We start from the raw sequence: 127,669 nt of genomic DNA, 5'->3' as shown, positions 1-127,669 counted from the left end.
CTCATTGCTGTGGTTCGCTTGTGTCCCCTGAAACCTTTTTCTTTAAGTTCAACAGCTTAAAAAAAATTCTGAGTTTTTAGTATACTGGAAGTGTATCTTACTACACTGCAAGCAGTGCAAAGACAGTCAAGAACATAAATTGTATAAAAGATGGACACAGCTTCTGGGTTTCAAAAGTGAAGCCATGGCAGAACGTGCCTGAAACCTGGCCAGCAGAGGGTGACTCCTCTAGATGCAAAAAGACTTAAGATTGTATAGATTATTAAAACAGCTTTCAGCTCCCTTTGCTCTGTGAGCTCAGTAAACACTTTCCTGGACCTCATCATCATTGAAGCAGTTGAGATCATCTTGACAGAAGACAGAACAAAAGGCAGAAACCTCCAAAGAAGAGCTTTGAATGTCCTTCAAGAAGCCTGGAGAACTGTTCCTGAAGACAAGAAAGCTGCCGCAAAGAGCTGAGTCTGTGTTTAAGAATAAAGGTGGTCACACAAATATTGACTTCCAAGCATGTTAGAATGGTAAAAACTCTGTTTTTACCTTATATACTGCATTTCCACATATGTTTACACATTTCAATAAATTACTGCACCTATTTCCCATTTTTCTATCAAAATATAAAGAAATCAAGGGTGACTCAAAATGTTCACACAGTACTGTAACTAGAGCAGAAGTCAGAGATTTCTGCTCTAGTTACAGTACTGTAACTAGAGCAGAAGTCAGAGATTTCTTTTGATGACAGATCAATTTTTTTTTTTCCATTTTTCTTTTATTTACTTGAACAAATAAGCAACACTAAGTTTTACTTGTTCCCAACTGTGGAGTTTATCAATTCGGATTAATGTAAAATCCCCAAGAGCACACAGACAGACAGACATAAACACATAACACAAAGATGCAGAACACATCTTTGCAGCCTCAATCTGTCAAGGGGCATCAGCCAATGCCCAGGGGAAACGTGGCATGCGTCCCAGCTCTCTGCCCCCTCTAAGACTCCAGGACCAGGATCAAGCTGTGAGACGGAGAGTAGACTCATCTCTTGGATGAAGGCTTTGTAACACACATTCAAGCTGCAATGCCACTGAATGAGCTTGCTGTCTTTATCATTGCATTGTCTGAGTCATAATTTGGTTTTCCAGATTGAACTTAAGCATGCATTTGTCTTGAGGGGAAACTTTTGGGGAAAAAAAAAAATCCATGAGATGGTATTTAAGCTGAACCAGTACTTGTGAAGAGAGTGGCAAACAAATTTCCCCCCCGTATGACTTTGTCTGCAACACCATTTAAAATCAGTGTGCTTTCACTTGAAATCATGTGTGAATTCATGCAGCTCCATCTGGCTTAGTGAGCCTGTCTGCATCTGTCACGTTTGCCAAGCTGATGGAGAAGGGTTAGAGGAAGGTGACAGCAGACGCGTCTGTTTCACTCTTAAGCCAGAAGCTAAGGAATCATCTTTATTTGGAAACACCTTCATCTTAACAACTCTGTGGTAACTGTGTGTTACCTGGTGGTAACCTAGCAACAAGGCCCCAGTGCTGTTTAGAGGAGTAATTGGACAAATCCGTGGGAAGAGGCATAAAGAAGGAAATCAGAGCATTAACAGGCTAAATCTGGAATTAGAAAGCTTTGAAAGTATCTTTAAGGCTCACTGTGTTGACACTGCTCTGGATTGTGTTCCTCTGTCTCCGCGCGCATTCCTTAGCATCAAAAAAACACCTGTAGGCAATCTAGCGTGCTGCCTTCCTCCACCTTAATAATTATGGATGTCTACCTGCTGTATCTCAGTCACTGACAGGAGCCCGAGGATATGAGGGAGAGTGAGGGGGGAATACCATGGAGTTATATCCCAATCTAACCAGAGCTTTCATACACCTCCTCATTCAAGAATTCCCACAGCAGAAACATCTGGAGGGCCTGAACTTAAACAAGTAGAAATAAAAGCCACACATGAGGCACCAGGGCCACAGGGTGAGAGGAAATGGAGAGTGTAAAGATGGAAAAGAGGAGTGACTGGTCCATTTTTACCTTTGCTCTCTTTTTGCATACAGTAGAGCGTGCTGACTCTCCACCCATCCCCTCTTGCTTGTTGAGTGCTGCCGTTTCTTTGCTGTCTTGTGGTGACAGGCCAAGCGTGGCTGAACTCCCTTCATATATTGTACCTCTAGTGTTCCCAGGAGGATGAACTGGCTGATGAATGGTGGAAAGTAGGCCAGGCAAGCCGCTGCTGCATCCCCTCCTCCAGAAATCTGATTCACTGGCAGGGAACGATCCATTTGTCTGTCACACTGAATTTCTCTCCTTCTTTGTTTGACATGGGCTGTTTGTTCTATCTCAGATTGAACATGCACTTTCAACTCTCTGTTCCTGTGCGTTTGCCACACAGTCTGTGCATGTTTTGACATACTTAATTCAAACAGGTTTACAGTGAAGCCACTTCTTCAGTTAGAGCACTGTGTATGTATGGAGCTCTGTGGTTTAGCCAGGCACAAATTCTGGTCTGGGAGTCTTGGAAAATGGAACCGTGGGACATAAAAGGTTTTTAAAAATTAATTATGATTTGTGGACTGAGGCATTTGCTGCCTGTAAAAAGTAGAACATGTCAGTCCTAACCTTTACAATCTTATGTACCCCCACAGGCAGGGGCTGCATAAGATGGTCAGACACAAATATCCTCACATCAATACCATCTCTCATATTCAAATGAGTTCATTTGGACCAATTTTAAAGCAGAGACATTACAAGTGAGAGACTCAAAGATATGCAGCCCCTGCCCTCAAAGAGCCAATCAGCCCAAACAAATGAACCAGCCATGCTGTTGCAACCATGCATGTGCACAGTAGAGGTTCACAACAGTTCAGCTAGCATGTGGTGGCAGTCTTATCTACTTGTTATCAGAGTAAAGATGTAGGTGAATGTTACGTAGTTACGTTTTTTTTTTCTTCTTGGCCTACTTACATAATTTGGATTTTTCCTGTGCTCTGCTGACATTAGCAGAGAATTTGATTGTTTCAACACTCTGGATTGAACTGTTAATAAAGCCACGATGCTGTGAAATTTTGTGCATGTGTAGTAGAAGTATATAATGGTTCAGGGAAAAACAAAAACAAAACTTTGGCTTCCAGCAATAATTGATAAAGATAATCAAAATGAAAAACTATCGTGCTGCATTCTGATTTGTTATAATGCTCTTTCAGCTTCCATTTTCCTTTACTTTTACCCTTCCAAAGTTCATGGAAAGTGTAAAGGGCTCAAAATACCTGCCAGAGAACCCTCCTGCAGTGGGCAATGTGAAAGCCTTCAGCCCTTATGGACTTAACAGAAAGACACCTCAAAATCTATAAATTTGAGCTTGAATCTCTTTAAGATAGGCAGCATGTTTTTGAGAAAACTCATGACCCTATTACCGCTGCAACATTTCACATCAGTTCTGCTTCTACTGCTCCACCCAATTCCTTAATTATATTGTAATTTAACGCCTGGGATACTTGGAAAATCGCTGCTGTAGAAGATCAGTGGATCTGCTTTGATACATTTACAATGATGAGCTCCTTTAAATTGCTCTATGATGTTTTACAGTGTACTTTGGTGGCATGTCAGCAGTAGTCTGCATGTCTGGTGTTGACTGGAGAGCAGCAATCAGGTATGGAAACAAAATCATGGTGGTCACTATATATATATATATCTCCAGCCAGTTTGGGACCCTGTTGACCAAATTTGATGTGAAAACCTGTTTATAACATCTGAAACCAGGATCATAAGTCTTCCAACTGTCATATCCAACCACTACAGTTGTTGTTTTAATGTCCTGTGAGCCAATAATGACGTTCACAGAGTTTCTTTTGGATCAGATACACTTTACATTGCAGCCTTTCTACAGATGTCCAGGTAATTTCCCTCCTTTCGCTTCAGAGAACGAGTATACATAAATGAAATATGGATGTAGCTTGAAATCATCTCCAGCGGCATCCAATCTCTTGAATCAACTTTGGGGATGTTTCCCTGCCAACTTCTGCTTGGATACCAGCACTTCCTTAGCAACTGCATGGCCAGCGGCTATATATGTGCATTTAATGCTGACAGGAGCTGCAGGGCTCAGCTGTTGATGGAACATAGTTATCCTTTTTCTCATTACTGTCTGCTCTATGTGAGATTCACCAGGCCTGAGGGAAACCATCAGGGACTTACGCGTTTGTGTGCACAGTGTGGCCAATAAGGAGAACAGGCCTGCTCCTTGGAAAAAAACACCTGTTCAGTACTCTAAACAGAAATCTGAGCACACAAATGAAGGATTTCTTCCTCATCACACTCCAGATGTCATCAGATATGATGTCAATAGAGGAGAAATTGCTCAGACATGTTCAAAATGGCAGAACTCGCATGCATGATTTTCTCTGTGATCACAAACCACAAATCAGGGGCTCCTCCTGTGACTCTAAATTCGTTGTACAAAACAAAGTGTACCATGCTGGATGGACCTCTAGTTTGGTGCTAATTCTAATGTTAAATAAAAACCTCAGGATGGAGAAAGATAATGCAATTTTTTTTTAATGAGACATCTTGACATTTCATGTTTTATAGCTGGCATCTGCAGACAAGTTGCAAGGCTTATTAAGCCAACTAGCTACAAAAGTAGAAATGTCACAGAAACCTATAATGTCACCGGGGAGGGAAAGCAATATAAACATTGTATTCCTCTTTATTGATCCCCACCCCTCCACACAGAACTTATTGTGCGTGGGCAGCTCCTAATGGTCACACAAGGTCAACAACACCGGCTTTCTGCTGCCACAATATTGCATTTATAATTAGAGTTCAATATTATGGTGCCGTATAGTCTTAGAGGAAAAACTGTAAATTTCCAGAAGATATACAGTTCATTCAAAGACTGTGTCGATTGTACAGTTTATGCAAAAATATGCTTATTATTCAAATTTGTCTAGGCTGACTGCTCCCGGTTAGCTTAAGCTTTGATTTTAAGCTCCATCCATTCATTTTCTTTGCTGAAGAAATTTGTTTTTTACCCATTAAATTGGTAAGCACCTCCTAAACTCCTAAAGCTTTTTACTTTGCATGCTCTCATGAGATCAGTGAGGTCTGCTGAGCAGATGCTCCTGGCTGTCACGAGGTCCAGATAAAAACAGTGACAAGTAGCTGCCCCTAAGTTGTTGAACTGTGTGCTGCTTCTACACCGGGAAGCGGCCAAAAAACTCAGTTAATGCGGGGTTTTTACAAAAAATGTAGTAATGTAATCTAGTCTTTGTAAACCTTGTCAGAGATTCACACGGTACCTTGTTCGATATCAGCATAAATATAGGCAGCAGGTGACATTTTTTAAACAATCATGAAGGTCTGTCACAAAAATGAAAAAAAAAAAAAAAAAAAGCCATCCTGAATGGTTTAGGACTAAACCTTATGCCTGGTAGTCCTATAGTCAATAAGTAACACATCATCTAACAGGTGGCGCAGTGGTTAGCGCTGTAGGAAGCAGGTCCTGGGTTGGTGGAGTCAAGAGTGTGCGCTCTACCTGTGCCTGTGTGGTTTCTGGGTTGGGGTGGAAGCCAGGGTTCCTCCCACAGTCCAAAGACATGCTTGTTGGGTTGATTGGTGAATGTTTGTCTCTGTGTTAGACAGGCCCTGATTAGCCCTGTGAGAGACTGGTGACCTGTCCAGGGTGTACCCCACATTATGCACTATGACAGCTGGGAAAGGCTGGGTTAAGAAAATTTTCCATCTTCCCAGCTGTTGAATCTCCAAATGGTCAATAGATTTTAAATTACAGACAACTAAAAACATGTTCACACTGGAATTGATTAACTAGCTGAAATGAAGACAGCAATTACAGCTTGGTCACGTGTTCTTACTGAACAGTATGACACCATCGAGTCTGTCAAAGAAAGTGAAAAGACAGACAAGAAATAGACATTTATTTGTTCACCAGGGCAAAGATGATACCCATTTTGTCACAATGATGTGACACATTCATTTACTGATGAATCCCCATCTCATTATTTGAAGATGTCATAGGTGTTGCAGAGATAATCCAGGTGATTGATTGGAGCAGTCTATCATGACTCTATGGTGCAATGGTGCAGAGAAGGGCAAGGTTAAGGGGGTGGTGGGGCTGATGGAACATTTAACCTTGAAGCAACATTAGCGGTGCTGATTCAAAGCTCAGCCAATGCTCTCAGAGTACGAAGCGGAAATATTTCTCTATCAAAGTCCGGCTTCAAGATCCATCTGTTGCAGCTGCTCAGAGAATAAATGGAACAAACATGTCACATCTCATATGAGACCGAAGGGTTAACGAAAAAAGAAAACAAAGAGGGAGGGAAAAAAAAATGAAGGGAAAAGCAACACCAACACAGCACAGCTTAGTTCTCGCTTTCTTCATCCTGTCAAAACTCAGCTGGTGGTTTCAGGGGAAACACCTGACTGCTGAGTTTCATATAAAATCTCATTTTTTTAAAATCAGAAATCCACCAGCTCGGGTCTATCAGGGGAGAAGCGATGCCTTTGTCAGCTGGCAGTGTACATATTCTTAATAAAAAGGATCTGATTCTTTGATGCGATATTTATATTCCCCCGGGATGAATGTTCAATTTGCTCCGACTCTGCGATACCACTCAGAAACTGACAGATACATGAAACTTTAACGTGAGATGAGGATTCGGGGAAACCAGTCTATATATATAAAAAGGAAGGCTCACTGCATCAGTTTATCTTGTTGGAGCTTTACAGGAAGACTTGTTATAAATGTGTTACTGGCACTCAACGTGTGTCAAGTGCTTTGAACTCAGCTGCTTTCTGGTTCTTTATTAAATTGTTGTCCTGAAGGAAAGTGCCGTGTTAATTACAGCTAACAATACTGACGTTTGGTGCCGCAGGGCCTTGTTTAATAATGAATGCATGTCTACTGGAGGGGATATGACAAACTGCACAATACTGGTAAACTGAAGCAAACAACTCATTACTTTTAGGAAACCACTGCGTAAAATATGCCATCCATGTGTTAAACTCAAGACTGAAGAAATATTTGCTTTTCTTTTAATTCTGACATTTATTTATTGATTATTAAATTGTGCGGACGTGATTGTAGGTGCCTGTATTGTTCAATTTGCTGTGTTGTGTGTTGATCTTTTAGAGTGTTGTTGTCACCTCTTGGCATTAAGTGCGTCATTGACTTCATTAATATGCAGGCTCCACTGTATCTTTCTTTGTGCCTTTTCTCTGTTTACAGAGGCTTAAACTGCAGAATAAGGCACATAAAGAAAAAACTGGGAGCTGTATTGTCTTTGAGCAGAACAATGTTGGTACAGTCATGTGAAAAAAGAAATTACACTCTATTTCAAATCTAAGGCTTTATGTATCAGGACATAAAAAATAAGCCAGTCTTGGTTAGCAGGTCCTAAAATTTAGTAAGAACAACCTCACATGAACAAGAACACGATATATTACACCTCGTCATTATTTATTTAATAAAAACAAAGCCAAAATGGTGAAGCAGTGTATAAAGAATTAAGTACATGATTCAGTAGCTTGTAGAACAACATTTAGCAGCAGTAACATGAAGTATTTTCAGGCTCTCACATCATTGTGGAGGAATCTTGGGCCACTCTTTCTATATATGAGCTGTCAGACCTCATATGGTCTTATATTTGACTCTGGAATACAGAGGAGGTTGTGGTGAACTCAATAACCGTAAGGTGCCCAGGTCCTATGGCTGCAAAACAAGTCCAAATCACGTCATGACAAAACAGCTGGAAAGAGGTGATTGTGCTCTTGTTCACCAAATGCAGTGCTGTGCATTATGACCAAACATCTCCACTTTGTGTCAGAAGCCATGTGACTTGTTCAGATGCAACTTTGCAAACCTAAGCTGTGCTGCCATATTCGTTTTAACATTTAACTTGCTACGTGAGGCCTGCAGAGTCTGAGATGTAACTCTTGGGTTTTTCGCAGATTCTCTGAGCACTGCACAATCTGACCTTGGGGTGAATTTGCTGGGACGTCCACTTCTGGGAACACTGACAGATGTCTTGTGAATAATCTTTCTCACTTTAGAATGATGGACTCAAATTGTTTGGAAACGACCTTATAACCCTTCCCAGATTGACTGGCAGCGACAATTGCTTCTCTAAAATCATTGCTGATGTCTTTTTTCCTTGACATTGTGTTAACACACCTGAATGCTACAGACCAGCAAACGGCCAAAACATCTGCTTTTATAGAGGTGCTCACAATTGCTGCTGATGATCAGTTAACCAAGTGCATTCGATTAGCAGCACCTGGCTGCTACTTACCCCCTTAATTCCTATGGAATCAGTAAGGGTGTACTTAGCTTTTCTCACACTGCTTCTGTATTTTGGCTTAGCTCTTGTTGAATAAATAATGACATGGTGTAAGAGGTCATGTATTGTTTATCAACTGAGATTATATTTACCTAATTGTAAGAGTGAGTCAATCCACAATCCCGATACAGCTGTTTGGTTTGTTCTGTGTAGTTCATTTTTCCCTTCATCACAACTGTACAGATAGTACTTCATTCTGATCAATTCTAGCATTTTATTAGCCTGATACTTAGCATTAATTACAGATGAATATGCTAAGTAACAGACCTGAGCCGTTTATGGATGCAGCTTGCTAAGGAAGCGTCCTACAGTAGCTGATTCCAAAATAATCTCACATCTGGCTGAAAAACAACAGCTCAGCATCAACTGAAATGCTCATTTTGAGGCTTCAGAGTGCAGAGTACAGAAAACATTGGGTATCACCACCTTAGCCATGTCCATCTTCTGTCAGTCTGTGGTTAAAAGTCAAGAAGCCTGAGAAATGCTGAACAGACATTTGTTAAAGAAATAGTTTGACATTTTGGGAACGTGTTTATTCTCTGTGTTTCAACCTATGTTTACTTTTAGCCCAAGACATTCAAACGTCAGACACTAGAAAGAATTTCAAGTTCCATCAGACAGAAATGCTGCACATTATATATAAGAGGCCTGGATCAGGTGACCCTGAACCCTCCCTTAGTTACGCTACAATAGGCCTAGGCTGCTGGGGGCTTCCTACGATGCACTGAGCATGTCTTCTTCACTCTCTTTTCTCTGTGTGTTTCAGCATGTGTGTCTGCATTTAATCATTAATTATTATTAATCTCTAGCTCTCTTCTACAGTGTGTCTTTTGTCCTGTCTCCCTCCCCTCACCCCCTAATGAATCGCAGTAGATGGCTGCCCCTCCCTGAGCCTGGTTCTGCTGGAGGTTTCTTCATGTTAAATGGGAGTTTTTCCTTCCCACTGTCACCAGGTGCTTGCTCATGGGAGGGTGGGGGTTGGGGTATTTTGATTGTTGGGGTTTTCTCTCTCTTATTATTGTAGGGTCTATACCTTACAATATATAGTTACTTGATGCACAAAGGCACTGTTATGCTTTGGCGCTACATAAATAAAACTGAACTGAACTGAACAGGCTCCTAGTACATAGAGCCTTTCCTGTAACACATTTCCAAGAAAATACTGGCACTTTCCAAGAATTTCTCCTTAAAATTAAAACTGGATCCATAACAGGAGTGATTTTAAGAGGCATAAGCAGATGAGAAAGCATTGGAAAGACAAAGCTGCAGGAGGAACAGTCTCCAAATGCTTATTGGTAACTGAGGTAATGAACTGTGTAAAGTCTCATATTTATAAAAGATACAACAGCTCAAACTGAATACAACCAAAAAAGCTATTAGTAGGTGTTCATGTAAAGACTTGGACTGAAACCTGAACATAAGGGACTGAGACAATATGTAATGAGTGCTCCAGATCAGGTTTATTTTGTTTGAATGACAGGACACCAATCCTGTACGTTCAGAGGTTTTTACAACAAATATGGAAAATCACTAAAATAATCAGTTCCATTCAAGCTTTTTAATTGGCGCAGTATCTAAAGATGTTTGAGAGATATAATTTACACACATTGCTAAAAAATATATAACAGTTATTATTCTAAAGTGCTCTTAAAGGGCAAGCCTATAGCTATAGGTGCTCTAAGGAATAATAGCTTAACTTTTGTGACTAAAGACCAAATTTAAAGTCCAGCTCTGAATGATAAAAGAAATTCAAATGCTTTAAATAAGTGAAAAAGACTTTTCTGCAGAGTGAGAGGTGAGACGGAGAGGAGCATTGGACCATCCTCTATTCACATCACTCCCTGCGAACCCTCCTCTTATGGCTGTTTAATTCATTGTACTAACAGATTATCAGAGCCTTTTAAATTAGTCATTATGGAGAGGATAGATTGTGAGACAGCCATGGGAGGTCGGTCACGTTAACCAAAAGGCCTGGAGGAAAGATGGGGAAAGCATGCAAATGAAATATAAAGAGAATGATTCTTCTTCCTTCCCTTTAGATTCCAAGGGCTCTACTTATGATTTAATCTGCTATAAATCTGAGCCCACTGTGGGAGCCTCTATGCTGCACTTTCATCAGAAATAATGTTTCGAATTCAAGAGAACTTCAAGAGAAGGAGCGAAGACAAAAGAGGATGTGTGCATTAGAGAGCAAAGCAGGGAAAAGAGAAATGGAAATCCAGGCGGCACCGAAGCCAATAAAAGATAGATCTTATACATCACATTGAAGTGACAGGGTGACCTTGTAGCCAGGGAATGCTATTTATCAACACAAAACAGCAAATACAGTAACACTGGACTCTATTCATTTAATGTAAACCTGCTTTACTCTTCCTCTTCTTCAGCCCTTCATTTCCACATGGCAGGAGAGCAAAATCTGCACGTTAAATTTAGGAGCAGTGTGAGCAAAATCTGTCAGTTTTCAGAAACAAACAAACAAACAATAAAACAACAGTTGTTGGGAATTGTTGCCTTTTTATTGATTTATCTATTTTCGCTGAGAGTCAATCAATAAGAAGACTGATAGCACTGTCCACATTTGGTCTGCACATTAAAGAAGTTGCTGGAGGCAGCAACCAGTTTGCTTAGCTTGGCACAATTTATCCAAGCAGTGAGGAAAAAGCTCGCCTGGTTCTGTCGAAAAAGGTAGCAAAATCTGCCAATGAACACCTCTAAAAGTCACAAATTCACCTGCTTTATTTTGTTTATTTGAGGTTTTAGAACATGTTTTCACACCACACGATTTTACAGGGGATATGACGGATTATGTGCCAGGAGACTCTAATGCCAAGCTAGGCTAACCATCTTGAAGCTCTAGTTTCATGTTCACTGAATATTAGCGTGACAACAAGCGATTCTTTACATGTTGTATTGTTGTTCAAAAAAACTCAAGCATAGCATCAGTTTTATGGAAAGCTCAGTCACAATCCTAGCAGATTAGCCGATCTCAAGGCCAGCCCACATTGACTAAATGCCCATCTGAAACCCTTACATGCATCCAACTGCCAGATGGATTGGCAAATGCGAGCAACAATTGCAGCACATTTGCAAGCCATCTCAACCTCAGCTCCAACCAGTGTCCTGCCTGTTGTCATTCATGCCCGCTGTTTTGTACAGGAGGTGTTTCTGCGGCTCTCTGTGCCTCCAACTTTCCAGCTATGCATGTAGAAGGATGGAGAGGTTCAATAACAGAACCATACAGCCAAATATAAAATACTGGAGATAACAATTTTCTTTTGACTATGGAGGTCCTGGTTATAATGTGTTTATTGACAAGAGTAAGAAAATATTTGGGGGTTTTCTTCAACAAATTATATCCAATAGCTGACTACACCTATTACAGTGTGTTACATAAATGATAATGTAATCATTATCATTAGATAATGATTACATTACCTGTTAATTGATCAGGTAGATTTGAATTAATCAGCTACAGCTTATATACCAAGATATAGGTTTTCAAATGCTTGTCTGACTTTAAACCCTAAAACCTGATTAAAGATACTCAGTATGTGCTAAGATTAGCACTCTTTTGTACATCTTTTTCTCTATTTATATGGACTAGTTCTTATATAGCCCTTTTCTACTCAGTTTTGAACACTCAAAGTGCTTACACAACATGTTGACATTTACCCCATTCACACAAGCACTTCCATGATTAACGCTTGCGTCGGAGAGCAACTTAAGTATCTTGCCCAACACTGGCATACAGCCTGGAGTAACCAGGAATCAAACCACCACCCTTCCGATCAGTAGGTGAGCTGCTCTACCTCCTGAGCTACAGCCACCCCAACAGGAACACTAGGTTTATTGTAAGTATACACAGTGGGCAGGACTATGTTAAGTCCCACCCAGTGTGTATTTCTTTGGTTAACTAGCTGCCGATCATTGTCAGTTATAGCCGACCTTCAGCTGTATCTTTTTCAGTTGCTCCTGAGAGCGTCAAGAATGTGAGTGAGTTGTGATTGTAAGTGACCAAAACTTAGTACCGCTTAGTAGAGGCAGTCTGTGGGAATCTACTTAGAAGTGGAGAAATGAGCCTCACTTGTCAAATTTGGGATGCATAATTCATGCTTTGGGAAATTATCTGTTTTACATATGCATTTGCTCAGTATAGAAGCTGTTGCACGGGTAGACTATACGCTTATGATCAGTCAGCATCATTTGTTTATTGTATGAATAAATTTTGCATTATGAAGTGAAACAGCTGTTGTTTCTTCATATCTTGAGGGAGCCTCTGAGGAGGCACTGCTCAAATGTCCTCTTCTTCATAGCATGTAAACATACAGGTGTAACTTGAATTAAGATGGTGCCTTCCAGTAAAGCCATGTGTTTGTGAGTACATACGTTCTATGTGGTATCTGACAGAATACCACATAGAACGTTTCACAACAGCATATTCTTCATATATTAATAATGCTGGATGTGTGTACAACCGTGAATATATTCTGCAGACTAAGACTGCAGAATGTTACATAAAATGCACATAAAATGAATATTCATTCACATCCTGTATTTCTGTTATTGCAGATTAACAGAAACGGATAAACTAGCTCCCGTCTGAGAGTATTAGTGGAGCAGAGTGTGTGAAGTTTACAACAGAGCTCCTGCAAAACGAATTCACCTCGACAGCATCTTTACTCGTGTCCCACCCTGATCACACTACCTGATCAGCACATCGCTTAACCTGATATGAAACAGGAACAAAAACAACTGAGACTGGATTCTGCAACTTATTGGTATTTTGATTGCATAAATTGCCCAATCAATTAACTAATTTTTTTTTTATTTGCTCACTTATTACTGCAGTCAAGGAATATTGTGAACACATCATTACCCGGGGTCTGCAGCAGAGATGAACTGTTTAAATATGGAGCATGACTGAAGATATTTAAATGTATGTCAAGCACAACGAACGCTTAATTTGCATTTTATAAAACCCGGCATTATTATTCTTATACAGTACGGTGCTGAGTGATGCACTTGTGCCTCCACACATGAGCAAACAGACACAAATATCTGACACGGACCACCTCATCAGCTCATGTCTTTGCTCGCCACAGGCCAATGGCTCTCCTCCACCGAGAAAATATCCTCCAAACCATATAAATATTTATATCCATTAATAGTAAAGAGGCAGTACGAGTAGATGCATAATGCTGTGTGGGGGTCTTATTTTCTAAAGAGATGCACTCCAACTGCCACGACGTCTCTGTCGCCATGACAACAGAGTTCAGCGCGCGAGCCAAGCAGGACGCGGCCCCGTCGGTCTGCTCGTGCAGAAGTAGCACGATCCTCACAGAGAGGTGAAACAATGTGCGCATTAAGTGTCCTCCAGTGACAATATGCATGTTTATGTTCACTTGAAGCTATTTAAACAGAAGACATTCGTTTTAGAAGCAGAGAGTTTGCGCAACACGATTCAGTGCTATCTCTAAATAGGCTGCACCCCTCTGTCGACATGTGGATACGGACATGATTAGATGATCTCAGGCCATTTCTAGATGTTGTTAGTGAATAGCAGGAGCCACACAGAATAGTTTGACCATATAAAGATGTGGATACTCATGAGAAAAGCAGATGTGAGAAATTACAAGCTATCACATTTACATTCCACAGACCAGAGTGCGCCTGAGTCAGAGTCCAAAACATTATCTTAGCAAGGAGACAAAGATTTATTGTCCTCCTGCTGTCAGATGTGAGTCGACTAGGGGAAATTTGAAATAATCACATCAGACTGCACATATGAACACACTCAGTCTTATAAACAAACAAATGATTCCACCCTTACTTCACTTCTTCTCACTCTCTCTCTCTCTCTCACACACACACACACACACACACTCACACACACACACACACGTTGTTGCTGGTAGTCTGGGCTTTTATCCCGCCAGTCTTGAAGTTTTGCGAACATGGACACCGTTTCTCTTTGCACCGATATCTCCTCTGGGAACAACAGTGTTCCTGGGATGTAAGATGGATGGAGAAAGAAAGGGGATTCTTTCCAGCTCTATCTGGCGGATGAGACACAAATGAAAGACAGGAAACACCAATAAAGCAGAGGCGTGTGTGAGAGAAACAGAAGCAGAGGGTTATTAGAGTGTGTGTTGAACACAGCAGCTCCATGACAGATTAGAAGGCCAAGCAGCAGGAGCGCTTTGCCCCAGAGAGAACAGCATACAGACTTTCAAGGTAACACGGCTTTCACTTCCAGACTCGGCAAACATGCACACATCAGCTCAAAGTGCCTCTTGCAAGATTAACAAGAAAGTTCGCCCGTTGTGTGAAGGAACGACGTATCTTTCATCAGAGGAAAAGTTGCGTTTCTTAACTGTCTGGCTCCAGCTGTACTCAAAGATTTGACCCTGAGAAAGAAGCAGAATCAAAGCAAGTTTAATTTGTTTAGCACCATTATGAATAATGTTGCATAACAGGGTCAAGTAAAGAGATATATTAGAAATGTCCATGGATCAGTGAAGTGATTTATAAATCAACAGCAACACTGAAAATCTGCTAAGAAAAAGGCAGATTGTAAAGATTTAGAGCAGGGCTGGTCAAACTTTTGGGGGCCAGTAATAAGTCACACATTTGTGTTCTGACTGCAAGCTTTGTGTTGTGCACTTCACTTGTTATTTTTACTTTGTACTAGTTTTTTGCTTTAATCTTCATTTGCTGCTTGTTTAGATTTAGATACCAAAAACTAGTGGGTTAAGTTTAGTAAAAGATTATTTGGATTAAAATATGTCCTTCATATATTATTATTGTAATAAAAAGAATTTCCCAAATATGGGATTTCTGACTGTACTTTTCTGTGTTCATAATTCCATCAATTTTGATAAGATCTCCAACACCACTGGCTGAAATGCAGCCTCAAAACATGACAGAGCCTCCACCGTGTTTTACAGATGACTGTAGACACTCACTGTCCCAACCTACTCCATACATATTGAACCAAAAATGTCAAATTTGGATTCACCCCCCACCCCCAATCAGACCTGTTGCCACTGATTTTCACTCTGGTTCTTGTGTAATTTGACATACCTCAGCCTTTTCTACCTGTTTCCCTTCCTTGAGAACAGCTTCTTGACAACCATCCTTCCACTGAGGCCAGTTCTGATGAGACTTCAGTGAACAGCAGATGGATCAACTGAAGGATCAGATGTATCTCCCAGGTCCTGTGTCAGGTGGACTTTTTTCCCTATTCCTTGAGGACATGACTTTCAGATACTGTTCATGCTGCTGCAGATAGTTTTTTAGGCCTCACACATCTTCTTTCATCCTTCACTTGTCCAGGACATGTTTCACACTATCCTGAGATATGACAAGTTCACATTATTTGGGAATCACTTTGTTGGTGCAAAAATACTGTTTTGTTTCTGTCAAACTGCATTATCTTTGGTATTTTTTGTAGAGTCAACTAAAGAAATGAGAACAAATGATGTGTTTTTGCAGCAGGTTGCTAGTAACAATGTGCCTATAGATACCATTTAAAATATAAAGAAATGAGGGGTGGCTTTTGCACAGCACTATATCTCACTATTGCAACAACTCAGTGCGTCGGGCACAGACACCAAAAGACACCTTTTGCATATAATAAGACTGAGCCGACTTTGTCTTGGCCAGTAAAATAACACAGAAGGGGGCAGTGGACACAATGGTCTCCATCTGCTAATATATGATTTTAAATATCCCAGCACAATTTTATAATCCTCTGGGAGTCCACCAGATTCAAAGGGTAATTACAGTTTTGGCCACCATTCTTATGTTGATCATGACAAGACTGCACTCACCAGATTAGTTACCAAAATTCTGGGATGTGGTGACTTCAGTCAAAAAGCTCAAACTTGGCAACAACTGTGAGCATTCAGAAATTTTAGCTTCAGCCACAATTATTTGGAAAGATGACAAAATGTGAACCGTGACATCATCTCACACCCTGTGAACATTTATCACAGCTCACAGACTGACATCCTGCATCAGCTGTGGGCTGGCTCCCATGTTTATTGTTGACAAGGATTTCATTACCTTGCACATTACTTTTTAAAAGGTAAACCATTCCATTGCTTATTTACTTCCTGTAGAAAGTATTCACTACACTGTTACATTACTATTGCACAGCTCCACAGCACGCACCGCCGCATAATTACAAGTTAAGAATATAAATCTTATGTTATGTGCCCACACAGTGGCACAAATAACACTAAGTATTAACGCAAAGCCTAAAGAGCACTTTACATAAAGCTTTTACAGCCAGAGAGAATGTCTTGTACAAACAGGTATGGGTGGAAATATAAAAAAAAAAAAGCATGTTAATGTTCAGACATTAATGCTACAACAAGCTACTTTACTTACCTGTTGAAAATCAAGCTTTGGCTGCTCGACTTGAATCCACATACGCTCACCTTTAACATCATTCTGGGTCTGGGGGCCTTCTATGTTAGCTTTGTGTTAGCATACTGCATTTGTAGACAGCTGATGTGGTATTAGCAGTAGGGGATAGCTGATTCTGGCCTGGACACAGTTTGTCCTTGTGTAAAGCAAATAAAAAGATAGTTTTCTTCTCCCTGCACAGGAACTGAGGTCAGCTGATTATAGGAAAAAGCCACTGTGATGCTTTTTTTTCTTTTCTCGGGCGCTGCTTATTATGCAAGTAACAAATTGGTTGCACAGTAGCAACTGTATGTTGTTGAATTCCAACCACTAGACAGTAGAATGCTTTTTATAAAAGGTAGAATTAGGTGAGTGAATCTGATCAGCATCATCACCTTAATAATAAATTATGTGTTTTGCTGCCACTGACATAACCATGAACACCACAGCCTGCTCTGTTCCACTCCAAAAATATGACATTATTGTAAACTTTATCACAATACTACAAACTAACCAGTTTAGCCTGCACCAAACTGTACCAAACTGCATGTTTGTGTGAAATGTGAATACACTCCAACTTTCAACAAATTCAGAACATAATTCAACAACACATCGTGCATCGCCACTCGCAGAGCAGTTACCTTTAAATAAAAAAATAAATCACGTTCCTGTCCTGGCTTATATTTTTGTGCATTACTGAGTGTCACACATAAAAAAAAATTATGTTGTTTTTTTTTTTCTTCCTCGGAAATACAGCAACTGTACATTTAGCTAGCCAACACGATAACAAATTGCATTGAAAGACTTCATGTTCGCTTGTGTTTTGCTGATCTAACTGAAAAGTGGATTCTGAAATCATCTGCCACTTAAAAAAAAAAAAATCCCTCCATTTATTCTCACTCCACTTTAGCAGTGCTAGCTAGATGCTGAAGTAAGGCTGTGTTGAGGGTGTAAGCGGATCGTGGGACGCCATTATTTTACTGAGCAAGTATCTCCATGCAGTCCCTGGAAACCATGCCGGGCTGATTTACAACAAAAAATGAACTCTCTTGACAGGATTATACATTAATATGCTTATCAGATTTAAAATGCTCATTTACTGAAGGCTCCAGATCGTTCCAGCCCACTTTAACCCCTGGTTACACATTACCGTGGAACATGTTAACACCCAACACGGACCTCCAAATAAAAAGGTTTAGATTGAGGGTTCTCAAATTGGTGACAGCAAACACAGCAAGGAAAGAATATGAAATGATTTGAGAAAGAAGAAAGGCTCATTTCTCTTTAGCTTCACCTGTAGCCAGTACAAAGTACACTTTGTGTCAATGTGGTTAAAAAAAACAAACAAAAAAAAAACATAAGGGAGCCCTAAAAATGTAATTATTGCACAAACCAGACGCATTACCAGCACTAAAACTGTTTGATGTGTGTGTTTCTCCAGCGCCAGCCTCAATTATATGCTGACTCTGGCATTCAGTCATTAAAAGTTTGAGAACTCTTGTTTTAGATAATTGGGCTAAAGTGTTGGCTTGTTTACAAACTGTCTGATATCTGATCCCTATTTATTTATTTGCTTTCCTCAGTTTATTCAAGGATGTTTTTTTTTATTTTTTTTTAATTGTGGGAAGCTTCTAGTCATAATCTTTACATATGCAGCAGTAAGCCCTTGCTCAAGAGCACCCGCATCTGGGTCACATAGGAGGGAGCAATCAAGATTTATTTACAGTGTGTGCATCATAGCAGTGACCTTGTTTTTATATTTCTCTCACCTTTAGGACAGACTGTGGTGAATGTGAAGCTAACAAAGCCACAAGAAATAATGACTGCGCCTACACAATAAGAGCCAGTATTTACATTTCCCTGGTTCTTGTTAGAACACAGCCTTGCACTATCTACTCATTAGAGGGGATATTTGTTCAGACCCCCCCAATAAAAAAGAAAACCCATCCCCAACGCCAGCTTGAGAGGGAAAGAGACCCCATGTAGAGACAAAATAAGCAAGAGTGTGAATGAAGACTGAGCAGTCTGGAGTGGCAGCAGGGCCCCCCCCCCCCTCGACAAAAAAAAAAAAAAGACACAGACACACACACACACACACACACCAACCCTCTGTGTCTCCCTGGTAGCCCAAAAATTAGTAGGAACCCCAGGGAACAAGAAAGAATGGAGGATCAGAGGTTGGTCTTCTGGGATGGGCTGGATCCTAGACCATGCCTGAGGACAGTGAGACAGCAAAATCCAGGACAGTAACGCACACATAAATACACACACGCATGCACATGCCGCTCACTGTTATTAATACAGGTCGTCAATTAGGCATGACCCAGAAAGCCTGTCTGCACGCAGGCTGCACAACAAGCTGAGACAGACTGATGGGCTCGAAACACTCAAAATCCCTCCACTCAGCTCGCTGTCTAGGAGACTGGATTAACTCACAAAAAAAAATAAATAAATAAGTACAAGCATTTACGAGACAAAATCCACATAGACAGAAAATGCCAGTTAAAAAAAATCTCTTCAACCACAAACCAGATTTGCAGATGCACCTTCAGTAAGACACAAAACAGATATGGGTGGAGCTGATTTAGCCAAGTCAATTAAGGCATTGAAGCTGTGCTGTTGTCAGCAGAAGAAATAATTAGTTCTAGCATGTCTATAACTTGTTTCTGAGACTCTGCAGATACAGAACAACAACACAAAGCTGTTGAACCATGAAACCGACTCTAACCTGCAGTGAGTGATACGATACCCTCCCCTTTTTTGTTCCTGTGTTTTTCTTTTCTTCTTCTGGAGTGCAGGGAATGACTGTCAGTCTAGGGAATGTATGAGCAGAGGAGGCAGGGGGGCAGATGTGGAGGCAGAAGGATGTTCTGAAGGTGAAGAGGGTGAAAGTTGTCCTCCTGTAATGGGCGTGTGCTCTTAGTTAGCTGGCAAGGACATGCCAGGGGCAACCAATCGTGTTTGGCTCTGTTCCCTGCCTCTCAGATTTCATTCATGGCCTCGTCTTAAAAGCTTTTTTCCTCCTTCATTGTTTCACAAGGCCTATCTAAAGGGTTTGTGCCTCTGACTTCTGCTAAGCACACTGGGTGACACTGCTCATCACAAATCCTAAAACCCAAATGCTCTCTCTCTCTCTCTCTCTCACTCTCTTTCCTCACTGCTCTCTGTATTATTGTTTTCACTCCCTCCCACCACCCAGATCTATCCCTTAGTCCCCTCCCTCCTCCCTCCTCGCTCTCTGCTCTCGGCATCTCGTAATGCCTCTATCTCCTCTTCACTCTCACTGACAGTGGAGTGCAGGCGTGCTCTAATCTAAGCCAGATGAGCTAGAAAAACACAAGCTTCCACCGCCAGTTGCTTTCGCCATTAACCAAGAGGCCCATCATTTCTCCCTCCAATCACAGAGCAGACTTCTGGGGTTTACCAGCGTGACTACATATGCACTAAACCAGACGAGCCAGTAAAACTCATCTATAAGTGATTTATAATGACACTTGATGGCTTTGCTGCTGCCATCGTCTGTCTCGCCATCACAGACGATTGGGCTGTGGCTTTGAGCCAGACTCATAGCACCTGTTGAGGTGAATGCGCTGTCAAAGCCTTTTTACATGATACCCTCCTTTTTATGGATGGATTTCCAACATATTCAAGACCCAAAGGTATTTTTTTTTTCAGATCATATGGGTGCAATGTTGCATGTAAACATGGTCTCTGACCACAGTCAGAGTCCAGTCACCTTCAGGGTTGAGCTGAGGCTCTGTCCTCTCTGTCATGATGAGTTTGGGCTGAGGATTTTATTTAGGACCGGCTGAGTCTCGCTCACTGCTGAGGCAGAAGGACATCAGGGCCCTCTGGGGACTTTGCTGTCCCACCCTGTCACTTCCACTCTTGTATCCACAGACCACAAAGCACATGGCATACAAGCAGAGGACGGAAGAAGAAACCAACTGGACTCTTGGCACAGTGACAGAGAATTGAGTGAATGACTTGCATGAATTTCCATATAGCACTTATCTGACTTAAAAAAATCGTTTTGGAAAATGCTTCAGGGAATGCATTTCCGCTTTCCTGTGAGCGTTAGAGAGACTGATACTACTCTTTATGTGGTAAATATGAAGCTACCACCAGCAGCTGATTAGAATGATTCAGCATACAGACCTGAACCACTAATAACCCGGTGCATATAAGTAGCACACTATATTTTGTTATTTAAATGCTATGAAAGCATACATTTTAATTGAAACTTTTCAACTAAACCTAACCAATGTGCAACTGACAAGTGATTACATAAAACAAGTTTTGAAACAGTGCCACATTTACTTTTAGTTTCATATAAAACCCTGTTTTGTGTTTGAGCCTTTCATCCATCACAACCTTAAAGATAAGTGGAGCCTTTTAATGGAATTATCTGACAAATAATATATATGGTAGATCCCATCCAAGAAGTTTATGCTTCATTTTTGGTGAGTGAATTCTAGTGTTTTTAGTAGTCTCTTCACTGCTCTGTGCCTCTGCCCTGCACCCATATATTTTATGAATGCTGCTTTGTAACAGTGCTTGAAAGCATGAGCTGATGATGCTTCACCCTCTGGTCTAAATATGGCAACAGCCAAAATGCTAACACTGAAATTACAAATTGAAGATCAGAAGCAATGAGTGATGGCACAGTGGCTACATCCATCTTTTATATGATTTCTATGGCCGTGCGTCAGTCTTTATTCTTAGTTGCAACTACCGCATCCCAACCACTATGATTGGTCAATTGCAGCAATTGCGCTTGATCAAAATTATTTTGCAGGAACAATACCAGCACTGCAATGTCAGGCATTTAATTCCTGAAAAGTAAGCAAATAAGCTCATTTTACCCCCAGCTTATTTCAATGTCAAAGGACAACATGCTGAAGCAGCATGCATCTGCACATGAAACACACTCAGAGGACCGACAAGGGATGCCAGTGGTTCTGTATTATGAGAAAATACTACTGCTGATCCATCAGAATCCCGATTCTTCACTGAATGTTTTGTGAATATTTTCCCAGGTGGGTGAGAGAAATCCCGTGGCTGCAGAAAAGGGAAAAGGCAAAAAAGAGGCCATTCCATCATGCACTGCTAACTGTTGTGTCTCCTGTACCTTCTCCTCCGCACTCTTTCTTCTTCCTCTTGTGTTTCCCTTGTCATCCACCTACCTTCAGCTCACAGCGGAGGGTACAATCTGTACAGACAGCAAGACTTCAATCAGAAGCGAGATTTAGGGAGTAGAAAAAAGAAAATTTTCTCTATCAATTTATCATTTTCCAAGTCTCTCCATGACTACTCATCTCTTACAGGACACATCTAAGATGCTAAGTTAATAATACCAGATGAGAGCGTGGTGAGGCAGGAGAATAGGCGCAGGATTGCACAGTAACACACTCAGCAGTGAGCCCCACATGAATCAAAATGACAAAGCCAATCTAGCGACAAATTCTCTCTTGCTGGCTGTAAACTGCACAGCTCTCTGGAAGAGTGGATACAGGAGTACAAGCTAGGGAAATTTCAAAAGTAAAATTCAGTTAGATGCACCCCTCCACCCCCCTTTATTCCCTGTGGTGAAGTTAATCACATCCTGGTTTACTAGACTAGTCTTCTTCCCAGTTCTTTCACTTTATGTGAGGGCACACGTGTATCGTAAAGATCCAGGTGAGTGCGCTCTTTTATTGCTGCAGATGTCTGAAGAGTTAAATCTAAGAAGAACCTCAAGACTATACGGCATGCTCTAAAAATTCCGCTAATTCTGGGTTGCATCTAGAAAAAAAACATGTACGTGTAGTGCATAGGTAATATGAAAAGATGAAAGATACAAGTGTGACTCAGTCTGGATACTTCTGTTATTACACCACATAGTTACATGTGTTGCGTCATATTGAAATGAGCAAAGTGTTCACTTACTGAAATGATGTGACTGTTGGGCATGCTGCTGCATTTAATGAACATTTGCAATTCAGTGAACCTCTGACAATAAAACTAATGCTTTATTCTTCTAGTCAACAAAACACACACACACACAAACACACACACTTCAATAATAATCTGACTATGTTAGCATGTTGGCTAGTATTTGCATCATTCTCAGAACTAACCATGATTCCTCCTACTAGCTGAAAATTGTTTGGTGTTCTCTCCCCTTCTTTCATGCAGCAAAGATGGTGATGATTGGCGGTGAGAAGTACAAAGTGAGCCAAATGCTCACACAATTTTTGAGAATCAGAATCAGAAATCCTTTATTGTCATCAGACACAGGTGCATCAGGTACACAGGTTGATGAAATTGTGACAGCTGCTGCTGGTCAGTGCGTTACAAACATGTAGAAAGGTAAATATAAGAATAAAATATAATAAATAAAAATAAATAAATAGAAGGATATGTAATACAAGAATATGTGTGTGTGTGTGGAAGTGTGTGTATGTGAGTGAACGAGTGAATGTGTGTAAGTACAAGAATGTAAATAAAAGTGTATTTACATGGGAAGGGTACCTGTTAATAATAATATTAATGTGACATGTATTGCACACAAATTTAAAGTATTGCAGATAAGGTGATATTGCACTCACAATAAAATCTCGCACTAGTGTATTTAGCAGTACTTGTCAGTGTGAATGCACGCTTGAAATAGCAAATGTAACTGTAGAACAAATGTGATTTTATACAGAGGAAATGTATGCTCCCTCTCAGACCACACTGAGACAACTTTGATGCTTTGGGGGAGATACAGTACTGTGCAAATGTCATGAGCCACACCTCATTTCTTTATATTTTGCTAGGAAAATGGGAAAAAGGTGGAGTGATTTATTGAAACCTGTGCAAGAACAAATGGAAATACAGTATATAAAGCAAAAACAGAGTTTGTACAATGCTACCAAGCCTAAAAGTCAATATTTGATATTACACCTGTATTTTTCAACATAGCCTGAACTCTCTCAGGTAGTCTCTTATTAAACCACTGAATAGAACTCTTTTAGGTCAAGATTATCCCACACTCCTGCAGTAATACTGAGGTCCAGGCTCTGGGGAGGCCAGTCAGTGACTGATAGTGTTCCATTGTTTTGAGCTTCTGGTACCCCAGGTGCTGACAGTCAGCAGCTCTCTGCAGAGAGATATCGAGATGAGATCCTGCAGCCAGTGGTGATCCCACATCTCCACAGTCTGGGACTGAACTCTATCTTCCAAGATAATAATGCTTGCCCCACAAAGCGGGGTTTATCAGAGACTACCTCCAGGATTTGGGATGAGAGGGGATGGATTGGCCTACCTGCTGTTCTGACCTCAACCCCATTGAACACTTGTGGGCGTACTGTTCATGCAAGTGTGACCAACACAACCCCACTGACTGACTTGCAACAATTGAAGAATGGGATGCAATCCCACAGCAGTGTGTGACCAATCTGGTGACCAGCATGAGGAGGAGATATTGTGGTTGTGTTTGGTTCTTTCACATGCTACTGAGGCCCCTGTTTGTTAAATGAATAAACTGTTAAATTGCCAATATATCTTATTCCTTCAGAATTCAATCGTCCAATCCAATAATTTTTTGAATTTGCTTTTTTAAATTCACATAAACACAGCAATGGCAGTTTCTATTTGTAATTTACTTGTGAATGTATTGCTATCTCTGCATTACAACAGTTCTGAGGAATATATCTGCAGTTATTACGGGAAGAGTCTTATCTGGGATTTCTCAGCAGATTCTTTGCACAAAGGTATTTAGATATAATTACATTTTGAAAGCACGTGCTCTGCTAAATGTAAAGTAGAGACATAAATGCTTCTTATGTCTCTATGTTCAGGTTTGACTGAGTTATGACTGAGATGGAAAACAGATTTGACATCATGGCAAACTGGGAAATCCATTTATAAGGACTGAGATGGAAATGTGAAGCATCAGGACAACAAGATCAAGGAGAAACGGGGTTAAGCTTCTTTCTCTAGCTGAGCCCAGGTGCAGCATGCTTCACCCACAGGCTGTGAGTGGGTCCATGCTGAGACCTTTAATAGCCTTGAAATGGAAACACACTGTCCCCCAGTAGCCCTTAAAGGACAGCGTTCCTCCATCCCATTCCTCCTGTCTGTCTGGTATGGCCTCGTAAAAGACTTAACTGGTCTCACATGACCCCTCTGTCCACTGGTGCAGTGATTGGCTGAATCCTTAAAAACAAGGGATGTGGTTGGTTGCTTTTTGAGTGTAAAGGACAAAGTAGTTCACAGCCTGATATATGAGCTCATCCTATCCTGCTCTCTGGTCATCAGAGAGAAAGTTTGAAATAATATTTGGAAATATTCTTCACTGTCTCAAAAATCATAGCATCATAAAGGTGCAAAAGAGCCAGACATCCTCACTCTTATGTTTGGGGTCTATTTTCCTTGATGTTTGGGTTTTCTGTTTTCTTTCTCTTGCGTGCCCTTGATCAACTGTGACCATGTTACAGTTCTTCCTTGACCAAAGTTACTTAGCATTAATTAGTAAATATCTGTGTTTGTGTGTTGCATCTGTACAAATTAGGCATGCCACTTGCTAACTAAGCATGCAGGTCTTAACTGATAACTTAGCACTCCACCCTGTTGAGTAAATATAGTCACTTTTAGTTCCCCAAAAGAAAAAAAACAAACACCATAACAGCAGCCAATAAAAGCAAATGCTAAAGCTGAAGTGTCAAAATTCAGAGGGGATAGTCATCGTGACTATGGCCATCTTTTATATACAGGTGCTGAGGTTGACCACAGACTCTGCTGTGGTGCAGTCTGGACAGAAGCTGTGTGTAGTGTCATGTGGGGGACTTTTCTTTGAATGTTTGCTTGTGGTTTACAGAATTTGTTTTTCCTCAGCTGGGGGAAGTTCAGTGATATGCCCAGAGTGCACACGCGCCCTGTGAGGCATCCCTTCATTTGACCTCTTCTAAATTCTCCCCCTTTTTGTCACAACACTGAGGCTGCAGCCGCTGAGCCAACGGAAAAGGGGAATCATGTGGTCTGGGGAAGGCCATTAACTCGGTTTGCCTTTTTTGTACTTTTGCACACAGACACGCTTCTGCTTAATAAGGACCACTTTTGTCTGGCACAATCATAGTCTCAACTATTTCCTTATGACCCCATTTCACCCTCTTTATCTCACTCTCTCTCTCACACAGCCACAGGCATTCCAACACATTTGTTTCTGTTTCTGCATCTGGCCAATTATTTACTTGACCATTTTTTGTTTTGGAAGTACTATTATGACATAACAGTAATTAGATCAGAGTTTATTGGAATAAAAGTACCTGAACAATAGTTTCATCTTCAGTATTCAATTTTTTTTTTAATTAAAATACACATATGTGCACAAAATGGCTGGATTAAGACTTTCTTCAGGGGTCAACAGAGCTGAAAGCCTCAGATGTTCTCCCCATGAACTCATTCTTCAGCTTACTGAGCTAAAACAGCTGGCTCCCCTCCTTCTCTGCAGTTTTCACTGAGCCCAAAGACGGACCTCTTAGCATATGGCTGCATATGAAGCACACACACCTAAAAGACACACATACTAGGGCAGCCTGAGTGACAGTACCTGAGAGCTGCAATATGCTGCTTATAGATGAAAAAATCAACAGCAATAGCCCGTTTGTCATTACTCCTGCTAATGTGGCCCAGCTGCTAGCCTGCCATTCATATGACTCCACCCATACCCAAATCCCAAGGTGCTTTGTGTGTGTGTGTGTGTGTGTGTGTGTGTGTGGTTTGCTGCTAAAAACAGCCCTCCTGTCTCTTCTTCCTGAAGAGAAAAGAGGGCTGTGAGAATCGTGTGCTGTTAAAGGTAGAACTCCTCAACTGGGATCATTAAAGAACTTGGTGGTAAACAGACGGATCCCCTGCTGTCCCAGTCCAGTGAAAACACGATTCCCTCTGTGAGGACGTGACAAGCGGAGAGGAAGGAACCGAGAAAAAGAGCAAAATACGAGACGAAGATGGGGACTAAGAGAAAGGGACGACACAGACAGCCACAGCAGGGGGCATGCTGTTCTCCGTATTAGTCTGTCAGTGAATCTCATTAACAGGGCTTCTGTAATCAGCAGCTGAGAATATTCCACTGAAGGCCATCCGCTCAGCTCCCCACCTCCTCCTTCCCTCTCATTTTGATTACTCTGATGCATAAATTTACATTACCTTTTTCTTTCCTTTTTTCTTTTTTCTATTAAAGGGGTCTAATTTAAACTCCTTGAGAATGTGGCGTCTGTTCTTCTCAGCTTCCATTATGGTCCAGCGTGGGCTCTCTCTTTACATGTGAAACACAGCGGGTTGCCATGTTAAAGATATCCACTCTGCCCTCGTCACATCAAGAGAGGCTTGCTTTCCATAATTTCAGCTCCCCTCAGTAAGCAGTGGAGATAAATGAGCACTCATGCTGAAAACTTGTATTTTTCAAATGACAGCTTGCTGGGCAAATACAGTCAAATTACTTCAAAAAAGTGCTTGCGTCAGTGCTGGAAATGATAAATGTGTGAATTCATTTTGTAATTGGTTGTGGATTCTGTTGTATCTCAGTGATCTGCATGTAGATGAACAGCAAAAGGATGGCAGGATACTTTTTTGTCAAAGGACAAAAAAAATCCTGTCATGAGTCACATGTGACAGAGCCCCAACAGGAAGCTGTCCGGTTGTTAAACAGGAAGGTCTGAGCCAAAGTAGGGGTGTTCCTCTTTTTTTTATTATCCCTGTGCTTTTCCTTAATGAGAGCAGCTGGTACCCAGCACAAACAAACTCAGGCTATTGTCCAGAGACATTAACAGTTTGAGCAATATTTGATTGTCCTTGGAGAAATGTGCATGGCATGAGATGAAACAGAGGAAATAGATCAGAGGTTGGAAGGAAAGAGTCATGCCAGAGACATTCCCGGCACCACACAAGCTCATTCTTTAATCATGATCAAGTCCTGCCAAAACTGGGAAATCTGAATTCCAAAGCACGGTCGGCATCAAAAGGCACCAGTGCAGCCTCCTCTATCTCTTGAGCCTATGACAGAGTGACTTATGGGAGCTGCTGAAGCTTCTCTTCGCCAAAAGCACCAAACCTAAACATCCTCAACAAATTCACAGACTGAGAATCTCCAATTATGTCCTTGTGAAACAGCCGCGACTTCACGCGCAGTGGTTCTGACACATGTCTTTACTGATTTACACTCTGCCCTCTTAAGTCCTCCCTTTCTCCACACTCCCCATCAGCTCGAGGGAGCGTTCACACAGTCCTGCGAGCTCTTAGGGCGTGTTCTTGGCGCTAACTAAATGTGCAGATATGATAAATAAATCACACACAGGCCCTCTGGAGAGCAGAGAAACCAACTGGAACGGGCTACAGGGAATAAAGAAGACATCTGGTGAAAGAACTGGAGCCTGTCTGGTGAGGAGAGAATGACTTATAGAGACACATTATTGTAAGACACTGAGTACTGGTGCTATTTGTGCCAGCTCGTCATAAGTTCAGATTTAACGGAAGTGTTAATTAATATTTACACATTATGAAATTAAAACAAGCTGCATTGCGGTCAGAGAAGTTTGCCCAGTGTCAGGAGCACATAGCGAGCTTAAGTGTCAAAGCATTAATATTTGGTAAGTACATCTGACCCAAAATATATTCTCTGCTTGTGTTTCAACATATGTCGCCTGTACGTAACTAAGTAGTCACCAAAATTTGTATCGGCATTTTGTTTGAGTCACTACTAAATATGAACAAAGAGTTTGAACAAGTGCCGCAGGCCTGGCTAAAACCACCCATAAGGCAGGTTTTACCATTGCAAATGAAAAATATCCTACCAGTCACCGGTTACCTACCAGTTGATGAAATGCTATCTTAACTTTTACTACCACAGGGGTCAGGGTCACCAGTGATTACCTTTCACTACCACTGTGGTAGTAGAAGGGGTAAGGGCTGGAGCCAAAAGTGATTTTCTTCTAATGCTAGCAAGCTTGCTTAGCAACTTCATCCACAGACTGTGGCTATATCAGACAGATATCTGCCAATTATTGTTAATGTATAAATAAAATACAGAATTTCACGCACCAAAACCGGAAGTACAGATTTCACAGATGGGGTAACAGTAAAACGGACCTCAAAACAAATCGTATTATTCTCCAGGTTAAAGGTACTTTCACCTGCTCCTTTATTTCCCAAGGGGATGCCACAGTAGATGGATATGAATATTTGATAAGGCACAGATTTAACACTGGATGCTCTTCCTGATTCAACTCTCCCATTTATCCAGGCTCAGGGCCGGCACTAAGAGTACATTAGCTTGTGACCCCCTAAGGCTGGGTTTGTGTCTCAGGGATCTTGTGTAAGCTGTGTTAACCACTACATCCCAGAGCCACTTTTGTTTGGCAGGTAATTGCATCAGAAATGCTTAAAAAGATGCCAACACCACAGATGCAGTTGATAGATCCAATTCAGTGATTTGAATTATCTGAGGAGGAGCCCAGCAGGCAGCTAGCAGCCTAGAGGGCACCTATCTGTCCTTAAAAATGCCTGATTTTAAGACTTAATAAAGCAATTGATACATATACAGTGCTTAACAAATTTATTAGACCATCAGTCATGAAAACAAGAAAACATAAATATTTTAGAAATCTGTCAAAGACTTGTTTATGCCATTGTGTATGCTTGTATATGGTGGATTAACCAATAAAGAAACATTAAAAAATTATTTTGATAATTACCAAAATCCAGTTAATTTAGGGCAGCTGTGGCATAAACCATACACTGGGTGGTGATCTAATAAATTTGTTAAACACTGTATATATAACATTCACCCTCAGCACAGCTGTCACAAAACAAGAAATTGGCTATAGAGACCAAAACCCTGCAAATTTACTGCCTGTTTGTAGACTTTAGGCAGAAATTTGGGTAAAAATGTCCACAGTTGACATAACCTAATGTGTTTGAGTTGAAAGAAAAATTGCCTTGTTCTGAGTTCAAATTCACCAGAAGGAGAGATCACATCTCTACCAGCCAGAAAAGAAGACAACTCCCACAGCTTATGCTGTGTAGAAGCGCGTACTGATGCACATACTTGCTTACGCATTTGTAGTTCATACACAAACGCAGTCACGAAAGCTGGAACAGTTGATCTTGTATCAGCCCCTGTCCCGGTTAGTTGGTGAGCATAGATCCTATTAAATACTGTAGCTGCTGCTCTATTCAGTAGGGTGGGGGGTGAGGGGGTGGGGGGGGGGGGGGGGGGGGGTGGGGGGGCTAAATGTGCTAACCTCCATCTGCTGTGGTCAGTCTTGCCACAGAGTCAACAAGACTGTACAAAGACAGAGCTTACTTTGTGTGTGTTAACATGAGTGTAGAAGAAAGTGAGAAAGAGAGGAGAGACAGAAGGAGATGGATGAAGCAGGGAGGGAAACTGGGCAAAAAAGAGGGGGGTGGGTGGGGGGGGTGAAGAAGAAGCAAGAACAGTCATCGGCAGCAAATGTGCTGCAAGGCTTTCGTATCAGGGTGACAGGTGCATTATCATAGGTTAATGAGAAGCCTGGTGCTGCCTGTAGCTGCAATCAGGGGGACTGTTGCCTCAACTGCCGCCTCCATCAATCAGATCAGACATAAACTCCCACTCAAGGACCAAATACTCACACACACACACACACTCACTCATAAATACGTAGATGTGTACAGTATACCAACACATGCAGGCGCATTTACAAACACCCTCAAACATTCAATTCAGAGTTATCTCATTACAGCTGGAGGGAAACAATGATAGAATTTGATGCAGAAGATTACAGTGTTATCATAGGGTATTTATGGACACAGTGAACAATAATTAGTACCTCAAGCACAACCGTCAGGTGTGATCATCAAGATGTGTTATCTACAGGTGCTACTGCAGTGTGCAATTTTTTTTATGGACAGTAGAGTCAATATTCAGATCGTCTAATTACATTTTTTTTCACAATCAAATTTTTATTATGAGTTAGAGCAACTGCATTAACATAGTGCAATATTCTCTTTCACTTTTTCACATTATAGATTACGGTCCTGTTTTGCCTGTGGCCTTTGCTCAGTTTTTGGAGTCAGTGCAACTCTGGTGGATAAAAGATGATGTTTCCACAAACCAATCAGAACTCTGCCCATCCATCCAGTTTATTAACTACCGTTTAGGGTGGCAGGGGGCCTGGAGCCTGTCCCTCCACCCTGGATAAGTCAAACATACAGACAAACATACAGCCATTCATCCTCACAGTCACACCTTGGGCCAGTTTATCACCCTTTGACCTAACATGCATGTCTTTGGACTGTGGGAGGAAGCCAGAGTACCCAGAGAGAAGACACACAGAAAGGTCCTCACTGGCCAGAGGATTTAAAGTCAGTATCTACTTGCTGGGAGGCACCGCCATGCTTTCTAATCATCAAGTGCCAGAGGTGATGTTTCATGAGTGACAGGAACTGAATGCAAAGGGGCTAACTAGAGCTAATCCCTCAGTTAACATTTTCCCAGTAAGTTTACCATCTCAATGGACAGTTTTAAGTTTTATTTATGTGAACATGATTTGCAGTTTGTAAATTTTGGTTGAATAAATACAACACAGGGTATGTTTGAGAGCATGGCAACCTCAGGAGTAACAAGTTTCTATATTACGAGTGTATAGTGTTGCTCAGTAACCCCCTCACCTGTGACACTGTTTTCCAAAAACAAAATGGTGACTGCCAGAAGGTTAAACTCAGGGCTTCACAAACCCAGCAGGTGACGCAACTGTGGCTACATCCAGCTTTTATATACAGTTTACGGTCAATCACTTCTGCAGAGTTAAAGTAGAGTATTGCTTATATAGTCTTCTTGAGTATCTTCAAAGAGGAAGATTTACCTTTTAAAAACTAGATTTTAAGATTAAAGATGTCTTTAAATCTTGAGTATTTTTTTATGTATCAAAAAATAGTAAATATAATCTGGTCCTCAGTAGGTCTTAAAATTAGGAGTGGACGTCCCAGCAAATTCACCCCAAGGTCAAACCGTGCAATGCTCAGAGAAACTGCAAACAGCCCAGGAGCTACATCTCAGACTCTACAGGTCTCAGTTAACAAGTTCATAATAGTACAATTAGAAATGACTGAATAAGTATGGTTTTTTTTTGTTTTTTTGTTTTTTTTTGGAAGGGTTGTCAGAAGAAAAAATTGTAAAAAAATTGCCTCTGAACAACCACACGATTTATGGAACAGCATCCTTTGGACAGGCGAGACCAAAGTGGAGATGCACAGTCTGGCAAAAACCAACCACAGCACAAACACCTCATAACAGCTGTTAAACACGATGATTGAGGGGCTGATGATTTTTGATTGTTTTGTAACCACTTGGGCGACTGATAAAGTCATAAAGTCAATTCCTTCTAGTTATTGCTGCGAAAGGTGGTTCTACAAGCTACTAAATGATGGGGTGTACTTAGTTTTTCCATGTGCTGCTTTTGCATTTTGGCTCAGTTTTTGTTAAATCAATAATGACACAGTGTAATTGCTGTTTATCTGAGGTTGTATTTATCTAATTTTAAGACCTGAAATAATGCTTTTGATTATGTTCTGTCAAAAGTCATCAAAACAAAATGGAGCCTACCCCAGCTGTCACAGGAAAGGCAGGGTATACCCTGGACAGGTTGCCAGTCTATTAGAGGGCTAGCACAGAGAGACAGACAACCATTCACACAGCCAATTTAGAATCAAAATTTAACCTGACATGCAGCTGGAGTACCCGTAGAAAACCCATGCGTGCACAGGGAGAACATACAAATTCCACACAGAAAGGCCCATCCATCCATCCATCCATCCATCCATCCATCCATCCATCCATCCATCCTCTTCTGTTTATCCTTTTCAGGGTCAAATCCACAAAACACATCTGTTTTCAAAACAGTGGGGGAAATAATCATTTGATCCCCCTGATCAATTTCTAAGTGTACTCACTTCCAAACAAATGAAAAGTCTCTAATTTTTTGTGGTAGTTTCATGTTAATGGAGACAGAAAATACAGAAAAACACATTAAAGTTATAAATGTATTTGTATGTTTTTGAGTGAAATATGTATTTGGTCCCCTTCAACCCAGCCAGAATTCTGGCTCTTACAGATAGGCTGTGTGCCCATGTGGCATACAGATTACAATCAGTCAATTACAGAGACTCCTGACCTCAACTCGTTATGTGTATAAACCTGTCTGCAGAATTGGTTTCTTCCATTTGAACCTCTCCACCATTGTGGGCAAGACCAAAGAGCTGCCACAGAATGTCAGGGACAAGACTGTAGATCTGCACAAGGCTGGAATGGGCTACAAGACCATCAGCAAGAAGCCTCCATTAAAATAAAACTTGCATAAAATTTAGAGACTGTTCATTTCTTTGTAAGTGAGCAAACTTACAAGTTCAACAGGGGATCAAATAATTATTTCCCCCCACTGTAAATGGAAAGAAAAACAAAGTCCAAAGAAGTGGTTGTGAGAATGTGCGGCTGTCTGTCTCTGTGTTTTTGCCCTGTGATGGACTGGTGACCTGTCCAGGCTGTATCCCCTCTCTCACCCTGTGTCAGCTCTTAGTCCCTCCAAATGTAGTGGTTTAATATATAAATTGTCAGGTAAAAATAAGTACTTAAGTTATATTTTTTCAAAATTCACCACCAGAGGCAGAGTTTATGTGGTGCTTTCCTGGAAAATATTAGCCAAGGCAGCTGACCATGAAGTCCAGCTGTAGTGTCTTATTTTTCTTTTCCTCCACACATGGTGACAAGATTTTCCCTCTATGCCAGTTTCCCTTTCCTCTATCTCAATGGCTCGACGGCTGCCGACGGTTACCCGTGTTTGGCGAGGAAGTGGGGTGCCAAAGTGATTTCACCGGTTTAAACTCCCCACAGGCCAAAGAGACCACATGAAGAGCCCTTATCATGCTGGATTTGCCCGGGGGGGGGGGGGGGGGGGGGGGGGGTCAGAGGTATAAAGAGCTGAGGAGAGAGGAAGGAAGGTGGCTCTGAGAGTGAGTCAGTATATCGTTCTTCTGGATCCTCCCAAGCTGCTGGGCAGGAAATGAGGTAGAGGACACCCGCTGACCTGCCGTCACTTGCCGCCTATCAGCCCATCACAGAAACAATTTAAACAGCTAATGGAACTGGGCTGATCCTCTTTCGATCTCATACAGGGACACCGTGACTCATACTCCCCATTTCTGATTAGAGCTCCTCGGGCTTCAAGGGCTCTGCACCAGGCAGGGGATGGGCACAGCTAGTTATTTTATTAAACATATCTTTCAGGTGGGTGTGTGTAACAGACTGAGTTCACACAGTTTGTTTATGTATGATCGCTTAGAGAGATTAAAAACAGGAAAGACAGTCAGGGTCTGCACAGGAGGAAGGGACTAGGCGATGGGGGTCATTGTGCAGGTGGAGGTGGGGTCCAGCTCCGGGTGAATGAGGGGTAATTTGCCTGAACATGTCCGTGACCCAGTGAGAACAGGATGAGGGGAAACAAACAGTGGGGCAGCTGCAGAGAGACCCCAGCAATTCACTGTGTTTGAGACTGTGTAGAGAGCTCAGAAAAAACACACATCTGACATGGAGACAAATATATTCAGAGGGAACATGCTGGTATATGTACCAAATTAACAAAAGTGGGCATTAAATAAAACATACCTGCTAATCAAAAAAACAAAAGATGGATTTAAAATTCCTTTAAACTGCTGAAGTACTCACTACACATGAGCTTGACGTCTCCATCACTCATTCTTTCATTTCCTGCAGTCTCAGTGGGATCATCATCTGTCCTGCTTCCTCTGACCGCCACTCACTGATTGACAGTTATGTGGAAAAACAGAGGACGATTTCCTTCCTCGTTGTGTTTGACCAGAACAATGTGTGTGTGGGTGTGTGATCTGATGAACTGAGCAGCAGCACACTATGCTGCTCTACAGAGGTCTGTAGACCTGTTTTCCATAGCCTCAATGCAAAAAAAACAACCAACCCAAAAAAAAAAAGAGAAGAAGAAAAAAATTCACTAGGGCTGCAATCAGTAGTTTTTTTTTTAACAATAAAATTTAATGTGCCAAAAAATACCTGAAATAACTGATTAGTTATTTGGTCTATAAAATACTGGAAAATAGTGAACCGCACCTTCCTGATATTTTAAAATGAAAGTCTTAGTGTTGACCAACCAACGATCAAAAAAACAAACCAGATTCAAGAAGATCCTGGGAACATCCACCACATCACAAACGCGCTCACTGAATTGAAACCTGGTGACATTGGAGGCCATCTGACTACAGCGTGTAGTGTGTTGAGTAAGGTTCAAGAAACCAGTCTGAGATGATCTGAGCTTTGTAATGGACATGGTCGGCAACAATATTCAGGAAGGTTGTGGGGTGAAAATGAAGCTCAACTGGTGCTAAGTGATCCAAAAAGAAAATGTCCCCCACACCATTACACCACCATCAGCAGCCTGAAGCATTGATACAAGGCAGCATGGATCCACGCTTTCATGTTAACCCCAATTTCTGACCCTAACATCTGAATGTTGCAGCAAAAATCGAGACTCTTCAGACCAGGCAAAGTTTCTCCAATCTTCTGTTGTCCAGTTTGGATGAGCCTGTGTGAACTGTAGTCTCAGTTTCCTGTTCTCAGCTGACAGGGATGGCACCCGGTGTGATCAGCAGCCCCTCTGGCAGCAACAACCACGGCATATTTATAGTCACTTACAGTAATTCCCCCATTCTGATGCACTTTAGGACTTCATCTTGACCATATCTGTAGGTCACGGAGTTGCTGCCATGTGATTGGCTGATAAGATATTTGCGTTAACAAGCCGTTAAACAGGTGTACCTAACAAAGTGGCTGGGGATTATATAAAAACTGTTGCCAGCATGAAAGTCTTGGAGACGTTTTGGACAATCTGGGTGATTTTACTCTCGTTTTTGACTCCCCTCTCAGCAGCCACAGTTGTTTAAGTCCAATATTATGTTTTAAATGATAAGTTGATGTTTGGCTCTTGAAGCTCATTGATGAGATGTATAAGCAGCCTCCCAAGGAGACACTAAGCTGTACTCATTACACAGAGGTTAAGTGCTTCAGACAATAGTGGATTAGAGCAGCAAGGTCTGTCCTGTCATTGTCTTGTTTTCCTTAAAAGCGGCAAAGGCAGTGGTGAGGCATTAGCTTGTGGTATGAGATTCCATCATGAGGCTCTCTTTCTGTGATAAGAATCATTGCATTTAGATCTCATGAGAGAAGCTCTTTTTTGTTTCTTGCAGAGGAAAAAATCCTGTTACAGCAGTGAAATTTTTGTGTGCAGAGTTCTTTGTTCTGTGGAGCCACGGGGTAGTCAGACTAAATTAACAGGGAAAAAAAAAGAGACTAAAGTGGAAAATAATCAAAAAAAAGGAATTCATTAGCTTAGAGGTGCAGAAGTGGAAAGGTATTGAAATAGCTGATTTCTTAAGAATCTGGATGAAGCCCATTAATTAAACTTGCAGCTTTTATGAATCAGGGTTTTAGAGCATAATTAATCCAATGAGGAGAAGTCTTTCATTTTACACATAAAAGGCCACAACAGAGTAATGGTTCTCAGTTTATCCAAGTGTTAATGTTAGGTATACACTGCCATCTACTGGTGGCTTCAGGTAAAACTGACATCTGACCACACAAATGGGGAGCAGTAAGATGACTGACTTTTAAATAAGATGAAATCAACAACCAACAGTTTCCAACGAGTTTATGTTTATTCATAGTTCTTCAGTAATAAAAAAAAAGAAAGTTACTAAACCACAAATATTCTTTCTACTAAAAATTTGTAAAAGTGTACAAAATATTCTAAACAAGCCTTCATTTTTCATCAAGTTAAATTAATGTATGAATTTGGCAGGTCGTACAACAGAAGCTGACTGTAACCATTTTTAATCCTCTGTGTAACTACGTGATGAACATGTTTTGAAGACTCGTGAAAGTGCAATCTACCCACTAAATTAACCATAAATTCTGATATATAATAGTGTACTGAAATGAAGTGGAATGATGTAAATGAGGAGGTGGCTAATAAAGGGGGGGGGGGGGGGGGGGGGTTGAGGAACAGAACATGTTTTCACAAAACAATTTTAGAGAAGAAAGTATAAGAGGAAGAAGAGTCAGTTTCTGGTCACACGCTCCTTTATGAATAGGCAATAACTTACAATTTTTTTTCTTTCTTTTTCTCATGACTGATACTATAAACTAACTTCCTGGTAAACAGTCATGCTAAAATGAAAAAATTCACTGTGGTACAGCTGCTATATTTAATATAAAAAAGTTTTTTAAAAAGACTTTTCAAAATAAAAGCCATGAGCCCTCTGTAAAAAAAAAATAAAAAAAAATCATGCCATGTTATAAGAAACTGAAAAAATAGCTTCAAGACTGATGACAATTTATCCAATTTCTCAGGTTCAGACAAAAATAGTGCTGACAGGCAGCCGGATGCTGCACTTCATCAAACCCAGAGGGAAACGAAGAACAATAGGGCTTCTTAAAACAAGAGCATGTTGGTGAAAGCTTCCCCATATAAAATGCTGACCAAGCACTTAATGTGCCATAGTCACTCTGCAAGGTCATATATACAGCTGTTAAAAAAAAACAGATGACACAAGAAAATTAAGAAAGAACATAAAGAAATAAAATATTCATTCAACACATTGCACACATACGTACTTCATCCAGAACAGGTCATTTTGAAGAGATGCTTGTTACCAGCAATGCACATCCAAGAAGACAACAGGTGCAATATAGAGACAGATGATGGATCTCAGAAGGGACGAGGTGGAGCCGATGGTGGGTGTCAACAGAGGGCCGCTGGGTGCAAGGAGTTGACAACAGAACCCAAAACCTCCACCGCAGCAGTCATGCCCTGCATTTATCCTCCACCCACTGCACCAAAAATACCTTGAGAGGGTAGCATGCACCCACATGCACCCACCCATTCTCCTCTCATCTCTGTGCATTGAAGTCAGAATATCTGGCTCTCAGCTAACTCAATATCACTAAAGTGCTGTCTTTCTCTCACTATGTCACTGAGGTCAGCCAAGGGGGGAAAAAAAGACAACATATAAACGAACACTTGGATAGTAAATGCCACAGTTCTTAAGAATTCCATCAAAAATATAATCAAAAAGTCAAAATGAAGTAACTTGTCAACTTATGGTCAAGAAATGTGTCACACTTGAGAAGTGAGTGCTTGTGTGTTTGTGTATGAGGGACATGTGGGCGTGAGAAATCTGCACAGCTGTGAAGATACAAAGAGCTCAAATGGTCGAGACAGCTGTCAGTGTGTGTGTGTGTGTGTGTGTGTGTGTGTGTGTATGTGTATAAGAATGGGATGTGAGGAGAGAGAGTCCGTCCATCTGTGTGAGTGACGTGAAGCCGGCTCCGTCTTCAGCTCAGTACTTCGGTACTTTGCTGTAATCTTCCTGGCCAACACTCTTGCAGAGACACATGGACAGGATCATCCCGAGGAGCTGGAGGAATACGGAGTTGTCAGCTAAGATATCACAGTTGAAACTGATAAATACAGCATTCACTCAAACAAGCAGGTTTTAAAGCCAAAGAACTTCAGCGTATTTACGACAGGCTACAATCTCTGTGCCGCAGACTTTTTTCGAAGTCTGTCTTGAAACAATATCCACATACTTTCGTTTTGTCCACTGCAGGACTTCAACATATCATTTACTCCGGCATACGAGTCATGTGTTTCTCCAAATTCTGCCTTAACATAATTTACATGTCTTTTACTTCTTGTACTGCCCTTAACCCCGTCTTATTATTGCACCTATTTTTTGCTTCAGAAATGTTTTATGTTGTCTTTTTATTCTTTTATCTGCAGTCATCTTTATTTTCATTTTTAAATGTTGGTATTGTATTCACTTGTCTTCTGTAAAGCACTTTGTGATTCCTGTCTGTGAGATGTTTGGAAACACTATTCATCCAGTCTTAGTTTGAAAGCTGTGTTTTAGCTGAAAAGCTGAAACTGAGACTACTGAAAAACACAATGTGTGAGAAGCACATTATAAATAAACACTGCTCGCTTTTTCTGAGGACCTCTGACCTCTTGTTTTCGTGCCATGATTCACATCCTCAAAGATGTAGAGATCAGACTTTTATGGCTCCCATTTTGTTTCTTATTCATTTTCTCTTTACTGTCTATGACATTCAGTTAAAGTGGAAGGAGAAGCCTTTCTTTTTAACTGAACATAAAAAATGAAGACCAGATTCTGGCTGTAACGGTTAGGTGCAGATGCAGGCCAGCTGTTTTGCTCCGTTTCCAGCTACGCTAACTGGCTGCAATGTCATATTGATCAGACACAAGAACAGCGAGGAAAGGAGGAATGGAGACCAAACTTTTTAAAGAAGCAGTACATGTGGCACCAGGGTGTAGCATTAAGCTGCTGTTTTTAGTGCAGTGGTTTACACATTTGCCTAACAAAACAAGTTAAAGATCCCTGGATCGATCCCAGGAGGAGACACAAATCTCTTTGGGGTTGCATCAGAGAGGGTATAAATCAAGGCATTAATCTTTCATTCTTTGCGTATATATGGAGGATTATAAACTATATCTACTGGGAAGCAAATTATCATAATACATTCTTGTGTGTGTGTTTGCTTTCTGCCATCGGGGGGGAATGATCTGACCTTAGTACTTGTATTAAACTGCATCTTGTGGCTGCGTAACATAACTTTAGACAAGCTATGCTCCAAACAAATGCAGGCAAGGTGCAGTATACTGGCAGGCTTAAGGTAGTCTTGACAAAAAAAAAAAAATCAGAACAGGAAGAGGTGGATACTGTACCTCCACAACCGCCACGGCGACACAGATCCCCAGAATAATTCCACAGTTTTCCTGGAGCCATATCTCTACGCTGGTTTTACAGCCCTACAGGAGAAAAAAAAGAGAGAGGGGGGAAACAGAGAGACGTGAGATGAATGATTACAGGATCCCAGCCGGACATGAACGGAGGCTTTCGAAAGCACAACTGTTGGCTCTAGATTGAGTCTGTGAGGTGAAGAATAACAGGGTTCAGCTTAGCTGAGGAAGGGAGAGACTGAGGAGTGTAAAGTTTCAGAGCAAACAACAGAATGGTGGAGCTTTACTGGTGTTTGGATAAATTCTAACAGTATGAACAATTTGCCTCGGCTGCCGCTAATCACTGCTGATTGAGTTCGACCACAGTCGCACCCTGAGCTGGCAGTCTCCTTCAAACAGTTATATGTAACGGTTAAAGGAGCGAGGTCTGCGTCATCACCTTAACCATGGCCTGGATTAACACAAACACATCAGTGGGTTTTATTTTGAAACGTGCAACCCATCTTTCAGCTGCTACCTTTAGGAGTCGCCACAGAGGATCATTTTCCTCCATCTCCATCTCCCCCAATCTGTAGCATCCTCCTCTGTCACACCACCACTCTGCATGGCCTCCTTCGCTACATCCACGAATCTTCTCTGTAGTCTTCCTCTTTCCCTCCTGCCTGGCAGCTTTATATTCAACATCCTTAGTGCAACATATCCTCTATCCCTCCTCTGCAAACTATCTCAGCCTTGCCTCTCTAACTTTCTTAGAGTGGCTAATTTCTATTATACTTGGAATACAAAACCGCTGATGACTTTAATCGCAATTTCACCCTTGGTTCCATAATTGTTGCTCCCCTAATTTTCAATCTTCGAGCACAGACAGGAGTGACTGCAGATTTTACATTGCGTTATTTACCATTTCATAAACAGGTAGCTCAGAGGACATGCTCTCACACAGGCCCGCTGGCTTCACGTCCCCTCCAGGCAAGGAGTCATTGCGACAGGAGCATGGATACAGGTACTGGGTGCTGTTTTTGATTACAAGGTTCTCAGACCAGTTGCCTGGACCAGCCAATCCGCAGCATTTTATCTGAAAATATGGGAGAGAGGAAGGATGTGAGTTGGGATCCAAAAAAAAAAAAAACCCACAGAGGATGGAATGAAAAGTTTTTTTTTCTTTTAAATGACAAAAATAAATAGGAAATTAAGCTTAATCCAAAACTAACAAATCCCTTGGCTCAGTGAATGAGCACTTCTATTGTGATATTTGAGAACAATGTATTCTTGGCTGCTGCTTTCAGAAAGAGCAGGAGGAAAGAGGCTTGGCAAGAAAGAGGGAAAGGTAGAAGGAGAGGGGGGAAGATATGGGCTATGGGCTGATTAGTTTAATGAGTTAGTTCATCCAAAGTACAAAGCATATGTATTCTTTCACATATCCCTCAGTTTCACTTTTATGTGCTGAGTTCTGAGAAGTCTGACTTCTCCAGGAAACCGTGGATGTGAAATTTTGTGTTAAAATTTTATTAAATAAGGGCTGCAAGTTACAGACCTGCAACTGTTCAGCATGATTAGTGCGTCCTGATGTGTGGAAAGCTACAATCACACTGTTAGCTGTATGCATGATTATTGCTGATTGACTGAATTACTTTATAAAAGCTCAGAAAAGAGAAAAAAAAAAACACTTCTGTTTTTGTGATTTACAAGCCGTGTAAACACACTCAAGTGTCCACTCACTGTCCTCTGAACGTAGTCCCAGGGGTGCTCTGTGGTCCTCGTCGAGTTATAGTTGATGATCATTTGCATAACGATGGTGGACATCTCATGTGTCAACTGGAAAGTAAACAAGAACATATTATCAGTATAATCTAAGAATCAGAAACTATACCGTAGCTGTACATAAAAAAATGTGTTTTCATTTTTGCCATTAAAAAAAAAAAAAAAAAAAAAGGTTGAGCATGAGTCAGAGAGGAACAGACAAACAGTAGTGATGACAGAAAATGAACACCAAAAAAAAAAACCCACAATCATTTTACAGATTTTAAGATCAGCATCTGAACTTTATGTTTCATCGAGCACCGCCACAGTTGGTACTTCCATGTGATGGCTCTTGCTGGGCTCAAACATTGTTCAAATACAGCTTAGCAAGAGAATGACTCTGTGTTTATGTATGTAAGCCCACAGAGCGGTGGCAGAGACGCAGCTTCTGAGCTCTACAGCGAGAGCCTCACCCTATTCTGGGAAAGGGCACCACCCTGCCCTGTGGTGAGCCTTAAACACAGGGAGGGTGTCTTCGGCTACAGATACGCAGATACACACACACACACACACATATATATGTGCTAGGGGGTTAACAGTTAAAACAGCCACCACCTATCCTGAGTGCTACAGTGGTGAGGTTTTATCAAGGGAAAAGCTTTTTATGTTTTGGAAAAGAAAGGCCATGTTCAGAGAGTAAAACATGTCTTAGACGTTGATGTGCTCAAACATAATGCTCCCTTCAAAACAAACACAGAGGCGGTTCAATTACTGAGCTGACCCATAATAGAAAGGTTTTAAGGAAAGAAAAAAATACTTCATTCGGATGGTCACTGACATATGTAGTGTATTTAGACTTAAAAGTGCTGAGGTAGCACCATATGAGCAAATGCTCCCTGGAAATAAAAAAAGTAATTCCAGCTTTTCTGAGGGTTTGTTTCATGTGTGATGTCTATTGAACTGTTTTTTTTTTGTTTTTTTTTTAAAGCTGTATTGCTTGTTTTTCCTCACATGGATTCACAGGGTTTTGACCCAAACTCGTCTCACTGTCAGCACGCATATTTTATACCGTCTAACATCGACTCATCGAGAGCTCAGGAAAACACATCTACAGCGTTCCATTTACTTTAAATCCAATAAGTTCTTAAAATGTTAAGCTGTTTTTGGTGTTTGTCGTGGTTATTTTCTCCAACTTGTTTTCTAACGCAACATTAGAAATCCGCTGAGCTTACTGCATCTATCAAAGGATTAAAAGTGGTCACAGTTTGGTTGTTGTTGTTGTTTGTGTCAAAAATGAGCAGAAATGGGTGAAGAGACTTAATTAGAAGCAGTTTCTGTCTACAGGATCGAAGGAAGGTAATATGGACAGAAAAAAGCTTTAGTAACGTCATTTAGCGTGAAATCACCAGCAAACACTTTCTGTGACACACACACACACACACTCTCTCTCACACTCGTAAGATGATGAAAGTCTTGAATATAGGAACCTACAAACTACTTGCGGTACTGTTATCACATATCTCTTCCTGTCCACCTGCTTCATTACATTTCTGCAATCGAAGTCACATGAGGCACAAACTCACATGCTGAAACTTTCCATTTGTTGAACTATGGATGCAGGGGTGTCCTTATGGGTTTAGCTACATGCAGCCAGTCAGAGCTGTGAAGGGGAAACAGAATTAGCTAGCCGGCCTAAACTGTACCGGCGGGAGGAAGGGTGGTGGGAGTGAGAATGCACAAGAAGCGGGGGCTACAGCGTAAATTAGGAAACATTGTTTAAAAAAAAATAAACCAAAAAAAAAAAAAAAAAAAAAACCCCAAATGACAAAAAAGGAGAAAGAAGAGAAAGAAGATGTGAAATTAAAAATAAGAGGAAGAGAGTAAAGCAGACCGATAAACAAAACTAGTGTCTTACCCGATCTCTCTGGAAGTAAATGAGAACTCCAGCAGTGACTTGGGCAATGAGGATGAGCAGGAGGCAGGTGAAGTACTGTGTGGGCATACAGGCAGGTGTCAGTACACAACTTTTACAATCAGATTTTAAAGCATGACCACTGACAGAAATGAAAAATACTGAAGCAGATCTTAAAGCAGATAAAACCAATATTTTTATTACAGCCATGGATGAAGTAAGAAAGTTTGCGCTGAGCATAAATCTGTAGTTCCTTCAGATCTGTGAAGCTTCATAGCCAGTTTGGCTGTCCAAACTCTAATTTGACTATTCTGGATTAGTTTCACAGTCTAAAGCTTTTTTCAGTTGCAGCAGGCAGATTTTTATTGAATAAACTTTATTATATCTACTGCTCAGCTGCAAACAGCTGATAGCCAGTTATCTGGTAATTTGTGTACATAGTGGAATGCGGTTAATTTGGGGCAGCTGCAGCTGGAGTGTTCAGTCTCTTAACGCAAAAAATAAACATAAAAAAATTTCAATTTGGCCGATTTGATGTTAAAAATCATCTTCTGTGGCATGTCCACATTGGTCCCAGCATGAATGCTATTTTTAGATCACTCCTATCCTGCACTCTGTGATTTCACCACAGACCTCCAACTTGCACAGGGGTCAAATATTAACTTGTCTTTTCAAATCAACCTGAAGTCTGTGTCAAACTCCACAGTTTCCAAGCCCTAAGGCAGTGTGGCAGGAGAGGTGCGAGACCAGAGGCATGCTAGTCATTTTAGTTTCCAACATGGTGCACACTGAATTCGTTCCCCAGGGTGAGACTGTCAATGTGGAGCTCTATTCTAACTTTCTGGGGCTTCTGAAGAAGAACATTCAGCACAAGTGATTTGAGTTGTGGTGCATGTCAGCCTGCAATCTCCTGTTGGCTCAGAGCATGTTGAAAAACACAGGACTTTTTGGGCCACTCACCAGTTTTGCTTCCCTGCAATTTTATCTTTTTTATGAAAATGAAAATCAAGTTAAAGGGCCGCTGCCATGGCACACAGAAGAAGATCCAATAAACAATACAGAGGCACAAATGCAGAGAGTCATAATAGGACTTCGACAGAGATGTTGAAAACCGTCCAGGAGTGTGAGAGATGATGGCCATGATTGTAAGATCAGCTACATTGAAATCAGGTAAGGCTTTCAGTGGACCTGTTCTCTGAACCTTTTGATCACATCTCACCCTCATACAGTTATTGTACTGGATAGATAGAAAGTTGTAAAATTATTCACATATATCAAATAAAAACAGGAAACAATAAGATAAAACGTTTTGGGCAGACACATTCAGGTTCAATTTTCACATACACACAAAAAAGGTCATTTAATAACCATTCACAGTTTTATGTAAGACTTCCATCTGTGTGTGTGTGTGTATGTGGGGGGGCTCTACTGCCAGCTGGTCACTGTCACTGGAAGAAGTAGGTCACAGCAGTTATTCATTTAACCCCTTGCAGGTTTAACGCTGTAGGTCATGCACCCATCCCCAATGTTGTTGCATCCCCTACATTTTACTGGCTTGATCCCTGCCCCCCCCCCCCCCTTAGTAAATCCACACATGCTGTGATACCCCCGGCAACATGCATTAGCAGAAATGCTGAAGGGTTTTAGTGTCAGCAGGAATATATCACGTGTTCTTAGCCCTGAGAGCTCAAGCAGGTGCATTTAGGCGAATGCTTTGTGCTTCTGTGAGTTTAAAATGGTAACACAATGAATATAAATTAGTAGGAGACACCACTTTGATTCTTTTTTAATTGGCATTTAATGTTTTCATTATGCACTCAATCAAGAAGCAAGAGAGAAAGACGACGATGTGCACGGTCAGCGCGGTCTTTTATTCAACACTACATTATGCTTCCTTTGTGGTTATGACTGAACCATGGTCAGAGTTAGCTCTGGCATGAATTTCATACACTGGGGCGAAGCTGTTTATGTCTGCTTCTTGAAGGAGAAAGCCAAACTGTAGCATTTGATTTAAAAGTCAGTGTAATTTCTCACCAGGCCGAGCAGACAACGGATTTCGTAGATGGCTCCTAAGCAGCCGAAGAAGCCCATGGCCATCGTCAGGGAACCGACTCCGATGAGGATGTATGAGGCCACTTTCACGGTTTCTGATGATTCCTCTGGAGAAGATGGAAACAAACAGAAGAACAGAGAGTTCAGCACATAAAACCTAAAACCACTGAAACCTAAAAGGCTGCTGAAAACGACCCCGTTTATTCACAGCTTGTAGTTAACGTTAGGAATGATCCTTTTTAGGAAAAAAAAGGAAACAAAAAATCTTAGTGCATAAAATGCACTAACAAACATGATTTCTGAGCTCTTCTTTTCCTGCATTAACAGCAATACAAATGCAACTGGTCATCCTCATTCATTTGCAAACCCATTTTGAGACACATGGTTACAGTCATACAAAAATACTTCACCGAGCAAACTTTCCATGTTGAACTCACACAAACCGGAGCATTCCTTTCTCACACAAAAGATTTTTTTTTCTTTTTTACAGTTTTACATAATGCAGTTGACCAAGCCAAGCCAATGTGTGGCAAGATAAATTGATTTCCCTTTCTGGTATGTAGAGTGGGAGGGATTCTGCAGGAGGAGGGGAGATAAATTGGAGCCATTATGCGACTGTGTGTGTTATCTGTTTTGGAGGAGCTCCGGAGCGTCAGAGCTCAATCCACGGATGAGCCCAGATTTTGAGCTTTGTCCAATGGCTCCATCTTATCAAGAATTCCTGAGCCAAGCAAACAAAACAGCGCTATCAGATAACTCCCTCACAACTATTTGGTAAAGAAGTTGACAAACACAGCAGCTTTAACACCACACCTCTGACATGTATGCATATAAAGCTATGGTGCTTTTCTGTATATGTGCTCAGATACGCAATCAAAATTAATTTTTCTATGGAGTGTTAAAAACAAGTTTATCAAGTACAGCTCTATTACTCTACTTTATGACTGCAAAAGGAGAACATTAGTTTTTCCATGAATTAGCACCATGTTGCTCTGTGCAATTTTATCATCCGCACTCATCGGAACAGGATGCATCATTAACACAAAATTAAATTGGACATCTGGAGAGTTGCAGCACATTTTCTTAGTCTGTCCCAACCGTAACTGATACTTTCCTCACAGTTTTTCTTATTTTATAGCTCAAAGAATTTATCAGGACATTTAGTATGATACGTACAATATTTAGTACATAGTTTTTACTTAGTACTGAAACACCTTTGAATGTGTAGTTGATATAAACTTGATTAAAGCTATGAACAAAATGTCACTAAATGCTTGCAAACTGCTGATTCTACACGGGCCACTGCAGCAGTACATGCTGTGGTGGTTTGAGAATAATTTAAAGCTGAAAGTGCTGATGTCATCGTGTATGAAGTGTTTATAGGCTAGCATTTAAAAGGAGGCAGACAAGTGTATTGTATGTTCTATATCCGGTACTCGGTGAGGCATGTTATTTCTGTCTTTGTTATAACCACACTTCCCTCTCCCCTCACAAACACACACAACTAGTAGCTGCAAAAGCAACAGATGTCCAAAGGTTTCAGTAATTAACCCAGAGGATTTAGGGGAGATGCATAAAAGCACTTTAGGTAGACAGTCAGGAGCCTGAGTGAGAACATTTAGCTACATTAAATACACTGCTCAAATAAATGAAAAGGAACGCTTTGAAAATGCATCAGATCTCAATGGGGGGGGGATCATACTGGATATCTATACTGATGTGAACTGGTAATGTGTTGTAAATGAAAGGATTCTTTCATCCTCCAGGAACTGCTTGCATACATGTCACAGGGCTGGGCAGTGAGCACAGGGTCCACTAGAAGATGTCGGGCCATCCTCGTGAAGTCTGTTTCTGATTGTTTGGTCAGAGACATTCACACCAGGGCTCTGGGAGTGCTCATCCTGTTCCTCCTTGCACAAAGGAGCAGATGCTAGTCCTGCCAATTGGTTAATGACCTTGTACGGTCCTGTCCAGCTCTCCTAGAGTAACTGCCTGTCTCCTGGAATCTCTTCCATGCTCCTTGAGACTGTGCTGGGAGACCTTCAAACCTTCTGGCAATGCCACGTAATGATGTGCCATCCTGGAGGAGCTGGACTACATGTGCAACTTCTGTAGGGTCCAGGTATCACCTCATGCTACCAGTAGTGACACTGACCCTGGCCAAATGCAAAACTAGTGAAAAAACAGAAAAGATGAGGAGTGGCCTCCACCTGTAGAACATTCCTGTTTTGTAGTTTGTCTCATTGTCGCACCTCTAGTGCACCTGCTGTTAATTTCATTAACATCAAAGCAGCTGAAAGTGATTAACAACCCCCTCTGCTACTGAACTGACCAGATTCTAGAAGTTTAACTGACTTGATGCGAAACTCTGATTTTTTTTTGAACAGTGGATATAAGGATTGTGAAACTGAAGCGTGTGACAGATTGCTAAGGCTCCAGTTAACAGTATAATAGATCAATATCTGCAAAGTCAGAGCAGAGAAAACAGTGCAAAAGTTACATGACACTGCATGACATGATATAATTTTTTTTTGGTATTTATTGGTGTCTTTCAATGCACTGAAATAGAGATTTACTTGAAGCATATGCAGCTACAGTGGACCACAAACATACCTTTTCCATGATGATAAGCCAGTGTTGTACGATTATTAACTACAGAGTTTAAATTACAGGTTGTTTGTGGTTTTTCTGCAGCTCAGTGTTTACATGAAGTCAGAACATACACCCAGAAATTAGAGGAACTGCAAAGCAACTCTAATGCAATAGTATTTCATTGTGACCAGTTTTATTATGATTAATATTATTAATATTATAAGGGTATTTATTAGGAGCAATGCTTAAATTCACAGACAGAATTATAGTCATGTAGATATCGCATGAAATGTATGAAAAATTAAACCAAACCAAACCAAACAAACAAAACCAAACAAAACTAAAACTGTATATTTTATTTTAATTAGCATATAATTTCAGTTAACCCCCGAAAAAAGTTTAGTTTTTTTTCTTAATTAACAAAAATGTTTTATCACACCTAGATTTGACTACAATAACCTTGGTAAGAGCTAAAAACAAAAAACATTCAGGGGCACTTATTCTATTCAGTTCCTCCTTCTGTCACGCATTCTGAAAAAGAAAGTCTTTTAAATTTCAGAAGTGTTTCCCCTCAAACAGCTGCAGGTGTTTCAAAGGTTGCAGCACAACAGGAACTGGCCTTTACAAGTTTCCTACATCTATGTGCTTCTGGGGTAATACTAACACACACAATCTTCCTGCAGTCAGCATGGGTTTGCCCGGTTACTGCGCTATTCTGTTGTGTGCTATGGCAAGCTTCCATGTAGGTCTCTGTTAGATATTCTAAAATAGTTACTTGAGTGGTTTCCATGGAACTTTCCATTTAAAGAGGGAAAAATTATGGTGCCCTTCGAGAAGGCTGCTCGCGGAGAGAGGGAGGGAGGATTGTTTAGTATTGCAGGTCCTTCTGTAAACATGACCAGAGCCACACACTCAGCTTGCATACAGATGGGGAAAAGTCAAACCTGACATTATGTGCAGATTTAAAATCTAAACACAAGCAAATCGACTTTTTTTTTTTTCTTTTTTTTTGCTGAATTCTGAGCTGAAATGGTCCAAAGAAAATCATTTTACAACTAGTTTTCCCCTTCTCCCTCCTTGTGCCTCTGTAAAAGTTTCCGAATTAATATGAAGCACATTTCTCAAACGCTCTGGCGCACTCTCTGGCTCACATACTTGTTCTCCCAGGCTGACTTGTTTAAATAATAGGCAAGCTGTATTTTAGCAAACGCCAGCAAGATAAACTCAAGGAATTGTGTTACAGTAAACTATTAATGTTACAATATATGTGGGTTAACCCCTTTGGTCATGATACAGGAATTTTGGTGGGAAAAAAAACCCAAAACCTTTTCTGCTTACTTTTTTAGGTACTGTAGGACATATCAGAAAATGAATATTATAGTACATTATATAACTATAGAAAGTGATAGCAAGATAGAAAGGGAATACACTGAGGGGAAGATGTTCTTGTAATTAAAAGGGGGGGGGGCTGAAACCACAGCATCCTCATAGTTTCCCTGCCTGAAGTCACTGGGACAGCTGCAAAGGGCTTGACTAATATAACTCATAAAGAATGGAAACTGAAAACACAGAGATCCTGTTTATAGGCAGGCAAAGCTTCTGAGGAGAAGACACAAGAGTCAATAAACAATGTTGGCTGCAGCTTTTGTTCTTCTACAGAGTAATAAGACATTTTCAGTGAGTTTAGAAATCCAGGAAGGAGCAGAGTTTGACCAGTCCTTTGTGTAGGGAGCAAAAATATAAGTAGGTTAGAAGGTCATTAGACTCCTCCTAGTAGGAATATCCTAAGGGTATCAGTGAATCATGTTATCTCTTGGGGAACAGCTGGATTATCACAACAATAGGCTTCAGGCTGAAAAGGATGATGGATGGACTCTTTTGCCTTAAATTGTAAGTCGAGATAAGCAAACTCAGCTCAACAGAAACCTTGGAGTTATTCCTGTCTCGTCTGTGACCTTCAGAACTAGAGCTGTTTGTTTTTTTGTTTTAGGCAAAACTCTAGTTTTTTTTCCACAAGCAATCAGCCAAGGTAGCCAAAAAAAAACAAAAAAAACCCTTCCAACCTAAATATAGACCTTTTCTGCTCTACTTGACCTACTTAGATGTTATTATCTCTATATCAGAGATGTTAACTTGGTTACAGGAGCAACTAACAATTATCTTTCACTTTTGATTATTACGACTTCTATTTAATCCATTAATCAAGTTTAAAAATTGTTAAGTCACTGGAAAGTAATTCCATAAGATGCCTTCAGAATATTTACTTTGTTCAATTGATGCTTTCAAACCAAACAATGGAAAATGTTGGAACAATTATTAAAAGAGATACTAATTAATCTAATTTGACTGATTCAGACTGAGTCTGTGTGAGCAGTAGATCTCACAGCCCTTTTAGCCTGGCACAGTGATGCAGATCATAACCACTAATGTGAGGTTGAGTTGAATGGAACATTGCATCATTAGAGCCTGCTTTGTCATGCACAACATATGCAGATCTCCTATAGGAAAGGGGTATCAGAGTCACACTGAAGGAAGTGCCATGTTTGACTTCCAACATGTACTAAGTTGCCAGACAATAAAAAGAAAGAATTTCTCTTTACAAACTGAGAAAAAAAAAAAAAAAAAAAACTTGACTGCTGCTCTTGGAAATGCTCCACTTGGGATGAATACACTGAAAGCATTTATAAAGAGATTTATGGCAACTAAGAGTTTCCATCCGTGGTTCTCTGCTTTTTCAGGCAAATCTGGACATGGGCTTCATTATCCTTTCTCCAGTGTCTTCACAGTAGATGACCTAGATTAGACACATTTCTGTCTTTAAGAAAGCTGATAAAACATGCCTGGTGTCTTTCTTGCTATACAGTGTCTACAAATAAATGTGTGACCACATCTGTATGGGTGGGAGATGTAATCAATGCACCTCTGCCATCTGGAGAGCTGAGAGTACCAGCAAGTTCAAAGTATGGAAAGTGGGGGAGAAACACAACTGCCATTTTCCAACCTAAGATGAAACATCTTGTAATCAAGAGCCTGTCACCTCCCATGACTAACCCACTCCCCACCGATGTGTCTGTCAGTGTGTGTGTGTGTGTGTGTGTGTGTGTATCTCTACAGGGGAGCTTTTGTGAGGCAGAGGAAGTCACTGAGAGTCACATTTTTGGTTAGGTGTGAACAGGCCTTCGTGATTCCTTTGGAATGAGTCCCATGGGATAAAATCTCCATTAGCTGCAGAGAGTAGGTACTTACGTAGAACAGCAATGAAGCTCTTGTTATCAAACAGAACCCACAGTCCAAAGCCCAGGATAAGTGCTCCTAAGATCTGTGGAGGAGAAATAGAAAATAAAATCAGGCACACTATGTCATTAACAAAAAAAAAAAAAAAAAAAAAAGTTTAATTCTCTGCTGCAATGTCTTACACAAGATTTGTATTTTTTTTTATTATTTTGCTTCCTTGGTCTGTCACATCTGGGATAAATCAGATTCTATCTTGTCTTCTGTTTCTGTCTGCCTTTCTCATTCTCTCATAACTAAACTTGGAAAGAAACAGGATGTGGAGGCAGCGACTCTGCAGGCTTTTCTCACAATTAGCAACCACTCTTCATAGCAGAACTGGAAACTGGAACATAGTGTAACTGGTTTCTAAAAGTCTGAAAATCAGATTTACCTTATGTACCCTCGCAATGAGGCTATGAAGCTCGGAATATCAATGTAATTAAGCGAGCTCTTGTTTAGAAATTGTGGGGTACTGTAGTGGGGGCAAATTCTCAAATAAGAGGCTCTGTTGATTCCCCAGCTTTCCACTTGTAACGTTGCCCCTCCCCAGCCTCCCAGCACTAATTAGAGCCTTCGTTAAGAGCCGTTCATTTAGAGAGACTATTGTGCTCCCGGCAGCCATCATTAGCCCACCACTTCCTGGCTTCCCCTAACCTCCCCTAGCCTAATCTGTCCACATGGACAAACACTGACACAGACGCACACACGCTTCCTATTAGACACCGATGGCGCATTCACATCAAAAGGTCTGCAGCAGATTTACAGCCGCAGACCCACTGGAGAGGTCTGGACATCCTCGCAGAGTCAGTTTTAGGAGTCTGGGGTTGCATCAACCTCCAGACTTTATGTTGTGACCAGCGCTAAGCGAGAAGGAAATAAAGAGAAACCATCTGCTGTCTTTTACACCTGGCTGAACTTTATGTTTCACCTCAGAGCGTCACAGCAACATTTCCCTATGTATCTCTACCATCCCCTGGTCCCTTCTGAGTAATGACAGTTATTCAAATAAAAACCTGAAAGACATCCGCAACTCTCAGAGCATCAGAAGTGTACAGTGCAGCATAGTTCTCTCTCTAACTTAGCTGAACAGAAGAGCTGAAAGGTGAAAGTCACAGAATTTCTCTCACAGTGCGTGCAATGCATGTGCAGATACTGCAGTTTGGCAATCAAACAGTGATAAACAAATGTGGTTACTTACAAAGAAGAGGAGGTTGAAGAGGAATAGAAAATACTTGGTAACTGAAATGCATCCTTTCCCCATGGCTGTGTTTCTGGAAGACAAAAGAGAATTTATCGGTTATGAACGTCAGAGGGTTATATCCCAGTATGGTGTGGGCAAGAGATAAAAAGAGAGACAGAAACTGCCTCAAGATGAGGAAAAGTCACAACAGCAAAGAAGATAGCTTTGACATGGCTAGTGAAAGAGTCAAGGACAGAGAAATCCACACAGCTGGATTCCTGATTAAACACAGCTTCAAATCTTCAAAGCAACACTGGCCTAGTTCATTTCTCCAGGCTTAAACTGTCCAACTAACCAAATTGTTCCCACTTTTATGAGAAAACTATTGCCCTGTTGTTGGAGAATATTGTGTTTTACAGTAACATTTGTTAATGAACGCAGTTGCATTTTTTTTTGACAAAGGAGGAACCGCCGTGGTTGGAAAGAGTGAAAGCAAGACCACCACAAAGTGATAAGTGGTGAAGTCATGATGGTGGCGTGAAGAGCAGGACAACTCAAAGTGAGGGAAACACGACAAACTTACAACTGTGTTTACAACACAATGCAACACAGCAATAAAGACTGCGGCTAGAATTTTTTTTTTTGCAGTGAATTCTATAAACTATTTCAAAGGGAGCCTATATGGTATAAAACTATATTTAACAGGCTTGTCTGATGTCAGACAACCAATAAACACACAACACAACACTGCTGTGAATCACATCCTTGAGGCAAGACTGGGTTTGAGCATGAAACAGTGACAGCTGCAGATTCACAGCATTTTACTTGATGCTCATACGCAGCCTGCTTGAGTTTCATACACACACTGAGTGCACTTGGTGACTTTTCTCCAAGTAACTTTTTCCTTTTAAAAAAAAAAAAAAAAAGAAAAAAGAAAAAAAAAAAAAGAAGTACGCCAGGCCAGCACCACACATGCAGTACACTTCATGAAGATTTCCTGGTAGCGCAATTCAAGCCTGAGCTGCAACTTTCTCCTACTCGGGAAAAACTGAAAATATAACTAGTTATTGTGGTTATTCGCGGAGTCTGAAAATACAATATAGAGAAACTTCCTGTATATCACATGACAAGCTGTTACTCTTCCCATGTCACTTATTACATGTAAACTGCCTTCCAGTGTCTTTAAAGTATTTACAGTGAATTTAGCTCTGTTTTCCCCCCCCAAATACTTGCACACAACATGTGGAAGCTACAAGGCATTGCAAAAATGTTTTTAATGTATTAAATAATATAAAGTTGACAGTGTGTTAATTGAGCCTTGCTTTCTATGCATTGTTAATTTGCACTATCTTGGAAATGCACTCAAAACTTGCAAATAAAGTCTATTTACTTTGCTGACATCTCTGAGTCACATCTAGTTTCCTCCTCGGCTGATAAGCAGTGTGTCTGTGTATGCACAAAGGAAGCCGCCATATTTTTTTTTTAGATAGTGTGTGTGTGTGTGTGTGTCAAAGAGAACATGGAAATTAAATACAGCCTAGAGATAATATGAAACAGTTAAGACAGAAAGACAGACAGAAAGAAAGAAATCTTCTCCTCAGCAATACTTGTTTTTAGTTCAACTTGGCCCAACTGGACCTTTAATGCATGTCACTCCCTCATTCTGTCCTCACTCCTCCCCTCATTTCCTGATCATCTCCACTGTGCTGTACAAATAAAGGGCTTCCACACTATTCACTGAACTCCAAACTGGTTTTACCATGAAACATCATTTGAGCTGCTGGGAACTATCACAGGAGTACGACTTACTTTGACTACACAAATATAAAACACAAAGAAGTATTGTAGATGCTTCAGATTCAACAGCTTTTCTAGTCTTAAGTTTTATGTCAATTATACGATCTGTAGAGCAGATCTATCAAAAGACAGCTTATTTCAATATTACTAATAATATTATTACCTATTAAATGTACCTCGTGTTATAAATACAACACAATTTCATATTAATAAAGCTGTACACAATGCAAAGCCCAAAGCACACAACAGATACCCTTGCAAAGTAGATAATCCTTAAAGGAGATTGTTGGTCTTTATGTCTAGATGATGAGCAGCAGCGGGGATTAAAAAAGGCTTAGTTATGACAACCATTGTTTGCTGACTGAGCCCACTCCATCTGAAAACACTTCCCAACAATGCCTCAATGCTACTTATAATATTTTGGAAAAAAATAAATAGGCTAACGTGCCAACTGGCTGTAACTGAGGTTATGCTCTTGGGAGAACTTTCATTGAAGCTCACACACTCAATAGAGTCCATTTATAGAATTATTTGCTGCTTAGCCCACATAGGTAATGCCAATCACAATTCCCTGGAAGAAAAATAACAAATCCGCTCCAAAGTGAAACCAAAGACTTGACAGTACAATGCAAATTCAAAGTAGAGCCAAAGAACAACCCCAAGACGGGCATTATAACCATTTATTACAACTAAAAAAATATATACACTCCAGTGAAGGCAAAAGACAATTATAGTTTAAAAATACAAAAAAAAAAGTTTATTTCAAACGGGACAGCTGAAATACAAGTGAAAAGGCTCAGACTGATGTAAAAACAGAAAAAAAATTCCCCAGAATAAAATTGTAACAGTCACCTGAACTTTCCAACCCATGATATAAATTTGTCTTCCTCTTTACAGCCTCCACCTCCCTCTCTGTGGTTTGTGTAACGCGTGAACACCAACTAATGGTATTTGGCGTGCAATAAAAGATTACAAACGTTAGACTGAAACGAGTGTTTGTTTGTACAGACAGCCAGTTAAGATGCATGGGTTACAGAGATGATTACACAGACAGCACGAGTGGAGCCAGCACAATAAGAGTAACTGTGTCAGTAATGGGCCCGGCATCGATCAGCTGTGGTCGTGTTAAATACAATACATCAGACACTGTGCCAGCCTCCCTCCATCACCTCCTCCCAACATATTTTGTATGACCTAGTTACACATCTGCGAGGCCACCATGTTGGAACGAACGCACTCAACACCGTCCTGGTACTACTAAAGCTCTTAAAACCGTGCCAGAATCCCGCTTTAACATGTGCAACACTGTGGTTTGTCCTGATGCGTAAACAGGGTGTAGGTTGTTGTTCACAGCAGCATTTCAGTGACAAAACTGAATAGGTGATTATTTTTGTTAGAGCAAGAGAAAACAGCTTCACAATACACGCATTCCTAGAAACAGCTTCCGGAGTAAATTCAGCCTTGTGAGTAACACTGCTGTGTGCGAGTGGATCGGGGCTGCTAGTACTGGTAACTGCCATCAACAAATTACGGTTTATGTCTATGAAAGTTTTTTTCACCTGTCTGTGGTATAGCTGATGTTTCATCAGTTTGGTTGATAAGCCTCAGTAAATTTTCAGGGACTTCCCATTTTGAGTCTATGACAGATTGTATGACAAAAACTGGTAAACTCCCCCACTGTGGTTGGGTGCCAGGTAACTTCCCACATAAGTAAAAATGACGACGCATCTGTGGCAACGAGACTAAACACAGATTTGGTCTACCACTACTATACCATGTTAATAATTTTGTGTCCATCCCCTCATATTAATTCACATTGTTGCCAATAAGTCAGACTTGCTCCTGTTTGGACACCAGAATACGGGAGGGCTGACCTTTGTCACTGATTCTGTTCACAATAAAATGTTCATAATATTTATGGATAAAGTTTCTGGGCACAGCCAACGTGTGGAGGGTGTCAGGTGTGTGATCTCAGAATCACATTTGTTCTTTTTGCAGATGTGGTCCGATTTGCAGCTCGCCCTGCGGTGGTTTGCAGCTGACTGCGAAGCCGTGTGGATGAGATGTGGACCTCCAAGTGTGAGGTGATGGTTCTCAGCTGGGGAAGGGTCGATTGCCCGCTTTACTTTGAAAATTAACCTCTATGTGAAGCAGCAGGTTCTCAGAGACTTGTTCACCAGTAGTGCGATAGTGGAGCAGGACACTGTCAGATGGACTGGTCTGTTGTGGTAAAGCGAGAGCTGAGCAGGAAGGCGTTGATCTACTGGTCAGTCTAGATTCCTACCCATCACCCACGGCTATGAGGTGTGGTAGAATGGATAAGATCATAGATACAAGCAGTGGAAATGAGCTACACCCAAAGGTGTCTGGGCACACTCAGACACAAGGTGAGGACTTCAGTCATTCAAGAAGGGACAAAGTATAACCACTTTTTTTTTTTAATTATTATTTTATGATCTGCTATTTTATTGTGAAGCACTTTGTGACTGGTCTGAGTAAAACAGACACAGGACACGCTGTAGATACTGTCTCATGTGGCTTGGGAATGCTTTGATATTTTGTGGAATGGAGGAGATTTCCCATTTTACACTTATTAGTTTAAATGTCACATAACGTGTAAAAAAAATACCCTACTGTAGGTGGGGGTAACTTCCCACTAATCGGTGGAAATGAAAATGATTGGAAAGACTTCATTGTGCGTATTAAAAAAAAAAAAAAAATTCACAGGCAAAATGCTGTCATTTTTTTCAGGCTGACCAGCAAAAACCAAGCACTGAACTCTTCATTATGATACTATAACAACAGCAGGAAGAAAATTAATGGAGGGAAACAGGATTAAATTTTAAAAATTAATTTTTTTGAATTTTTTTGACCAAATATTTGTGAAAAAAAAATAGTAACACTGCGAATACTAATCTATTAAACAATGATTTGTGGGTTATCAACAGTGGGAGAGGTTTACTACTGAGCTTTCTGTCTGGAAGCTATTTTGGCAGAAAGGTCTCTCCTATTACTTTTAGTTTTTCGCCACAGTTTGGTCCACATCTTAGAGAGTCCTACTGGCATAAAGTCTTGGTTATTGATGACCTAATATGTTGGGTCACCAATTACTGTAATGGTACTTGCAAAATGAGACTTACTTCCTTACAGGCTTCAGGCTGTATAGGTCCAACAAACCACTGAGTACACAACATCAATCTACTACTGTTCACCAAACCCTAAAATATATTTTTGCAAATGTAACAATTCAGTTATTCTAATAATGATCTGTTCCAGAGTATTGGAGCAATCAAAAATAAGTTACACTTAAGTATGAGTACAGGCAGTACCACCAGGTGGTTGTATACCACAATATTGCTTAAACGTTTACCACAGATGCACCTAGAATTTCGTCAGCTTACTCATTGCTTCCTCTTAAGTTATCTGAGGTTACAATTAGAGCTGTTGCACAGACAGAAATAATATAGTTACCAGACCCCTAACATGTGGCAGGACCACCCAAATCCTGGAATTAAAACACAGGGGTTTTTTTCTTTTTCCAGGACTCCCACAGTGGAGTCCTGGTTTTGCACCCTGAAAAGGTGCAAAAAGTTTAGACCACTGCTATTGTAGGATGGACACCAAGAAAAAAAAAAAAAAGAAGTTCCCCAACCACAGTGATGCACTAATGCAACAAAGGAAACCCTGACCATGGAAAACAGCTGAGCTTCAAAGCAGTATTAGAATGGTTTACGATAGCATAATGTTACATAGACAAGTATTGCAACACTAAGCTGGCTGGATAAATAAAGCAGCACTGCATTAAGTCTGAAAAAGCCCGACAGAATCCATCATCACCATCTTCTCACATCACGGGCAATATCAGACACAGCAAGCTCAAGAAGTGGGTACTAAAAGTTATTTCAAGCAGCTGTTTACATCAGGTTATGTAAAATGGGGGCTGTTAATTATAATATAGAGTATTTGATTTTATTGTAAAAGTAGCGACTGTCTAAATTTGATATTTCACAAGTTTGAGACATGATCAGTAATGAGCAGTCTCAAATGATCAGCAGCATCAGAAAAGGCTTAATAACTCTGATCGAGTCATTATTTAGCATCTCTTCGATGTAAATAAACAATAGAAACTGCTGGAAACTAATTTACATTAATTATGAGTTTTGTTTTCAGCCATCCCTTCTCTGTGGAGGGGCCAGATGTAGCAGGTTTCCAGCACTTTTCTTGTGCTCAAGATAGAACAAAGATCTGAAAACTTTTATGTCAATACCTTTACACTGTAGCGCCACATAGTTAAATTACAGTGTTAAGAAAAGGGGCTGAAATATGCGGATATTTTAAGATCGAGTATGTTCTTTAATTTATTAAAACACTTCAATGCTGAAAACCCTAATGACCAACCTCCAGATGTAAATGTTTACATGCTGATTATACCCATGTGAGAACTGACACTACATCCATTTGGGCCCCAGATTTCAGTGGTACGCCACTGCTCTCAGACACGTGAAACTAAGTTTGTACTCCAGTGTCCTCAAAGAAAAACTGTTATTTTTCACCTTCTGTGCAAAGGCTGAAAACAGACCTTCCGATTAGAATAATTATCTACACACATTTTACAGTGGAAGAAGGCTTAAAAAAATACCACTTCTCCGATTAAAGCCAGTCCCTGCGCATCTGCTCTAACGTTTGTGCTGAATCCCTTGGTCACTGTGTGACAAAGTGGGTCACAAAAGTGACAAAAACATCCCCACGCAACGTGTTGAAGTCAGTACACCAAGCATTAACCGAGCGCAAACGACAAAGTAGGGGAAAAAAAAAAAAAAGTATTTTAACGGCTGAATTAGTTTAACGGCTGAAACTCTGACAAAGACCAAGACTCGTACAGAGGGACACCGAAAACACACACAGAGCATCTTTATTTGCTCCACGGTGTCCCGGATCGTGCCTGCCGCTTCCCAGACAAACCGAAATGCTCTCTCCATTAAGGAGTTTCGAGAAAAACAGCCCATAAGCTCCACACCAAACAAAGGTCCCCAAACATAAAGTAAAAGCCGCGTTTTCATAAGCCAGCGACGGGTTATTGTTAGGTTCTTACTTGGCTTCATACACAAAAAAACATGGCAAAGACTTACTTTGTGTCTCAGAGGAGCTCAGAATTGACAGAGCCGACCGTCAGCGCGAAGTCTGGTCTCAGTGTGAGAAACAAACGTTGGGTGTCTATCTGGCTTATAGTGTGCGTGTGAGTACGCGTGTGCGCGCGCATACCCACATCAAGTTCAACTATTTCCTCAACAGTCAACGTCAACCAGCCCAGGGTTTTTCTACTTATTTTTTAGGTCTTCATTTATTTTTTTGGTTTTGTCTCATTTACACAAAGGTCGCAATGTTTTCTTCCCTTCATTATGTAAAAAAAAACAAAAAAAACAAACAAGCAAACAAACAAAAAAAAAAAAAGCATGCCGCTTACTCTCACAGACGCTGCATTTGCGCAGCGGTATTTTCGAAACCAGTGCGCACCTGTAGCACCTTTGAAAGCAGTCAAGGATTTTCGTAGCTTTCATGCGGTTGCAGCTGCAGTTTAGCGGATATCAAATGCGGGCGCCAACATTCAGACAACATCGTCTTCTGATAGATTATTAGCAGTCTTATTATCCTGATCGCATCAAGACTGTGCGCGTTTTTGCAGAGATCATACGGTTTTTTTGATTCTCCTGAGAAAACAATACTTTTAAATCACAACATAATAAAATAAATGACCAATCAACATAATATTTAGAGTATTTGCCTGTTTGGCAATGCAGATATCTGCAAATGGCCATATACTGGTGTAATATTACACCAGTATATGGCCATTTGGTCTAACTATACACATGTTGATGGTTAAACCTGAAATAGTTCACACAGCTTCTAAATAAGCCATTGTATGTCATCCCCAAAAAGTAAACCAGGACTCAATAAATTAAATGAAAAAATATGGGGAGAATGCATCCACACTGGGACACATGGGAGTCTTTTGCCTATAAACAACCCTAACTACACACAGCCACACAATCCCCCTATTCACCCTTTGCCCACCATGTGCGTGTAAAGCGGTGAGAGGGGTGCAGGGATGAGGTGGAACGGTTGCTGGATAAGGTGGAATAGGTTGAACAGGATTTCACTGAAATGTATTTGTGCTGATGATCGTGTCACGACATGTTCAACAGCTTCACAACAGAGAACACTAAACAAAACATAGGATTGCACAATGCCGCTCAGATTTCTTGGTTAGACATATTAAAACTAACATGTAGATGGTGTTTTGCGGGGTGATGCATTTGGTCAATTTGAAGGGGATATTTTGTTGAAGGGTCTAAACTTTTAAGGTGGTGTCAGACAGGTGAAAGGGACCAGCAGAGGCTGCACCCTATCATTACTTGTGCATAAAGCAATGATGCATAAAGGGCTCTCCCTGTCTACCAGGCATTAGGCAGTCAGGCAGGTTTCAAGTGGTTGATCTGTCAACCTTTCTTTCAGTTCAGTACATCTAATAAGAGGAAATGCATTCATATTTTTTAAGACATTTTGAGGTGCAATTACCTTGAGATATCACAGTGAGTATTAATAAAATGAATGGCTACTGACAGCCCTGTATATTTATTGCAAAAGGACAATGAGGAACAAGGTGACTGCATCCATTTTCAAGTCTTCAAAATAAACAATGGCATTCTTTATTTCAAACTGTATAATGGAAATCAATAGCAATGCATTTTTGAGGTACAATATACCATATAAATACATAAAAAAAAAACAATGCTACAACTTGAAACAGTTGGACAAGTTATTCTATTCACAACAGTAGAACATATGATGGACGAGGGCGGGAACAGATGGCTCAACTTGCCATGTCTTCAAACTTTAAGAACACTGGTTGTTCATGAATGTTTTGACTAATTTATGTCAGAGAACCAGAAGATGGAAGAATCACGTCTTTGCCGTCGTCCTCCTGCCCGCCCATCTCTTCAAAAATAGCCTACGCTGTAGATCTTTGAACATTTCTCAAAGCTGATGATTTGAGGACCCGTAGTACTGAGGTAAATGGAATGGCATTTTTTCCTTGAACTCCATAATTATCATGCTAGCCAGGACAGAGCAGTTCAGGTTGAGGAACACGTCACTCGGGAGAGCTACATCTAATTAAACCCTGGCAGAAGGATAATTACTACTTTTCAGGGGTACAGGAGACCTCACCCATGTTTCGCATTCCCCGTCTGAACTGAAAGCTCGCCCCAAGTAACGAGCACATCTGCCTTCAGCGCCGGACTGCAAACCCACAATCACTGTGACCTCAGGACCACTCCCTTCCAGGGCAGGACTCAACGTGGTCATTTGTAACAATACGGACTACCTTTGGAGACCTACACTATGTTCCTTTTTGATGCAGAGTTTACAAATGAGTTGCCCATCTTTGGGAGTGCTTCTCTCGCTCTCTCAGGTCTTAGGTGCTGAGTATGAGTCAAGAAATAAGACTGCCGGCACAGCTCGAAAACCAAGCTGTGATATGATGTTCCTGAGGGCATGAGGAGGATTTGGAGGTAGCAAATGTATTCAGCAATTGGTGACAATTGTCAGATATCTGCTTCAAATGGTTTTAAACCATAAAGTCAACTATCTGCTTTTTTAATTAATTTTTGCTGTTTTTGGTTAATTCATCGATTCACTGCTTTTAATTGATAGCTTTGCTTTCCCATGTTTTCTTTCTTCTGATTGTAGCTACCTGCTGTAAAGTTTGAGCCATTTCTTTGGGTGGATTACATTGCATGCATGCAGTCAAAACACAAGCATCACTTAAATAGGTACAAAATAAGACACACCATTTACCCAATACGGAACAAGGTCCCTGTTTGGTTCACAAGAACACCACATCATTTTATTTACATATGTACAAGGAAGCAGGACGCAGTGTTGATCACTGTTCTTTTAAGTAGTTTTAAGGCAAGACTAAAGATATGGTGTGTATAAAAAACTGTGCTACATCACTAAAGAAGCTCAGGTTTGTTTACCCTGCACACTGATGTGGACGGCTTGTAACACTAGCTTTACGGTAAAAGTCAGAATGTTACTTGGGCCCATTATATAGTGCACACACACACACACAACAGAGAGAACTACCCTGTTCCTCTTGTAGGAGTAACTTCACATATGTATTCATCAACATTACATGTATTGATCTCAGTAGTGAAAATATTCCATACAAAACAATTCCCATTTACTCTACTGGAACCTCTACATAAGTCCACTCAAGGAATAGAAAAAAAAATGTCCCTGAAAAGTGTTTAGATTCAATTTTAAATCTGAATATAATTAATGGCCATGACTGAGAGTACATGCTAAACTCTAACAGTTTCCTCAGTGTGCTGACTATGAAAGCCATCAGTTTATAATAGATTTCATTGTCAGTCATTAACATTTGGTTTTTCTGAACCTTAAACTATGCAGTTTTTTTTTTTTTTTGTTTCATTTCATGTGTTCACTGGAAAGCTGTCAGAAAGCATGCACAAGCTCAGGTATTAGCGTACATAATGTGAATTAACATCAACAGCATCAAAAAAAAAGAAACAAATGACAGCACAAACTTTTGGTCCTCGAGTGTGATTAAGAAACACAGTCGATGCAACTTCTTATGAAACACAAAATACTGAGTCTGGAAATCATCAGCTGTACATGAACAATATAGTCGGGTGTTTATAATTACTCTAATGTTATTAAATATTATAAATCATATAACTCCTTCTTTGTAGTAACTGCACATAGGAGGAATATGGGGTTGAACCTCACAGCCCAGTGAAAGAGTAGTTCACTTTCACTATGAGGTTTATTGTTCTTGTTGCAGAGTCTGGAATAAGAGACTGCTCATCTGTTAAATACTGGGGGTTACATTAGGCTAGGTCCTGTGGAGGGGGGCCAGGGCCATTGACTGACAAGGTAATGCTCCAAGCCCCAATCAAATAATAATCCAAACCTTCTGACCCCGCATTTTGTGATCTGTGCTCAACTGTCCCCAACCTGGAAGTTTTCACACAGGCAGCTCAGATCTTCTTCGGCTTACGGCCCAGGTGGTAGTAGTAAGCCATGGTGACCAGCAAGAAGAGCACTCGACTGAGGAGAAGAAGCATGGCAGCGTTGGGCAGGATGCCAATCTCCATTAAAGTAATGGATGTCACTGAAACCACAAATACACATTTACTTAAATTAGATCCTCTAGGATAACAGACAACAGCAGACTCTGTAACAAATTATCAAATCAATTATCAGTTTGTATTAGACAAAGAGTGTGTATAATTCAAAGCTACAGTCTTCAGGACAAAATTCCCTTCTTGTAATTTCATATTGTGTTAATTTCCTGAGCAGGTATGGAAAGAGAGAGTAACACAAAAAGGGAGGTTTTTATACAAACTATGAAAAAAGTCTGTGAAAAGATCACTGAAGCCTAACACTGGCTTTTTTGCCAAAAAAAAAAAAAAAAAAGTTGAAATTTTTGATGAAAAAGAGCTACTTTAATACCCATACAAAACATGCTTCACTGTACACATGAACATAAAAGTACTGTTTTAAGATTAAACTGAAAAGGTGTCCTTTGAAGTAATAGAAGGCTGTGATACCTCACACTGAACACAAGAGGGCACTCCCAACACATTTATTTTATTTTTGTTTTTTTGGCAAATGCTCACACGTGGACAACAGCAGCCATCTCCATGAGGCAGAAACTGACAAACAGAGATGAAGAGAGCTGCTTTGTTAAACTATGTGTAGGAAAACTCACCTAGAAACTGAACAGCAAAGTAACAAGCTTCACTGAGCAGAGTCCACTGGATGATGACCTTTTCTGCTGTGTAGAGTCCATTCCACATGATGAGGGACAGGCCTATAAAAGGATGCAATGAAAGGGAATTTATAGATTCGGGGGCATGGGAATGAAAACAGAAAATAGTAGGAAGCTCAGGCAGGAAGACTCCTACATGTCCAAGAGAATTTCCACTAACAAAACTACAAGAAATCCTGACACCGTGTGCACATGTCGCTAACCGGCCTGTTGATTCAGCTCCGACTCGCTGATTGTGATGAATGTTTGAGTGTAATCATTTCAGACCCTGCTCTTCTTCCTGTTCATTTTCCTGAATTTCACTCCCACCCACAGAGAACAGTGAGGCTATGGAAACAAGAAGGGGTAGGCTGAAAGGTGGGAGGGCTGATGGACTGCATCCTCTCCCTGCCTGGTTCCATCTGTGCACCAGATGAGACCCCATCCTCGCCCCCTTACTGCACCTTGTCTGACAAGACATCACCCTCTTTCTTTGCTAATCCCCACAGTACGCTTGACATTTATAATAAAAAAAGCCAGTTGGGGGGGGGGGGTCTTATAAAACATCATTAGGTCATAATCAGGCTGAGGTTTAGCTTAGATTTGTTCAGATTTTACATTTTGGATTTAACACCGTATTAAGTCTTTACCTTAGTATCAGTACTACCCATTGGCTATATGAAGTCTAGGTGCTGGCATTTTTGACACATTATGACCTGATTTAGCAAACTAAGTGAAAATGACAACCTCGCAAAATGTACTTACACATTAAAGCCTTCACGATTTGTCTTTCCCATCACATGACAACCTGTGTGATAGCAGCCCCTCTGTCACAGTCCCATAATGTGTCTCTTCACAAACAAACCCTGCAATCACCTGACTGACAAGCCCTCTCTCCAACTAAAGCCCATTAAAATAATTGCTCACATCTCAGACACACTGAATCTTATCTTTAAGATGGGAGCTGAGCAAAAACGTCACTTGAGGTCTCATGTGGATCAAGTGGCATTTTTTTTTTTTTTTTTTTTAAAAAACACAATTTTTTTTTCCTTTTTTTCTAAGCAACTGAGTGAGCAAACAGCAAAATTTGAATGTAGAGTAATACACCGCCTCTTCTTTTAGTTCCAGGCTAACTCACACACAATACGCTGACTGTTCTGCCACTTTGTTCCCACTAGACCTAAATCTTATATACACAGCTGCCAAAAAAAAAAAAAAAAAAAAAAAAGGCAACTGTGGCCATTCTGGAGAACTGGTCTTTACCTCATAGAAAAACAGAACTTAAATTATGTAGCCACGACTGGTGGCCTGAAGGAATGATTTTGAAGGAAGAAGAGAGCCCTTTATACAGTATCCGAGTGTTTGAATCGAAATGAATGCATTAGAAGCCGTTAACACAAGAGACTGCATGCAGTTGAGCAGTGTATATTTTTAGCATTAAATAAATATTAAAACATCGTGTGTGCATCAGTGCTGCACGGTGAATGCACTCGCTCAAGCAAGTATATTCCCCGCGCAGTAGCATGAATAGCTTTATGAATGAATTATCTGCACATCTTTCTTGCGACTTCAGACTTACTGAGCAATGCTCCTCCATAAAGGCGAACAGAGATGTTAGTGGTAGAGAGCTCCTCCTCAAAAACAACCTCATATAGCTGGTTGGGAAACACCAGAGCCTGTGTAGGAAAGGATAAAAAGCACAACACAGCTCTGTCATATCGACACAACAGCATTCTGTGCTTCCCAAAGTCTTCCTATTTTTGGGCTAGTATCACAGTGAATGCCCTCAAGGATATTGTGAGTGTAGATGGTGAGGCTAACAAAGGCGGAGCTGTTTACCCAGATGTCCCTCACTGATAACTTTGAACAGAACCTACAGTAACTCAGTGCTGGGTTTGCATAACGTGGTTTTTCACATTTCTAAAAAGATCCCCCCCACCATACATTTTGAAAATGAATAGAAGGCTTTAAAAGTCACCAGTCTTACCATCAGGGCCATAGCTGTGAAACCCACTGCAGAGATGAGTATCCACACCCTGAGAAGAGAGACAGTACATGACATGCTACGCCCTTCCTGCCACAAATTCAGACTGTAGATTGGTATTGTCAGTTTGCAAGATATTAAAAGACTGCCAGTGACACACGGATGACCTAACACAGTCTGCTGTGTTAACTGAGTGTTGTGATGTTGAGTAACTGAGCAGTTGAAATCTCACCTCAGCCCGACAGGCTCTCGCACTGCAAACTTCATCTCATTTCCGAGCATCTGACTGATCTATTAGGAAAAACGGGAAGACAAAAGAAACAGGAAATGAGTTATGAGAAGGTAAATGTAATCACAATCATGTCATAACAAATACATGCTACGACTACCTTCAACAAAACACCACATAAACAGGAAGAAAGAGTACTCCAGAGGTGTATTTGATGTAGCTAATGGAAAGAAGCGAGAGAAAGGAACACAAAGGTCAAGTGTCAGAGGAAGGTCTCTTAAGATGTTAATTAGAGACTGGAAATGTTCTCGCCTTCTTAATCACCTCCTAAAGACTGACCGTATGTCACAATATCTCTTAAGTGAATTCTAGATTAATAATTGACTACCATGTCAATGCCAGAAGAAAAGTATTATCTACAATAAATGAATGCTGGCAACAGCAGCGCCACATCATAATCAATTTATAATCCTGGAAGCTTGAAGCAGCTAGTGGGAAAAATGTTTGACAAACTGAAAACTAAGCGTGACATGCCATTTCTTAATGACCAATTGTTCATTCCAGCTGAATACAAGGACAGATAGCAGTAAATATTTCATGAAACGCCACACAAAAATAATCTTAGCACACAGCAATATTCTGAGGACACACCCAAATGCTTTCATTGTAATAGCTGTGAGGATATACATCTCTTATCACAGATGAGATTAGAAGCTGGAATACTAATAAGCAGCAATTTTATTTTCGAACTAAGGGCTGCTGAAATTTAAATTAAAGGATTAGCATGTTACACAGAGTGTGGAGCACATCTGGCAATCAATTCATCACTTACAGGGATGTATTATGATAATTTCAGGCTCCATATTATTTATAGCTGGACTCCTGGATTGGAGCTGCTTTAAGAATGCCTGTTTAATCTATAATGGGCCCTTGGTGCAGCCTCTCAGTTTAGCCACTGTCTAAAAAGTGCAATTTAAGCACTTCTCCTTTCTTTTGATGGTGCCTCTGTGCTCACAGGCAGAGCTATGTGCCCCAGAAGACAATTTTATTATAAAGACATCACAATGATCCCAGAGCAGAAAAAAATAAAAATAAAACCTGTCTGAAATTGAGTGCTTACAGCAGACGGAAGCCTGATCTCTTGGCTCAGAGGGATTACTTGAACATATGCTGACCTTATTCTTTAAAACTTAGACAACATTTAATATGAGATCCACCTTTGGAATAGTATCTGTGTGAAATAAATAAGACAGACATAATAGGTCCATTTTAATCAAAGAAAATGTGGAACATTTTCTGGTTCCAGACCCTTAAAAGTGAGGATTTATTCTATTTTTGTCTTATATTGTTCAGATTGTTGGTTAAATTAAAACAAGCAATTACTTTGGCTTGTGAAAGCATCACACATGATATTGCATTCCTAGTCATTTCTTCTGCAAGAATAAATAGAAGAAACAAGCTCAGAAATGTTGCTAACAGATTCACAAGCAGGAAGGAAAACAAACTGTCCCAGATAACCACAGAGGGCAAGTAAAAAAAAAAAAAAAAGTTTTCTGCATGAACAGACAGGAACCCACATAGAAATTGCAACTGCTGGCTGGCTGTGAAGTTGAATACCTTCATCCAAGCCCCACCCCCCCACGTTTCATCTTATCCTTAACATGAATGATTTTCCTTCATCATAAAACATCTCTTCCCTCAAAGGGTTCTTGTGTTGGAGTCAGATATAGCATCACACGAAACTAAAAATACACTGAAGTACGAAAACTTCTAAAGGAGAGGAGATGAATCATTTTCTGGCTACGAGTGTTTACAGAGAACTCGGAATCAACTAGAAAGTGGATTTCTGTTTAAGAAGCCTGTGAAAAGTTCGTGTGAATGAAACAATGATTGATGTCCTATCAAACACATGGGTTTTCACTGCTTTTTGCCTTCTGTCACTTTCCACAAGGTAAATGGTAATAAGTGTAATATCTGGACCATTTTCAAAACAAACCATATTTCAAAGAGTTGGTGCATTACATCATACTTATTATACAATACAAGCAAGACCTAATGTCACTGCGGGATGGCTTTTTTGCAGAACGTATCATTAAACATGATTTTTTTTTTCCCTTTGCCTTCAGCGCTGAGATGTAACTTTGCTCATATTTGTGAGCTTTCTGTGAAATCACATGATATTAATTTTGAATGTTATACATCTACATTTGTTGTGTTTGAAGAGTTTCATAACTTAATAAGTAATTTACAACCACGAGCTGATTTGTAATTCACAGTATTTTGACCTAAAAATAACCTTAATTATGTGGAAATGGCTTCAAATGCGTCACTTTAATGCAGACAATAAACACATTGATGCAAATGCATACACATGAATCAGCACCCTTATGTATTTGGTTTAAACAATCTTTGGTGTATACACAGACTGATGTGACTGGACTTGTTAAGTAGCTTTATAGAACCCGTATTTTATGAGGTCAAAAACAGAAAAGAGGAAGACTGGGAAAACTGTGCCTAAACTGAAATGGGGAAAAAAGGAAGCTTATTTTTTTTAAGTTCTTAAATTGCATAAATTGCTTCTTAAATTGAAGATGGCTGCTGCAGTCTTTGATTTGATTGCATTAAGTCTTGCTCAAAGATAAACTTCTAAAATTACATTTTTAAAAGAGTTACAGACTAGCTTCATTACATCCCTCCTTGCACTGCAGCTGAAGCGTCTGTACATGAATCCATCTGTGCCAGCTGTGATCACATGACCAGGTGAATCAGCCTTCCTGTGCCTGTGGTTTCAGGGGCTGTTTTTGACAGGAACACATAAATATTCATGACTGGCATGAGAAATACTCATACTCTGAAAACTGAGCGTCAATTGATGGCGCTGGGCTGGCTCGGGGGCAGAGTATGGCGGAAGGCGGCCGAGGGGAGAGAGGGAGAAACAGGAAAAGAAACAAATACACAATGTTGTTTGTGCTGAGAGAAGCTTTATCACAGCTGCTGCGGCCTTGCACTGTCATCAATCACTCATTCAACTATTTAGTAAACAAAGAGCAACTTTTCAGCCAAAGACGATGAAAAATATTTAGCTGTTACCAGCTCGAGTATCAGTATGTCAGTTGTGCAGTTACATTAAGTAGAGGATTATCATCATTTTATGTCTCAGCTGTCATCACTGAGGATTCAAAATATGCATATAAAACACTTTGATATGTTCTATTCATGAAGGCCTGGGTTTATTCTGCCAAAGCTTGGTTGTTGTGACATCCCATTAGCACTCAAATACTCTATCACTGAATTAAACAAGCTGTCGGTAACAGTACAGCAAAGAAAGGCGTTATCTCGTCACTCAGTTGCACCTAGATAAAGTAGCGCAGTAATGCACTACTGTCTTTCTATCCCTTGAATAAGAACAGTATTCTTATCTCTAAGTAGTAGAAGAAGCAGGAAGGCACAGTGAACAGAGCGCAGGAGCACTTCCCTCTATTGTTTACAGAGACCACAGGGATGGAGTCAACAGCTTCCTCTACACAAAGTGTTGTTCCATTTATCCTTGCCATACAAAAGTAACAACACAATGGAGAATAAGAATAAGTGAACAATTATTCTGTCAAAGCAACAATTTGATTCTAATTTAGGTCAATGTCACAGTTAAACAGGGAAACCCATTTTTCAGAACAGCATGTACAGTACAGCCTATTAACCAAACTGTTTAACTGTAGTTTGCATACCCTGTTGCTGGTTCACAATGCAGTCATTACAGTCTGTATGCAACCTCAAGACTTAAGAGAGGAACCGAGACATTAGTGCCAGTCTTTATTGGTCTATTTTTCTATCGGTACCCTCCTGGAAAGGTTTCTGAGTGGCAGATGTCAGGGTTCGGCTCCGTGCTAAAACATTGAGAGAGAAAACAAACACTCAGGAGAGCTGAGAAAAGGGGGGCTGACATCACATCACGAACTATCAGCCACCACCGTATGCCTGCTCCCTTCTGTTCCTTTTTCTCACTTGCATGTTAATGAATATTTCAGTGAGGAACAATCTGCTATGCCCGTGCTCACTGTAATGCAGTCTGATAATGAAACCAAAAAAAATGTAAAATAAATCTAAAATCTTGATATTAGAGCGCAGTGAAATAGATGAAATTATTGCCAGTGTGCAACTGTGGAACTTGATATTCAAATATGATACTGCATCTCCTAACATATACTAGCATGCGTGCTGTTGTGTTTTCGTATGCGTTGTCCATACTTATGTGCAAATGCATGCGATGCAAAAACAGAATACATGAGATACAAGAGGCAGGAAGTCTCTCGGGGGACCCAGTCAGATCTCAGCAGAGCTGCTAGAGCTTGGTGGATTATGTGATCTAGATTTACTGAACCATAAAGAGCAAATGCACACAACGGGACACGACAAGTGTGATAAGCCAATTAGCAGCCCACTGCAGCTTTTAAAAGAATCCATAGCTCTTCTCAGGGCTAGCAAATGCATTTGTGGTGGAGAGCCATTTGTGCTTCTGCAGTACTCTAATATTTGTTTAACTGGTGATAGTTTAACAAATGCACTCATATTTAAAGCCAAGTTATTTGTTGCACTGATGCACAAGCCATTTCAGTGTGTATTACTGCTTATATTGATTCAAACTGACTGGAATACATTCATGTGAAGCAATCTGACCTTTGAGCGGTGCACTTCGCCATCATCATCCTCGCCACCAACTCCAAGGATCTTCCGGCTCTTCAGACGGCTTATCAAGTCCGTCTGACTGTGCTTCTTCATTAGGGGAGCAGGAGGTTTAGATGCCATGGTGCACACCTGACACAAAAGTGAAAAGAGAGACACACGAATGTGTTGTTGTTAGAGGGGATAAAAGATGAAATATTATTTAATAAGTAGCACAGAAAGAGGCCAGAAGAAGGACAGATTTAATTTGTTCTCCCCCCCCCCCCCCCCCCCCCGACCATTTATATGAACAACATCAGTGGAGTTTTCCCTCCATTATTTTACTCCTCTGTCTGAAGACGACATCTCTATCACATCCTCAATTCCCTTGGGGATGTGACTTATGCAACACAATTACGTAATGCGGGTCTAGCAAATACAGGCAAGCCATAAAACCTTCCTCTTAAGTCAGGCTGGAAGCAAGAGCCAGCTGTCCTCTATATCTGCTGAGAGCCCAACAGACGCAGGTGGCTGCCTAGAGAATCACAGGATCCAATAGTGACACACATGTAGAAACACCCCCCCGGGCCCTATACACAAGCAGTCTATGTGGGCCCCCTTCCTTTCTTGATCCATATCACACACATTATTTTTTTTGAGCCAACAACTGTATGCAACAATCTGTAGGGGTTATTAAGGGTAGCCAGTATATACCATGTCCTCATTTCTTCATATACTGTAGTCTGTATCGCATTCTCACTACACTGATATTAGCCTCTTCACCTGCTAACAGTCTAATACTGCTTTCAACCTTTTTGGTGTTAAGGTACATCGGAGGTCAAGGCACACCTTACTTGTTCTCAATAATGTAATTATCTTCAGAATTGTGAAAGCTTGCTTAAGTCTCCAAATGCATTTGTTTATGAAACTATAAACATAAAAACTATGGTATCTTGGTTGAGTAGGCAGATTCACGGTATGTTAATTAAAAGTTAAAATACACTGGATTAAATGTGATTTAATGATATGAAACAAAACAGGTGTTTTTCTGTTACTGTTCTTTTGAGGTTTATCAAACAAAAGTTAGAGATATCATATACAGCAGTCTGATGGTCTTGCAGATACTAGATTATTTAATGGTACATGAAAACATTTGTGAGAGTACACGCACGAGTTATGTGTCTGCTCCCTGGTGGCATTTCATTAGAACTGGCAAAAGCTAACTAAATGCAGCCATCCCCATAAAACTGACTACTTACAATTGTTTTTTACTTTTATTTTTTTCATTAAGAAGCGGCGTCATTGTGGTATTTTAAAATGCTGGTTTAATCAGTCTGAAACAGACGCACTCCCTAAAAATGCCTTGGTTACATCTAGAGCTGCAGCTATCAATTATTTTAGTCATCAAGTATTCGAGCAATTATTCCTTTGATTAATCGGATAAGAAATACTTTTGTCTTATTAATGAACAATAATAAATATTCAAAGAGAAAAACAGGTCTTTTAAAAATGTACTGCGCATTGGTTTCTATTTAAGAAACTGCAATTGCAGTTTAACAGTTTGACTGCACACATTTGTCAAAAAACTATACCTTTTCATTGTTTTTGTGTGCCATATTAAAATTATATTTTTTAAAGAAAACATTTTCTTAAATCCAAAAATAAATCATCACAAGTACAGACGTCAAATACAATAAGGTATCCATACAATCTAAACTAAGGCATTAAATAAAACAGCCTTTACTCCGTCCTCTTGGAAGGCTCTTTTACATCAGTAGAGTTCTGACAGTATTGTACGTCCTGGATGAGGTGGATCTGGTGTGTTGTGCACGTGTTTAAGTGTGCTAGTGAATGAGTGAGTGTGTGTGGTTGTAAGCCTTTAAAGGAGCATGTCTTGGCTGCAATGAAGAAAAGCGATCTCAGAAGTGAGGTTTGTCCTGTGCTTTGATGCAACATTTCCTGCTGCAGAAAACAGATGTTCTGATGGTGCAGATGTTAATCAATAATTCAGTGTCCTTGCTAACAGCCCCAGGTCACTAGTTCAGAGTTTTACTGGCCATTGTATATTTTTACTGACATAACAAAAATAAAGCTTGTATTTTTATATTTTAAATATTAACACAATTATAATATTTTATATTAATTTAAATCCGCAACATATTTTACTAAAGCCTTGAAATAAATATGGTCTTTTACACCCCGTGTCCTCCTTTAGACTCACCCCTGCTCGTTGCAGGTATCATTGCTATATAAAGCAGGACAGCTGCTGTCAGCCTTCAGCGAGCTGCCTGGTGTAAACATGGCATCAGAGTAAGTTAACAGTTTATCTGCATATTTTATTTTAATTTCTGTAACTTTACTGCAGATTTTCACTGTGTGAAACAAACAGCTTGTTGATCCGGTGGTTTGATGGACTCCTCCAGCTTTTCCCAGTAAAATGTTTTAATGGTGATTACAGGAACAAGCGCTGCTGTTTTGCACGCTAGAAAAAAAAAAAAAAAAGTTCTTTCACTCCACCTGAGCTCACCATCTACATGTGCTTAATGTTGTAATACTTTTTATTCACATGCATGCTCCTAAATACGTTTGCAGGTTTGTTTTTAGTTGCAATTGTGAGTTAAACTCTCGCGCTTACATGTGACACCTGAGCACTGCAGAGTTATGGTTTAAACAAAGCAATGAAGCAAAAAATTTGTCAAGGACTTTTTTTTTTTAATAATAGTTTGCAGGCCTAGTTACATCATAGCACAATGGCTGAGAATCACTGTTCCAATATACAATAAAACTTAATACTTGGTTAATAAGTGTTGCTAAGCTTTCACTTGAAATTGTTCAATACAGATTACTTAGTTGCCATTATATGAGCTCAGCTTGTGCCACATTACATGCATCATTTGGAGAGGGACCTGCTGCTGCTTCACTCTCCAGCAGTTTCTGAAATTAAGCACCACATGTTTCATGGTATTAAGTTGTGCTGGGTCGTTTTGATAGAGATCTTTTTACATCTGGCATTGGCTCAATGTCTTTAACAAGCTCTGATACTTAACTCTGCTCACCTTTCTTTTGAAAGAAATTTATCAACAGCTTTCTCTCTGTCACCTTTCTTTTTGTTTTTGGAGAGTGCACATTAGCTTTCACCTAGATAGAATAAATTAGCTGTGCTGTAAAGGAGAATCAGAGTGTGGGTCGACCTCATTTGTAAGGGTTGAAAGTAGCATGGGAGCCTCAACCTTTTTTTGGAATAAGTCACAATCGATTTATTTTGGCAATTTAGTTATGACTAATTACTTAGAAATAAATAATTGCAAACAGAAAAACTTTTCATTGCAATGGCCCTTCCTGCCACTGGGTTATGATACGCTGCACACATACGTCTGTAAATAATCTTGCAGACTGAGGGTCTTACTGTACACCAAACTAGAAGTAGATGCCAATGGCAACCCGCCGCCCCCTGATTCATTTGGAGCTTCTTGGCTTTGTTGGTTGTGGGCTGTGACAGGAGGCTACACTGCAGCAGTCCTATTGATCAGCATTACTGAGAAGTGGCTGTGGACTCAATGGGCAACCAACAGTCAAATCAAAAGTCATCATCACTGACTCAATAATGTAACCTTCACAGTGATTAAACTGGAAGCAAAGAGACACGTACAAATGTGCACACAATGGAACAGCCTGTCTAAAAATTGATGACTTCTCCACAGGTCAGTAATTGCTCTTGTTTGACTTCTCCAGAGAGCTGAACTACCCTACCGAGGATGAAGACAGAATCTCTAACCGAGAGCCTTGTCCACAAAACTATTTGTGCCAACAGGAGACAGCTCAAAGTGTTCAGATTTCCACCCACGGGGAAGTAGATCACCACAGTTACGCTGCCAAGATAAACTTTGAGTAATGAAACTACTACAGTTGGTTTTCTCAAGGTCACACTGGCAGGCTAAGCTGCACAGGACAGATTACAATGAGTGGACACCTATACGATGTCAGTACGTATACATGTTAAAGCCCTTCAATAAACCTCAGCAAAAAAACATAACTTTACGAAGAATTAGGGAGCTGACTGACCTTAATTCATGAAACTTTAGTTTTATAGATAAATTGTTGAACAGATTAATCACAATTCTTCTGCATATAAATCAGTTTAGTCAATTAGCTTGTGAAAATATCAAACATTTGCTGATTTTATGTTGTAAGATCACAAAGAAACAGATCTCTAAACAGTAAATAAGTTATACTATAAATATGTCACGATATTGGTATAGCTTTATTCTGTTGACAAACGTAGATACTAGTCACAGTTTAGTCATTTATTACTTTTAAGAAAAGCTAAAAACATGTTATTTTTCCTCAGTGTCATTTTATTCCAGTTATTGCATTTTTACATTTAACATCATCTTAATATTTGCATGTTTGAGCTGTGTGTGCGGTTACCATGGTTATACTTATCAGAAATTATTTCAAGGCCTTATTTAATGTAAAAATGCACTAAGACAATTTTGAAAACAGGACATGTTTGTGGGTATGCTGCATCACCTGTAAAAAGAAGGGGGAAACAAGCATGCAGCATATATATCCATATAGTTTAGTTTTATGTGGCATACCCAGGAACTGCCCCATTTATATATTTTTAAAAAATAGAAAAAAAATTGTCAAGTATTTTATCAGTAAGAGCTCTTACTGATGAATTTAGAAAATTAGGCAGTCCCACTTGGACACTGTTATATTCTATTCTAAGGTGCTGGTCTAAGTGCATTCCTGTGTTAGATATGTGTGGTAGGACATGACAACATTCCCTTGTATTGGTATGCACACACACAGTAGGACTGCAAAGGTCAGTAAAGGTTACACAGCATGTTTACTGGCTTCTGTTTTCCATTTTGTCCCCCACACAGTACGTGAAGTACAAGACTTTCCCCTTTTTTCTGTAACAATCAACAGGAGGAGGTACACCGGAAAGAAAAAGAAAGGAGAAAGTACTCAGTGCAGGCAAATCTACTCCTCACAATGGAAAGAGGGAATCTTTTTGATAAAAGAGCCTCCACAAACCCTGTACACAATGGCTGGAAAGAAAAAGTAGTATGCAGGTTTTAACTGCAGCAGTTCCACACACTGATAATCACAACACTTAACAAGAACAGAGGACCCCCCCCCCCCCCCACACACACACACACAAACACCAAACATTTATCCTGTTTGCCAATTGTAAAGTTTGATGCAAAAACCCATCAGACTTTTAAGCATAAAACAGAAATCTACAAAAGAACTGATGTGCACTCAGAATAATCGCAATGAGACGTTTGCCTCAGGCTTAATTACGTTTTCCACAGAAGTACACAATTAGATTGCTTACCAAAAAAAAAAAAAAAACTTTGCTACTTTTCAAGCAGAAAAAATCGAACTGATGGTGTACGATGGTGGGCCCAGTGTGCCTGATTACATTGCACCTGTAACATTATTACTGGATTACTGCATAAGTTGTTAAATTATGGTTGAGTCAATATATTGTTCAGACTATTCTACCCTTATGCTCTATTCTCATATTATACAGAAAACGACTTCTATTCTGCACTTCTCACTCACAAAAGTAATCAGACAAATCATCTGCTCCACTTTCATCTGGACTCGACTGAGGCACGAAGAGAAAGCAGACATTGCATCATGTCCCTGTAAATGATGCAAAACCCAGGCAATGGCTTTGTGGCCCCTTGATTGTTGATTTGCTCCAGCATCATGACCCCGTCAATATCTTTAATAAAGGAGTAAATGAGGTGCATTTCACTGCATGCATTAGTAAAGCCGACATTTCTCCCACATGTAATAATATCCCTGCACATCTCTCCCTCTGGATCTCCCTACCAGCGCTCCTTGACTTGCAAGAGTAATGCTGATGCAGTTGCTTAGCAACTGCCAATGGACCAATTGCTTCTTCATTATTGAAAGCACCTGCAGCCACCTTTGACGATGACAACGTCTGTGCTGTCATTCTCCTTGATGTCAGAAGTGACATTTTAGGATCATTCTTCAGAGACTTTGATCTGTAACTAATTAAGTTGAGTGGAGGTGCGATTTCCTAATGAGTGGCTTCTTGTGACCGTCAAAAAAACCTCAAAGTGGAAAAACCTGCTCTTTAAATCTCAAACGTAGAAAAAATAGCTAAAATTATTAAATATAATGTTAAACACTGCATGTGATCTCAGTCACTCAGCAGGACACCATGGTAAGTATCAATGAGTCTGAGTATGAGTCATGTAAAATAATCAATTATTGAGCCTCTGGGAAGCACAAATAAAGAAAAGCTGTGTTTAAGAGAAAAGGAAAAGTAATAAAAGTTTATTATTTAGGCACATAACAGTAAAATTTCAACATTCCTAGATTTATCAAGATGAACTGGACCTGAGCACAAGAACATCTCATAAAACAAATAAAAAAAAGAGCCATGTGAAATTAATACAATCTTATAATCAGTGTGTGTCAGGGGGAAAGGCCCGATTAGCCTGCCAGAAGTCAAGAATAAACCAAAACCCCAGAGTCTGGTACTAGCAATAATATGAGAAACAAACAAAACCCTCTCAGTTCATCTGCAGGTTTTATGACACAACATGTGCTGTGCGAATGAAAAGCTGCTAAACACAAGGAGGAAGATATTGTGGAAAAGGTGTGAACCCATGACAAATCTCTGGTTAGCAACTAAAAAGATGTTCTGTAAAATATAATTGTATCATAGGAACAAAGCAATGTGTGGGTGTGAAGGAGCAACTGTGAACAAATGTGCTACTCAAAATAAGAAAGCAGATCTTACAGCCTGCTCATCTCCTCCCGTTTCCATAAATAAGAGAAGACACAGTTGCTCAGTAGCCTCTAAATCCCCCTCACCACATTTTGGATAGCTACAGCACCATATAGTGCCAATAGTAGCTAGCACACAAAATAATGCCTCCACTAATCAGACCCTAGAAACAAGAGTGAGCAGTTTTTCCTCAATGAACTCTCAATCCTTTGTACCGAGTAAATATGATTTACTGGTCTTAGTAAAAATAACTATTACCAATGTTGTTAAAGCTTTCTCATTGTCCTGATGAATCCCAGAGCTTCCACAAAGCTAAGGACAGTATTGTTCCTCACAGACGAAGAATCCTCAGCCCTTACTGGACTCCAAATGTCATAAGAGTAGAGCTGCTTTTCTTTCTTGAAGTTGGAGCTGTACACTAGTGACTAGAATCTGAAGTGCTGGTTGTAACAGTGGTATACCATAGTGTGAAATTAGTACACCACTTCAGCCCTAATCTGAAACGTCTTTTTTGCAATGGCAATGTGTGTCACTTGGTTCACACATTAGGTTGGTTGCCATTAATCATTAATCTCAAAAGATGATTCACAGACTTTGGTAACATTCTGAATTTGTATGCAGCACAAAAATCACGGCCATGACAACTTTGTTTTGTTTTTCCTTTGTTACTGAAATACGATAACTCCTGGATGAACTGGCATATAATTTGGCAGAGATCCACATCTGGAGATTATTAATCCTGAGACATTTTTACAAATGAACTCCAAACAATTTAGGAAGAAGAAGATCCAGACCATGTTTATTAGATATTAGATCCAGAACAAAGCATAGTTGTGTTACATACATTGCCACAGTTGGAAATACTCTGGTTTAGGTGAGGAGTGATATAAGGAAACAGAAAACATCATTTCCACTTGCTCACTTGACTTTTTCCTACAGAGGTGGTAGTGTAAAGACCACATAATCTCAGGTCTGACTGATTTGGACATGTCAGTTCTCACATAGAGCTCTGTCAAGAAAGACATACACTGAAAACAGCTCTACTGACTTGGAACCAGCAGCGGGTCAAAGCTGTCATGTAATCAGCAGAATAACATTAATAAAATTTATACAAATTCAACCTGTTTCACAGACATTCACAATTCCCTGTACTGGGCACTCCCTACTGACCTTTGTGATCCACTGACATGTGCGCAGACATTAAAGTTTTCTGTACTTTACAGATTGATCCGAAGTCCAAGTTTTATTTATTCTACCACATTCAAGGAAGACTTTAAAAGGCAGACTCAGAAGCCACAGGCAACAACAGAGCTGCTTGAATATGGGAATAACCTTTAAGACAGCTTCATATAAAGAGATAGACATGGCTGTGCTTCTCTTCTTGTGTACATCACACAGACGGCCCAGCGAGTTTCAAAGCTATTTCACTATCTGACCCTCATTTCTGACCGAGTATAGTGGCCCCTTTCTTCTTACATTTTTTTACATTTCACAATGAGCATTATAACCTCACAGAGCCCCACTCTTCATCTTGCTGAAATATTTTACTTCCGATGATGTTGGGTGCTTTCAATGTCTTTCCATTAACACTGTTTACTGGCTAAATAGACACTGAAACTTCTAATGGGCTTGTTGGTGGAGAAAGCAGCTAGAAAATTATTCTAACAAAAATTTGTAACTGCATTACCGCATTATGGTATCTATGATTATGTTTGACCACATCCAGTGTCGGGGGAAGACAAAAGGGAAAAGGTTTTCCTTGATGCAAACTAAAGTGACAGTACAGTGCCCCGGGGCAAATGAAACTGAGTTACTGTATAACTCCACTTTAAGTCATTCAGTGTTCAGCATTTCCCAACACTCAGATATTTACTTAATGGTAATAAGCTGATTCACTCCAGCAAAGACCCAGAAACACTCATGAGATCTATGAGTTGGATATTCAAGTTTTATTCCAGGCAGACTAGCACTTTTGCCTTTTGTGTTTTGATTATAACCCACAGCTGAACTGCAAACTGCCTTGAGAATACAATAATCCAGGGTTCAGTATAAACCCCTGCAGTTCAGTTTCAACTATTCATCTAACGGATAAAAAGCCTTACTGTTTTCTGATCCACTCCCTTTTTAGCTGATCTCTCAGAGAAGCAATTTAGTCAATTCCTCCCTTGTAATGATTTATTTGGAGGAAAAAAAAAAAGCCCTAAAGAATATCCACACTAAGAGTTACACTCTCTTAAACAATAAACTGGCTTTATGTGACCAAAAATAGTGACAGTCTTTGTTTCTTTGGATAAGCAGGAAAAATGGATAGGTGGACCCTCTCTGAAACTAACAAGGGTCAAATAAACTCCAGAAACATGAACACGAAGAATTTTTAAATTGTTCCTTTGCTTTTCCTGTGGCTGCACAAATTTTCTTGAATTTGACCTGAGGGCTAAATAAACTCTTACATTGATAAATGGAGGGTGTGGATCCTTTATATGTAAACTCAGCCATCCACTGGTAGGCATGGGAAAATAAGGACCGGTTCCAATTGAGAGCCAGTACCAAATTGCCCAATTCCTTTAATCACTGCTGGCATGTTTTCCTGACAGTCAAGCACTGCTAAACATTGACGTCAAACTCATGGGAATGAGGCTATTGCACACCTGAGTCACATGCATGCTTTTCTCCTACTCTTTTTCCTACAATGTATTCACACAGTCGAGTTAAACCTGAAAATTTGTGTAGGCCCACTTCCACACAGACAAAAAAAAAAATTGATATAGAATTCATTTTAAAAATTCATAAAGACCCAGACCTGTTAGCAGACTCTATAGTGACAATGGTATTGATAAAATCTTATCAAAATTCAAATCTATTAAAACGCAGACTTCTTCAGAGTAAATCTTTCCTTGCATGACTGACGCTGACTCTGACGTAGACAAAATTTCAAATGAGATTCAGCTGCGTGGCAAAAGGTCAGAGAAAAAGAAGATGGACACTGAAAGCAACAAAAATGATAGCTGGCGATAAACAAAGGACAATCAAGAAGGCAGCAAATTCCTATCTTGAGTCAAAACAGACCACCAATACAAGCCTTGGATACTTTACTCTATACAGCACAGAGAAGATCTGTACGCTTAGCTGGTCTGAAAACAGAACAGCTCCTCGGTTACCATCAATGGATTATTGTGCTGACTCAAACAGATGAACACTGTCAGATCATCTGAGGACAGTTACCATGGAATGAACATGCCCTAATAGTTTCTGGGATTTGGAGTTTCCCTGTCTAATATTCAGTTATTATATAACATTACAGCAGGGGAATGTATTCGCTTGTAGGATGACCTATTCAATCGCAATTACGTAAGAGCAAGCTTATTGTCCTAGTCATCATTGCTGCTTTAAGATGTTACTACAAAACCTTTTCTTAACAGTAGAAAACTGTTATATCACATGGCCTCAAAATGATCACTGGATACTGTGAGATATCAAAGCGCATCTCTGAATAGGATTTTGGCTTCCATTGGTTATGAAACAAAAATATGTGGGACAAAGCAATTACAGTTTTTAATTAATTTTTGCTACAAAGCAAGTTTTTTTAAAAATAAAACTTGTGCTAAGATGACAAAAAAGCAAGTCTTTATGTATTTGTATTTCAGTCTAATTATCTTTAAAGTTAAAGGAAATGCCTTGCAAAAAGACACGTTTTAAACTTTAGTAATATTAATGAACAGGGATGGCATAGTTACCTTGAAAAAGTAATCTGATTACTGATTGCTCTTTTAAAAAGAAACTTAGTTACTTTACTGATTACTTAATTTTAAAAGTAACTTAGTTAGATTACAAGCTACTTTATTAGTTACTTTCAACAGCTGCCGGTGTTGTGCCAAAAAGTGATGGTCTCCCATAAAGTGATTCCGATGTTTCTATGTGCTTTTATGTGTAAAGTCTTTGCTTATATTGGTAAATAGAGAGCAGTCAGCATGATTTATGAAGGGCTTATATATAAAATGAAGAAATAACCTGTTTTGCAAGAATCTTTGGGAGTCTGTGTTATTGTACCTACATTACACAGTTTTTACCATAATAAAAAAAAATGAATATATAAAAGTCACTTTGCCAAAAACTGAGTGCAGCTTCTACCTTGTGATATAAATGTTGTTTCTCTCTCAAAATCACCTGATATCATTCATGAGAGATATGTTTGACATAAGTTTCACATATTACAGGTCAACAAGTCATTTACAGCTGTTAAAATACAGATGATCACTTTTTGGCACAACACCAGCAGCACTCCACCCCCACCCCCGCCTCCTCAACATAAAAATGACAACTACGACGAAACGAGGGCGAGTTAACCGTGTTTAAGGGCATCATTTCCTCTACTACATACTGTCTGACTAACTTCTTCAGCTCTCCCCCACTTACTGGTTTGTACCGAAGTCCAGCTTTTGTTGTTTGGGTGCTGGGGGTGCCTCTTGCATTAGCCGCAGCTCTCTGCTTTGCACCACCTGGTGGGAGTTGCTCTCTAAGTGTGACTGTGCCGTGCTGCGACTCCAAATGTTTCTTCAAATTTGACGTAGTGTTTTTGAAGCTAGATAGCACAGCACAGAGTGCACAACTAACCTTGATATTGTCATCTTTAGCTGACACAAACTAAAAATAGTGCCTGTTTTTTCTAGCTAGAAAACGCGCATCTCTGTTCTCCCTCCATTGTTTGTGTCGCTGTGTGCCATTACTGTCCTCATGCTGAAAATTAGGACGCAGGAAGGAAAGCAAAATATATGTTTTTACTGAGGAAAATGACAAAAATATTAACGCACAGTGACTTGGATGGTAATTTTAATCTGATTACTGCACTGCAAATAGTAACGCATTACTGACATCACTGTTAATGAATATCTGATTTACTCGATAATACATCTATTGTCAAATCTATGTTTTTTGGGAGGGCTCTTGCTGCTACTCTCTCTGCCTCTGGCTCATGTCCATGTATAAGACACACAAAAGTTATGTCGACATGATTGCTCGACACCAGCAGCTTCATTATTGGGAGAAGGAAGACAGCCATGTTAAAATAAATTTAATTTGCATTAATACTAATTGTGGCACCATTTGTCTAGGCCCATATTTATACTTCAGTACTGAACAGTCTGGCACCGTCATCAAATTAATGCCTGTCCTCGAAAGATAAGAGATGCACTGACTGCATTTTTTTTTTTTTTTTTTACTTATTGTGATTTTTTTTTTTTTTTTTTTTTTTAAGACCAACGTGCAACTTCATCCAATTATGATTTTCTTTCTAAGAACTATTACTGACAGCATATTCTTTAATTGGATTCTCTAATTATAACACCACACTTCCCACTTAATATTCTTAGCATTTTTTCTACATCTACAATGGCCTAAGAGGACCTTCTACCACTTTAACTCAAAAGTGTCATCGTTAAAAAAAAAAAAAAGAAGGCCCAGATAATTTGTTTTTCTTAGCAAATAAAATCCAACTGATAATGAACTGCTGTATATTCCACTTAACCAGAAACATATTTTACATGTACTGTAATAACATCTATAAAACACTAGTTTACAGTGTGTGAGTTTATAGAGTCACAGAGCTACAACAACAAAGGATTGTTAGAACGCTGCAATCTACAGCATTAGCATGAAGTGTGGTTTATACTCTTGCAGGTAGTCATTCCTGCTATACTTCTTTGAAGTTTGCTTGAAGTCCTCTAAAGGGTGCAAGTATAGTTTGTGCACTATAATGTAACGCCCCTCTGTACGAGTCTGCGCATCAACGTAGTGAGCCTTGCGCTCAGATCACGCAGATCCAAGCAGACTCATCATCCTCATACATGCAGAATCTGTAACAGTCACATCATGAGTAAGACAGATACAATCAGTGTATTATATATTCTGTTTTGTTTCAAAAGAAATCCCTTTCATATTTCCTTAGGCGTTTACATGGCATATGGCTAACACATGGAGCAAATTCAACACTCCTACTGAGTTGCAAGTTAGATGTAGCACATGCTAATGATGGCTAATCAGCTGAAAATGGTCTGGTTCTAGTCACCAGCAGATTGATCAATAAATTTCTACTCGATCCCCATCTGTGCACATGAGCAACACAAGCACACACAATACTCATAATACTCTGATTTAACCACTATTGTAAAGCCTAAAGCTTCTCCAATCTCATTGTACATCCTGTATAATGACAATAAAGGCATTCTATAATGCTGCTTACATCAACATAAAACATTATCGTTAAAAAAAAAGAAAAAAAAAAAAAAAAGGTTTAACATATAAACAGGTAAATGAACTAAACCAAAACAACACCACCAGTAGTGTGAAGCCATTCTTCCATTTCTCTCCTATGGCTGTCTCATGGTTCTATGTTTAGATTCATGCATTGCGTTGCTGTACTTTACTTTTGCGACATTCATAACCATAAATAGACAGCTGTATAATATATGACTGTATCACACCCCCTCTTTTTTCAAAAATCATTTCCGTTAGATATTTTCATCTAAACAGCCCACAATACAAGCTGCATGAAGATGCCACAAAAACAGTGAGGGACACCAGTACAAGTGACAAAGCTTTGTTATTCATCATATAGTGCGTAACAGAACAGTGTGCAAGTAAGGTAGGTGGCTTATTTTTACCACCTGTTACAATGAGGCCATGTGGGGCATGGAATTGAGAGGGAGAGACTTGTCTAATATAAAACCACAGAGGGCTGCCAGGCATTGTTTGGTGTTTCTATCTCTGGAATCATTCTTTACACAGCAGGCTAACTGTGAAGCCATCACAGAAAAGTGTGCCAACACTTGGTATACATGCACAGCTGGGAGATGAATGATCTCCTCCAAGGAGCAAAACCATCGGAGCTCTGTGGGGGGTCCAGCACACATGGAGAAAAGACAAAATGAATGAGCTCTTGCCTTTAAATGTACACACGACAAAGATAACACAAGGCTTTAGGGCACCATCTGTGCTTTAATATACTGCTGAGAAAAAGAACCAACCAGTACTTATTACTACTTATACATAATTATTATTTTTACTGTTTAATTTGCTCATCTGTGCAGTAGCATATTATTAAACTCACACTATGATTTTGGACTACACTACATCAATTAAAACAAAAAAGAAACCAGGCAATTCAGTGTTACAATAAATAAATGTGTCTGTAGACATAAGTCAGGAGAAGTGAGGCCCTAGTTGTGTAGAGGAGCCACAGGTAGCTTGAAATATCAGATGTCAAATACTTGTTGTCCTGGATAACTGTTAGCCAACCATAATTAAATGATCTAATGAGGCAGGCTTTAATGACGCACAACGAATGGTTATTAGTGTCTAAAACTCTGCATGCCCAATTTTCCCAGAGAGTGCTGCCACACTGCATGAGAATTTTAAGCATTTCTTGGGAAACTCCAGATGATTCACCAACCAAAACACCACCGTAAAAGGGGTTGTGTTAATCCACTTTATATATGGTCATAACACTTCACTTTAACACTGAGCTACATTACTAAAATCCTATATGCTTTAACTTGTCAGTTAATAAGAATTGATATTGCAAACAGGGTATTCCAGACTTCCTCCTGGTGAATTCTGAGACACTTCCAGGCCAGACAAGATATATAATCTCTACAGTGAGTTCTGGGTCAACCTCTGGGTCTCTTCCTAGTTGGGTGTGGCAGGAAAACCTTGCGTAAACCAGCTCAGCTGGCTACTTTCAATGAAATGTCCCATCTGAATGTCCCTACGGCCCAGCTGCCTATTTCAAACCCTTGTTTTGGCCATTACTCAGAGGTCATGACCAAAACTGATCAAACTGAATTCTTTAACACTTGAGATTTTTTTTAATTTTACCAGCTACAATAAAAAATAGGATACAAATGCTGGGCACACTGAAGTTATTTTTCAACTATCGGCTCCATTTTGGATATGTAATAACCTGTGATTTATGGACCAACATCAAGAGAAACAAACTGAAGAAAGGAAAGCACATAACTCCAGGGGTTTCAGAGGTTTCGATGTTTTAGTAGTTTAATCTGGAAGTGTGTATGATGTATACTGATACTCTGTTGAGGAACTAAGGAAAACCCACAAAGACCGTTTAAGAATTTTATCCTAAATAAATCCAATCCAACTCTCCTGTTGACATTCTTCTATTTCTTTGATCTTGCTGACTATTGTACAGAGAAGCTAAAAATGGAATATGATAATCTGCAGTTTCTGAAAGTAAAACAGATATTACCGCCCTCACAGGAAAAACCCCAGGGCTGAGAACATTTGCTTTTTCCAAAAGAGTACAGGGTCCAAAATTAACTCCTGGCAAATGCCAAATGTGGGCAGACTTTTCATTTGGTATGTAAATATCTGCCACACTGGTGGGTAAATGTTAACAAATATTCACGGTACAAAACACAAAGCAGAGAATCTCTACAATGTTTTGGCATTCTGCTTTTGTTGCCATCTGTATTACGAGTTCAGACAACCAACAAACACTAGCCACAACTAAGGGGTTGATTTCTACAGAGGATGAAGCGTTTAAGCTGATTAAAATTTCTGAGCACTGGAAACCTTAACACTTGCTTTTATACTGCCCAATGATGAATATACTGTATAGCTGAAGTTTCAGTTTTATCAATCATAAAGTATTTCACAGTTAATAAGTCTACTGTGCTGAAGATGAACCCCTGAGCTGCAACAGTATGACCATTTCAAGCTTTCGACTTGAGCCCTGCTTTCTCAGCATGTCTTATTTGCTGAAGCGTTACCTGGTTACTAAGCAGCCCTGCCAAATGATGAATCGTACTCATTTGAGGCTTCAACTTGCGTCACTAAAAAAATCTCTTCATGTGGAATTAATTGCTCAATAAAGATAAAAATAGAAAATCTTTAAGTATCCGACACATTGGTGTTGCTATTTCGGCATCTACTGACACGTCTTTAACCACATCAAAGGTCTGCATTTCTGCATGCTCTGTGGTCTCATTTAGTGTCCTGAGCAAAAGAAGCACAGCAGTAATAATGGATGTGCACACATGCAGGTTTCCACAGAAATATACCCACTTCTATTGGCTATCAAGCTTAAAGGAGAACAACATAATTTAACAAGTCATTAGCTGCCCATGATAATGTTGGTATGATGATATAGTGATTCTGTGACACTCAATACATTGCAAAGCAATTATGAATGACACCTCATGATATCTGTAACTGAGAAGAGAAAAATAGCCCTAAAAAAAGCAACAACCAGGAATTAGGGATTTTTCCACAGCATTGATTATGTATGTAACATTATTATTCAATTTTTATAACATGGCTGTTTAATTTTGTTTGCTTTCTGAATAGCTTTCTTCCATGTGCTCTATTTTTTACATAGCTTTCTTCTTCTTTAAACAAGGTGGATACATTTCATTCAGTTTAGCTTCATCACACTGGCCAGTGAGATAATCACCATGAGGCTCACACTAAAAGAGAAATGACTAAAATAGTAAGCAAAACAAGGCAGCAAAAATAAATACAATTAATTAAAATAAAAGGTCAAATGGTTTATTAAGAGTATTCAAGATCTAAAAGCAAGAATGCAATACTTTGGATGGGTCAACTACATCACACAGTATTTTAAAAAATAGTCACACCTTTAATCGCTTTAGAGACAGAGAATCAACCCTAAAACTAAAAAGCTGACCACCACTTTGCTCCATATGGTAGAGCAATGTCACACAGTGCTCCCTTTCATATGTTCACATATTTTGTTAAGTGTGGTTCTAACTTTATTCGCTGGGTTTAAATGGGGCATCAACCAGGCAGGCCCACTAATTGGTGGGATTGATTGGGATGTTCACCAATCAGCAGGTAGTGTGGCCAAGAAGCAGAGTGATTGACACTGCTGTCACAGTTGAGGGACTACAAATGGACGACAGTGGTCACAACTGTAACATACCGTTTCATTATTTTGCGCTACCTGTCTTATTCTTTCATGTATGCAGACAGCCTTCAGCATCTTGCTTTAGTCTGAAGAATTGCTATGATTATTACTTCTACAGCAATAATCAAAAGTAACAACACCACAATACAAACACCTTACTTGTGAGTAATTTCAAACTGAATTTCTATTGCTGGCCCCCCTTGTGGATGGATGGAGGCCTTGCCATGCTCATCGGTCCTTTGGCTGGACAAGCTAATAAAAAGAAGCCAATACCAAAATGGCCAAAACTGCAGGTCCTCTAGGTGCCACTTAAGGCTTCCTCTACAAGAGAATAAATTCCCACAGTCTGTCATGTTGAAATGTCCAAATTTACAGCATTAAAACATACATTTACACCCTGGTACAAAAAAACTATGATACAGAGCATGTCCCATAATGAGTACAGCTGACTGCACTCTAATTGTTTTTTTTAATAGGAGCTACACAAATGATTAAACAATTTTAACAGAACTGGTTTCCTGGAAGAGGCCCCATAGATAGTTGCTATTGATATTTATGAAATACCCATTTTCATGCTGATACTGAAAAATTTCTGTATAACCCAGCTCTGACTCATTGACAGAAATACGTGAATCAATTCTCCCCATCAGTAAGCAAGGCACCTACAAATGATTGAGCAATACACATAAGCACATCCGTGTCAACACACACACACACACAATTCTTGTTAATATTCAGACTCTGCAAAATTGATGTATCTATTTTGCTCCCACACTGCAGACTGACTGCAAAGGATAAAGGTTATCTGTGGCAGAAAATCAATATTTGGAACAATGCATTTCACAAACTGCCCTCAACTTTCTCCTCTCAATTTTTTCCAAAAAATACAAATCACAATTACAAATATACTGATAAGCCAAAAATTACTCAGACAACTAAATAATTATGTGGTCTTACTTTGTTGGTAGACTGCAATAAATTGGGCATAATTATCAGATGACAGACCACAGATTATAATTTTTTTTTTACTCTTACTGCACAAGAAATCTAAAGTGGCCCAGAGTCACAAAGACTTAACAATCCATTTTAGAAATAGGACTAATAGGAATGAACCTTTTTCTCAAAGGGTACTGGTTTCATCTGGACTGAAGCTTTCAGAGCACCATGTCTTCAAGATATCCCCAAATTCAATTGGTGTCTGTTTGTAAAGCCTTTGATATGTGGATGTCATCCTTTTCCCCCATTTAAAATTTATTAAAGTGCCAGGAAAAAAAAAAAAAAAAAGACAACCACTTTATTTTTGATCAGACTTGTGCTCAATGGCAGCTGCAGCAGCAGTAATCTTTGAAGACCTACAGCTAATTAAATAGATTTTCACTTTCAGGTTCAGGGAGAAAGTCTGAACAATAAAGCCAGTGGGTAGTGAACAACACCGTTACTGTTCAGGTACCTGATGTTAGCACTCAATGGCAAAACTTTAGCCAATTTCTAGCACATGTGGAAGCAACAAGTGACTCTATATCCTTTGATAATCAAAGGATATAGAGTGGCATAGGCTACAGCCTATGCCACTTTCCCATAGATGTAAAACAAAGTATTGCAATTAGCACAAGGGTAATGTCTATGTTGCAATATGCTGTAATTGCGAGCCTTGACAGAATAGCTAGAAATCTAAGTGTTTCCGAAGTTTCAGTAAAAGCAGGTGTTCAACATGAATTAGCTTCAAGTCCAGCATCAACAGCTCAATTTCACTGCAGAGTAGGGATGTCACTAGAAGGGATACTTACGATAACTTTCAGTACCCCAATTATGAAAAATGCAGCTGATATCAGCTATGCTCCATAAACACGTTAAATAAATGCTTAAACTAACGTAATTTTGTTTATGTTATACCTCGTACCAACGTTAGTAGCTACTCAGCAACCAGCCTAATATTTCAGTTTGTGTCCTGTCAAAAAATATAATATTAACATTTTATGTTTGAATCTATGTTTGTCTGGTTTGTCTTTTCTTGGATGGGTGTTCTGTTAACTATAATTTTCCCCATTGTGGTATCAATAAAGTATCATTCATTCATTGAAATAAATTGTCTACCACCACTATGTCAGTGATTTAAAATAACTTTTAAATAAAGCTTGTGTTTAATCACAAGGGATAATCACTTTGGAGTTTCTTGTTTGCTTTTTATTTTTACTGTAGCATCAAAGTTAGCTATCAAGTATTAGTACCTAGTAGAATTAGGAAAGAAAGCTAAAACATGAAAAACATTTTAACTTGTTTTTATCTGAGTAAATTCCTACATACATTTCTATTCTAATTTCTGTACAGTAATACCTTTATACAGTGTTACAGAGCCCCCCCCCATTCCTACACTAATCTTTATACACATCAGCGTCACTTCCAAATAAATGTAAACACATCTGAGCAGCTTGCTAATCAGGTTTTTACTGAGCACCACAGATGCCATGTGGGCTCAGCTGAGTTTACACAGAAACAAATGAGGGAATCAACCTTAGCCAGCGGCAAATCAATGCCTGCATAAGATGGTTGATGTTCAAGCACAATAAAGTAGACATCTAATCACGAAGAAGGTTGTGCTTTTCTCCTAGTCTTGTTAACTTCAATTATTCCCCTGGAAAAAGTCTAGGTGTGATCGCAATGCCTTAATCCATTTAGAAGAAAATTAAAACTTTCAACAGAAAGAAGATCCTTGTCTTTTTGCCACACTAATGTCTATGAACCATGTCAGGTGTACTGTAGGTAGAAGGAAAACACCATTACAGGTGGGCTAAAGACTGAAAAATGATTGTAATAAGAAACATGTTCAAATGCTCCCTGTTACATCTAGAATAGAATTTAAAATCTTTCTCCTTACCTACAAGGTCTTAAATAATCAGGCCCCATCTGATCTCAACGACCTCATAGTACTATATCACCCCAATACAGCACTGCTGGCTTACTTGTGGTTCCTAGGATACTTAAGAGTAGAATGGGAGGCAGAGCCTTCAGCTTTCAGGCCCCTCTTCTGTGGAACCAGCTTCCAGCTTGGATTCGGGAGACAGACACCCTCTCTATTTTTAAGATTAGGCTTAAAACTTTCCTTTTTGATCAAGCCTTTAGTTAGGGCTGGATCAGGTGACCTTGAACCATCCCTTAGTTATGCTGCTATAAGCCTAGGCTGCTGGGGGGGGTTCCCATAATGCACTGTTTCTTTTCATTCACCTTATTTACTTTGTTTATACTCCACTCTGCATTTAATCATTAATTGTTATTAATCTCTGGCTCCCTTCCACAGCATGTCTTTTTTCTCTCCCCTCAGCAGCAGATGACTGCCCCTCCCTGAGCCTGGTTCTGCTGGAGGTTTCTTCCTGTTAAAAGGGAGTTTTTCCTTCCCACTGTCTCCAAGTGCTGCTCATAGGGGGTCGTTTTGACTATTGGGTTTTCTCTGTATTATTGTAGGGTCTTTACCCACAATACAAAGCGCCTTGAGGTGACTGTTTGTTGTGATTTGGCGCTATATAAATAAAAAAATTGAATTGAATGTTCACACAGTAGGTTGAATACTAGAAGAAACTAAATGTAACAGTCAGACTGATTAGCAATGAAAATGACCTGTCTACATTAGATCAAAAAAAACTTCCCTAACAAAAAATGTTAACTTCTTAAATACTATTTACTAGGGCTGCATAAAACGATTATTTTAGTAATCGAGTATTCTATCGATTATTCCAGCGATTAATCGAGTAATCGGATAAGAAATCCTTTTTTTTTTAACAGTTTATCTGCATATTTTAACTTCCGTACTGCAGTTTCTCGCCATGTGAACAAACAGCGGTGAATGGAGCAGCTACAAAGTTCTCTTTTCTTCACCTTAACACTTGCTGATCAGGTGCTTGATGAAGGACCTCCAGCTGTTTCACAGATTTAATGGTGGTTACTAAAAGAAAAAGCTGCTGTTTTGGACGCTGGAAAAACGTTTCCTTTTGCACTACTTGAGCTCACCGTCACAGCTTCGCCTCTTTGCGCTTGCGCAGTTAAAACCGCTGCCTGCTATGAGTGTTTTGAAAAACTAGTGGCTGCGGGAGCCATGGCGCATGTGTGAGTAATGGTGTAATGCTTTGTATTCACAAGCATTCTCGAAAATACGTTTCTACTGCAGGTCTATATTTAGTCACTAAATAAAGTATAAAAAATATTTTGAAGGAGCCCCTCGGTCCTGGGGGGCGGGCCTTCCGGTACCAAACCATCGCTAGTGCTAATGGCCCGCGCTCGCTAGCAAACCAGTTCTGGTAGCTACAGCTGAAGTAAAGACAAAAATAGCAGCTGAAATTCTCAGCGAGCACAACACACACAGACACACAGAGAGCAGTGGAGGCGTGGAAATGCATGTCAGCGACAGTTGCCACCCGTCCCGTAAAGTACGGAACACGGCATGTTACGGAGCCGTATTCCACGGAGTCCCGTAACATACGGGGTTCTGTATTTTACGAGACAGGTGGCAACTCTAGTGATGATCCACTCTGTGTTAAAGGAAATCCATCGCAGCGACGGAGAGCTTTTTAGAATGTGTGCTTGTGTATACGTGAGTGATTCACACTCCAGTCCAGTAGGTGGCGGTAATGCAATTCTATGTTGGTTTGCCAGCCCCCAATAAACCCAAAAAAAACGTCAGCACTAATGCTGCTAATGCTAGTGAGGAGCGCCGCTTACACCGAGACAGCTGAGCGCTGCAGAGTTTAAACGAAGCATCGACACAGTAAATTTGTGTCGATAAATTTTTAGAATCGATTTAATCGAGTTAATCGATTAATCGTTGCAGCCCTACTATTTACTAATAGTCACTTATTTGGACGGCAGAAAAACAACACAACATGGTCATACTAAAATGGACTTCAGCTAAAAGTCAATCAGCAACAATGACAGTATGTGATCAAGGCCTAAAAATTTACGGTGTCCGCCATGGTGTCCTGTAACGCTCAGTTCCAATCGATACATAAAACATTTTCTACATAAAGAATGATCGGTGTACAGTTTGGTAACACAAAAATAGTATGTGATTTCTTAAGGCATACCTCCACTTCCAAAATATTTGAGGTAGAAGGAAGGCCTTAAGCTCAGTCTGATCAGTACGCAGCAGAGATTTTCCTTACACATCTGCACCTGACTGTAAACAGTTACATCTGTCTTTCCCGTTTGTTACTCCTCCCCTTCAAATTGCGCCACGCTGCTCTGAATGGCAAAGTGAGACATACAATGTAATCAACCAATCACCTGTAGAAATGAGTCACACAAATTAGAGGCACACACTCACTCAGTCTGGACTTTCATTTACAACTACATTCTACTAAACGACAGTCAAGCTGCCTTTAATGGCTGCTGTCTAAATGATGGATGATATGTAAATGTAAAATATGTAAATTTGAGAACAAGTAAAAAAAACTGCATGTATGGTTGTTTGGGCTGCGCCCAACTGCCTGAATATTCAGATATTCATCTGCTGGATTGTATTCAGTTTTCTTATGTGGAAATATCAACCGTCCTGCACAGACCATCTCAAACCAACTTTGAGATGGTCAAAATCTCTCTCTAGTGTCCTCCTCCTTCACAACAGTGTTTTGTTCTCCTCCCTCTCTTTCTCTCCTGTGTTTATTGGATGAAGCTTCAGAGAGAAAAAAAAAGTAAAATAAGAGGCCTTGTGTTGACTCTAACATTCTCTCTGAGCATTTTACAAGTAAATCCAGCCAAAAATCACAGCACAGTCATTGTCTTAGAACCTGTCACACTTACACCCTAAAAGAAATGGAGTTATTCACCCATTTTGGAAGTATCATCAGTAAGCAGGGTGGCAAGTCAGTGCTTTTATATGGAGCTGAGACATACAGGATGACAAAGACTACCCTCAACCTGCAGTGTAGGTATTTTATCAGCAGTTGTTTGTGAAGAATCCTCCAGATCCACTGGCCAGATTTAAAAAAAACAAACAATCCTGATCTGAGCAGAATAACACAGGTACCAGCAGAAAAAGAATTTTAAAGAAGAATGTGGCAATGCATTGGTGAACATGCTACTAAAACCAGCCACACAGGCCCTAACATGGACCCCACCACCATCTCCACCAAAATGAAGAGAAGGAGAAAATGGCCAAGAAACACCTGGAAAACCCACCTCTGGCAGACACTAAGCAAATGGAGCTTACTTGGAGCCTGCTAGAAGCAAAGGCACAGGATAGAAGATTCTAGAAGTCTAATGTTGAGGGCCTCTAACTCACAGGGATAAAGGGCTGAAGAAGAAGACAAGCCACGGTCTTTAATTTATACAGTGATTTTGCTGTGGTTACCATATACAATCAGATAGGAGCTGCCTGCCCATCATACAGTTGAAAAACAAACTGGTCAATGCTTCGATGCTTGTCCTGATGCTTCTGCTCTTATGTAATGAATGAAAACAACAACAATAATCTGAATATGATATGCTAGCTCATTACACTCTTTAAAGTTAGGCAGAATTAATAATCAAGTAACTAATAAATGTATTATCTGGACTGGTTAAGAGAGCACTAGTGTCCAGTCTGGCCAGTTATTTATATAGAGAGATAAACAATTTTTGTTTGAAAGAGTCGTGTTTGATTACACCAACTTGCAAACTCAAAGTTTGGGAATCGCGTCATAGGAAATGAGACTCCCATCCTTATCTAAATCATCACAGCAGGAAAAGTCACTCACTGCTGAACAAAGGTTGGCCAAGTTGGACCAAGGACGTCTTTTCTGCTGACAAACAGCTGCTACCAGATGTGTTTGCTGGAAAGCAACAGGCAGCTATTAGGAAAAGTGGATAATAAGCCTTTTTATAAACAATAATTCCGGTCTTTTGGTCTTTGTCCTTTTTAATTACTTACCATTGGCTATACTTGGATTTCGACCTGCTGATTAGGCAAAACAAACAACATAAACACTGCAACTTTGGAAAAGTGTACATTTTTTACTGCTTTCTGCTATTGTTTACGTCAGGAAAAAAAAAGAAGAAAATACTGATTACTGAACTGATTAGTGAAAAATTAATATATCCTAAATATGACTCTACATCACTTAAATAAATCTAATAGTGTGCTTCATTTCTTACTTTTGTACCAAACTCACTACTTTTCTGTTCCAGACCTACTTTAATAAGGGGACTTTTAGATAAACCTGGAAAGCGAAAGCAATGCAGCAGAAAAGTAACATTTGTGAGTTGAGTGGGAACCAAATGAAGAGTGACAAACTTCTGATGAGGGAGTTATGATTAAATAGAATCTGTGAGTAAATGAAGAAACCAAACTTCCACAGGGGTGGCGTGAATGGAAGCTGTTGCCTTAATTCTTAACATTTAGCAGACGAGATATTTTCTTTTCTTTCGTCACAGTGCAGGTTTGAATCCTTCCAGTAAAAGGGTGCCAGGAGGTCTGCTAACACTATGCGAGTGTTGAAAACGCCAGACGTAATGTCTGTGTGCTACTGAGGATAAATGGAGACTTTGTCCAAATGGCAAAAGGGGAAAGGTGAAACCATGGGGGGAAACATCTCCATGTAGGAGCAGTCACGAGCAGCCAAAACAATCACAATGTTCCACTGTGAGCACGAATACATACAGACTCAATTAACCAGACTCCACAGCATAGCTCTGTGAGCAGCTAACCAGCACACCATGAATTATTCCTTATTTTGGGACACAGCAGGTCTTTTACCAGACATAGCCATTTCTATTTTGTTATACTGCTGATTTGTTTCACTCCTGTGCAATACCACAGGTGTGAAACAAACCATCTACAGTGTTTAACACAAATTTAATATTTTATTGGTTGTGTTACTGCATAAGCATATATGCACCCATGCGTACCATTAAGCACAAACCTTTCCTTTACAACTATCCATGTTTGCACGTGTGCACTCACTCGCTGTTTAGCACAGCTCAAACCAAGATGCCTAAAAGAAAAAAATCTCAGTCAACGAGATCTTTCTAGAGGAAGTAAAACTCACAAGGTTTCCATTATTAACTGCTTTCCCCAGATCGCTCAGGGTCTCTCACGTGGTCTGCTTTCGGCTCTCTGTCGCCCACCCTCATGCTGCCATGCAAGCGAGTCTGCTGCTGCATGGCCCACCCCATCTGTACCATAGGGATCCCACAGTGGAGGCTGTGGACCGGCAGGGGCCATCAGATGCCCTGGCAAGACCAGCTTTAGACTCAAGAACACACCCTAGTGTGGTCCTAGTCAGACAACCCTGTGTCCCCTTGAACCAACCCCTCTTATTTTAAACATTTGAATTATTTTAAGTCTTAGGAAATCTCCCATTAAGTTTTAAACTTCAGTAACTGCATAACGTTTAAGTTAATGAATATTCAAGACTACTATATTGACCAAAATAATTATTATGATTTTGCTGTAATCTAGCAGGCTTAATACAGATTATACATTTTAAATATTTTCATCCAGAATGAGATTTTGTTGAATTTATCTGGAACTCACAAAATGAAATGATTTGCCCAATATTCACTAAAATTATCCAAAGTGTTTTGCCAACATTCAACAACAGAAGTGCTTTTCTGTCTTTCCTAGATCAATAAGCCCAGAACCACCATAAAATAACAAAGTGTGAAAAGCAACATGGGGTCGTGGCTTCTGTAATCTTGTCCACTGGGAATTAACAGAGGCTCATCTGCTGAAAGGTCATTATTAAAGCCTATTGCTAACCCAGAGTCACAGCAGACAGTAGGAAATTAAAAGCAAAGATACCAGGAAGAAAGCCATCTTCACTGGCATGACAATATTGCCGGTGCACAGTAAGCCCTGGAGACAGACCAGAAGTCGGTAGAAAAAGATTTAACTAAATATAGCTTACCACTGTTACACTCAAGTAAATTATATTTGTTGCTATTTTAAGGATAGCCTGCATCCAAAGAGACGATTATCAAAGCAGCACAAATAGATGTCCTCATTCAGAGCTGTGGTTTGAACAAAATGCTTACGCTAACCAGTAACTTAGCATTTAAAAACAAGTCTTAGGGCAAAACTCTCCTACAGCAACAGTTTGCTACAGTTTGATCCGTAAAGGTTAATGCAATGGCACAAATACAAGCCTAAAATGTTCAATGTATTAAAAGGTATAGTTAGTTTGGTCTGTGCTGGTGCACAGTGTTGTGAATTGAAATGTTTTAAAATCACTGAGGGGTTATTTAAAAAAAAAAAAAAAAAAGGTTACCATCTGTTTTACTTACCCAGCATGCAGCAAAACAGTGTTTCTGTGCCTATGGGACTGCCCAGGGCTGTACACTGTGCTATTGCTTGCCTCAGTGCGCTTTGATATAAAACTACACACAAACATCTACATATGCTACTGCTTAACTCTCAAAGGATCATTTTGGCCTCACAGCCCAACTCCACTGAGACCAGCCTAACTCTCTATCCAGCCTGGTGGAGTGCACGGGGACTCACTCAAAACCTGCAGTTTTGCACCAAAGGCACCCCCCCTCTGAAAATATCTGTCTGACCAATGAAATAGAGTACAGTTGTATGACAGTGTGTGCCACTTTTGTGTGACACAGTGAACCGTGATACTGTTCTGCATGAGAGCCATTAGTGAGAAGGGCTTGCAACAAAAGCTGAAAGAGTCTTTGAGGGTTAGCTAAGGTGACAATATCCTGCAGGCAGAAGCATTCACGGGAAAGGAAAATTGCCCAAAAGGTCATCATCAAGCAGGTCTGACCTCTTTACTAGAGCCACTACTTCATTCAGAGTGCTACTATGTTAACAGTAAAAATATCAGATGGTTTGATTATCCTTACTTAGGTCAAAAGATTGGCTGATTTTGAGCAAGTACCTCAGCCGGAAAAGTGTCTGTATCAGTACAGCCACTATCACCAAAAGACATCCAGCACTGCCCACTCAAAATCTTTTTTTTTTTTTTTAATAACAAAGATAGAAACTTTGTCACCATGGGCACTAAGAACAAAGATGGAAGCCCAGTTTGCTATTCCCCATTTCCTTGACCAATAAAAAAAAAAAAAAAAAAAAAAAAAAATCACTGCCCACTCAGAGAGCCTGGGTGAGATGTTCATTCCCGATTGCAAGACGATTAGAGGAAAACTGCTACTGCTGGTATGGAAAAAGGCTTGATTCATGAGAACCGCAAACCAGCTATGCGAGTTTAAAAGCTTTAAGCTTCATTTGGCTCCTTATTTGATATTTTGAAATATTAGAAATTCAGGAAATGCTTCTCTGGCACTCCCCTTGTGTTACTGGCTTCTATCTGACTCATACCAGCATCATGAGTTAGGTGTTCAGATGCTTGTCAACGTGCACGTGTGAAGTGAGTAGTGGTGCCACTGAGGGGAACAATACAACTCCTCACTGTCTAGAGTAAAGTAGAAAACACACTTTTAGTTTACATGTCAATCAGCAATCCTCATGGGAAACAGAAGTGAGCTTTTCCACTCAGACAACTAAACACTCACAGCATGACTGTTTATTCTGTGTCTACTGAAGGGCTGCTGAACTCCGCTTGGGACAAGCCTTGACACACCAAACATTAATGTGACCTGCAGGCGTTAAGCAGACTCACACACTGTGAGGGATTTCAATTTACTAGACTAGAGGGGGCAGCACTTTCCAACATACCTCAAATCAATCATTATGCTTTAGCTTAATTCATCTTAATTACAATTTCAAGAGAAAGCATAAATTTGAACAGTAGACAGTAAATTCTTTCATTTTTAAATCTAACAAACACTGCAGCACACTGAGGTACGCACGCATCCTCAATGCAACATTAAAATGCCATTCTAATATGGCAATATCTATTAGATAAGAAGATTTATGGTTTATGACTCAATGTCTGACACAGTGGTTAACATTAGTTTCCGCTTGGTAAGCAGTCAGCTCTGTAATTAATCCTATCTATTGTTTAAAAAACAAAACATGCAAACTAAAATGTATAATGAAATACAGAAACTTGGGAGGACTGCTTTATATAATAAGCCATGCAAAACCATGCAGGAGAGACTTGAAAAAGGACAGCAAAAGGCTTTTAAACCGGGTGACCAAAATTATTAGCTGCTCCCAAACATGTTCTGGGTGGGGTGCAGCAGCTCAGACGTTCACACAAGATAGTTATGGAGCTAAATTATGGCTACAAAATAAATACAAACAGTCTTTATTCCTTATACCTATAACAGTTACAGGGGGTTTCAGCAGCTTATTCGACAGTGCTGTACTTTCAACTTCACTACCCCCGGCTGTGGCAGCATATTACTACTAAATCTTTAAAGAAAATTGACATAAACCTTTGCTACAACAGAAAAACTTTTAACTACCGGGAACAAATTAAAAGCCCTGTTCAGTAAAAAGGTTTCCCAAGTCACGCAGCGCGCAATGACTTCTATTTTATCTCGCAGTTAACAATTAACTCTTCAAGACGAAACAAAGCGTGAAGCATCTTAAAGTAAAACTGTAGTTCGCAGAAGGAGAAAAATGGTAAATATACCAAAAAGAAGATAATGTATGTGTGACTTACAGCGGGTAGCGGAGCGGTATCCAGAGTTTGCCTCACAGGGAAACGTTGGCTGTGGTTACAGAGAGACAGCAGCGCGGGTTTTGAGGAGGTTCATCGCAGCGGTCGGTGCTTTCACAGACCCCGGAGCAGCAAACAATCATCAGCGGCGCTGCCGTAATACCCGGCGCTCACACCAGGACGCGCATCGAAATTCTTCTACCGTAATACACAGAGTAGCAATCGATCGCTAATGTCTCTACAGTAAAAAAGTTTTTTTTTTTTTTTTAAAGATATTTTACTCACAGTAAGTAAAATCATAAACAGGATATTGACAAGTATAAAAATGCTTAAAAGTACTTTCAGTTAATTTGTTGCGTTTTTTAAAATTAGTCTGTATAGTAGATGAGCCCAGAGGTCTCAAACCTGTGGCTCTTTGCCCCTTTTCAGTGACAAAAAAAAAGAAAAGACAAAAAAGTTGAATATGAATGTGTAAATGAACAATGGTTATTTATTTATTTATTAGCTTTGTTTGTTTTCAATACTGAGACTGCTGGTTTGCTGGTGTGTTAGATTCATCTGCACAAACCAGTAAAATACTAACAATTATAAGAGAGAATACATTTGACCACTTGACTGCTCTATAAAACTGTTTTATAAAACTGTTTTCTGAATTATTTCAACACTTTAATGGTCAGAATCGCGGAATTTACGCATTGCCTGGGATCATACCATATAATCATATAAAACCCACTGTATTTTCACCTATTGGTAATGTTAAATATATATCACAAATCAAAAATATCACATCACAGATGAAAATCTGAGCAATCGGCAGTCTCCTAAAAGATGGATGGAAATCAAATTGATTACAGATATCGTGTTGTTGGCTAAAGGCACATCAGAGATGTAGCCATTTTGTTATTACTGTTTTTCAGAATCACAGAACAGCAATAGTTATCATTCTCCGTGTAGCTCTTCAGTCTCATGTTCTGTATTGGAACTATACATTGCTATAAAATAGAGTAAAAATGAACATGTGCTCCAAAATATACTAAGCATCAAAAGTAGGGACGTAGCAGTGAGGGAAAGTATGCCTTGAAATAAATTATTGTCGTTGTCTAAATAGATAGACTGCACAACTGTTTATTATGGTCTAACACCTCCAAAATCAGAGTCCCATCCTCTGAAAGAAAGCTTCACGTTGATGAATCCACTCATACAATATGGTAGATAAGAAACATTTGTTTTGGGTTTTTTTCCAATTGCTGAAGTTTCCTCTCATACTTATCTTGTGATCCACAGCTTTTTCCCAAGGTTGAGAGATAAAATACCCCCTCCAAAAAAAAAACAAAAAAAACACTGCAGACTTATTGATAGTATGTTTCTACAGAACTATGAACCCTTTCATTTTGATAATAATATTTCCCTGCTCTTACTTTACGAGCTAGGATTTTATAGATCTCTCGCTCTCTCTATATATATATACAGTTAAACAACCTCCTGTTTTCTCATGCTATTTTCACAGCCTAAGAGGGAAAAAGACAGGGCTATTTGTCTTTAATCTTCTGCCTTTGTAACAGCTCCAACAATACTCATCCAGGTGCTAATAAAACAAGCTTCGAGCTTTGAACAGAGGTGCTGAATTAGTGTTGGAGGAAGTATCTCTGAGGATTTGCCTGATGTAGCTGCCAGCAGTGAAGTAGCACACATTAATCAGAGCGGCTTCACGTGGCAGCGTAGCCCACGCACACTTCTCTGACAAACACCACCAGAAACACAAGTTTCTGTACATTTTGTTGTGACACCACAATAAGAAGAAATTCACTGTGTGTGTCACTTTTAGTGCACATTTCTCCCTTTTCTTTTAGGCCATATGATATGTTGTGACTTATCTTTCCATGAAAAATGGCAAGCATCACATTTCTGACTTGTGACTGCACAAAACTCTAGTTAAACAATTTGTATGGCACCAAAAACAGACTCGGAACAAATGTGAGGCAGATATCATCTTCCATTAATAGCAAAAACTTTCCTTCAAACACAGCAGGGTATTTGCATTAACTAATTATTGGAAACATTTCAGATCAGATTTGTTTCAGTGGCATTTCTGCTCGCTTGATTATGGCGCGCACACACACACACGCTTCCGTGGTTCATCCGGATATTGGCTACTCAAGGAGAATAGTCACATTCGACACTGAGCAGTGACAGCACTGGTTCTTACAGGTAAATGTCAGAAGATGGTAGGTGCTGGAGGGAGCAGATTGGTGTGACAGGACTGAAGATACAGGCACATAATGAGGGAGAAGTCTTTGATGGAAAGGCACGATGGGTTGAAATAGGAATTTTTTTTCTCTCTTTTATCCTGTCCATTTTTCAGTGCGTGTCATTTTTAGTCTGCAGACACAGGAATGCAAGCAAGTCCTGTGTGCAATTTGAGCAATGAACAAGAGAATATGGGCTCTAAGAAAAGGGGATGGTATGGGGGAGGCATGTGTGCTTTGTCTTCACCCACACTCAAACCTGTCAAACAAACAACACTCTTCTTCCACCCCCAACATGCAGCGACCAATCAGTTTCCAGTATCACAAAACTCAATTTTTCTGCCTCTTGCCAAGTCTTTTCCATATGGGATTGGCTGGAACAAGGTGTTTGATGAATGCGGATGAAGACAGGGAGCTTTAAAACCTACCTTGTTTTCTCTCATTGATTTGAAATGTAGGATTTCAAGTCAACAAAGCAATTGGAGTCGCAATGGAAAGAGTAACAATTTTCTGTTTTCTCTGAAGACAGAAAAAAACAAACAAACCCCATGCATCCTGTAATCCAGGAAAATTTAGAATTTTATCCAAGACAGCTAGGTTTCATCACTAAACAAGAGGCTACAAGGCTAACATGATTCATTAACAATGATGTGACACACGTGGTCCAGACAATAAATCCTCAGAGATTAGTCTCAGGCCATAAGCATCATATACTAAACACCTCAACACCCCCAGGTGACATCAAGGTCTTGTTATCAGCTCTCTTCCAGGCACCCTACCTCCTCAGCTAATCACGTCTGACAGCCTCTCAGGCATTAGTCCTAAATTCTCCTGCTGTGCTTCATCTACACTACATGTCCTACAATTCCAGGATGTTTTAAAAAGCATGATACTCCTTGCATATGGTAATCCTGTTCCCTTAAATATTTTATGAAGAGAGTCCAAAAAACAAAAAAAACAAACAAATTTTTCTTCCCCCTCAATCTGCTTCAGAAGAGCAGGATCTGCTGTTAAGGAGCAATGCTGTGATAGGCTATTTGTTTTATTTTCAGGGAATCATCACAACAGGAAAACTGTGCAAAATCGATGAGAACAGTGACTTCCTGAAAAAGTGCCAATACTGCCCACAGCCGATAATGAAAACTGAAAGATTTGATGAAGCAGACACTCGGGGGGGAAAAAAGGGAAGAGGTGATTTGATATATGGACTTTTGAGCAAATGTGCAAGAGATGTCCAGCATTGCTAATTGTTAAGGCTAATCTGTCAAGAATATAACTGTCCTGGTCGCCTCTGTCGTATGTTACAAATATGGGGGTTGGAGAGGTTTCTGCTGGTTTGGATGTTTATCAGCGTGAATCTCTCATGAGGCTCAACTTCAGTCCAATAGCTGCTCAAAACCGAAAAGAGGCAAAGGTCAAGTGTCAGTTAAATACAGCTTCAAGCCTCAGTGCCTCCTCCCCACCCATTCTGCTTGTTGACCTGTCTCCCACCAGACTGGATAAATGCACACTGAGTTAATCATTTCCTCGGCTCATTCTTTGCTTTCAGATTAATCATTATTTTGTCTATCTGATCCTGGAGTGAATTGGAAGAACCCACTAATACAATGATCATCAGCACATGCGCTGAATTGCAGCTCCACTGAATATTCAACACAAAAAAAGTGAAAGAAAAGAAAAGAGAGCACGAGCAGAGCAGTTATCGTTGGGTTACACAAAGGAGGTATTCCAAAAACCCAGAAATCTGCATCCAGTAAGATTACACAGTAGAGTTCATTTAAAAAGAACTCTACACATGGAAATAATGTTTCAATAAGAAAGTGCTCTCTGTGGCTTCACTGTATTGTGCTGCTACGGGGGATCCGACTAAATATTTAAGCTGCCCTTCTTATGGAAACAATAGTGTTCCTTCTTTCAAGTATAATAAAATTTCCTCTTTGCTCCAGCCAAGAGCTATTTTGAGACCAGGGTGCCTATTTGTTCCAAGCAGGAAGAAAATATTAGCAAAAAACATTGGATTAATTTAGATTTAAGGGCAAGATGATGAATCACATTTTACATGCTGTATGAAACAAGCTGAACAATTTCCCAGGAGTGCTAGAGAAGAAAGAAAAAAAAACCCACAGGAAAATGGGTTCTTTAATGTCAGGTGCCCACGCATCTCACCCATAAGAAATGCTAATAACTTAATTAAAAACAGATTAATTTTAATTAATTCCAGTTTGAAATAAAAAAGAGGTGTTGACTGTGCCATCAGCTGAATGGATGGACTCTAAGCTTATACAAACCAACAGTGTTTGAACTTTTAAACCAATGAATGTAAATACTAACTGATTAAAAAAAAGGGGTATAAAACCAGGACTGTACAGTATTTCCTAATAGATTAACACACTCTTTGCCCCCTAGAATGAATATATGACTTCCTACACACAGCTACATGTGTTATTTACTTGACATTTCATCATTAAGGCAGAAAACTGTGGGGAGAATCATTTTATACGCGATGTCGGCAGGTTCCTCTGCTCCTTGCAGAGGCACAGAGGATAAATGAACACCGTGCAGCACGCACAGAAACGGAGAACAGTTTAAATATTTTATTAGGACACTTTTGTTTTGCTGGTAGGCTCCAACACAGTGTTTAATGAGATACCACTTTGTTGAGACTAGACGAAAATATCTCGAAAAATAGAATGACTGGAAATTTTACACAGACAAACCACCCCCTTCCTGCTGACTTTGATGATCGCTTCACATTTTATCAAGGCACACCATGATAATGCTGCTTTCTAGTGAAATGATTCCACAATCTTTAGCCACATATATACACATATATGCTGTCATAAAGTTTACAGATAGCCAAAATCTAGCAACATCATTTTGTGAATTTTTTTATTTTAAGTTTAGTGTTAAGTTGTCCCAATAGCCAGTCTCGAGAGCCAGGGATCGGTCCGCCAGGGCCTCTGCCCTTGGCCACCACCCAACACACATTGCACCCAACCCCTATGACGCCTCCTGGGGGTGGTGGGCCCACCAGAGGGTGGGCTCATGTCTCCTCTTCGAGCTGTGCCTGGCTGAGCACCACACTGGAGAGATTATATCTCTCGGCTGGCCTGGGAACACCTTGGGGTCCCACCGGACAAGCTGGAGAAGGTGGCTGGGGAGAGGGAGGTCTGGGCATCTCTGCTTAGGCTGCTGCCCCAGTGACCCGGCCCCGGATAAGTGGAAGAAAATGGATGGATGGATGGATGGATGTTAAGTTGTTTGCATACCAACATGCTAAAACCAGATATATAAACATATCTGTTAAAAATCTGCACCTTTAAACCTGACAAGTCTGTCAGTAACTTGGAATATCTATTTACAGTGCATACAGTTCTGCTGGGAAACCTTGGGTCCTGGCGTTCAGATGGATGTTACCCTGACATGACGATATTACAAACCAAGCATAACCCCTACACACAGAGAGGACTATCCACCCCCAGCAGGAAAAGTGTACAAGAACAAATAGAAAACAGCAAAAAGTCCAAGTTGTTGACTTTGTCTTAGAACTCCCAGACCAATCCATAGAGGTCACATCCAGCTCAGAGGATCAGCTACCAATGTCAGGCCCAAAGAGTCAGAACTATTTTTGAGGGCATGCGAGGGATGTGGACGATGTTGCAAAATTATTGTTTTTAATGTTATTGCTGATTCGTGTATGTTCATTGCAAAATTCACCATAATCACCGGGGGGGGGGATGGTTAATGGTTTGTATTATTTTTTAGTTCAAAGCACTGCTGATCTTTGTAGAGCCACTACACGCATGCATGAGCACACCCAACATTAATATGTAGTTTCAATATCAAACAGCTATTAGCAGCTAATAGGTTGAATTGCCAATAAGTGAGAGCCAAGAGCGTGGATGCAAAATGTATGCAGGAAAGAAGGAAATAATGTAGCCCTCCATCAGTAATCAGTGCTCATTTGTGTCACAAATGTGTATAACAACATAAAATGATATTTACTGCTTTTCTTTCTTGTAGAATTCCATGAGAACACATGTGAGACCAAGTAAAAGTATGCAGTGTGTAACACGAAGACCCAGCATGAAATCTGGTCTACAAGAAGATAAGAGTGAGCAGCAGAATGTAAAAAAAAAAAAAAAAAAGCAGATTAAAAAAGGAGTCCAGCCTGGTGCTTGTGATAAACGAAACATTTTTAAAGTTGTGGGGATGAACAGGTACCGACCTGCAAGCTTCGATCTGATGCTGTGAGTGTCTGAACAAGGTATTCTTTGTCCGAGTTCACACCTCAGCAAACACTTCACAGTTCAGCTCAGTTCTATTTGAGTCACTAGGAAAGTGGTGTTTTGCTTCTGTCCACGGACAGTTTGCTCCTTTAACAAATGTGCAAAGCAGCACTTCATCTTATTCAAGCTGAGGAAGTAAATGTTTTCAAAATATTTCAAGAATACAATAGTCAGTGGACACTTCAAGTCTGCATCAGGCCCAGAGTGGGCCTTGAAATATAGCTGAGCGGGGTTCAGACAACCTCTACCCATCAAAGATGTTCTCGTGTAAAGGCTCATATTGATTTGTTCGTGTCCTGCTGACCGGTCAGGAGTTTTATTGATGAGGACAGAGAAGACTGAGGGAACTGTATCTTTCTTTCCTCTCCAACAGGAGGTGAAATAAGATCCAGACTGACACTGTGGAATATATGACAGCTCTCCAAGGATAGAGCAGGACAGCAAACTTATCATATACTTCATTTGGCTTGTGGATCAGGATGTTCTATTGGGGTTGTGCAAAAACTAAAGGCAAAGTCAATGTGATCAGTTACAGGCTGGTGCTGTCTTCAGCATCACTGGATCAAACCGTATTTGGAAATAGTTTTAAGCCTATATAAATCTTCACACAGTAGATTTTTTTTGCTCCAGTAAAAGCATGTCAAATACAGTTTCAAGTACTTTTATCTACGACCGTATACATTTAAAAGTACAGAAACTGGCAGTGAAACAGTAAATGTCACAGAATTTAAACCTGAAGAAAAAAAAAAATGCTGCATGTCGTAAAATACCCCCCCCCCCCTGCTTACCAGTAGCTTAGTTCTGTGGATTGCAGTGTAAAAAGATGCTTTGTCCTTCAGACTGAAATATCTCAACACATATTGCACATACATTTACAGTGTCTGTTTGGTTTTATGTCCTCTGACTCTCTTAGTTTTTATATTATATTCAGATCAGCTTCAGCGCTTTATGTTTTGCTGTAACTGTCAAACGTCTTCATGCAAACATACTAAACTGAGATGGTGATTTGCGGCGCTCAAGACTCCCTCCCATCAACATGTTAAGATTGTCACTGTGAGCATTTCAGCTTAGTACCTTATCTTCAAGGAGCAGCTACTGTGATTTTTTTCTTTTAATAAAGGAAAACACCAAAACAAAAAGTCAAAATCAAGTCAAGTAAAAAAAAAAAAGAAAAAAAAATCAGCATTGTTCTGCTTTACTTACAGGATCTATATCAGTGTCCGCAACCTGAAGCTTGAACACTTGTCTCTTTCACTGCCTACTTTGTGATTTGGGTTGTTAAGATGAGTGCTGTTTGAGTGCCTTGTTAAGTATGTTCCTTTTACATAAAAATCTGTCTCCTAATGCATTGTAAGGCACTCAGAGTCCTCTGGTGTTCCATACTTTGTGGCAAACAACACCTACACATTTGAGATAAAGTCAGCTGAAATCAAAAGATATTTTCTATATCTGCTAAAGTACAATGAAATCTGCATATATGGTTTGATTCTGTTCTCCTGGCCTACTCATTCTCCTTTGTAGAGGTGATTTTTATTCATTCTCAGGTATAGAAATGATAGGCAGGGACAGAAGAACGTGGGCTAAGAATGTATTCAGCTGTGACCAGCCAGCTGCCCCCAGGGACACAGACATTTTTCACATTTCACCAAGAGGCTAAATTTGAAATGTGAATAAATCACTCAAGTCAGCAAAAGCTCAGAGGAGATGAATGACAGTGCGAGAGGAAGCAGGAGCGAGCGAACTGTGAGAATTTATAATGGGCCAAAGGCGATCTGAAGGAAATAGGAGAAACAGCAGGAGAGGGAGAAAATTTCATCCCGATGAGCTTGTTTCATTTAACGAACTGATTATAAACCTGCTCATTACAAAGACAAATACTCCATATGCCACTGAATGGTAGCTATTGAAAGGCTGGACTTAGCATGGCCTGACTGCAATATGTGTGTTATTGCTTTTCATAAAAACAGCAATAATGTCATGGTTCATATCAAATGTTTCCATCTGCAGGATCACTAAGCAACATACCAATTACCTAGAAAACTGGAAAAAGTTCGCCTCCATCAGTGATAGAAAAACATCTCAGCTAGTTGAAAGAAGGCCCTGAAGAAAGGCAGGAGGAAATAAAAATGGTGATTGAGGATGCATTGCTTTTACACCCCCCCCCCCCCCCAAAAAAAGAAAAAAAAAAAAGAAAAAAAGAGATGCCTGATTGCACTGGGCAGAGCTGATGGTTTCATGCAGGTCTGGTGGCGTCATCTCCCGGTCACAGCACTGGTGTGTGGAAATGTCAGACGTTTCCTCGTCCACAGCATCTCACCGCCCGTGCATCTGCTTTGAGCGAAGAGCTCTCTCAGCTGACATTTTGATGGTGTAGGTGTGAGATAAATCCGATAATGCTTCTCCCAGATTTGCCATTTAGAGTTAGGTTGTCGTATAATCAACGAGTGTTAGTTGTATTAAATTGTTTCATTTACAGTAATTCATTCATCACCAGCAATAAAGTTGTCAAAGCCAATAACTCTGCATATTGTTCCCAGAAGTACTTTAAACCTAATTTAAAGTAACTGGTGGGTGAGTGCATCCTTTAATCTGGATAGATAGATAGATAGATAGATAGATAGATAGATAGATAGATAGATAGATAGATAGATAGATAGATAGATAGATAGATAGATAGATAGATAGATAGATAGATAGATAGATAGATAGATAGATAGATAGATAGATAGATAGATAGATAGATACAAAATACACAAATTCTAAAGAATAGGTTTCATAAATTTATACATGTGTATCAAAAGAAATAGTCCTCAATGTTCAGATAAAATGGGAACATTAATGAGGTTCCACCAACTCCATCAGAAGTGCTTGTGGGAGGGTTGAAAAACTTCAAAACTGACATCTGTCTGATTTTGGTTTTTGGGGAGCTGTATCTGACCATTTCTGAAACTTCTTGAAACCACTGTTCCAAGATTTACACGTCTGTTATCCGTACTTTATATAATATTACAATTTGATAAGATTTTGATGCTAAATTATTAGTTGCTTTTTTGATATCATGTCTCCCTCCTCTCTCAGGGATGGATTTTGGTAACTTTGGCTAAGTCGCCCCCCCGTTTGAGCTGCTAATATTATATGTTCAATGTAATCATTTTCTTAATTTAAATTTTTAAATGGTCACACTGGAAATATTCAGAAGGTTAGAATAAGACATGTGCCAAAGATCAGACCCAACAGTTATCTTTAAAACTCTCTTATATCCAGGGTCTGGTTTTGTCTTTGCTATTGAAATATGTAGTGCCATCATGCCAGTATCTAAAGAGCTCTCCAAGGATGCTTGGGTCTGGCAAAGACTTTTAAAAGCCCTCCAAAATATTTCAAATTAATCAAAGAATGTTATCTGGCTGCCTCCGCAAAGTCATCGCACGCATAAACTGATGCAAAAAGAAGTCTCCAGGAACCCCAAAATATCACAAGAACGCAGGTAACTCTGACAACCTTTGGTGTCAAAGTGCATTTATGTTCAACCAGAAAGAAACTGGACAAATCTGAACCGCATTTGGAGGTGCACCTGAAAAAGGAAATGCTGCGCAAAAACGAAGATTAGAAGAAAATTAAAAAAAGAGACATAGGCAAAGACCAGACCTTTCAAGAAACATCTTTGGATGTACAAATTAAAAAAGTGTTCAGCCACAGTGACAGTAAATTAACTACTATAACTTTGAGGCATGATGATGGTTTAATGCTGCTTCTTTGCCTCAGGGACTGGACAGCCCGCAGTCATTTATTCATCTGTGAATTCTGTCATATCAAATCGTGCTTGAAGATAATGAGACCGCCTGTCAGAAAGCTGAAGCTGAACCAGAACAGGATCACAGGCTCACTAGAAAATCCACTGAGAAATGTCTCAAAAAGAATAAGTGGAGGGTTATAAAATTAACATTTGAACTTTGCTGAAAGGCCTTGCTGGCAATTAAGTACTAAACCCTTGGAACATCATGCAGCTGAGGGAAGCAAGAGTGGCCAAAATTTCCAGCAAGCTGATGTCACAGACCTGTGGATGATCATTAAAAGTGCAAGAAGTACAAGAAGTAAGGATAAAATGTCTGCATGTCCAAAACTCCTAACAATTTCCACGGGATACTTAGACTTTTCACATGACTTCATGATGCTGGTCATGGGAGTCCATGTCTGTGATAGGATTAATACGCTGACCAGGTCACTCATCTGAGACATGGGGGCACATGGCTAACCCTCATGACATGAGTAAACAACACTGTGCCTTTGGCTGTAATATTAGTGGAGACATTTTTATTTGTGAATGCACAAATATCTAAATCAAACTTTAAAAACACTTAAATAATGAACCATAACCCCAATACAGTAAAAATAAAACACACAGAAGGACTGTTTCTCTGTGGCTGAGCATGGATCAGCTGCCAGTTTTTGGTCAGAACAAGACACAGTTCTGAGGTGACAGCAGAGACGTCAAGAACCACTCCCGTCCCTGCCGCTGGAAAAGAAGTTGCATTGTGATTAAGAGCTGAGAACAGCCAATACTGTTTAATTAAATACTAATAAGGTCATCACAGAGTGCCAAAGGACAACAGATGGACAAACAAAAAAGCCAAGAAGTTTGTAAAGGAGCACAGATGGTTGGAAAGAAAATCTGTCCAACTCTTCACTGACTGACAGTTCAATGAAGTGTAATTACCATCATGGAACAAACCCAACACATTTGGCACTTCATACAAAGACAATAATCTTCTGCTTAGCATAACATAGGGATTATCTTTCAATACAGCCAGTGATGAAGGGAAGGAAAATGAGACACAATACTGAATTACAAAGGGAAGCAATAGTCAAACAGCATGTATACAGTATATTACACCTTTCTCCGGCTCGTGTTTTTTTTTTTCCTTAAAAACAGTCTTTTGATCGTGCATATGACTTCCAGAGGCAGCGTCGTCCCTTAAGTAAATGTATAGGAATGGAGACAGCTTCCTTCTCAAAACCAAGGACATTTGGAGCATTTTTAAATGCTGCATTTTACATTTCTTAATCAGGCACTCAAAGCCTGAGTGGATAAAGTTCTCAAAAAAGCAGTTCAACAGAAAAATAATAACCAAGGATGTGTTAAGGTTGACAGTAGACTGGCATCATCTTTGTAAAAATTGGGCTAAGATGAAGCATAATCTTTGCTTTAAAAAATATCAAATTGTATCTCGTATGCCTTTTTATTCACAGTCATAGGGTATGAGAGCAATTGTGTGACTTGTAATTGTGATAAAGCATTAAAAATTTAGAATTTATGTTTTCAGAGTTAAAAATGATGACAGGCAGCAGCATATAACTAAACAAATCATCAGCCGCAGTGTATGTCAACCTCTCAAGAGAGCCTGAATCCCTTCCACTAACACGTCCTTGAACAGGACACTGAATCCCGGTCGCTTCCTGAGGCTCTGTCTCCCTCTGACCTGCATTCTGGCCTTCCTGCAGAGGAGCAAAGTGAAAGAACACAGGAGGACACATATATAAATAAACAATGTTAAAGATACTGCTGATATTCTGAGTGATCATAGACTGGGAGTATGGGACAGTATGTTGGATAGAGGAGACAAACAGGCACCGCAGCTGAGAAGAGAAACAGGTTAACAAATGGTGCTGCTGTTTCCTTGTGATCTGCTACCATATTAATGGTTGAAGGGCATTACCTGAGAGAAATAAATGTACATCATAAAGGCTCTAACTGTTGTCTACACTGTGATGCTTAATTCTCCACAGAACACACAGTGAATGGAAGCATTCATTGTGGAAAAAAAAAACTTCATGATCGTTACCAGTCATGCAGACAGATGTGAGATTTGGATTTCTATCAGTCCAGCCCTGCCCGTCAGACAGATGCTTTCTCATGAAAGTCATGAGGTGTTTATTCTGTGGAGTAAATTGATTTGCCCGGGGAAAGGTGAAGGAAGAAAACAGGCAAGCCACTCAACAATAGGTCCAGCTCTTCCTCTGTCTCAGATTTCCACAAACTGTTCCAAGCCTGGCAGGTGACCAAGTCAGACACATGAGTCTCCCGGCTCACCCGAGCTCACCAAGTGTTGCCATGCCAACAGAAGACATGGCCACATGGGTGACGTACAGACTGCACCAACCACTGGTTATATTTGCAGATTAAGTTCTCATAGTTTAAAGTACAATGAGAACTTAATTCTATGGTTAACACTGAAGTAGAAAAACTTCATGCAACAGAGAAAAATGTTTCAGATGTTTGGGGGACTGTGTGCAACAATAAAGAGATATGCGGCTGGTACTCAGCCTATGATCTGTTTTATGTATACATGAAAACTAAAGTACACAGAAAGATATGGAAGGTTTACATAATATATCTATGGCTGTGTTTTTAACCATGTATGGAAAGACAGTGTACTCTCAGGTCCTGAGTAGGTACTAAAGTTATTTAAATACAACCTCAGATGAACAGCTCACAAAATATTACACCATTATTACACCATGTCATTATTTATTTAACAAAAACTAAGCCAGAACAAAGAAGCACTGTGTGAAAACCTAAACACACTGTCCCTGCTTCCATAGGAATTAAGAGCATAAGTAGCAGCCAGGTGCTGCTATTCAAATGTACTTCATTAATTGGTCATCAGCATGTGTGAGCGCCTCTGTAAAAGCAGAGGTTTGGGCAGCTTTGTGGTCTGGAGCATTCAGGTGTGCGATAACAAAATGGCAAGCAGGAAAGGAGGAAAGACATCAGCAATGCTGCTAGAGAAGTCCATCATTCTAGATTATTCACAAGTGGGAGACATTCAAGACAACTGCCAATCTTCCCAGGAGTGGACATCCCAGAAAATTCACCCCAAGGTCAGACCTTGCAAACTGGAAAAAAACCCAAGAGCAACATCTCAGACTAAGGGCCCACTTAGCATGTCAAATGTCAAAGTTCATGACAGAACAATTAGAAGAAGGCTGAATAAGCAGTCTTTTTTTCTAATTGTACTAGAGAAAGCCTTATATCTCTAAAAAGAAGCTGTAGCTGAACAAACCACTTCTGAAACAATGTCCTTTGGACAGGTGAGAGCAAAGTTTGGACATAATATACAATGCTATATTTGGCAAAAACCAAACACAGCATATCAGCACAAACACCTCATACCAAGCGTCAGCACAGTGGTGGAAGGGTTTCAAGTTACTGATGCTAAAGGTGGTTCTGCAAGCTACTGAATCATGGGGTGCACTTAAAAATGGTGTGACCCATTCATGTATCTTGACTTCTATTCCAGTTCACAGTAGCGAGGGGAGAGGGGCCTATCCCAGCAGGGATGATGTAGCCCATCCATCCATCCATCCATCCATCCATCCTCTTCCACTTATCCTGTTCAGGGTCACCTGAGGAATAATACTGAGAAAGATAAAAACAGTGATGGGCTAGAATTAAATAAAACTTTTACCACAATGTGACCTTTAAGGTTAACTTGGCTCTTAGAATAAGATTATTTTTGGCAGATTGTTACCAGGTTACACTTTAGGCTCTACACCTTACTGGCAGTCACTAGAGTAGCTAGCAGTGCATTCAATTAAACCTAATTTTATTCAGCCTGTTTGAAGAAAACATCAGATGAGCTTCTCATGACATGTTTATCTTCTTTACACCAAAAGTAAAATTCAGTATCATCAACATCAACAGTTGCTAAAATTTATAAAAAAAAAAAAAATCAGGTCCCAGCTTATGTCCAAGCTACACCATGGTTCCTCTCTCTTGAGCCACAGCCACCTGGAAGCTCTCTCTGCAGCTTAACTGATACTTTTGGTGGCTTTCTACTCCAGCAAATCTCTGGAGCCAAGAAGCCTAAGTGTGCAGTGCAGGGAGTGCCCCGGGAATCTCCTGCAGCCCACCTCAATGGGCTCACAGTGGGCCTTCCACCCCCTGCAGACCTCAACAAGCTTTTTATATTTTGTCTTCTTTTGTTCGAGCACCTCCTCAAATCGGTCTTCCCAGGGGGACTGTGTGTTCCAAGAGCAAGACTTGCTTGGAAGAGATGGATGATAAAACCAAGTCTGGCGTAAGTGTTGCTGTGGCGATGTACTCTGGAAAATAGTTTTTTCGGGTCCACCTGTAGCTGCCGAGGCTAGCAAGCCCATCAAGGACTTGAGCTGGCTTGGGGGCTTGGATCCTGCTCGGATGAAGGTCATATTTTGCACTGCAGGGATCTGGTGTTTGGCCTGTTGGATCCCTGTACAGATGGCATCAACAACTGCCTTCAAGACCTAATTGAGGTACCATGTATATCTCCCCTCTACCAGGGCTTTGGTGCAGTGGCTCAAAATATGCTCCAGGGAACCTCTGGCCTGACACAGTGGCATGCTGGGGTTTCTGCAAGACCCCAACTATGCAAGTTGGAAGGGCTTGGCAGAACATTGTACACTGACTGGATCAGAAATGGGAGTCTTGCTGGTTCCCATTTCCAGATCTCCATCCTGGTGATCTTCTGTGTCAATGCCTGGCTCGATTCGAGATTCTTGCTGGAGCATGGCCACTGCCCTGTTGCAGCGCCTCTCCTCAACCTCTGCCCTGAAGAGAATGTTGCTGTTGTAGAGAATTTTTTTTTCCATCCAGATGGTTAGAAGGGTATTTGATTATTGTAGAAAAACCTTCAGAAGATCAGTGAGTGCTGTTTTTCTGTGATTCCAATTGAAAGGTTATACATAGAGAGAAGCTATAGAGACACCTAATTATGCCATGTTGCTAGATTGTAATTGTGAATTTTCACATGCTGAATGGATCGACAGTATCTCCATCAGTATAATGAGAGTGTTTGACTTATCTTGAGCCAAGAGGTAAAGGTCAACTCAGGCACATTGCCCCATGAAAAATGCAAATTGAAGTGGCTACTGGTCCAAGCTCAATAAACGAGGCAATTTGTGCTGCACAGTCCTATTATTTCCAGTTCCACAAAGAACAACCTTTAACGTGACCCAGAACAAATTCAAATGCTACCAAATATCAAACTTTGAAAGTGAGCTTGTTTAACTTTTAAGAGAGCTAGCACAAGGTCACCAGCAAAAAAAAAAAGAGAGAGAGAGCGGAGGAAGAGTGACATTCTGTGGCATTAAGAAGACAGTTGAGTGGAAGTCTTGCTGCCTCCCATCTGTTTGACCATCTCTGACCTCAGTAATTTCATGCCATTCCACTTTCTTCCCTAACAATGATGACAGATAAAAGCTTGCAATAAAAAGGGAGCGCGCTGACTAAGAAAGCTTTGCAAGTAAGACCTGTTTTGACCCACTCAAAGTGCTACTTCAGTATGAGCCAGTAGGTTTCTGCGTAGACAAAGGAGATTATTGGAAGGCTGTTGTTAATGTGTCTATGAGTTTAGATTTCTTCAAATTAAGCATTGATTTTAAAAGCTAATAGCCCTTCAAATTGCCTGGTTTTCTTTAGTTTGTAGGTAATCTGTTTATTTCCAATTGAGAAAACCATTGGAAAAGAACACATTTCCCTAAGTAAATGCATTATTTTCCAACTGCTTATAGTCATTCCTGTGCCTTTTCAGTCACATCCACAGTAATTTATTACTGTACCCTGACATACCACTGACATGGTAATTAAGGGATTTGATTCTATTCCCATAGACACGGCAGCCAGATATAGAAGAGGGGCTCTTAATATGAAGACATTTTGACAAGTAGACACTTTGCCTTTAATGTTTTAGATGTGGGAGACCATGGGGAACATTAATGAAGACCCTGTCCATTCTTCACATCACATTGATTTTATTCCTTGAAGAATATGTGCCACGTTGTTCTATACCAACATACTATGCGCTCTAAGCTTAGCTTACTGAGGGATAACAATTCCCGAAAAGCTTGCGATAGCTTGTCTGAGAGACCACTAGAAGAGAATTTAATTATCCCAACTGCTTAAGCCTCCTCCTCTTCATCTCTCACAGAAATGTCTTGCATCCTGGCTTCATGTGTGAGCTGGAAAAGAGTGAGAAATAAAGCAAAACCCACATAGGGTTTGTGATTACCTTTGGATCGTGTGGCTGCAAGTGTGAAATTGCTGTCATGGTTGACTGGAGCACCTGCTCAGATTCAGGTTTCTTAAGTGTTTAAAATTACATCAATAAATGTCAGGAGAAGCTGCCAGATTGTGGAGGAATTAGTTATTCAACTATGCAAGAATAACTGTAGCCGATTTCCCCACCAGGGTCAGTTAAGACTTTGATTTCTTTTCAGTTATATCACATTTGTTGCTTTAACAAGTCTGTATCCACTGTGATCCACAGACAGCTGTCCCTGAACCGCTGGCATTCAGTTGCTTGACCAATCATCCAGAAGGAGTTTATGTAAATACCATTTTGATCCCTCTCAGTGACGTCAACCACACAGACCCCCAGTCACAATAAATGAGCCACAGACTTTGCAAAGTAAAGGACAATTTAGCAGCTGCTTCGCTCTGCCATGCTATACGGGCTTTATGCCAAAGGCAAGTGGTTGTTGTCACTAAAGCTCACATGCTGTGGGAGCAGTGAGATTTAAAAGTTAGCGCACCAACTGTCACCTGTTGTGGGGAAACACATCACCCACTCACACACCTGTGTTTCTATTTAAAGGCACATGGGAAGGACCATGGCACGCAGTAACGTAGGTTTTGAAACTGACATTTTATTTCAGTAAAAACGAGAGCAAAGAGATGGTGAGACATACAAAGTACAATTTGAACATTTTAAATCATGCATTCAGATTAGAAACAGTATCCAAAATATTTTGGCACTGATCATCATTGATAACTTGTCTACCACTTAAAAACTTGCTCATTTGTTGATACACAACATCAAAATTTTAAAAAAATAAAAATAAAAATCTGGTGTTTCTATAAAAGAAAACAAAACAAACAAATACTACCAGTGATTAGATTGTCATGTGTAGAGTACAATGAACAGCATTTCTATCAGTTCTAACGATTCCAGTTCTATCATAGGATATAAAAATCACATTTAGAGAAATCAGGGAATGTGTGCAGTGTAGGACAGAACGATAATCCATGAGAAATTTACACAATGACACATTTTATTGAGAAAAATTAATACTTTTTTTTTTTTTTTTTTTTTAAAGGCACCACAGCTTCAGAAAGTTAATTAATCAGCAGAACTGGTGTGCCGCTTCTGTACAGTTTACGACTCGAACAGCTCACAGACAGACAGATGCGTTTTAGACACAGAAAAGGCTGGGTAAAGAGGATTAGTAAACCTCTGCTTGTAGGAATACATTAAAGCTAGACTGCCCCCTGGTGTCACATTAAAGAATGATAAAATACCATCTTCAAAGTCAAGGAAAACTCCCACCCTTTGCAGTCCACTTGCATCCACAGGAACTGACACCTTATTATGCTGGGCTTCAACCTTCCTTTTGTCACAGGCCAGACACCAGGAAAAACTGTTGAACCCCAGACGAGAGTTGTCCTTTTGGCCTTTCCTCTCTATCTGAGCCTCACACAGCCCCACCTTCCAGCGGCCATCGTCCACGGACACATTCACCTCCCAGTACCAACGGCCCCTCTCCAGTGCACTTGAGGCGAGGACCTGTGGGAAGGAACTGAAGCGAGCTTCGTGCTCTGTGTAAGCCTGCTGAGCATCGCTGTAGGTCACCGTTCTGCTGTTATCAGACAGCTGCAGCTTAAGATGAGCTGTATCTGCATCCAAGAGGGGAATGGTGCCATCTGTGAACATGATTAAGTAGGAAGAATTTAGATGAGAAAATTAAGAATAACTGAATATTCTACATGTATTTAGTCCTGTGGTGTAATTAGCTGTGAGAGCTGTATAAATAGTACTATAAACAGAACAAGACTTACAGAGCAGCCTGTAAAGGTCTCTGTCGTTGCCTTGTATATTGATGACCACTGTGTCCAGCCGCTTCTCTGTCCACTTCTGCAGGCACTCCAGCTGGGGACGATTCACTTCCTCCGGGGCCTCAAACTGCTCCACGTAGCTCCCCATCTCACTACTCCTGATGAAGGCGAACACAATCAGTCGTGAGCATTAAGACTATTGCGCATTACTGGGCAAATATTATAAAAAAGTGAATTGCACATATAAAAGCCCATCTCCATTTCTTAGATGTGAGCATCACTCCCAAAATACTGAGTGTGAGGGAAATGTACTTGCATTTGTACCCACAGCACAACAATGTCACATTTATTTCCAAATCAGCATCTGTGCTGACTGCATTGCAACAGAACTTTAAAAAGCCAGTTTTTACTAACTGAGGTGAACTGACTCGCACTTTGATTAAAAAAAGTGAACGATTATGCAGCATCTTTGAGTCGCCACTTTTATTGCAGCAAAGCAGAAGTTAAAAAGCAAACTACTCACAGTTGGGCAATCTTGTTGTATTCCTGCAATGTCAGAAAAAAGAGAGAGCAATTTTTTTGTGTAAATATTAAAAATACAGCTGTAAATATATGTACAAATATTTTTTTAACAAACAATAATATTCTAACTGACCATAATGAAGGCCTGGTCCTGAACAGATTTGTCTCCTTTGGCATCAGCCAGACTCTCTAGTGTGTGGAGGCCTTTTTGGATGGATTGCAGGGATCTACGGAGGAAGCTGAGTTTCTCCTCTAGTCCCCCCAAAACTCGATTCTCCTCCTTCGTCACACACTGAAGAGCTGATTGTTCCTCCTGCTCCAAGGCCTCTCTGATGGTGCTGTACTGCTGCTTCACTCCTGCTTGTGCTTCACTTAAAACCCCCTGGACAGACAGAGCATAAATCCATGGCATGTAATCACTCTGGCATTGCTTTTCACTGCTGTTAGATTACTCTAATTTCTGATTACTAGTGTAGCATACAACACTTCAGAGATGCAAAGATTTCAACTTAATACGCTTTTTCAGTCCGTTTAAATTTCAAACATAAAAGCTGGATTTTGTGTATTAACTGATATCTATCCATCCATCATCCACCTGGGTCTGCAGCCTTGGCTGATGTCGAATTGCTGCCGAGATTTTCTTAATTTCCCGGTAAATCATGTATCCTCCGAGCCCAAACAGAAGAGATACCGCTACCAAATAGCCGAATATGTAGACGTCTTCAACGTCCTCGATCTCCAGAGCTGAGAGGCACACAGGTCTCCACGAACTCCAAGAATCGATGACATATCCAACTGGGTCTGTTCCACTCGGACACGCAGGCTCCCCTTTCCCCAATCTCATTGTGGAGAAAATTCGATCAGTGGTGTTTAGGGCCCAGTTTGCCAGATCCATGTTGCTCTCAATCTTATTCTTATTCGGACAGTGTGTAAGAGACGCTCTCACAGCAAGCAGCAAGCAGGAGAGATAGGGAGGGCAGGGAGAGAGATAGAATACGACCGTCTCCGTCAGAGAGCAGGAGGGAAGCCTGTTGGACCTGAGCCGTAAAGCGGACGGGTAGTCCAGCTGAGAATGTGCTCGCAGCCGAGAGGGGTTAGATCTGGAGGTAAGGTTCAGTTCTGCACGGTGAGGACAGTAACAAATGAATTTGGAATACTGGATTACTGAATGAGTTCCCCAGTGTGACTGAAGGCTGTTGGAAAAAAAAACATGCAACCTGTTCCAAAACAACATCTGCATTATCAGGAATTCGGCTCCCTAGCTGGCCTTGGGCTGGCAATCATATCTCTCCAGGACAATGTGTGATGGTCGCTCTTTCCCCTCAGCCCTCTCTGTGATTTGAGAAGCTGGATCTGGTGTACCATGGCCGCTGATGAACTTCCATCACTATCAGCAAACTGTTTTGGCTAGGAGCTGGCATCTGGCTCCACAATGACCTGACCCTCTCGTCTCCGTCTGCATCCCCTCCTGCCCCCCTCCTTCCCCACCATATTGCTATCCTGGCTTTAAATGTGCAAATATGCTTTGCTAAGGTGTTTTTTTTGGACCCTGGTATGGTGCTCATCTTGAGCACCGTACCAGATGACTTTTTTTTAACCTAACTACCCCATGATGTGTGTTTGTTTTCTTTTTCTGGGGAAAAAAGTGGCGGCGCCAGTGAAAAACGGCAGCGGCTGCAGACACCCATCTCCCCTATGTTAGTCTTGTCTGTTCTTCTCTGGATGGTTGTTCCGAACGGAATTTCGTTATATTATGATGGAATGTCGTTATATAATTTGTTGTATAATGATTAATTTCGTTGTGTATAATGACAATAAAGTTCTATTCTATTCTATCTTCTTCTGCTTATTTTTTTCAGCTCAAAATAAAATTCACATAACAATGGAGATTACTACATTAGGGCTGCCCCCCCCAACAGTCAATGAGAAGAAGAAGAAAAAAAAATCTACAGGAAGTGGCAACACTCAGTTGCGAACAAAATGGTCCCTGTGGTTAGTAAATGATAACTAAACATTAGGTACAGTAAATCCAAAGTGTGCGATCATTTTGATGGTGTAAAGGGTGATCCCAGGAAGGAGACAACGTTCCTCAACTTCAAATACAGCATTAGTCACTTAAGCCTTGACTATACTCTGTTGCGGACACAGACGTGAACATGAATAGCTGGAGACGCCTTGATGGAGCAGTTATTCCTGTTATACTTCTTTGAAGTCCGCTGTCTGGGGTGCATACCTAGTTGGTGCACTGTAATGTAAAGTCTCCACAGAAGAGTCTATGTGGTCACAAATAACAGGCAGGGGGACATCTGCACAGAACCTCGCACTCATCATCCGATGACAACATTAATCTCACTCGGACCCAAGCAGACTTTAGACAGTGTAGAGACAGGAAACGGGGGAAAGACACACAGCGAAGCGGCATATGCATGTGGTTGCCTGCTCCACCACTGAGCCACCCGACTGGAGATGTTTAATAACCAATTTTAGTCAAGTATATGCACAAAACTGAAAGTTCAATGCAATTTGTAGCACACATATAACCAAGAAATCAAGTAAGGGAAGCCCTCTTGTAATTCTTAGCAGCTAACCTGAATGTATGTATATTTAACGACAACATTGGCGCTCTTACTTTGAAAGTCTCTTTCTTCTGAGTGAGTTCAGTCACTCGGTTCTTCACTTGCTCTTCAGCCTCTTGCAGTTGTTTGATCTCTTCTTTCAGGTTTCCCTGAGGAAAAATGTCCACAAAGATTAAAAACAAGTCTCAGAGTATTTTCTATGGGTTTGATTGCATTTATATTTAGCAACAATTACTGTCTAGAATAGAATAGAATGCCTTTACTGTCATTATACAGAATGTACAATGAGATTGAGTCTGTTCACAGATGGACGGTTACATGTTTCTGTTCTTCAGGCTCTCTTCTTCTGCACTTTTAATTTGAAATAAAATAGTTTGAGCAGACTTTGCCAAACATAAAGTGGCCCCAAAAAAGTATTTTGAGTAAAGTCTCAAATGATGAGGTTTATTTAGAAAATGTGTGATAAGTTGCGAACTTAGATCAACAGAAAAAAAATTATAATTATTTTGTACTAAACTAGACACAAGTGGCTGTCATTTCAGAAGACATAAATATATCCCAAATATCAGGAAACAGAGGCAAAGATTACGTCAGACATCAACGCCCTACTACCAAATATGACCCCGCACACAGATCATTACGATCATTGGTTTTCGCCGCTGAGTGGAAGTTAAACACAGATATAACTCACTCAGATGATCTCTAACGGCTGGTGTTTGGTTTGTTTCAGTGTTTCATTTGTTCCTGAGCAAATCGGTTTGGCTGAAATTAAAATTAAGCATCATAATGTTTATTAAACATTTTTAATTAAACGTTAATGTCTCACTTAATACAGTTGGAAATTAATCATTCGCTCAGCTGTATTCCTTGATGCTGAAATGTGTTATGCTTGTTTTAACAGCGTATTTTGAATTAAAGACTTAAAATCAAACCACAAAAAGGAGCAAAAGCTCGTTCTCTGTTTAACCAGCTGCTTTTACACAGCTGTGCTTCGCACTGTCACGGTTGCTAGGCGACATGAGCTACGCTGAGGTGAGGGCAGGTGACGCTGATATGAAGGCTAGACCGTCCAAGTTCACAGACGCTCACTTCCGGCCTTTGCGGTCTTCGTGGGCTGCGAAGGACCCGGTGGGTTGGGTCCTTCGAAGGATGCCGCCCCTGAATTTGGACACAGCTACGGAGACGACGGAAGAGACTACGCTGGTGGATGGGAAATTTAAATACAAGAAACTTCCAGATGGAAGTACACACAAAAACACTGAGTTTGCTTATCACAGGAGCACTTCCACCCTTTGTTGGTCTGTGTAGTAGACTGGTGGGAAAATAAACAAGATTTTGAAGTGTAAGCTTATGTATATTGATTCATTCATCAACCAAACTTAGATTAATATTAATATTTATAAATATATCCCAAATATCAGGAAACAGAGGCAAAGATTACATCAGACATCAGCGCCCTATTACCAAATATAACCCCGCACACAGATCATTACGAGCACACAAAATGATTACATTGGTAATGATTTTGTTTGAGGGCTGATTTGTTTGTTACCCAGCTGCCTTGTGTTTGCGTGTTAGACTGCATGTTATTCTTGCAGTGTTATTTGTCACATGTTATGTTTGCTGTATGAAGTAGGGGAGTCGAAATATTTTTTGGAAATGTGCGCTTCTGTTTTACCCCATTTCCTCAAGGCATATTTACAAAGGTAACCTGTCTCTTGCCAGGCCACCGTTGTACACAAGAATGTGCTCCTAATGACTTCCTGGTTTTTTAAACTAAACTACAGCTAGAAGCCAGATGTCCTGAAATGATCTCAGGTGCATTAATTCAGCAGCACTCACCCTGAGCTCTCTCTCTGCCTCCCTGATGCTGATGCAGGCGTGGTCGCGATGGGAGCCTATGACGGTGCACACAGTGCACACACAGACTGCACACTGCCGACAGTAGATACGGTTTATCTCCTGGTGCTCCTGACACCTCCACAGGGAAATGTCCTCCACTGGAGAAACCAGGGTGTGATTCTGGAAAACTGGCGTGTCCAGGTGGGGGCGCAGGTGCTCCGAACACATAGAGGCCCCGCACACAAGACATGTCTTCACTGCAGATTGATACCGGCTTTTAGGACAATAATGGCAGGGCACAGGGCGGGTACTTTTGTTCTCTGGCCTGGAGAAGATGTCAACATGACTTGGGGATCCTGAAGCAGCTGAAGGACTTTTGGTGAAGATTGGAGGAGACTTGCCAACATGGTGCACAGGAGGTTTATCTTTTCCTGGAGTTGAGGTTGCAGGAAAGCTGTGAGAGTTGGCAGCTGGCTCAGGTGTCTTTGGTGACGCATGTATCCATGTCACTTGCGTGTCTTTCTTGGGGGTTGCAGGAGGAGGAGCATCACATATGTCGACTTCATTGGAGCTGTCAGATTCATCCAATTTGATGACTTCTTTTAATTTATGCTGGTTCTGCTGAACTGAGATGTCTTGTAGCCCTTCGCTTGCAGATGCTCCATTGCTGTCAGAGTTCTCCCTGGAGGATGAGCCATCACCCTGTTTAGATTGTGAAGATTCTGGCTGTACTACTTTCTTAGATGTTTCCACACCTGTTGACACCCCAGAATTATTTGGCAAGGATGTGGTGGGAATCTCTGTGTCACTGGACCGCACACGGGGGCCCTCAACAGTTGATCTCTTTGTTTCAGGTTGCTCAGGTACAGGTGTGCTGGCCTTCCTCTTTCCGAGGAGTCGGCTGGTGAGGGAGGGCCTCCTTAAACTTGAGTCTGACGCACTTTCTTCATCATAACTGGTGGATGCACCTTTAAAGAAAGAAGAAAAACACCACACACACCAAATACAAGATGAGCAGGTCTTAGCACAGGCTGACTTTAGACTTTTGTAGCAAAGTTTCATATAAACACCTGCTTGCTACATACTGCCAGCACACCTGCACTCTGCTCCACTTAAAGCAACTGAAGAGACTGTACTAGCTCTTTTGCACCTCTGTGACTAATTATGTTGCCTTTTAAGCATGAAAGGTAAGCAACACAAATCAGCTTTTAGTGCAGTGAAGATTTAAAGCTGCTGCCCAAACTCATGAACACACATCACAAATCGACTTTTAACCGTGTTGTCTATTTGCTTTCAAAGATCTCAAACTTTGACCTTTTTTCCCCCCTGTACAATTAGAGACTTTGACCTGTGACACTGTACTCAAATGCTGAACACTGATCCCAATAAATGACACAAGAGCTAATGTTTTTTTAAACTCTGAGACAGTAAGTAACAAAGGGCATTTACTCAGGAACCAAAATACTTTCAAATTCTGAGGTACTTTTATTTCACTTGAGTGTTAAATGTAATTCTACTTCATAATTAGCTTCCATTTAAGACAGAAATGTGGGTTTTTGCTTCTCCTACATTTATTTGAAAGATGTTACTGGTGATTCTACAGAGATTTCATTAAAATGCATGGCAGCACAGCAGTGCAGTGGTTAGCACTGTCACCAAAGAGTAAAACGGTTCTCAGTTTGATCACGCAGGCCGGCTGTGCCTTTCTGTGATGAGTTTGGTCTCCCCATGCCTGTTTGATTTCTCTCTGTGTACTCCAGCTTCCTCCCTCAGCTGAAAGACCTGCATGTTAGGTGAATAAGTTAATTACTTAGGTTAACTGGTGGCCATAGGTGTGAATGGTTGTCTTTCTGTTAGTCCTGTAATGGAGTAGAAACCTAGCAAGGATGTACCTTCCCTCTCATTCCATGTCAGGTGGAATAGGCTCCAGCACCCCTGCAGCCTGGCATCAGATAAGCAGTTAAGACAATGGATGGACATTAAAATGCAAACGAATTGTTGTGTAGTTATCAATGAGTCTAATAGTTGTCAGCAGTCCCACCAAAGACAACTATTTCTAACTTCATTAACTGCAACAGATTAGAGCCCAACCACCATAGCAGTTGGATCGTAATTGTGTATCACAGATGCAGTGGTATTCTCGCATATCCTTTATAAAAACTTAACACAAAAAATATACTTGAGGTAATTAGAAATAGTGTTATTGCTGTTTTTTTTGTTTTTTTTTTCCTTTTTCTGCAGGGTGCATCGATTGTCCATTATATTTATCGTTATTTTACCAGTACATCAAACTGAGATCTTTTACAAATGAGACCTGGCCAAACACCATCATACAGCATAGTTTGCAGCACATGTAACAGAGTGCACAACACAGCTGAGTTGATGGTGATGCTTAGACCTTCTCCTTAAGGTGCCAGTTAGTTTTTGAAATGCATTGCTGGAAAATTCATAAGCAAAGACCCTATCGTTTTCATTTTTCAATATAGCATAGTGTATGTATCCATCTATATATATAGACAGTGTCTGATTGATTTACTGGCAAGCCAATATTATCAGCTGATATTATCTATTGCTGATCTATCAGTATTTGCATTTACAACAGCCAATAAACAGAAACTAAGAAGTAAAGAGATGGGAGAAACACACTTCAACCATGTTATGAGTACTGATGTTGCAGTTTGTCCACCAGAGCACTCTGCAATTTCCCTGCTGGCAACAGTGTTTGGAATACCACAAACAAGACAACCAGCTGATCTGAGTGTAAACAAGTAAATAAATAAATAACTACAGGGAAATCTTGTTTATGTTTCTTGTGTCTTAAAAAAATATTGATCAATATATCAGAATATTGGGTTTTTAAATCATCAAATATCAATATCAGTCTTCAATCAGATGGGCTCTAAAACAAAGAATATCAGCATATATAATCTTTTAACCTAAAAGACCAGTTATTACACAGTTATGCTTCATTGTTACCATCTATCGATAAGTATGAATAAAAATATAGTAAATCATTTCTGTGCATAAAGAAAGTTCTGGCGTGCTAAAATCAATTCCTTTACAGTTTTTCTTACATTATATTTTAGACTACAGGATACTAGTTTTACGGCACTTGTGCGTCCCCTAAAGTTGATAAAATGGTATCTTCCAGTTAGTTAGGAAACGCAGTCTACTTGTAATTTATTAGGATGGACTCCAATTATAATTAAACTAGTGAGCATTTACTAGCTCCAGCCAGCATAAGAAGGCAATTATAACTATGGACTAATTAGTTTAGTTGTTTAGTTTACATTATCTAAAAGCTCGGTACACTCATCTTGAATGTGAGCGGGAGACCTCTGACGTTAGCATCTAGCATTAGATTAGTTAACAGCCAATCCCGCCTTCACGTTTGTATTGCGCCATTGTATGATCCGTTATTTTCACCCATCCGGCTACAATTTCAATGTTAACCTACTATCTTAACTGTACCTGCAGTGCTGCGAGGCTGCGCCCGTCCTTTGGGAGCTGGTGACCGTATAAAACTGCTATCAAACGGCAAAGTCTGGTACTCGGTTTTACACCTCCACTCCGGACAGTGGTACGGCCCGTTCGGATTAATGCTCCACAAGTCTCCAATGCACCGTTGGCAGAAGCGGTGATTGCACTTCAGAGTGACCGGGTCCCGGGTCAGCTCGTTGCAGAGAGGGCACTTCGTTGGCGTATCCAACGACGCTCCCATTTTGTTTTGGCCTGTTTAGTTTCTATTTCCGCGATCACATGCAGCAGCAGCAGAGGCGGAGCCAAATATTTGAATCTGCCCCCCTCCGTGAGTAAGGCCTGAATTAATCACCTGCGTCGAGTTTACGTACATAACCTACGTAAGTGGCCGACGTCGTTGCCGGTGTTGTGCCAAAAAGTGATCGTCTGCCAGAAAGTGATTTTTGATGCGCAACAGATGTGGGTGATTTTATGTGTAATGTATTTGCTCATATTGGTGAATAGAGTGTAGTCGATAGGATTTATGAAGGGCTTAGCTATAAAATGAAGAAATTACCTGTTATTCAAGTATGTTTATGACTCTGCATTATTGCATGTACATTATAATAAATCCAGTCCTCTTTGGTCACTGAAAATATCTTTGTAGAGTGTAATGTCATATTTGTTCTGATTTCTGTTGCCCTCTTGGCCACATATCTCTTTAAAAATTTCCAATGTTTCTATGTATTTCTATCGTATTTGTATTGTATATTTATTGGTAAATAGACTGTAGTCAACAGGATTTATATATATATATATATATATATATATATATATATATATATATATATATATATATATATATGCTGACATCTGTGAGTCCTTATATTTATGCTATGATTATTTTTCCTTACATTGACATGATGATTGTTATTCTCTCACTGATAAATTCAAAAACTGAGGCAAAATGTAGCCACAAATGCAAGGGAGAAATCGATGTTGCTGAACAGGTCAATCCTTTTGGGCTGAATCGACCTGATGTGTGGTGACACTTCTTGGCAGGTGGACATCAGGTTACATCGTAGGTCACTGTGTAGGATTCAGAGGGGTTTCCCATTACGGCGTAGGTTTCGCAAAGACCCGACAAAAAAAGTCAAATTCACACCTTAAAACTTTTAATGCTTCAGCATACCAAGACATTTTGGACAATTGAACTTTGTGGGAACAGTTTGGGATGGCCCTTTCCTGTTCCAGCATGACATGGATGAGTGAGTTTAGTGTGGAAGAACTTGACTGGCCTGCACAGAGTCCTGACATCAGTCCGACAGAACACTTTGAGCATGAATTAGAGCAGAGACTGTGAGCCAAACCTAATCGTCCAACATCAATGTCTGACCTCACAAATGCACTTCTGGAAGAATGGAAAAAAAATTCCTGTCAGCACACTCCTAAACCTTGTGGAAAGCCTTTCCAGAAGAGCTGAAGCTTTTATAGGCTAACATCATACTAAACCCTATGGACTATGAATGGGATATAGTGCATGACTAGAGGCTTTGAGGGTTTCCCGATCTTGTGCGTTGGACATAAACTGGCTTTCCAACTGTAATGTCAGAACGGCACAGTGCATGTCTCAGCAGATGAATATGAATACAGCCTTTTAATGTCAATGATAAGTATGTGTGGGTTAATTATGTGCGGGAAGTAAGCAGCACTTTATTATCTTTGTCCAGAATATCTCAGCTAAGATGGCC

At 40.2% G+C, this 127,669-nt stretch overlaps 3 protein-coding genes and 1 long non-coding RNA gene across 6 annotated transcripts; all 4 read right to left on the bottom strand.

Annotated features, from left to right (window-relative positions):
• Window positions 1–14,566: 14,566 nt before the first annotated feature.
• On the bottom strand, window positions 14,567–16,876 carry LOC115781211 (uncharacterized). Its single transcript, XR_004020064.1, has 3 exons — window positions 16,740–16,876; window positions 15,429–15,698; window positions 14,567–14,752 (listed from the first exon to the last, which is right to left on the bottom strand). It is a non-coding gene; the product is annotated as an uncharacterized LOC115781211 (long non-coding RNA).
• A 19,599-nt stretch (window positions 16,877–36,475) lies between these two features.
• cd82b (CD82 molecule b) lies at window positions 36,476–59,402 on the bottom strand. 2 transcript variants are annotated; one of them, XM_030732292.1, is made up of 9 exons: window positions 59,274–59,402; window positions 52,366–52,438; window positions 51,141–51,213; window positions 45,285–45,409; window positions 43,254–43,328; window positions 41,318–41,413; window positions 40,500–40,673; window positions 39,584–39,667; window positions 36,476–38,255 (listed from the first exon to the last, which is right to left on the bottom strand). In XM_030732292.1, the coding sequence occupies exons 2-9, from the start codon at window positions 52,426–52,428 to the stop codon at window positions 38,178–38,180; spliced, it is 768 nt and encodes a 255-aa protein (XP_030588152.1). In that variant the 5' UTR covers window positions 52,429–52,438; window positions 59,274–59,402; the 3' UTR covers window positions 36,476–38,177. The 2 variants fall into 2 exon arrangements, with proteins under 2 accessions (XP_030588152.1, XP_030588154.1); XM_030732294.1 differs by lacking the exon at window positions 51,141–51,213 and having other exon boundaries at window positions 45,285–45,407; window positions 52,400–52,438; window positions 59,274–59,397.
• Window positions 59,403–60,818: 1,416 nt separating this feature from the next.
• tp53i11b (tumor protein p53 inducible protein 11b) lies at window positions 60,819–99,242 on the bottom strand. Of its 2 annotated transcripts, XM_030732330.1 has the most exons (7): window positions 99,119–99,242; window positions 70,870–71,007; window positions 66,199–66,257; window positions 65,970–66,018; window positions 65,562–65,658; window positions 63,944–64,045; window positions 63,210–63,343 (listed from the first exon to the last, which is right to left on the bottom strand). In XM_030732330.1, exons 2-7 carry the CDS (start codon window positions 70,996–70,998, stop codon window positions 63,210–63,212), a joined length of 570 nt encoding a protein of 189 aa, XP_030588190.1. In that variant the 5' UTR covers window positions 70,999–71,007; window positions 99,119–99,242. The 2 variants fall into 2 exon arrangements, with proteins under 2 accessions (XP_030588191.1, XP_030588190.1); XM_030732331.1 differs by lacking the exon at window positions 99,119–99,242 and having other exon boundaries at window positions 60,819–63,343; window positions 70,870–70,998.
• A 17,137-nt stretch (window positions 99,243–116,379) lies between these two features.
• Window positions 116,380–126,296, bottom strand: LOC115782327 (E3 ubiquitin/ISG15 ligase TRIM25). Its single transcript, XM_030732444.1, has 7 exons — window positions 125,931–126,296; window positions 122,460–123,427; window positions 120,671–120,766; window positions 118,175–118,423; window positions 118,043–118,065; window positions 117,523–117,677; window positions 116,380–117,387 (listed from the first exon to the last, which is right to left on the bottom strand). The coding sequence occupies exons 1-7, from the start codon at window positions 126,178–126,180 to the stop codon at window positions 116,843–116,845; spliced, it is 2,286 nt and encodes a 761-aa protein (XP_030588304.1). The 5' UTR covers window positions 126,181–126,296; the 3' UTR covers window positions 116,380–116,842.
• Between the last annotated feature and the right edge of the window lie 1,373 nt (window positions 126,297–127,669).

This window comes from Archocentrus centrarchus, chromosome 6 (assembly GCF_007364275.1).
Source record: "Archocentrus centrarchus isolate MPI-CPG fArcCen1 chromosome 6, fArcCen1, whole genome shotgun sequence".
Lineage (NCBI taxonomy): Eukaryota > Metazoa > Chordata > Actinopteri > Cichliformes > Cichlidae > Archocentrus > Archocentrus centrarchus.
This window is presented reverse-complemented; position numbering and strand designations above follow the sequence as displayed.

Coding starts and splice junctions, on each gene's coding strand:
- cd82b (XM_030732292.1), bottom strand. CDS start 52,428: ATGGGGAAAGGATGCATTTCAGTTACCAAGTATTTTCTATTCCTCTTC. Junction 41,414..43,253: donor TTTACTTCCAGAGAGATCGG/GTAAGACACTAG, acceptor TTTACTTTCCAG/TTGACACATGAGATGTCCAC. Junction 39,668..40,499: donor AGCTACCTGTTTATGAAATG/GTAAATAACGCA, acceptor TTTCTCCTGTAG/GGCTGTAAAACCAGCGTAGA.
- tp53i11b (XM_030732330.1), bottom strand. CDS start 70,998: ATGGCATCTAAACCTCCTGCTCCCCTAATGAAGAAGCACAGTCAGACG. Junction 66,019..66,198: donor CGAGAGCCTGTCGGGCTGAG/GTGAGATTTCAA, acceptor CTCTCTTCTCAG/GGTGTGGATACTCATCTCTG. Junction 64,046..65,561: donor TTATGGAGGAGCATTGCTCA/GTAAGTCTGAAG, acceptor ATCCTTTTATAG/GCCTGTCCCTCATCATGTGG.
- LOC115782327 (XM_030732444.1), bottom strand. CDS start 126,180: ATGGGAGCGTCGTTGGATACGCCAACGAAGTGCCCTCTCTGCAACGAG. Junction 118,066..118,174: donor AGGACCAGGCCTTCATTATG/GTCAGTTAGAAT, acceptor CTGACATTGCAG/GAATACAACAAGATTGCCCA. Junction 117,388..117,522: donor AGACCTTTACAGGCTGCTCT/GTAAGTCTTGTT, acceptor TCATGTTCACAG/ATGGCACCATTCCCCTCTTG.